General features: G+C 50.1%; 5 protein-coding genes across 12 annotated transcripts; 3 read left to right on the forward strand and 2 right to left on the reverse strand.

Annotated features, from left to right (window-relative positions):
* The first annotated feature begins 244 nt into the window (after positions 1-244).
* On the forward strand, positions 245-24,576 carry RBL1 (RB transcriptional corepressor like 1). 4 transcript variants are annotated; one of them, XM_050313618.1, is made up of 22 exons: positions 245-398; positions 481-614; positions 1,436-1,636; positions 2,932-2,996; positions 3,080-3,208; positions 3,323-3,483; positions 4,235-4,284; positions 5,827-6,010; positions 7,305-7,471; positions 9,241-9,353; positions 9,484-9,587; positions 10,078-10,215; positions 11,659-11,823; positions 11,982-12,117; positions 13,692-13,961; positions 14,837-15,018; positions 16,771-16,947; positions 18,371-18,442; positions 18,616-18,697; positions 20,353-20,519; positions 20,931-21,095; positions 22,697-24,576. In XM_050313618.1, the coding sequence occupies exons 1-22, from the start codon at positions 267-269 to the stop codon at positions 22,865-22,867; spliced, it is 3,165 nt and encodes a 1,054-aa protein (XP_050169575.1). In that variant the 5' UTR covers positions 245-266; the 3' UTR covers positions 22,868-24,576. The 4 variants fall into 4 exon arrangements, with proteins under 4 accessions (XP_050169575.1, XP_050169577.1, XP_050169576.1 ...); XM_050313620.1 differs by having other exon boundaries at positions 14,882-15,018; XM_050313619.1 differs by having other exon boundaries at positions 13,695-13,961; positions 22,697-24,575.
* Positions 24,577-31,236: 6,660 nt separating this feature from the next.
* On the forward strand, positions 31,237-56,287 carry SAMHD1 (SAM and HD domain containing deoxynucleoside triphosphate triphosphohydrolase 1). 4 transcript variants are annotated; one of them, XM_050313844.1, is made up of 16 exons: positions 31,237-31,639; positions 31,709-31,775; positions 37,306-37,378; positions 38,591-38,751; positions 40,946-41,061; positions 42,343-42,413; positions 43,318-43,473; positions 45,661-45,761; positions 45,864-45,972; positions 46,498-46,589; positions 48,466-48,581; positions 51,033-51,172; positions 51,995-52,084; positions 53,270-53,374; positions 53,738-53,875; positions 55,020-56,287. In XM_050313844.1, the coding sequence occupies exons 1-16, from the start codon at positions 31,237-31,239 to the stop codon at positions 55,140-55,142; spliced, it is 2,061 nt and encodes a 686-aa protein (XP_050169801.1). In that variant the 3' UTR covers positions 55,143-56,287. The 4 variants fall into 4 exon arrangements, 2 of the variants coding, with proteins under 2 accessions (XP_050169801.1, XP_050169802.1); XM_050313845.1 differs by having other exon boundaries at positions 54,948-55,093; XR_007628764.1 differs by lacking the exon at positions 55,020-56,287 and having other exon boundaries at positions 51,995-52,104.
* Positions 56,288-60,577: 4,290 nt separating this feature from the next.
* On the reverse strand, positions 60,578-63,624 carry TLDC2 (TBC/LysM-associated domain containing 2). The gene is made up of 7 exons (XM_050313901.1): positions 63,592-63,624; positions 62,766-62,817; positions 62,614-62,726; positions 62,023-62,175; positions 61,756-61,851; positions 61,072-61,145; positions 60,578-60,713 (listed from the first exon to the last, which is right to left on the reverse strand). Exons 1-7 carry the CDS (start codon positions 63,622-63,624, stop codon positions 60,578-60,580), a joined length of 657 nt encoding a protein of 218 aa, XP_050169858.1.
* Positions 63,625-65,229: 1,605 nt separating this feature from the next.
* On the reverse strand, positions 65,230-82,074 carry PIGU (phosphatidylinositol glycan anchor biosynthesis class U). The gene is made up of 12 exons (XM_050313991.1): positions 81,918-82,074; positions 80,395-80,459; positions 79,071-79,130; positions 78,074-78,136; positions 76,785-76,894; positions 75,068-75,168; positions 73,025-73,122; positions 71,779-71,933; positions 71,133-71,276; positions 70,191-70,315; positions 68,169-68,311; positions 65,230-66,876 (listed from the first exon to the last, which is right to left on the reverse strand). The coding sequence occupies exons 1-12, from the start codon at positions 82,045-82,047 to the stop codon at positions 66,763-66,765; spliced, it is 1,308 nt and encodes a 435-aa protein (XP_050169948.1). The 5' UTR covers positions 82,048-82,074; the 3' UTR covers positions 65,230-66,762.
* Positions 82,075-112,006: 29,932 nt separating this feature from the next.
* Positions 112,007-134,145, forward strand: TP53INP2 (tumor protein p53 inducible nuclear protein 2). 2 transcript variants are annotated; one of them, XM_050313800.1, is made up of 4 exons: positions 112,007-112,212; positions 121,010-121,342; positions 124,590-124,893; positions 126,338-134,145. In XM_050313800.1, exons 2-4 carry the CDS (start codon positions 121,219-121,221, stop codon positions 126,588-126,590), a joined length of 681 nt encoding a protein of 226 aa, XP_050169757.1. In that variant the 5' UTR covers positions 112,007-112,212; positions 121,010-121,218; the 3' UTR covers positions 126,591-134,145. The 2 variants fall into 2 exon arrangements, with proteins under 2 accessions (XP_050169757.1, XP_050169758.1); XM_050313801.1 differs by having other exon boundaries at positions 124,764-124,893.
* Positions 134,146-135,740: the final 1,595 nt, after the last annotated feature.

Genomic DNA, 135,740 nt, shown 5'->3' on the forward strand with positions numbered 1-135,740 from the left:
TGTCTCTCCGTGTCCGTGTCTGTGTCCGTGTCTCTCCGTGTCCGTGTGTCCGTGTCTCTCCGTGTCCGTGTCTCTCCGTGTCCGTGTCTCTCCGTGTCCGTGTGTCCGTGTCTCTCTGTGTCCGTGTCCGTGTCTCTCCGTGTCTGTGTGTCCGTGTCGCTCTGTCCGTTCCCCGCCGGTTCCCGCGCGTTCCCCGGCCCCGCCCCCTCGGCGGAAGCTGCCGGGCGCTTCCGGCGGTTTTGGCGCGCTGGGGCGGCAGCCCCGCCATGGCCCGGCCCGGCCCGGCCGATCCCGGGGCCGCCGTCGAGCGGCTCTGCCGGGACCTCAACCTGGACGCGGCGAGCGCGGCCGAGGCGCTGCGGGACTTCACGGCGCTGCGGGGCACCTACAGCCTGGAGGTGAGCGGGGCGGGGGCGGCGGGGCCGGGTCCCGGGCGAGCCCCGCCGAGCCCCGCCGAGCCCGTGCCCGCTGTGCCCGCAGGGAGAGCCGCTGCACTGGGTGGCCTGCGCGCTGTACGTGGCCTGCCGCCGGAGCCGGGTGCCCACGGTAGGGAGCGGCCCCATGGAGGGCAACGGCGTGTCCCTGACCCGCATCCTGCGCTCCGCGCGCCTCAGGTGAGCGCCGGGATAATTAATCACCGCCGGGATAATTAATCACCGCCGGGGCTAACTGCGCAGCGCCCGAGGCAGAGCGGGGAAAGCAGCAAATCCGCGGGTGTTACAGGTGGAAATTAGATGCAAATACGTAATTTTCAAGTTCAAGCCTTCGGGAGACCACCCGTGTCGGCCCAGCGGCTCCACCCACGCCGGTTGTTTCTCGATGGGGTTGATGTGGCCGCAAACACCTCGGCGTTGCCGCAGCGATCACGATGGCACGCGTGCCTGACTCGGGGCAAATCCCAGGGGAGTGCTGGCGGCTCCCGGATGTTCTGGGAGCACAGCATTCCCCTTCTGCACGGCCCCCCTGCCCCCGTGGCTCTGACGGGGGAAGGCAGAGCTCGGAATGTTTCTCTTTCCGTTTAAAGACCCGCTCCCGGCTGAGCTGCTGGAAGGGGTTTGCCAGCGAATTACACCCAGCACTAGCGGATTTTTGTGCGGGTAACTTTGACAGGCTATTGCTTGTGGTTTTGCTGCCTGCCCTGCCTCCCCCTCCACACGTGCAGAGCTGTGTGTGATTTTTCCTTTCCACCCGTCCCCTGCCCAGCACAGCCGTGCTGGCAGCCTCTGCATCAAAGTAGTGTTCCTGTGTCTCAAAGAGGGTCAAGGAGAAACCCCGGAGTAATAAAAGGCAAAAAGCTTACAATATGTACAGTTTGGGAGTCTATCAATATAAATTGTAAATCTACGTAGTAATTTAATCAGCCATTAAGGAGTGAATATGTTGCATTTTGGCAGTTAGTTAAAGCTCAAAGCAGACCTTTCTTTTTTCTTTAAAGTTTAATTCAGTTTTTTAGCAAAATGAAGAAGTGGATGGACATGTCAAACCTACCACAGGAATTCCGAGAGCGAGTGGAGCGGCTGGAGAGAAATTTTGAAGTGTCAACTGTGATTTTCAAGAAGTTTGAACCAATATTTTTTGATATATTTCAAAACCCATATGAAGAAACTTGCAAGCCGCAGCGAAGCAGGAAACAGAGGTATGAGATTTTGAGATTTAATGTGACTTTTCCCTGGGAAGAGTTACACCCAGTACAGATCTGTGAAAATGAAGTTCCAAAGGGATGGGGCCCCTTTGACCCTGAAACCCTGAGGGGGGACAGCTCGTGTTCCCAGGGCTTTGCTCGCTGTCACAGGTGGGAGTGGCTGTGTCAGGCAGAGGTGCCGCGAGGTGGGTTGGCTTCAAGGCACAGCGAGGCCGATGCTCTAAAGGTTTAGCAGCAATAAGTGAAGCAGCACAGGGGTGTTTCATCTTGGCACAGGGCAGGCAGGCAGCTGGTGTGGGGACAGGACCGCTCTGTGCTGCAGTGATACACCCTCTGTTACATCCCCAGCCACCCGCGGTACCGGGTTCTTACCGTGGTTGCGGGATGAGGGGTGACACCAAATGGGAGGAAGTTACAGCTGCTGAGCTCATTTTTATGGCAGATTTGGTGGTGTCGTCATCCACACACACGTGGAACTTCTACCTTAATTAAAGGAGCTTGTCTGTGTTCCTTGCGGAGTGTGTGGCTGTCGCTGTGACATCTTTAGTGAGAGTGTAACCCTGGGGATGAGGGAGCCGAGCTGTGGCTCTGCGGGGCGTTTTTGTCAGCTCATGGGGGTTCTCTGGATGTGAGGGGGGGATAATTGTTCTGGTAAAATGCTCCATTGTAGCTCCATAACTATGGGTAGAGCTTAGTGGGAGAAGCTTTATTGGGTGCTTTCTTTGTGTCCCTCAGGGCAGTGTTGGGTGGCATCACCGTGGCTTTGGCTTCTCTTTGGGCTGTCCTGAATAATGCCTTCCCTGGTCTTCCAGCTCCGTGGGTTTGGATAATCTCTACCCCGAACAGGATTCAGCAGCTGAGCTGCAGTACAAGCTATAATTGTGTGTTCTGAAGGGATGACTGATGCTTTAGTAAAATATTTTGGAGAAACCATCACTGGAATATATATAGTCCTGTCATATCACCATCTATGGCTGCAGGAGGGTTTTGTGGCAGATGTGACACCAGCAGAAGAGTGTGGCAGAGTCAGAGGCAGCCACTGACTTGGAAACAGGGTCAGGAGGTTGTGGATGCTGTGCTGGATGCCCTGTGGAGCCAGGTGGGAGGCTGTTGGCCAGTGAAAGCTGAGATCAGGATGTGTGCTGAGACTCTGCGCCTTAGTGTGAAATTAGGACAACAGCTCCAGCTGTTACTTTGAGCAGGGAAATGGAATGAAATTCCTGCTGTAAAACAAGGTTCAGCTTTCTGGAACTGAAGAGTGACTTCTCCCCACTTTTCCTTGTTGCCAGGCGGGTGCCATGCAGTGCCAAAGATCTCTTCAACTTCTGCTGGACTCTCTTTGTGTACACTAAGGGTAGGCTTGCTTGGTTTAGCTGCATGATTTGGATACTGTGAACTTCTGTTGTGTTGCTTGACGTGATGTGCTGTCTCTTCAAGGTAATTTCCGTATGATTGGAGATGATTTAGTAAATTCCTATCATTTGCTTCTGTGCTGCTTGGATCTGATTTTTGCCAATGCCCTTCTGTGTCCAAACAGAAGAGATTTGCTAAATCCATCGTTTAAAGGTACGGTGGGGAAAGATTATTTACAATCAAATGTGATTTTTTTTTTTCTTGTGGTTCATTTGAAAAGAAGTTGAAGGTTGGTTGTCTTCCTCCCCCCTTCCTCCTCGTTCTCAGGCTTACCAGTGGAATTCCACGCTCCGGAGATCAAAGCCTCTGAAGATCCTCCCTGCATCATTGCCACGCTGTGCGAGCTGCATGATGGGCTCCTGGTAGAAGCAAAAGGCATAAAGGAACACTACTTTAAACCATACATTGCAAAGCTGTTTGATAGGAAGGTACATCTCACTAGTTCTGTGAGCGTAGGGCCGTGCCCCGTGATGGGTCTCAAGACTGTTTAGGTGCCGTGGATTCCTCAGGGAAGAGTGCAAGTGAGCAAAGGAACTCAGGCTGGGTCAGGTTTTCTATGTATTTTAGCAGGAACAGAATTCACTCTCCCTTTCAATGCTGTGTGCTGTAAGGTGTCCTCTGTTTTGACTTTTTATGTCAGCGGAGAACCTTTGCTTTCCTTTCTTGGCATTGTGACACTGAATTATTAAAGATGGTGTTTTCTTTGGGCAAAAAAATGTCATCTCCATGTAGAATAATTTTATGGGATGTCTGTTATGGTAGTGTGGGTCCTGCTGCTTGTCTTGAAGTTGAGCAAAATGCTTTGGAAGGAAGAGTTTGAGGTCGTAGGTGTACGAACTGTTCTGTCTAGTTTTGATCCTGGAAATGTTTTCCAAGCTCTGTGGAAGTTTCTGTGTAGTTGTTTGTCAGGTCAGTCCCTAACCTGGCAGTGAACAGATGCTGCATTGCAAGGCTGTGTCTGAAGAGTGAGTTCATCTGGAGCTTGCATCCAGTTGAGCTTTGTCCTCCTCTCTTTGTCTTGATAATGGCACTGTAGTCCTTTGGTTTAGGCAAAAAAATCCCAAAAAAGTCCAGTTGTGCACCTCAATCTCATTTCCTTTTGGACTAAAACCATCACCTCCTCACACTTGGAACAGTTTTGATTTTATTGTGTAAGATATTTCTGCTTTTTATTCTTAGATTTTAAAAGGAGATTGTCTGTTGGATCTCTGCAACTTTACAGAAAATAGGTAAGTTACAGCTTTTGTTCTTAATCATGGGACTTGGTTTCATGTCTAAAACACTGGCCTTTGTATACTAAATTTCAGGTTTTCCTGTTTCTTTATCTTAGCATATCTTATGGGTCTTTGATTATTGACCACCAGAGCTGCTCTCTGGCTGAAGGGCTTCCTTGTCCCGAGATGTGGCCATGCCAGGGGTTCAAGCAGAGCTTCCCTTGCTGTCAGGTTTTCTGGTGCTTGCTCTGATTTTTTGGTGACTAACCTTTGAGTGATCTAATACAAATCAAAGCCTTGACTCTGCAGGGCTCAGGTGTATTTCTGTACACATATTATGCCCAGGTGGGGAGGTGTTTAAATTTGTTTGTCAGTCTCTAATTGTATAAACCTACGGATGCGGCAGAAGGACTTAAAAGAAAAAGAAGCAACAATTGCAAAACCACAAAAGAGGTGTAGTGTTTCTGTGGGAGGCAAGTGTAGTTGTTTCAGAAACTTTTTTAATTCACTTCTGAAAGCTAATTTAAATGCAAAATAGGAACAGCACCTGCTTTGTTCTGGATCACTTACGGTTTGGGGGTTCTTTTGCAAAAATACCTATTAATTTGTTTCTGCTGGGTTAGCTTTTAACTTGTTGGTTTTTTTGGGGGGGAGTTTTGAGAAAAGACTTGGTTGTTTTAACAGTGTAGATAACACTTCAATTTAGATATAAACCCATGTATAAACTGTGATCCGTTGAACATGCAACTTTTCTTAGTATTTCTACTTTAAAATTAATAGTATTACATACAGTAATCCCCGTTCTTTTGCAAGTAGTCTGACACCTAAAGGAAGCATGGAAGCCTGTTTGGTTGTGGGAACACAGAGTTGCTTGTGTCATGAATACATTATGTTCCACTAATATATCTGCTTCAGTGTGGCTGGGACTGCATTCCTGGCCCGTGGAAAAGCTGCAGGCAGGATTTACTGATGTGAGCCAGTTCTGATTTTTATCCAGAAGTTCCATTCCGCTCCTTGAGTATAAATTTAAAGCTTTGCAACCTTGGTGGGATTAAACGTTCCTGTTTTCCAGTTGGGTTAGTTGGGATAAAGAAAGTGAGGGATCTGTTTGGTGTCACAGCTGGCTAGCTCTTCACTGTCCCTTCTGCTGTACCGTGAGCAAAATTACGGCTGGGGAGTGGTTGGATGCAGCTCCCGCTGGTGTGCTCTGTGTGTTCGCAGATTTAACCTCTGATCAGTTGAGCACTTCCAGGCTGGTTTGTTCACAACAAGGGTGGAAGCAGAGTTGGTTCTCTTCCTCTTTGTACTGAGAGCTAAATGTTGGTGGCCACTTAGGAGGAAGAATGGTGAGCGCAAGGGGTGCTGGCGAGTTTCCAGCGTGAAGGCAGGCAGGGATGACCACAGGCAGGTTGGCTGGGGAGGTGGAAGCAGCACTGCTGTCCAGAGCGTGGAACACTTTGACCCCACGTGGTTTGGGTTTGTTCTTGTGCTCCATTGGCACCTTTTTGTTTCTTCAGCAGTTAAACATCAGGTATCAAACCTGGGCTTCTCTTTCAGCAAAGCACTGAATAAAGAGTATGAAGAGTATGTTCTGACCGTGGGTGATTTTGATGAGAGAGTTTTCCTGGGAGCTGATGCTGAAGAAGAAATTGGCACCCCAAAATTTCTTGCAGATGTGCTAGTAGAGAAGACAACAGCCCGAGCTCCTACAGAGTGTCATCTGCAGCAGCATTTTGAAAAGGTGATTCATTGAGCATGTCAGTCTCACTTGAAGGACTCAGAGTTTTCCCATCCTTACACACTCTTTGAATTATTGAGGGGACTTGGAATTTCTTGAACTTCTTCCCGAGAGGATGATGGTGAATGCCATTTGCAGGCTTCAGTACTGTCTTGCTAAGGAGAAATGGTGATGTCTTCTTCCTTGTGAAATTTATTGAATAACTATTCCTTAAACTGGATGAGAGCACTTTGATGTGTTTAGTCTGGTTTTGTCCAAGAAGAACCTGTACTTAGTTAATACCTAAATATATAGGTCTTACAGTTTTGTTCAAGCTCCATAATCATGCCAAGAAACCTTGACACTGGGTTCATTTCTTTGTTTTCCCAGTGTTTCCTTTTTTAGGATAGGAAAAGTCAACTTTTTTACTCTTCTGCAGAAAATAACGTTCCCAGCATAAACCTCACCAAACTCTGTCTCTTCATTACGAAAAAGTAGCCTATTAACATAGTAAATGTTTCACTGTGTTTAAAAATGTGTGATGTATTTAATGAAGTTGTCATGCAGGAAAATGCTTGATTACTTTTGGATAATGAGAAAAATAGTGCTGGCTGTCTGAAGGAACCATATGCTGTTTGATTTACAGGTCTATTAAAAAATAAGAATTCTTATTCCGAGATGCTAGTGCTGGTATAAATGAATCCTATGGCTTAGCCTTTTCTGCCAAATGTAAGTGTATTTCATATTCAGGCAAATTAAAGACAGGAATTTGGAATGGGTTTTAGCAATTCTGAGCTTCAGTTTCTGTAAATATAACAATATTGCTATTTGTGCATGATGACTGCAATTTCTCATGATTTACCATGTATCTTCAGAATGTTGTCTGCTCTGATAATAAATCCAAAAACTGTGTCACTTCCAGAGAGTAGGATACAAATAGGTACATGCAGTCCATGCAGGAATGGAAGCATGTGCTTCCTCTTCCTTACCCTGTATTTTTCAGTGTTCAGATTATCTTTAAAAATTGCAGGCTTTAAGATTTTAGGTCTTGATTTACTGTATTTTATTTTTTAAAACCCTTTGAGTTAATTTTCATCTGCATGAAGATTTGTTATATTTTGTATTTATGGAATCCTGGGAAAACTTTGGCTCATTTTCAGTCGGTTCTGAGCTCAGAGGTTTGATGAAGCCTTCATGTAGTGTACTGGTGGTGTAGTTTTATTGTTTTTGGAGGGATTTTGCAGGCGATGCTCTTTTGAAAGGTTATTGAAACTGTTTTCTTGGCTGATTTTGCTTGTTATCTTCCTCTGTCTGACAGAAAAGATCGTTTGCACCTTCAACTCCCCTGACTGGCCGGCGATACCTGCGGGAAAAGGAAGCTGTCATCACTCCTGTGGCTTCAGCCACCCAGAGCGTGAGCCGGCTGCAGAACATGGTGGCTGGCTTGAAAAATGCACCCAGTGAACAACTTACAGCTATTTTTGAGTGAGTGTGTCCACTTCAGCTGCTCTCATTCCCACAGGAGCTGACCTCCCTGCTGTTTTTTGTTTGGTGCAGAGTGTTTAGGTCCGTGTTTCTGTAGTATTTCTTGTTGAAAGATCTGTTTCCTATGTGATCTCGTCTGGAGAAGGATGCCTCGACACACACTCCCCCATCTGACTTGTCACCACCATGGTATTAATGGAGCCTCAGCTTTTGGTGGTGTTAATTTATCTGTTTCTTTGAAAGCCAGATGCCTTTTTTGTTTATTGGTATGCATTTTAAACAAGTGTGGCTCTATTAAAAGATGTGGTAACTGTGTTGTCAGAGGTTTTGGAGGAGGGCAGAAACGTTAGAACCAACAAGCTGTAGTGCTGGCCTTCGAGTTGGGAAGATAAAACTAAAAGTAACCTACAGACCTCCCATTTCTCCTTCCTACTGCTTCAGGATGTCTTAATCTCTCTCTGTAGCACGTGTGTAAGCCTTGCAGTGACCCTGATTACTGTCAGTGCTGCTCTCTGGTGTAGCAGCAGCTGTGTTTTCCACGTTGGTTGTTCTGGTGGCTGTTCCCTGGGCCTTGCTGTATTATGGTGTAACGTCTCCAGATGTGTTTTTATTAACCAGAATGGATGTTTATTATTAGCACTTAATATTTGAAGTGTGAAAGTAATGTTTTGTAAAATAACCATCATAAATAGGTGGAAAACATTTCTTGCAGTTCTCATCTTTGGAGTTACGTACATTTTGAATGTTTTCCTAGCACTTGTTCTTTGAAGTTTACAACTGCTCAGCAGGATGCTTTTGTTTCGAATGTTTCTTTGATTGTTTTTTAAGGACTGATATTATTTATATTACACAATTAAGACATTAAAATGTCTTCAATCTGTAAGGAAAAATGTGTTTGTTCCAAGTAATAAACTGGTCTGTCAGGAAAGAGGTAAATATTAAAATGAGAAAATAATTGAGTAAACCTCTTACAAGAGTTGTGGTGAGTACTTTGCTCATATTGGACATGAGTTCAGCAAGCACTAGGATATATATGTATGTACTGTGTGATTGGGAAAAATGGGAGGATCTTTTGTTTGGACTGTGTAATATTCTGTGCTTTTTAGTATTTTCTTTTTCAAATTAAATTCCACAGAGGTGACTTTGCAGTTAATTAGAAGGCTTTGTTCAAAGAAACCTTAGTTGATTTCAGTTCTAGCTTTTCAGAACAGTTTAGTCTCTTAATTTGACATCAGTGACAAACCACTGTCCTGTAAAGCAGTTGCTGGAAGAGTTGGAAGCGTTCAGAGAGAGCATCTCCAACTGGAGATTGTCTGGCCCATTTTTATGACCGTGACTGACTGGAGTTGCTGGCTCTTCACTCTAAGCTTTTCTGTACTTGCTCACACTGAGCCTGGCTTGTGTGGTCTCGTGGATGCATTTGGTTGGCTCTTGCCTTTTGCAGCATCTTCACTACTGCCTTGCTCTCAGCAGATGCCTTTTTCTCCTGAGTGTGCTGCTGTAGCTCTTGCTTTCTCCTGCATTTGTTCCAAAATCCACATAGCCTCCCTGACCTTGTTAGGAAAGGAAAAAAGGGCACAATATTTGTGTGGTTTATGTTTTCCTCTGTCTGGATAATCCAGGTTATTGCAGAGGAGGAATGTTCAGTGTAATTGGCTTCCCTTTTAATTTAGTGGTATGGTTTTTTGTTGTTGTTCTTGAGTTTGTGGGTTTTTTTAACTGGGTATTGGTTTGTATAAACAAGACTTTCTCTTTGCCTTCTGCTTCAGGTCCTGTGCCCGCAGCCCCATGGAAAGCATCACCAGCAGAGTGAAGGAGATTGGTGAGACCTTCTGTTGCAGCTACACTCAGTCAACAGATGAGCAGCCAGGCTCTCATATAGGTATGGAGTGAAAGGCATGGGATGTTTCAAAATACTAAACCTGGATCAGGACAGGTTGCTCAGCTTAGTCTTAAGACTGTTCGTGCCAGTGGCATTGGACTTCATCATCTCTGTTGGTTTTAAATTTCAGATTTTGCTGTGAACAGATTAAAACTGGCAGAGATCTTGTACTATAAAATCTTGGAAACTATAATGGTGCAAGAAACACGGAGACTGCATGGGAAGGATCTGACTGTAAGTAAAGAACTGTCGAAAGAGTAGACCACTTTTTGTAACAGTTTCTCAGAGTTTGTCTTCAGGCAGTTTCAGAACAGAGCACTGTAAAGCACTCTGTGTATACTGTTAATATTTAAAAGGGGAAATACATGGGAGGTGCCTAAATGTGTTGTTTTCTACTAGCCATCTGAATTTGTGGTGCCTTCTAGAATCACAGCTTTATGGACAGTTGACTTTTATTCTCTTCTTGATCCAATGGACAATATTAATACTTCACGATAGGCAGCACTGCATTTGCTCTGCTTTGTGGTGCACAGTAAGGAGGCAGTTGATTTGTCCATAGTATGCAAAATGTGACGGAGTTTGTGCTGCTACTCTACATCTGGTCTTCCTAATTCCCCTGTGAAAAAGAGGAGGTTGTGAAACAGTGGAAAAAAGCAGGTTCTTCAACAAAATTCCAACTTCCATTTCCCCAACCGAGTCCTTGCCATGCTGTGTGTGTGCTCAGGCTCTCCTGGAGCAGGACCTGTTCCACCGCTCCCTCATGGCGTGCTGCCTGGAGATCGTGCTCTTCGCCTACAGCTCCCCTCGCACCTTCCCCTGGATCATCGAAGTGCTTGACCTCAGGCCCTTCTATTTCTATAAGGTAAATAACCTCTGGCTTAGGACAGTATCAGTGTTAAAAATGGCATGTTACTGGATTGAGAGGTGTAGAAGATCAGGGAAGAGAAGTACTGATGTTACTGTGCACTGTGCCGGTTCTAGACCCTGGCTGTCCTGAAATAATATTACCTGGAATATGGAATGCCAGAGCTGAAGCTGAAATATAAAGCAAAAAAATCCATTTTGTAAGTGGTACTGAGCTGTAACATGCTGTCAATCAACTTTTAGTTCTTCATCTCTATACACATTTAGTAGACTAAACCATTCAAGCATATATTTTGTTGGTACTCTGTTTCTGGTCATTTTTTTAAACACATTCACCCCACCTCCAGTGTCATTTGGTTTTTGATTACTTCAGTCCTGTTGTCACCTATCCATATGCTTCTAGCTTTTGCTGGACACCTCGCAGCTGACCATGAATCAATCAAGTAGTTCTGTTTAGATGACAGCAAAATGAAACCCTTTGGAAAAACTCATTTATTTTCTGTTCTCCCTTTTTCCTTTACTCCTCAGGGTAGGGCAGTACTGAAGCTGAAACAAATCTGTCAGTATTGCTGTGGTTTTTGGTAGCCTCTTTCACAATGAAATGCGCTGATGCAGACCCAGCTTTGTGGAACAGATTTATGTTTGATTTGAATATTCTCTGCTATTCAGTGTGTATTCTCACAGCACTCTTACTTAAAAAAAATTGCCATCAGAAAGGCTTCACACCACAGAGACTTGTGACATCTGTAACTTTGTTCTCCAGATGCTTAGTTTCTGTAGCAGGAATAACTAAAAATATCAGTAAGTCCTCCAGGGAAGTCTTATGGCATTTCTGTCTCTGGAGCTTTAGAAAAACAATCTGAATGCTCTCCTGACAAGAATAAAATAAATAAAGTGGATTCTGTGTTTTGTGGGAGTGGAATATGATACTGCAGGGGATGGTCAACTCTGTTCACCACCCACTTGTCCACGTTAAGGGTTCTGAGCATTTCTTAAAACTTCAGAGCAGTGGTTTTCAGGCCCTGGTGTAAAGTGCTGCTGGTTTGAAGGACAGGAATGCTGGGATTGCCACGTGCCCTGCTGAGCGGCTGTGCCTGCTCCCATCTCCCCAGGTCTGCTGCATGTGCAGGGTGAGCTCTGGGTGTGCTCAGTGTTTCGGTCTGTGCATGCTTAGCAATGGGAAGAGAGGGCCTAAAGACCCCTGGAGTGGGTTGGTCTGCACTGATGGCACATCTGCTGTCCAGTTCTGACTCCTGGGTTGCCTTTGGGAAAGGGGGTTAAGAAAACAAGGATCAGAAGAGGGCTGAGGAAGATGAAGATACAAGGAGAAGTCTGAAGCTCTCTGTTGAAGTTTCAGACAGATTGGTGAAATAAAGAACAGTCTGACGACGTTCAGCATGAGCGCTGTGACCGTGGGGGGGGTGTGTGTGATTGCCATCAGGTCATTGAAGTGCTGATTCGGTCTGAGGAGGGACTTTCCAGAGACATGGTGAAGCACCTCAACAGCATCGAGGAACAAATTCTGGAGAGTCTTGCCTGGACTCGGAACTCGGCGCTCTGGAATGCACTCGAGGCGTCAGGAAACAAGGTCCCAACCTGTGAAGAAGTACGTGATCTGTTTTCCTTTAAATAGGAAATTCACTGTTCTTTCATACAGAAAACTGTTCAAATGAGACAATTGCAGCAGAAAATCTTCTTTTAATAGATTGGCACAAAGAAGGGAAATTCATTTGTTATCTTACACTGACATTTCTTATTTCTCAGGTAATATTTCCCAGTAATTTTGAAGCCAGCAATGGAGGAAGTGGGCTTGGCCATTTGCCTATGATGCCATTATCTCCCATAATTCATCCTCGAGTAAAAGAGGTTCGAACAGATCTTGGTGGGAGTTTAAGACGGGGTATGTTCAAGGTTTCTGATATGATTTGAATGTGTGAATCTGGGGAGAGGGGTTTTCAGCTTCTTTGTAGTTGCAAAAAGCAATCTTGAATGTGAATTAAGCATTCAGAATTGTGAAGCCTCCTATTTGATCAAGGGAAGGTCTGGATTCACCCAGTCAAACTGGTGCTGTGTCTCACTGGCAGCAGACAGTGGTGATGGTGCTGCTTCCCTGCTGGACTGGAGCAGGTTTTGCTGCTGGTTTGATGCCAGGGTGACCTTACTCTCAGGTGGGTTGTCATATAATGGCTTATTGTCCATTGATGCTCAGATTTTTTTTAGGGTTTTTTTGCTTTTTGTTTATTATCAGTGAGTTTGATTGGATTTTAGGTGGCTTTTTTTTTTTTAATTAATGAAATGACAGGTACATTTATTCCTGCTTCCTACAGAACTGTTTTTTGCAGGAAGGGAGGGCAGTACTGTGCCTGCAGTATTCTCTGCAGATTCCTGGGTCTCACATAGAACTATCTCATGACAGTGAGGGTACAGAGGCAGTGCCAGCACTGCTGTTTCCTTTGCATACTCCCCTAGTTAGGAATTGCTGCTTTTGTCATATCCCAGACACTATTCCATATGTTCTTGCAGGTGCACCATGGACTTTAGAAATCACAGGACAGTACTGATTTTTTTTTTTAAATACTCCTCAGGAAAGAGATGTACAAGCAGTAGCTGTAGGTGTGGTCCACTGTTTGATGGAACAGGAAGCAGCTTGGAGGTGGTGTCATATATGGGTAGGGCTGTGTGAGACGTGACCTTGTATCTGGTACCAGAGGCTCCTCCTAACTCCAGTTGGAGAATGGTGGGGATTTGAAATGCTAATTTGCCCCTGGTACCAAGAGAACCATCTTGGCAGAGTTAGGAATATGGTCTCCAATCAGTCTTACCTGGCCAATTATCCAAAAAGTTTCTGCTTCCTGGGAAATGAGAAACTGCTGTCACTGGTATCCTGTCAGACTGCAGCAGAAATGCAAAAAACCCGTGAGCTGAAGCCTGTACATTAGTGCTGTGTGCTTGGGCCTTACTACTGGAGGAAGCATGTGAAAGCAACAGAAAAGCCTGAGAGGAGCCAGGGTGGATGAGGGTGGAGGCACCAGACTCAGGTCAGTTTAGAGAGAGTTTGAAAGCCAGAATATAGAGAAGACTTGCATATCCAGGGAGTATGGTCAGTGTTCCTGGAGATAACTGTGATCAGAGGAATAGCAATTGCAAATGTTACCACTTGCTAAGCAGACTGGAGTATCTGTGACCCTGTGTGTTCCTCAGTCTCTGCAAATTTGTTTGGTTACTCGGCTTCCATGTGATACCTGATGGTAAAACTGTGCTGTCTGGGATGACTGCAAAATAAAAGGAGTCAGACTCCAGATCTTGTTCACATCTCCTGGGAACAGTGAACTCTTAGAGCAGGTCTGGACTAGAAGAGATCTCTGGTGCTGTGGTGTAGTTGGAAGGCAGCCTTTCCCCTTCTCTGGAGAAGCATTCCCATGAAGCTGCTGCTCCTAAGGTTTTGTTGATTTTATCTTTTTGTCCTTGGCATAGCAGACACGCAGCCCTTGTCTCCAATCTCAGTTCATGAGCGCTACAGTTCTCCTGCAGCTGGAAGTGCTAAGAGAAGGCTCTTTGGAGATGACAACCCCCGAGAAATGCAGATGGAAAAGGTCTTATCCAAGGGAACTAAGCTGACAATTGCTCCAGCCTCGAGCATTGGTGCTGAAGACGTGTCAGTGTCTCCCGGGCAGACAGTGCTGACCATGACAACCACCACAGGGCCGGGGAAAGTGGGACAGAAGGTCACTATCCCACTGCACGGTACGAATTCTTCCTGGTTTTCTAATAGATGTTTTCCTTGCTTCGACCAATCGTGCACTTTGAGCATGTATTGCTTTTTCTCTTTTAAAGAATACTGACTGTCAAAAAGAAAAAAAAAAAAAGTTTAAGTTCATACTGACATCTTCTCCTTGGAGACATCCTGAGGATTCAGAATCATAAACAAAGTTGTGGAGTTCGTGCTTCTTCCAGTTATACTTTACACAAATTAAGCAATGCTTTGGTTCTCAGCTCTAATAATTTACTGCAATTTATCTTAACTTCAGTCTGTTATAATCATAAAAGGCTCTGGAATTCCTAGATAAGGGTTACATGTTAACATTAGGAAAATACTGGGAGGCTTTTATTTTGTTAAAGTTGGATGATGCTTGAATATTCCTGAAAATGATACATGAGCAATGAGTTTTATAGCCTTTTTAATTTAAAAATTTGATCTATAGTTAAAGACAAGAAGAAAATAATCTCCATTTTTCATGTTTAAGGAGATTTCCAGCAAGAGAGTTTGACTATTGAGGGCACTAATGAGGACTGTATGCTGTCAGGTTTGCAGAATAATAAAAAAAAAGGGAGTGCCAACCTCCCTCAAAAGAGTGGAACACCAAGTACAGAAATTGTGACTTGTAAACTTTGTCCTTTCAGACGGTTTTAGAAAAGATCATTCACATTCATAATCTTTATCAGAAATGTAATTTTTAATAACTTCTGAAGAGTCAGAGGGATAGAGTCTTTTTAGCATCTAGTACAGAGGATGAGATGCCTTTGGTATGAAATGTTTGTAAATGAGTTTGGTTTGCAGTTTAGCTCTGCAGCGTGAGGAGAGCGACTGGTTTGTCTCTGGGTGTGTGTATCCTCTGCAGGTATTGCAAATGAAATGGGTGGGATCACCCTGATCCCCATTTCAGTTAATTTAGGCCAGCCGTGTAAAGTGGAGGCTCTGGCTCCCTCCTGCCACCCCCCAGGGAACCCAGCCCAGGAAGCGCAGGTGTCAGCAGCCAGCAAACCAAAGAGGACGGGGTCCTTGGCACTGTTTTACAGGAAGGTAAGTGGCCTTGTTGGAAGTTGTGCTGTGCTTCTGCTTGTGGCTGTGCTGGAAACTGCCTCCTTGTGCAGCTTCCATTACCTTTCAGTCTTCATGAACCTTTCCTTTGGTACCTGCAGTTCTTCAATACCTCAAAGGAGAAGGGAAGAGGTGTTGAGTGTTGCAGAGAATCCAGTTTTCCCCATCCGATTCATGAGATTCTTTTACTCTTAATTAAGACCCCGTAAATAACTGTCAAAGACACGTTGGCAGATTTTAGTTCCCTTGTCTATTCTGACTGCTTCCCACATTTGCAAATTAGACATATCCGAGATGAGATGATTCTCCCGTGTCTTGTTCTTTCAAAACTGCACTGCTGTGGATCCAGCATCTGGAGATTCTCATTTGCCACTTCGAGGCCTGCCTGGTGGTGCTGATCTTGCTGGGCTGGGAGCTCAGAAAGCAGTGATGAATGACACACTAGCTGAGGGTTCCTAGAAAGAAGGAACTTGTTGAAACAATGCAGGACTTAAGGGGCAAGTTAAGAACTGGGTGTGCTTCAGAGAAACTTCAGATGACTTACTTCTAGTTACCTTCATGTCTAGTGTGGAGTGTATGAGGGGTCTTTATAGAAGGCAGGGTAACTTGGTCTAAGTGACTACAAAGAATATATGCCTGAATTAATCTCAAAAATATTACAAGATTGGATTTTTGCTGTTATTTTCTTACTAGAGAAGTTATTTTTAGAGGTTTTCCCCTTTGGCAGTATCTGTGTTAAAATACAACCTAGAAAATTCTAAGATGAACAGTCTTTAAGGCACATTTTAATATAGGACGTAATTTCTGGAAATACTTGTAAGCCACATCCTGTGTCTGAACTATTGGTTCTTTAATTTTTCTAGTGACAGTCTGTCTCTCTGAGAATAGATTAAGAATTGAGTACCCAGCTGCCAGGTGGGAACATTGCAATTTGGAACATTTACTCTCAGCTAGGGAGTACCTTCAGCTGTAGCCATGTATTTGACCAATAATAGACAATATATTCTTCCTAGTTATGAAGGAGAACTAAAATCTTGACTTAAATTTGTCTTTAAATTTTGACCTTCCATTTACATTGATCATGCTATTCACAATGATAGTTTTGCCCTCCCATCCTTTCTTGGTCCTGTTCAGTAGAGCAAGTGAAAATAAAACAACCTCCTTCTGCTTTCCAGCATAAAGAATGAGCCAAATTAGTTAGTGAGGGATGTGATGCAGAAGCTGTAGACATAATGTTTTTAGGCAGGTTTTCTGTAAGCATTAGAGATTCAGCAGCTGAAGAGTGGACAACTTAGTCTTGGAGTCATAGAATCCCAGAATGGTTTGGATTGGAAGGGACCTAAAATCTCATTCCACCCCCCTGCCATGGGCAGGGAGAGCTTCCCCTACACCAACACTTCCAGGGATGGGACAGCCACAGCTTCTCTGGGCAACCTGTGCCAGGGCCTCCCCACCCTCACAGGGAGGAATTTATTCCCAGTATCCCATCTAACCCTGCCCTCTGGCAGTGGGAAGCCATTGCCCCTTGCCCTGTCACTCCAGGCCCTTGTCCAGTGTCTTTCTCCAGGCTGAACAACCCCAACCCTCTCAGGCTGTCCTCGCAGGAGAAGTGTTCCCTCCCCCTAGTCATCTTCATGGCCCTTCTAGAACAGCTCTGCTTTGAGCCATTTCATTTCTGCAGGGTGGGATGAGGCTGTTTGGCTTCACTCTTTGCTGGGTGTGTTTTCCTTGCAGGTTTATCACCTGGCCAGTGTGCGCTTGCGTGACCTGTGCTTGAAACTGGACGTTTCCAATGACCTGCGCAGGAAGATATGGACGTGCTTTGAGTTCACCCTGGTTCACTGTGCTGATCTCATGAAGGACAGACATTTGGACCAGCTCCTCCTCTGTGCCTTTTATATCATGGCAAAGGTAACGTGTAGTTTTTAAGAAATTCAGGGAATTTTATGTTTGATTGACAATGTCAGGTGTGTTCAGAGTTGACAGTTTGATTGCTTCATTCTTGTCATATTACTGGGGGGAAGGGAAAAGTCCTTCCAAGAAGTGCCTGAAGTCCCAGTATGTGTTTTACCTTGTTTTGCATATCTTAAAAGTTCCCACCCACCAGCCAGTGTGTTGAGAGGGTTTTTCTTCTCTTCCTGAGCACATTCAAAGTGAGCACTGGTTGATACAGACAAAGCACTGTGTGATCTTATTGCCCCACGTTTGTTTTCTATCCTGTCTGTCACCTTCACGATCTGTATAATCTGAACAAAAAAATCCATTACAGTTACAAGATTAGGCAGGTGCAGAAGTTTGCAGGAGCAAATGTATGTAGGGAAGGTTTCTATTCCCCAAAAATCCGGTTAGCTTTTGAAGATCCAGGCTGAGGAATCGTGCTGGTTGTCTGCTACTCGTACTTCTTCATTTCTTATTCCATTTGCCAGCTTTGATTTAAGGTGTTGTTAAATTGGATTATGAAACTGGAATATTGGTTTGACTCGAGCTGATGGTTACAGTGTCCACCCTAACCCTAACCCTAGTCTAATTCAGACATGAAATTCAGGAGGTGAAACTAAGCCCAGGCTCCTTCCACTGAGGCTGAATTACCTTTTCTTGAGGCAGACAAATGAAGAGGAGCACCATGTGTGCAGGGAAACTGATATTTAAATTGTGACTACCTGTGCTCTTAACTGCTTAGGCACACCTGACATCAATACTGAGAGCTGCAGGAAAGCAAAACCATTGACTAGTCAGTGCTCTAATTGATCACGTAATTTGCCAGTTGTTTGGGTTTTTTCATAATACAGGCTTTCAAGTGCTGTCTCCAGTGCAGTGTGAGACCTGACAACTTAGCCAGAGACCATGATACGTTCTCTCCTGGCCCCTACTCCAAAATTGTTCCTTACCTGCTGTTGAAATTGCAAATGTATGGCTGAAAAACTGCTTTAACAAGTGAGCTATTTTGAAGTACAAAAGCAAGATGAAATCGCATGAGTGTACATACCTGGTTCAAGATTTCCTCACTTTCTGTTTAGAAAAGTTAAGAGGTCCAGTTTCCAAATTTACAAAACGCATTTTTGACTTTATATTTCCCTTCTTTAATTTTAAGTGTCACTGGGAGAAAAGTTGAAAAGGAAAAATGCCTAAACATCATAAGCAATAAAAGACTTCCGTGGCTAAGAAACAAGAAATTCCTGAACAAGAAAAATCCTTGGTGTTTTCTTATTCTCATGACCAGGACTAAATTTTAAGATTATGTACTGATAGTAATACACCAAAAAGCTGCATGCTGGACCTGAGCAGCCCAGCCTTCATGCTTACACTTGGTCTTCAATACCCTTTTCTTTTCCAGGTAACCAAAGAGGAAAGAACTTTTCAGGACATAATGAAAAGTTACAGGAATCAGCCACAAGCAAACAGCCATGTGAGTCAATAGCATTGCCTTTCCTTTCTGCACATCTCAGAGGTGGCTTTTCAAGTGTTTGTGCTCATAAATCCTGTGCACTGTAATATTCATTCCTATTCAAATGGATTTCTTCTGGTCTCTCAACTTCCTCGTTTTCCTTGACATGAGTGTTTTTCCCTGGTGTCTTGTAGGTTTATAGGAGTGTCTTGTTGAGAAATATTTCTGCTGATGTCTCAGGCAAAAATGCAGACCCAGATATGGAGATGGCAGAAGGTGGGTACAGCAAAGGAATCTGCTCTTTTCCGTAATGTACTTGTGGGCTTTTAAAGAACTGAACTGTCAAGTGATAAGAACTGGAGCAAATTTTACAGTTTTAAATATGATAAAGAAGAACAAATGTACTGTTGAAAAAGAAACCTTGTCAGTAGCTCTACTGTGTGATAGAAGTGGAAATTATGCTTTGTAGTTGGAAAGAATGTTTGGTTTCCATAAATTTGGTTGCTCAGGGTTGAAGTATCTTCTTAGTTTGTCAATAATATTATAGTTCTTGGATAGCAACACTGGTTAAGAAGGAAAGATGAAGATGTACCTGGAATATTATGATTTTTTTTTTCTTAATATCACCTGTTCTGAAGATTTAAGTAGGGAGAACTTGTTTCAGAAAATAAAAATGCTGACTCTCTAAGACCACCATTTTCTTATGTTCAGGTTTCTTTTAAATAGATGAAATTTTCTTTGCTCTAGGCTAGAAGAGAAAAGGGTAAGAGCAGTATTTGAGAAAAGCATGAGAACTGTGCTGTGCCCATTTTGAGTGACGTCAGGAGAGTGAGAGATCTTGAGCCCATGTATGAACCCATGAGCAGAGCAGGTCTGCAGCCAGGACACACGTGGAGTTCAGGAGTTTGTTCTTTGTGGTATATTCCCACTGTGGCTGGGATTCAACTGCCTGAAGGAGTATTAAAGCCATTTTTTAAAGGCCTGTTGAGGATTCCACCAGGGTTCAGGAAAGTGCTGATCTCCTGTAGTTCAGCATCCTGTCTAACAAATCCATGCTTCTTGGATGTCTTGGAGTATCTGAAGTGACACTGGGCTCCAGTGTTTTGTCAGACAAATGTACTTGGTTACAAAGTTCTTCAGTGGCTTTTCCTGCCAGATGTTTTCTTCAGTTTATAGACTTGTGTCTCCTTTGTTTAGTAACCCCCGTTCTTTCGACACCAGCTCACAGGAATATGTGCCTGTGTTGTGACAGAAGGCAGACAGATGGAGTTACAGGTGTCAGCTGGAGCTTTTGATGTTTGTCTCCGTGCTGTGATGGCCAGAGACTTTATTCTGTGCTGCCCTGTTTTACTTGGTAGTAAGCAGGATGGAGGAGGAGACATAGAAGGTTGTATTCAGTAGCACTTCAGCTTAATCAGGGGAGAAGGAACATTAACAGAAATACACTTGCTGCGTGGCTGCAGCTTTTCCCACTGAACATAACAAACCTGAACAAATGGTGCCATAGTTTCCTTGCAGCAGATGTGAGTTGAGCTGATCAGTAGAAACTTTCACGGAAGCCAAAAGCTGAGAGATGTCAGACTGCTTAAAACACAGTTTTAAGAGCATCTAATGGCTTTGTACCACTCCCCAAAATAAGCATGAGAGAAGGGGTCAGTTGTGCTACAGTTTCTTGCTACAGCTATTTCCAAGTTTGGAACAAAGGCTGGTGTTGGTGGCCATAACCCACTAGCCAGCTCACAGTGATTGGTAGCTTCTCCCAGTGTTCATAAGCATCTGCAGCAGCCCCTGCTCCTTCCTCAGGCACGTTTCTTTGATTCCTCTCATTAACTAGCCAACTTATGGACAGGTTCTTGCCATGATTTTGGACATGGTAAGTTGGACTCTGAAGCGCCCAGTTTTTGACATCTGAAGCTCTCTCTCGTTGTTAGACTCAGCTGTGGAAGCTGCCGGTTCCTTGGGACGATCCGCAGCAGAGAACTCCAGTGAGTCAGAAACAGAGGAGAGAGGAGATCTTATTAAATTTTACAATGCAGTCTATGTAGGAAGAGTAAAGTCATTTGCACTGAAGTACGATGTCACAAACCAGGACCATGTCGTAAGTAAAGTATTTTGGAATGTTTTTCCTGACACTTGAACATATGTCAGTAATTTTGTCCTGTCACTCACCTGGTGTGGGTGAAGTCAGAAAGTTGTAGGTAATGGTATGAAAACTTGCTTTAACAGCCCCTCGAGAGAACAGATGCAGATGCTGTTCAGTTTGTAAGCCTGGTTTCAGCTTTTTTACCTCAATGCAACACCCATTTTCTCAAATGCTTGTGGACCATCTCTGTAACACATCTAGAAAATTAATTCTGTTATTGGATCGCTATTTGATCTGTTGTTTACCTCTCACAAGATAAAATCTTCTAAAGAAGACCTGGAGGCGTACTAATCTTTCCTTCTGTGCAATTGCTGCTCTTAAACATCTCGTGGTTCAGCTCCCCCACAGATGTGTCCTCCCTTGCAGATGGAAGCCCCTCCCTTGTCGCCGTTCCCCAGCATCAGGCAGCAGCCGCTGTCTCCCCGGCGCATCTCCCAGCAGCACTCCGTGTACGTGTCGCCCCACAAGAACGGCGCCTGCCTGACACCTCGAACTGCTCTGCTCTACAAGTTTAGTGGGAGCCCTTCCAAGGTACACAGCGAAAACAGGTTGAAAGGGGTCAGTTTGTGTCGTGGTTTTGCTCTGGGTCAGTTTGCTTTCACACCCCACACACAGTTACTATTAGTTGAGAGAAGGTTTATGCAGACAAAAGAGACTGGATTTGGGACAATAATATTAACATTTATTACTAATAAGTTAAAACTAAAGAGCTATATCTACAACAATTTTACTTAAGTAAAGGTACTATGTATTTACAGAAATACTTCTCCCCCCTTTATATCAGTCCAAGGAGGAGAAGCAGTCTTTTTGTCCATTCTCGGAGCTCCAGGTCTCTTCAGTAATCTTCTATTATCTCTAGGACGACAACTCCGATTCATTGCAGCTGGAACTGTTTCTCTTTTCTCTCTTGCTCTGTGTCAGCCTCCAGGGCTGGGCCTACTCCCCTCCTGGGCTAAGACCGGAGGCTGGGGGTTACCCAGGCCTTGAAGGTTTTCTCTTCCATGGGCTTGCAAGGGGACACTTGCCTACCATGGATCTTCACCACAGGGTTACAGGGGATAATGGCTTATGAGTCCACCCCTGTTTCCTATGGAGGTCCCTCCCCACAGGAGAACAGTCCTTGCTAGACCTTTCCGACATGGGTCTAGCATGGATCCCACACACAGATCCCAACATCCCTACCTGAGCCGTTTTCTGCTCCAGCGTATGTTCTCTCAGGGTCACAATCTCCAGCACCAACAGCATGGATCTCTCACTGAGATGCCAAGCTTACCCGAGCCGTTTTCACTCCAGCATAAGCTCTCAGGGTCATAAATCTTCAACAGGACTCTGGCTTATCTCAGTCCTCTCATGAAGTCTCAACTCCCTGGTACATCCACAAGCTCCTCTGTGAGCCGCATGAAGGTCTCCTCACTCCAACAAACTTCTACAGGCGGCAGGGATTATTTTTCAGTCTTTTCCCTGCTGAAGGGAGAGAGCGAAAAGGGGCAGAAGCAGCCCCCCTCCTTCGAACTTTTCTTCTCTCTCCTGCGGCTGCCAGCTTTGACTTTGGAAGTCCCTCATCTCTTTGCCGGAATTCTTCTGTAGCAGTTCTTCATCCAAGCAGTCAGTCTTCTAAAGTTTTTTTTTCTTCACTCTCTTACAAGAGAGAAGGGAGGCTTCAGTGCCACACCTGACGCCAGCCCAGGCCAGGGGAGGAGGGGCCTTGGCCCTCCTTAGGGCCTGCCGCCGCCCCTACATGGCTGCTAATTTCAAACTGCGCAACCAACCTTCTCTTCCGTTTTCTTAAATATGTAATTAGCAAAGGCGTTACTGGAACTTTTGATTGGCTTTTTGTCCGGAAATCCACCTGGACAAAACCATTCTCAGCCCCAGGGGCTGGCCAGCTGGGCAAAACCATGACAGTTTGAGAGTGGGTTGATTAGTCTCCTAATTAGGATGTGGTATAGTGCAGTTCTAATGTGCTATAATGCATCCAGTCTCTCAGTTTGCACCGAAGGGCAGAATTATGTCTGTAGAATCCATCACTCAGAGGTTCAGAATAGCCTTTACTTTTCAGATACATGAAAACCAGAGCAAGTTTGAAATGGGGACAGAGTAACTCATGATTTTTTTTTTAATCTCGGTCACAGAGTTTGAAGGACATCAACAATATGATAAAACAAGGTGAACACAGGAGCAAGAAGCGAGCAATAACAATTGATAGTGACACTGAATCCCCCACGAAGCGACTCTGCCAGGAAAATGATGATGTTCTCCTAAAACGTCTCCAGGATGTCGTCAGTGAAAGAGCAAATCATTAAAACTGCCTGTTTCCTGTGGGATCTGAAAACTATGGAGCTGGATACAGCTGTTGTGCTGTTTGTTTCCTGGTTTTGTGTACAGACAACTGCCAAATTGCTTTAACGCTGAACTTTTACCTGACTTCCGCAGGATGCAAAAAGCAAGGGTTAAGTAGGAAGTGCCAGTGACCTTCATTCCCAAAGGCCACGCTGTGCTAGAACTTTGAGCTGTTTTAGCAAGAGTGTTTTGTAGAAAGCCATATTGGATGTTCTCAGGCCTAACGGGGAGCATCATAAGTTCTGAGTGTAACTCAGCTTCTAGTAACATTGGTTTTATTTTTGGAATCAGATTGGTAAAGAAATGAGTGAACTCAGTTAAAAGTTTCCTCAAGCTTTTTGTATTTGGAGAAAAAAATTTTCAAAGTGCCTTATTTTAAAAGAATGTGGAATTTTATGCATTATTTTACTGTGGAGTAACTGGAGGGAGAAAAAGTGGATCATTTAGCCTCAGGAAGAACTGAGCAGTTTTGAACTGTCAGAACTTCAGTTAAAGTGTAGGTTGTGACATGGATCTGACAGCTTTGCAGTAACGAGGGCAGTAATCAAAAAATGCAAATAGCAGTGGCCTAAATTGGACTCTGGTAAAGCACTGAGATACGGCTCAGTGAATTCCCTTTCTCTGGAGCCAGTGGGTGCTACCACATTGGCAGCCTGCCCTAGAAGCTTTTCATATGGATGGCAGCTCACCCTGAAGAAGTACAAGCTGGTTACAGTTGAAAATCAGCAGCTGGGGCAAGATTAGAGCCATAGAGAAACTTCTCAGCACTGTAATTTTCAGTTTCTGTGTAACTGAACTGAATAAAAGAAAAAAAAAGGAACGATTACAATTACATAGGACTTGTTTGAGGAGCTCTGTTCACATCATTGGCTGGGTGGAAGTGTTAGGAAGAGAAGTGTAATGATTTTGGGCAGTCTCAGCCAATGAATCTGGCCAGGAATGATAGAGCAGAAATTGATTATGAAGCGTGTGCGTGCAGGGACACTACTCAGCAAGGAGTAGAAAGTTTACAAACTTGGTTTTGAATTCTGAACTACTTGAATTTTGGGTTTTGGGTTTTTTTTTTTTTTTAGTTTCAAAAAAAAAGGTGCTTGGTGCTTGGCCATGGAGAGCTGCAGTGTGAGGAAATGGCCATGCAGTGGAGTAACTTTCATGGAGATTCTTCTGTTCAGTTCCTTTAACTTTATTCAAATTTTAATGTTTGTCTTCAGATTTTGAGATAAAAAGTGGAGGATTCTAGCCTTTTTGGGTGGGAAATGTATGGTCAGACATAACAGGGTCAGTCTTTTCACAGTATTGTATGAGGAGAGTTTAGTTGATTCAGTTTAGATTTGACATGACGTGCAGATCTCCTCATGTGCCTGGTCCCCACACTGTCACTGCCTTCTCTGAAACCAGAAAACTAATGGTGCCAAAATCCTTATTAGTTGTTGTTAAGTGTAGCGTTTCTGCAGTTCAGAATTTTTCACCTTTTTAGGTGATACAAAAAATATTTTTGTCTTGTTGAACAGCTAAAACAATAGCTTACACGGAATTTTTGTTAACGGTTTCAAAGTGCCTTCACATGTAAATCTTTGTTTTATAATAAACAACTAAAAAGTATTTTAACCTGTGTTGCTATATTTCCTGTTGTTTCCCTGTGCTAATTCATTAAACAGTGCATTTTCTATAATGTCAAAGACCATCGTTTTTATGTTCCCCCAAATTTCTTAGGGATTTTTTTTTCTTTTCAAATTCATTGTATTTCAGGTGTTTTGTCTGAAGTTTCCTCCTGAGGTTTCTTTACTGTTTGTGCTTCAGACCACTGCAGTTTCTGGGAGGAGAAGGTGAGTAATACATTATATGAAGTAACCAAAAAAAACAAAGAAGGGGAGAAAACCCCGCAGTGACAGGTGACATGCCCACAGAGAAAGGTGTGATTCCAGCACAGTTGAGCTGTTGGACTCGCTGTGGGCTCCTAGTTCTTATCTGCCAGCACTGCAGCCACATCCAGGTGCTAGTACTGGCTGGCTTTCTCCCAGACGTGTTTCAAAACTAGCCTTGGACAGGTTCAGATCTGTACCAGCTGGTTTTGTCACTCCAGGTAAACATAAAGCTGGCATGAACTCAGAGCTTTTTAAATTACTTTTGTTCACCTGCTCTAGGGGTGGGGAAAAGGCTTATTTGTGCAGATTCTGCTGTAATGATGTTGTTTTAAAAGACTAATCTGTAGTTCAGAGAATTAGAATATCCTGAGTTGGAAGGGAACAACAAGGATCATCAAATCCAACTCCTGGCCCTGCACAGGACAGCCCAACAATCATAGAATGTCTTAGGTTGAAAGGGACCTTTTAAGATCATCTAATTTCCTACCCTGTCCCTCAGAGCGTTGTCCAAACCCTCCTGGAGCTCTGGCAGCCTTGGGGCCATGCCCACTGCCTTGGGGAGCCTGTTCAGTGCCAACCACCCTCTGGGGGAAGAACCTTTCCCTGAGATCCAACCTGACCCTGCCCTGACACAGCTCCAGCTGTTCCCTCAGGCCCTCCCAGTTTTGGGTCATCTGCAAACTGCTCTGTATCCCTTCCAGTGCTGCATCCAAGTCACTGATGAGGATGTTGGAGAGCACAGGGCCCAAGATGGAGCCCTGGGGAACCCCAGTAGTGACAGGTCACCCAGCCTGATGTCACCCCAGTCACTGCCACCCTCTGTGCCCGACCCATGAGCCAATTGCTCACCCAGCACAGGATGTGTTTATCCAGCTCTGGGCTGGACAGTTTGTCCAGGAGGATCTGGGGAGAGACAGGATCCAAAGCTTTACTGAAATCCAAAGAGATCACATCTATGGGCTTCCCTTGATCCAACAGGTGGGTCACCTTGTCATAGAAGGAAACCAGGTTGGATAAGTGGGACTTTCCTCTCATGAGGCCGTGCTGGCTGTGAGCAATGACTGTGTTGTCTTTCAGGTGCTTTTCAATCCCTCCCAGAATAATCTTTATAATTTTACTAGATGCTGCAGTGAGAGTGTAGGCAGGCCTGTAGTTTCTGGGATCATCCTCCTTCCCCTTGGAAATCCAGAAAATGTTCACCAGCTTCCTGTCAGCTGGGACCTCTCTAGATTCCCAAGGGCACTGAGAGGCCTCATGATCATCACCCAGCAACTTGAGTACTATTGGATGAATCCCATCAAACGTAGAGGGATCCATCTGGAGCAGCAGATCCCACACAGTGTCAGGGTCAACTGAGAGTTGATCATTCTCACAGTCATGGTCCTCCAACTCAGGGCACTCGGACCCCCTTAGCCCATCATCAGTGTTGAAGACCAAAGCAAAGAAGGTGTTAAACACCTCTGCCTTGTGTCTCTCCCTGTTTGTGAGGGACCATCCTCATCAGGTAAGAGGCTGACGTTATTTCTGCACTACCTTTTGCTATTGTTGTATTTTAAAACCCTTTTTGTTGTCCCCCACAATACTGCCCAGCTTCAACTCCAGTTGAGCTTTGGCTGCATGAATTTTCTTCCTACAGTGAGCAGCAGCTCAGTGTTTCTCCTACATCACCTAACCTTGCTCCCACTGACCACACACAATGTGTTTTTTTTTTTTTTTGCCTTAGCTCCAGAGGAAGATCCTTGCTCAGCCAAGCTGGCCTTCTGCCTCGCCTGTTTGACTTCTGATAGTTGGGGATTGCCTGCTCCTGTGCCCTTCGGAGGTGGAGCTTAAAAAGTGACCAGCACTGATAGACCTCAGCACCTTCAAAAGCATTTCCCCAGGGAACCTTACCGACTAATTCCTTGAGCAGCTTGAACTCTGCTCTCCTGTCCAGAGTTGAGGTTTTGCTGGCACTTTTCCTCCTGTCAACAGAGATTTTAAAATCGATCACTTCGTGATCACTGTGGCCAAGACAGCCCAAATCATCACTTCATTCCCAGGACCCTTTCTGTTAACAAGCAACAAATCGAGAGCCCCTTTCCCAGTCAGCTCCTTTAGTACCTGTACCATGACATTATGATCCAAGTTTGTACCAGCTGTGTGATATTCCCAGTTACCATCTGTCAAAATCAGATAAGGGTGATTGATTTAGACGTGTTTCTTGGTGTGCCATAGTAGACTGCCACGATGACACCCATTTGTTTGTTTGTTCCTTAACTTTGCCCAACGATTAGTTACCAGGCAAGGGGATGTTGAGGGGCGTAGCTGGGAAAACCTGGCTGGCTTTTCCCTTTGGGAGTTTGCTTTTGCAGACGACTGCCAGTGAGGGAACAGCATGGGGACAGCCTGAAGGGAGAAACCAGGCTATTGTATCCCAGTCTTGCAAACCATCCTGTATGCTGGGGCAGAGGTTTTTACTAATTCTTTAAATGAAAGTATCACCTCCCTAAAACTCCTTGGATTCAAAGCTTCCATGCTTACTACAGCTCAGCTTTCTAGAGAGTCAAAGTTAAAAAAATTATTAACACCCCTGGGGAGAATACTATAAATCTGCTAGCTCTTTGCATATAAGCAGTTTGTTAATATTACATTACCACATCCTAAGTGTTGTACTAAGATGTGGCCTCAAATTTGTGGTTAGAGTGCAATTAAGCAGCATGGGGAAATGAAACTGATTTTCTCTTTAGTTTCCTGTTAGGAATTACTCTTCTTGTGTTGCTGTCCTGTGACTCATGGAGAGTTTTTTCATTTTGATGCCTGAGGAGTGGTGGGAATTGAAACTGGGGACACAATAGAAACTGGGAAGTTACAAAGAAACTGTAAGCATGTAAAAAGAAGCTGAATGTGACTAAATCTGTCTTAAGGCCAAAGTCACTGAGCAACGATTACTCAGTTTGATTACACTGGTTACTAAAATCAAAGTTTACAGTAAGCACAAAGACCACTGCCCAAGTAGCAGTTCTTGAAAGACTGGTGTCAGCTGAACACAATGTCAAACTCCTAAAACTTTTCAGCTTCCTTGAGTGACTGGAAGTGCATTGGAGGGGAAGCACATCAGGGGTGGATGATGCTTGTGGTTCCCAGCCTGGCCACAGCCGGTGTTAGTGCTGCCCTGCTCCACCTGCAGGCTGGGCAGGGCTGCTGGGGCTCAGGGCTCACACCGTGCCTCGTCCTGAGGGTTTGTACACCTGAGGAACGGGGAACCTTTGCTTCCAGGGAGCTGAGTTTCCCCTGCACGTCTACGCCACAGCAGTGCTCCCGTGCCCCGGCGCTACCTCTCAGCTGAGGCACAAAGGACTTGAGCTGCAGTAGCTTTACTGCAAAAGCACCTTCTCAGCCTTGTCCCACATGTCCTCTATCGTGGCTCCCTGTCACAGCAAAACAGCTTTGCAAGGCTTAGCCACACAAATGTCAGCTAGTCCATGTGTAAATACGGGCCTCAAACAGATGAGGTTGTGGAACAAACTGGTGCCAAGCCACAGATGGCTTTGCCGTGAACTTTCCAGTTGCTTGGTAGTGAGTTCATGGCACTGCTTCATGGAGTCTATCCATCTATCCCCACCCTTGGAAGTGTTCAAGGCCAGGATGGATGGGGCTTGGAGCAACCTGGTCTAGAGGAAGGTGTCCCTGCCCATGAGAGGGGGGGTTAGAACAACGTGAGGTTTACGGTCCCTTCCAACCCAAACTATTCCAACCATTCTATGAACACCAGGAAAATGCTACAAGAAATATGTAAAGTGAAAAAAATAAAGAGCCCCTACAAAGGAATATTTCTCGTCATCCTGACTTTGACCATGTGCCTTGAGTTTTGTTTGCCATTGCAGGGGGACCTATTGGCAGAATTTTGGGTTTCTGCACCATGTTGCATGAGTAGAGACAACTGGGTTTCCTGTGTGTGCAGCGGTGGGAGGGGATGGGACAGCACTCAGGCCACCCCAATTGCACACAAACAAGTGCAAAACAAACTCTTTTTCCTCCCTTCCCCTTTTTCATGTGCTTTGTTTGGTTACAAGGGACTTCATGCTGCTCAGAACAACACCCTGCCTAGTGCAGTATTTTTTTTCTTTTTCTTCCTGCTACCTGAGAGTGTAACTGGAAATCCCTGTCCTCTTGCTGCACCTCGTGTCCATCTGGTGTTACAAAATCAGCAGGTTTTGCATTGCACCCAAGATGGATGTCCTGTTCTGTCAGGATATTCTTCCCTTGCTGTTTTTAGGTCACAAATGTAATGAGCTCCCTCTTGAATTTTTAAAATTTTTTTGGGGATGAGCACTCCAGATGTATTGGGCCTGCAGATAGGATGCATGCCCATCAGCACCTTTCCCCCCCTTCAAATAGCTCTTTAGGTAGAGCTATACAGGGCAGTTCTTGACACTGGTAGAAGAATAGACCAGTGATGAATTATTCCTTAAAAAGCCAAGCACCAGTGACATTTGTGCGTGACTTGTGTGGGACAGGGGACACGGAGAAGGTGTGAGGCTATTTTGTATGGTCACACTCCTTAATGGATCTGGCCTGTTGTTGCCTCTTCAGGCTCCTGAGAAAAAAGTTTCCTCTGAATGGGTGGGACTGAGCCAGTTTCGTTTCAGATGCTGAGGAAATCTTGGAGAGACCCAGATGGGATGGAGAGACTGAGTCAGATGAAAACCAGACAGCAAGCATTAAATGTACTTTCCTAACAAAAGCCAAGAAGTGAGAGACCAGGATGTTTGCTTACAAAAGCAAATTACTGTAGCATGACAGTAGAACATGTGAGCTCTGCCCCTCAGAAACACAGACTTCAAGAAGAACCTAGAAAGGACTTTTTGTTATTTGGGGTTTTTTTGTTGTGTTTATTTTCTCCCCTCTACACATCTGAGCTGTGGGAGGAAGGAAGTTGTGACAAGAACAGAGGAATTCCCAGACACGTGTTGGCTTGGGTTGTGGTTGGCTGCCAGGTGCCCACCCTGTTGCACTCTCCCTCCCCCTCCTAAGCAGGGTGGGGAGAAAATACCACAAAAAAGCTTATGGGACAGGAAGATCACTCACCAGTTACTGTCATAGGCTAAAGATGGGAACTGGGGAAGATAAATTGATTTCCAATTAAAACTAGAGTAGAATTAAGAGATACAAAACCAAAACTAAAACCACCTTCTACCCACCTACCCTTTCTACCTAGGCTCAACTTCATGCTTGACCATCCTACCTCCTCTCTGCAGGTGTTGCAGGGGGATGGGGAAGGGTGTGTACTGGTTTGTTAGGATATAAAATGTTTGCTTTCTTGATTATTTCCTATCAATAAACTGTGCTCACCCGCACAGACAGGCCAGGCCTACCAGGCTCTGCAGGGCTGGTCGGTGCCCATGCTTGGCGGGTGTCCCCGCGGAGCAGCACAGTGTGGATGGAAGGATGAGCATCGCTCCACCCAGCAGTGCTGACACCCCATTCCATCAGCTCTACATTACACTACGTAGGGCCAGGACGCAGCAGAAGGTGGTGCTTGAGTGGCAGCCAAACAGGACCCGTTCATCACCTCATGGCAACAGTCTGGGCGTGCCCCACTGTAGGGCAAGGGGCCAACGACCCCTGCCCACATCATCTTCCTCTCCATCACCTTCCTCAGCCCTATGGACGACCTGTACCATTGTGTTTCAAGGGGATTTGTATCTCTCTTGTAGAATGTAGCCAAGCCAAGGAAGAATTCAGCTCTGATAATGGGGGACATCCAGTTAACTTTGCTAAAGGCACAATGGGCCTTACGGTCAACTTGTGCAGTAATGTCACATTGTACAATACTCTGGCTGGTTTCACATGCCAATACACTCACTTTCTCACCCCTCTATGCTCCACTGATCATCTAAATCAAAAGTATCCCCCTTAGAGGGGGTTGGGTCAGTTCATGATGCTTTGTCCCTGCTGCCCCTCCCTCCTCATGCTCTGCCCCTGCCCCTGCCCCAGCATAGGATCCCCCCCATGGCTGAGGTTCCTGCTGGGAGCCTGCACCTGGGCAGGCTCTCCATGGGCTGCCGCTTCCTCAGGGCATTTTCACTCAGGGGCCAAAGTCTCAGGGCCATGTGGGGCCTTTGTGGCACTCAGAGGCCTTGGGCAGCAGGGCTGTGTTCACGGGTGTCGGGACGCTACTTGTGAACAGGACGGGTGAAAACCAGCCCCGTGTGTGCCTGCAGTGGCCGTGCTGTCCATCCCTGCGCCTGGGAGCAGCTGGGGGGCAGCTGTTCTCACCACCGCCGATGTCTTGGGAACGAGCTCCTGGGCCAGCTGGGGTTTGGGTGCCCTGGGCAGCAGCGCTTGGCGCTGTGTGGTGTTGGTGACCGGGCTGGGCCGGGATCGCCGCCCCGCAGGCCGAGCCTCAGCCTCAGGCGGGCAGGCCGGGGGCGCTGAGGGGGCCGCGCGCGGCGCTGACGTCACGGCGCGCGCGGTGGCGGCGCGCGATGGGGAGCCCGGCGGGCGCTCCCGCCAAACGCGCGCGGAGCGAGGGGACCCCCGGCCCCGACCCCCGGGACACCGACCCCCGGGACACCGAGCGCGGGGACCCCCGGCTCTGGGACACCGAGCGCGGGGACCCCCGGGACACCGACCGGGGGGACACCGACCGGGGGGACCCCCGGGACACCGACCCCCGGGACACCGAGCGCGGGGACCCCCGGCTCTGGGACACCGAGCGCGGGGACCCCCGGGACACCGACCGGGGGGACACCGACCGGGGGGACCCCCGGGACACCGACCCCCGGGACACCGAGCGCGGGGACCCCCGGCTCTGGGACACCGAGCGGCTCTGCCAGCACCTCGCCCGCTGCGGCGTGGGCAACCCCAGCCTGCTGCGCCGCTTCCGAGGTACGGCCCGCCGGGGCGGGGGCCGGGCGGGGGCCGGGCCGGGGCGCTGACCCTTCTCTTGCCCCGCAGAGAGCGGAGTCACCGGGAGGATGCTGCTGGAGCTGCCGGCCTGCGCCCCCGAGGTCACCCGCGTCTGGTGAGAGCCGCCCGCGCGGGGTGGGGCGGTGGCACAGCCCGAGGCTGGGCCCTGCCGGGCCCGGGAGCCGCTGAGCGCGGGCCCTGCCCGAGGGGAGCGGCTGCGGCACAAACATCGACCCGCTCGGCTGTGCGGGCAGGGGCGGTTGGGGTTGGGGTTAGGGGTTAGGGTTTGGGTTAGGGGTTGGGGGTTAGGGTTAGGGATTAGGGTTGGGGTTAGGGGTTAGGGTTGGAGTTGGGGTTGGGGTTAGGGGTTAGGGATTAGGGTTAGTGGAGGCAGAGTGGTCAGTGGGGCTGATCCCAGACCCTCCGGAGCAGTTCCTGTTTCCTGCTGATCCCAGAACAGTCCCGGCCACCGCGGAGACTCTCACTGCCCAGTAAGCATGGGAAAACTAAACTCCCGATCTATTAAAAACACTTTAATAAAAATCCCCTCGCTAGCACAGTGACCTTTTGAGTGTTGCTGGGACCACCAATGTGAACTCCAGGTGTGTTGAGGAGAACTTTCTTCTCAGCCTGAAGTTGCTGCTGCTCCGAGCCCAGAAGGACAGCAGCAGCAATGTTTTCCAGAGCAGGAGTGTTTACCAGCAATGTTTGCTGCTTAGGGGTCACCTATCTCCCTGGGACAAAAGCTGGCATTGACAGGTCGACCTTGCAGCAGGTGCTGGCACTTTGCCCTCTGTTGTGCCTCTGCAAAAGAGGTTTTGGTGTCCTGGCAGAACAGGGGCCTGTGGGCTGGTGGCCAAGGCCGTGGGCACCGTGAGCCACCACAGCCCTGGGCTGTGTGGAGTGGAGCCTGGCACAGTCTCGCTGCCAGCTCGGGAGCCGTCACCTGCTGTGGGCACAGGGGCACTGGGTGCTGTCCTAGGGTGTGGAAAGCATTGTTCCCAGCAGTGAGGGAATGACTGGTCTCAAAACTTTGGTAATCTGTCTGGTGGTGAACATGCTTTCTTGCTTTTCTGGAACAGGAGAGAATATGGATGTGTCAGAAGGGCCCCTCTGCCCCTTCTCTGCCTCACTAGGGTCCTCTCTTGCTCCCGCCTCCAGGGATGTGAGTTTGTTTGCTCACCACATACTTCCTGGTGCTTTTTAATCTTGAATATCTTTTCTTTACTCCTTTGCTAACCTTGTTTATGCTGTTTCCTCCAAATTTGTCTCAAGACACACCAAAGAGCTCAGGCTCTTTGCTGATGTTGTGGTCGGTGGCCCTGAGGCAGATTGGGGTGTGTTATCTGGCTGGTGCACACAAGTGCAGAGCTGTGCTTTCTGCTGGGGGTTTGAGGACTTTGGTGTGCAGGTTGGCTCCTTGGCTGAAAACTCATCATTGCTCACGCTGTGCTGGAGATGAGGGGCCCCGTCTCTGTTCTCTTGAGACATCTCCCTGCGTGGGAAGGGAAGGGCGGGGTGTCTGGGCGTGGATATCTATAGGGAAGGAGAAGCTGGTGTGATCCAAGGGGACAAGGCAGAAGGGCTGTGCTTTGGAGGAGGTAAGATGTGTAGGAGTCATTAGGGTATTTCTGGTTTCTCTTTTTTTGGATGAAGGGTTCTAACTGCAGCTGTTTGAAGTGTGCAGATAGGCGTGGTGTGGTGTCGTGGAAGGCAGATGAAGGCTTTTATTTCTGAAGTAGCAGGTAATTGTCTGAAGTGACAAGCAGGTGTCTAATTTCTGTTTAGGACTTACCAGGAGGCTGGTTGCTTCCAGCACCTCCCTGGCTGGCTGAGCATCAGGTGCCCATCCAGACACACCGGCCACGGGCAGTTCCGGGGGAGTCAGAGCCTTGGGTCTCTCTGTCGCTGCTGAGCGTGGGCAGCAGGAGGGGGTAGCCAGGAGTCCCTCAGCGTGGGACACTGGCAGTGGGGGCACAGGATGTGAAGAGCTTTCGGTGTAGAGAGTGGATGGTGCTGGGGTTACGAAATGATGTGCTTGTGGGTTTTCTTCTGTGAGATCTGACATCTTAGTTCTCTTATGCTGAAATTTTTGAGAAGCAGATGAGAAATTGCTCAAGCCTACTGATTTTCATAAACATATCAACTTGGCACTAAAGAATTATCCCTTTGCTGTCCACTGCACACTGTGTCCTGCAGGAACTTTGGTAATTTCTCTGTGACAGGCCAGCAATGAATGCATGTCTTTAGTTCCCTGTGTTCCTGGATGTTCAGTGGGGAGAGCTCAGGCCTGGAGGCAGCACCTTGGGTTTCCCGTGCACTCTCGTGTTCCTGGCAGTGGATGTTTGTGTGGCGTGCAGCGTGCTGAATGTGGATGATGGATGGGGCTCTCAGGCTGACCTCTCTGGAAAGGTGAGGTTCCTAGTGGGCGCAGGAAAGGGATTTTCTCGTCCTTGTCAGCCATGGCATGAGGAAGGAGGAAGGGTTTGGGCAAAGCAGGGAGGGGAGTGGATGAGGAATTGTGAGTTCTCACCATTTCTAAGCAGCCAGCAGTAGTGCTGCTTTGGCTGTTGGAAGAACTCTGCCTGCAGAGCCCTGGAACACCACAGTACTGACACAGCATCTGTGTGTCGAGGCCTGACTATGTAGACTGCAGGTCTCTGGTGCGACATCCAGGTGATTGTTCACACCAGGACTGCACTGACAGTGAGCTTTGTCGTTGTGAGGCTGAACCGAAACTGAGTTTGTGTTCCTGGAGGCAGGGCAGGACAGTAAGACATGCACTGATGTGGGACATTAGGTGGGGACTTCCCAGCCTCCCTTATCAGGCCTTTTCCTTCTGCTGGTCTCTCAGCCCTTGCAGCTCTGACCCGTACTCTTTGTGGACAGTGTCTGTAGGGGTGGTTTTATATCAGCTGCACTGTCAGTAGTACAGAGTGTCCATTCTCTGTTGTTCCTGGACTTGCAGTCAGTGGTAGGTTCTCAAGATGGTAGCTGCCCATGCACCTCTCTTCTTATGTTCCTGGCTATTTTTCAGTTTTCTCCTTGCTCCTGAATTTTTGTGGCATTTGGAAGATCGCCAGGTGCTCCAAACCAAGAGGCTGTGCCCTGAGTGCAGCAGTGCAGAGCCTCACTTTGTGCCAGGTGCTGCTTTGCACTGCCTCACTGTCTCAAAACTGTCATCAAGTCCTACCTGTGTACTTTGTGTGACTCAGAGTATCTTTTTGGGCCATTGTTACCTGTTTGGGCATTGTTACCACCATGTTTGCTGCTACTGCTGTAGTTCTTGCAGCATTACAGCTCATTCAGAACCACTCTTGTGATGTTTGCTCTCCTGTCCTGAATTTGGGTGGGGTAGAGTTAATTTTCTTCCCAGAAGCTGGTCCAGTGCTGTGTTTGGGATTTAGTGTGATATCAGTGTTGGTAACACCCTGACGTTTGAGGTGGTGCTCAGTCAGTTGGTGCTTACTCCAAGTCAAGGACTTTTCAGTGTCCTGTGCTCTTGCCACTGAGGGGGGGAGCATGGCCAGGAGAGCCAACCCGAACTGGCCAGCGGGATGTTCTGTACCACAAAACCTCCTGCCCAGTGTAGAAAAAGGGTGGTAATGGTGGGGTGTCCGAGAGCTGCTGGTCACTGCTGGGGGATGGGCTGGGCATGGATCAGAGGGGTGATGAGTGACTGATGGGCATCACTGGCAGCACTTCTCTTGGGTTTTGTTTCTCTCTCTCCCCTTCTCATTAATATTAGTAGTAGCAGTAATATCAGTGTATTTACTTTATTTCAATTATTAAGCTGTTCTTATGTCAACCCACGGGTTTTAGCTTTTCCTGATTCTCCTCGCCATCCCACTGGGAACGGTGAGCGGCTGCTTGGGACTGAGTTCCCAGCTGGGATTAAACCATGACAGTCTTCTTAGTGCCCAGCCTGGAGCACAAAGGGTTGAGATAACTGATCTGACCAGAGCATGTTAAAACAAAGTTGTTACAAGCATTTGATATATTAGTTTAGTAGTTGCTGGTCACAGTGTTGATTTATTTGCTCTCAGAATTGTGCTTGTTCTCTGACTCGTATCATGGAACACAGACTGGTGTGAGCACCACCAGTGGTTCTTTTCATCTTGGAATCATAGAATTGTATAAGTTGGAAGGGACCTTAAAGCTCATCTTGTTCCAACTTCCTGCCATGGGCAAGGACACCTTCCACTAGCCCAGGCTGCTCCAGCCCTGTCCAACCTGGCCTTGCACACTTCCAGGGATGGGGCAGCCACAGCTTCTCTGGGCAACTTGTGCCAGGGCCTCCCCACCTTCACAGGGAGGAATTTATTCCCAATATCCCATCTAACCCTGCCCTCTGGCAGTTTAAAACCATTGTCCCCTGTCCTGAAACTATCTGCCCATATAAAAAGTCTCTCTCCCTCCTTTTTATAAGTCCCCTTAAGGTACTGGAAGGCCATAATGAGGTCTCCCTGTAGCCTTCTCTTCTCCAGGCTGAACAGCCCCAGCTCTCTCAACCTGTGTCCATAGGAGAAGTGCTCCAGCTAAAGGCTTGTGACAGTCTGAGCAGCAGCTGCTGCCCAAGAGCTCCCTGTATGGAAAGGAACACAAGCAGTTAAGACAAACACTGCTCACCAACAAACATCATATGCCTTTAATATTTTATGGGTTGTGAATTATTAAATTATTTGGGTGAGAATATGTAGTGCATCAAGCAATGTTTTTTGCTAATAGTTGACATTTTATAGTCTTGCTTTCTGTGAAAGCACTGAAAGACTGATGTGAAACCAATGTCGGGATGGTTCACTGCTGGAAAGAAAGGACAAATTGTATTTCCTCATGATGGTGTTTGCTGTCGTACTGAGTGAAACCATGTAGCTCAAGGGCAAGGCTTGCAGACAGAGTTACTAAAAGTAGGTGTGATAACATGTTAACTCTCCCTCCGAACTCGTCCTGCCTGTGCTCTTAGACTGCTGTGGCTACAGCAGGGTACCTGTGTGTTGTGAAGGGGACCTTTAGTAATTTATTAAAAATGACAGCAAAATATCTTTGCAAAATAGAAGAATGAGTTCTCAACAAAATTAGAAGATGTTTTAAACTGCAGTGGTTTTGGTGTTGGAGTTGAAATTAATTTGTGTAAAATTCAAGTTAGTTTGGCAGAATTAAACTTTCCATACAGAGTTGAAACTAACTGAAAGAAATTTTTATAAAAATCGTTTACTGGGACTTTGACATTTTTAGTTTAAGGAAGTTTTCAACCTTAAAAAATATCAGTTATTCAGGCACTACATGTTACCATTTCCATAAATTTAAAAGACTTGTCTCCAGATGTGACTTAAAACAAATTTTTTCATCAGTTTTACATCACCATTTCATGGTGGTTTTATTTCTCAGTTCTGTATAAGTGGGAGAAGTACTTACACTGCTTTACAGCAATGACTTCTGTAGCTATTTGTTCTCTTCCTTCTATACTTGACTTTAGAAGGATAAATGCTTTCAGTAATTTTCTGGAAAAGTTAGTCTTGAGCCCATGGAAGAGTCAATGAATATCAGAGTAATATGAACTTGCACAGGTAATACCATATATACTACAAACTGTAAAGGGAAATGTGTTGCAAACTTTGTTCTCAGTGTCCTTTTTTCCCTTCTAGCTGCCCAGCTGAGCGCCTGGAAGTGCTGGCCTGCCTGAAGCGGCTGCCTCAGCAGCACATGGATGTGATGAAGGTACCCCCACTCTGTGCTGGGAGGACACCACGGCCAGGTCCTGCCTTCCCTCCCCTTGGCCAGTGGCTGCCAGCTGGTGCCTTTGCACAGCAGCAAACTCCAAGCCCTTCGTCGTGGTGGTCTGTGAAAAACCACATTAACCAGCAGAATTGTTAAATCATCAGCTGGGAGCTTTATATGGGCACCTGGAGGTTGTGAGGGATTGAATGAGCAGAAGAGCTGTTTGACACGTGTTGAGAAGCTCCCCTTTCACAGCCCTCTGTGTGGAGCCTCCCCTTGGTTTCTTTTATTAGTTTTGCCCCAGGCCTGGGTTGACAGACTCCTCCTCGCTTCCAGTGTTTGTGGTGTCCAGCTGTTTCTCCCAGTGGTGTATGTTGGTTTAACTGGGGCCAGGGCTGCGCATTCTGTAGTAATCTGCACATTTGCTAGGGCCCTCCCAGCTCAGTGACCAAGGGTAGGGAGCACAGGAAAACTTTATTTGCTGCAGTATTTTACCAAGATAGGTGTGTGATGGAATGGTTTTACCTGCTGGTTGAAGGATTAAATGTGTTTACCTTCTCTGCTGTAGTTACTGCGATGTCTCTTAAAATGTGTGCTTATCAGGGAGTACTTATTTCATATTTCAGTTATCTTGCATTTTGTTTTATGAGAAAGGTAACGTCATCCTTTCCACTCAGCAAAATTTCATTTGAAATCATGAACAATGTCAAAGCTTTTCACTGGATATCTCAGACACGCATCGCCTTGGTTGGAATAGCAGATTAATAAAGACAGCGGTTTTCACAAGTGTTAAGGTTTGGCATTGCACAGGTGCAGATAACATTTTTAGGGATTTTGACTTTAATTCCCTTTCTATGTGAAATAGGCAGCTTTATCTTTTTTAATGTCAAGCTCTGAAATAAACGAGGATGCCCTGTGCCTTGAAAAGGCCAGGTTGGATGGGGCTTGGAGCAACCTGGTCTAGTGGAAAATGTCCCTGCCCATAGCAGGGAGTTGGAACAAGATGATCTTTAAGATCCCTTTCAACCCCGGCCATTCTATGATTCTGTGATAGATCTTGGTGTAGGGTTGGCAGTACATGGCAGTTCTACAGAAGATGAACAACCTCTCCCACCAAATACTTGACCATTCTGGATATCCTTTACCTTGCTGCCTGTTTCTTTTCAAAGCCAAATGTTACATGTTAATTACACTATTTTTTGGCTTTCGTAGGTTTTTAACGATCCTATTCATGGGCACATTGAAATACATCCCCTGCTTGTCCGTATCATCGACACCCCTCAGTTCCAGCGCCTCCGGTACATCAAGCAGCTGGGTGGCACTTACTTTGTGTTTCCAGGAGCCTCTCACAACCGCTTTGAACACTCCATCGGGTAAGGAGGTGGTTCTGGCACGTGCCTCTCTTGCATTTGGATTGCCCTGAGTTTGGCTCCACTGCTGTGGAGAGCCAGCCAAGGGGCACTGGTGGAAACTGCTGTGGTGGCAGTTTTGGTCTCATAAATGTTTCTGGATATCCCATGTGATTATGGGCTGTTCCCTGGAACTTCCTTTAATAAAGACAGATAAAGAAACTTACGAGATCGATCGGTGTAAGGTTTATCCCCATCCTTTTTTATCCTAAGAATAATGTTAATTTATGACTGTGAGTGCTTTATGTTACCCCAGTCAAAATTTTAAGTTTTAAAACTTAAACCTAGTAAGGGTACTGGGGCTGCTCTCACCTATCATGCCCACCCAGACACATTTTCTCGAGGTTTAAATACATTATAACATCTGAGACTCCCACCCAAAGTCCTGCCCAATTCAGGACAGAAGATGCTCCTCCTCCTCCTTCATCCCGCTGTCTTTCCATGGAGCAGGGCTGCCATCTGGTGTCCTTAGTCTGGCTGGAGTTTGAGGAGTGGGCTGTCTGCCTTCCTCCACAGGGGTCATCACCGAGGTCTTCCTCGTGTCCTGTGGGCAACCCAGTCCACATTGGCAAATTCCTGATCAGGTGTGATTAATTTCTGCTGACCTCTGGTCTTCTGTCTGGTTGTTCTAAGTCCTTACTAAGGCATTTCATTTATCATAGGTTAAAGGTAATCTGAGACTCCTCTTAGCTTAAACAATTCCTTATTGATTTTGCTTCTCTAGAAAAACAATTTCTTACTGAGTTTTCTGAAGTGTGGGGGCCTCCTAAACTATTTCCTCCAGGTGCAGATTCAGCTGTTTTCTAATTTTCTCAGGTTTTCATCTTCATTTCTCTGACACTAAACTAAACATAGATTAAAGCAAAACCAACTTACAATTACAAAGTCCAAGGGAATACAAATTCCTTAGTTATTTAGCTCTTTACAAAGGCCAGGAGACCACAAAAATTCCTAAGTGAACTGAGGTAGAGGTATAGCTTTCCTTCAATTCTTAGAGTATTGCTAGGTCATTCACACTCCACTGAGAAGCTGATTAATGACAAATTTAAGCTTGTTTTAAGGGTATATCCCAAGGTGCAGATAAATTAAGCTGGTCAGTGGTTTTTATTCAAGTGATCTGGCCAGCCTAAAGTTGGATTTGTAGTGCTGAAATATTGTGGGATAAGTCTGGCTTACTTATAATAAGATGTAAATGGCTGTTGCAAAAGAGTCAAATCCATGAGGCAGGCTGGACTGATTGCATGTGGTACTCCCGAAAAGACAGAAATATGGTTGAATATAAAGTGTCCACAACAGAAGTCTGAAAATTCCAGTATATCAGCAAACCTAATATCAGCGACCTTCTCTTTTGAAGAGTTCTTTTGACCTATAGAGTCAAATTTAGGACATTTGTTCTCAATTTGTGTGTAATTTCGAAAGTTTCTATGGTGTCAGAATAGAAGAAGTGAATTTTATATGCTTATTTTTCTAGTAGAAAAAACACCAAACAGTGAAATTTCATCTAATAAAAGATATTACCTTGTTGTAGAAAACCTTGTTTTGCTTTAAACTGTTCTTCAAGGGGGACTGCTTGGGCAAGTAGAAAAGGAAGTTTGTGTAGAGCTTGTAAACAGTTTATGGGAGGGAGTATGTGCCTTATGTTTGCTCCTGCTTGTTTTGTGTCATGAGAAAAGAGGGTCCCATTGAATGAAATCAAATGCCAAATCTAAAATAATTGAAAGGAAGAGAAATAATTGTCATGAACTACTGTTAAAGTGGCAGTTTGAAAGAAGAATAAATGCTTTGGTGACTCTTGTGGACCTTTGCAATTGCCCTGACTGGAATTCAAGGATTCCTGTAAGTTGAGATCCACACTGTCAGTGATGCACTGCTGTTCCCTTACACAGCTGCTCCGGGGTTGTGTGCTATGAAATACTGTAGGATGCTTTTGTCTCTTGGGCCTGGTGCCCCATGCTTTTTTACTTTCAGATGTATTACTGATGCTTAAAACTCTACTACAGGGAATAGTTTGTTTCTGTGATTCAGATCAGGGTTTGGATATTTGTTGTATGGTTCCTCTCAGACAAGGGCTTAATTGAGCAAAATAGGATAGGGGAACTGCTCTTTTTCTGTTCAGCCTAAACCACTGCTGTGTTCCCTTTTCTTTCTCCTGCATCAGGGTTGGTTACCTAGCAGGGTGTCTGGTTCGTATGCTGAAGGACAGACAACCAGAACTGGATATAACCCAGCGAGACATCCTCTGTGTGGAAATCGCTGGGCTTTGCCACGATTTGGGTAAGGAATACCTGACATGGCTTGTTGCTCTTCGAAAGCTGACCAGGATGAAAAGCTGGCTGTGAGATCAGAACTGTGACCTGTTTTGGGCTGTTCAGTGCATGGCCATCTTCCAAGATAGGTTTTATCTGTTCTGTTTGGTCTGGAGTACTTCTGTGGAGACAGTTCCACTTGGTGAATCTGTAGCCACTCTTAGCTAGTGTTTTGTCTTGTTTCCAAATGGTGTTAGAGTTCTGCCCTCAATGGCTAAAGTGTCCACTTCCTTCTGTGATTTACTCAGGTCTCTTAAAACCTCTCAGAATAAAAATTAGTGGCCTTTTCAAAAATCATTACAGTTATTTTATAACTACCTGTTTTCTTCAGAGCTGACACAGAGTTCTCAGTGTTGTGGGTGCAGTCACAGGCTGGAGGGAAGGGACCTGGACAGGCCAACAGGTTCAACAAGGCCAAGGGCATGCTCCTGCTCCTGAACTGGGGCAATCCCAAGCACAAATACAGGCTGGGAGGAGAGTGGATTGAGAGCAGCCCTGAGGAGATGGACATGGGGGGGCTGATGGATGAGAGGCTGGACAGGACCACTGACACGGGCACTCAGAAACCCCCTGTGTCCTGGGCTCGTCCCAGCACCGTGGGCAGCAGGACAAGGAAGAGGATTCTGCCCCTCTGCTCTGCTCAGATGAGACCCCACCTACAGAGCTGCCTCCAGCTCTGGGTCCCCCAGGGTCACAAGGATGGGGAGCTGCTGGAGCGAGTCCAGAGGAGGCCGTGTAGATGCTCTGAGGGCTGGAGCCCCTCTGCTCTGGGGACAGGCTGGGAATGCTGAGCCTGTTCACCTGGAGAAGAGAAGGCTCTGGAGAGGCCTTGGAGCACCTAAAAGGGTCTCAAAGAGAGTTGGAGAGGGATTTTGGACAAGGGCCTGGAGTGATAGGACAAGAGGAGAAGGCTTCACACTTCTAGAGGCAGCGTTAGGTGTGATATTGGGAAGAAATTGTTCCCTGTGAGGGTGGTGAGGCCCTGGCACAGGTGAAGCTGTGACTACCCCATCCCTGGAAGTGTTTGAGGCCAGGTTGGATGGGGGTTGGAGCAACAGGTCGAGTGGCAGTTATTCCTGCCCATGGCAGGGGGTGAAATTAGATGATTTTTTAAGGTCCCTTCCAACCCAAATCAGTCTAGGTTCCTAGATCAAGTCAAATACAAGAGAATTCAGATCCTTCACTTGCTCAGAAAATCTTTGTTCACAGCCATGTCTCAGAATAAACCTGTGTAATATTTATTTTTAAGGTCATGGACCATTTTCACACATGTTTGATGGGAGATTTATTCCAATGACTCGTCCAGATTTGAAGTGGAAGGTAGGCTTTTCGCTTTTAAAGTAAAAATACAAACCTCAGAGTTTTGGAGGCAAAATAATTACTCTGTAAAGAGTGCCATTGCTTATGAGACTGTGGTAATCACTTGGCTTTACTTTATTGCATCATTTTGTTGGCTTAATTGAAAACCAGAGTGCTGTCTCCCAATCTTGGGATGACTTCCTTGTCTTCAGCTGTGTGTCTGGGGAACGTCAGCTCCCTCAGCACAGCCAGGTGGAGCTTTACTGGCAATGCAGAAAAAGTGAGGACAGATGTGTGTCACCCCCATCTCTGCCCTAGAAGTGCCCGTGCTCTTGGACTGCTGTGTGCTTCTGTGAGATCTGTGTGTGGATGCCTGCATTTCTCTCCTGCATGTGTCACCTGGCTGACACAGAAGTGCCCATAGTGTGACTCTGAAGAGGCAGAATTTGTTAGGACTGCAATGATCATTTTTAGCCAGCATTATACCTTAAAATGCATATTGAGAGCTTTCTGTAGAATGTATTTTACAGATGCAAAAGACCAACTGGCAGCCTCCTTTCTGGTTTAATATTTTAGCTCAAGACTATTCAATACAGTGCTTAGAATTCAAACTTCCAGAAATTTTGAGCAGAGTTCAAAACAGCAGAATTATTTTGTATTTTATCGTTTTAACTGCCTTACTGCTGTTTGTGAAAATTCAAAATTAACAGCTATCTGCTGAAGAGTGTGTTTCTGGACTCCATAGGCTGGGTGATTTCCTGTTTTGTTTAATGCAAGATAAGTAGAAAATCACCCAGGTACTGCACTTTCACACCAGCCTGCCCATGTGCCCTGCCAGGCAGTGCTGCTGTTTGGGACAAAGCTGTGACACTGCAGGAAAGATGCCTAAACCATGTAATACAACATTTGGATGTTTTTTTCACAGCATGAAGCTGCTTCTGTTAAAATGTTTGAGCACCTGATAGCTTCCAATAAACTAGAAGAAGTCATGAAGTCATATGGCCTTGTCCTGGAAGAAGATATGCTCTTTATCAAGGAACAAATAGGAGGGCCTATAGATGAAACTGCTTGTGAGAAATCGGTGAGTCCGTGTACTGCTCCTGTGGTTATGCCAATAAATGTCTTAATTTTGCTGAAAGTAGATAATTTTGGCTTCTGCTATGTGTTATTTTTATCCCCATGAAATTCTGAGAATCCTGTCACAACTGGTGCTAGAGGAGTGTGGTGTTTATCTCTTACAGTGCTGGCAGGAGGTAGTGGCTTCACTGTGTTATGTCCTTACATCTCCCTGAGAATTCTTAACCGAAAGTCTTCAGATTAGAGAAGAGCTCTGGAAGGTTATTTGTATTTAGTAAACCTAACTGGTGATTGGGATCCACTCAAGGGTATGGAAAGAGCTGGCAGAAGTGCTCACCAAGGCACTCTTTAACATTTACCAGTAGTCCCAGGTAGTCCCAGTCGACTGGAAGCTAGCAAATGTGACACCATCTACAAGAAGAAGGGTGAGAAGGATGATCCAGGGAGCTACAGGCCTGTCAGCCTGACCTTGGTGCTGAGGAAGGTTATGGAGCAGACTGTGTTGAGTGCCATTGTGCAGCACATACAGGACAACAGGAATCAGGCTCAGCCAGCCTGGGTTTAGGAGAGGCAGGTCCTGCTCTACTGAAGGGTAGGAAGGCTCTACAGAGGGATCTGGACATGGTGAGCTGATGAACCTCATACAATTGGCCTTGGCCCAACAAGCCAAGTGTTGGGTCCTGCACTTGGTCACAGCAATCCCATGGAATGCTCCAGCCTTGGGGAAGTGGCTGGGCAGAAAATGACCTGAGGGTGCTGGTCCACGTGAGCTGTCAGTGTGCCCAGGTGGCCAAGGAGTCCAGTGGCAGCCTGGCTTGTATCAGCCACTGTGTGGCCAGCAGGACGAGGGGCAGTGACCATCCTCCTGTGCTGGGCACTGCTGAAGCCACAACTCAAATTCTGTGTTCAGTTCTGGGCCCTTCACTTCAAGAAAGACATTGAGGGGCTGGAGTGTGTCCAGAGAAGGGCAGTGGAGCTGAGGAAGGATCTGAAGCACGAGTCTGATGAGGAGCCAGCTGAGGGAGCTGGAGGGGCTCAGCCTGGAGAAAAGGAGGCCCTGAGGCTCCCTCAGTCTGCATAACAAAAGTGAGCAATCAGAAGCATGGCCCAAGTGCCAAGAGCCACATCACTTTGGTGACAGCAGCCAAATTCTTGGATTAATTGCAGTACATAGAGGCAGGGATAAGACTCGAAGAAATGAGTTGCCTGAAGAGACAAGGAAGAAGAGATGGTGATTGCTAATCATTGCGACTCCATGAAAGACTCAAGTCCTCTCTCCTTGCTTTATACTTTACAGCTGTTGTCACCTCTTCAAGGACACCCATTCAGTTGCCACCAGAAAGAATTAAGAGCTGGTGGCAGCCGAAGTCAGTGGGAGATCTGTCAGGACAGTCTGTTACTAATCAGAAATTGTATGTTGTCCCAAACGAATAACCCGCAAATGTTCACACTTGCCTGTTATTTTCTGCTGCAGGAGTGGGTAGTTCTGCCCATGTGTACTCCAGCAATCCAATGGCAAGCACAGAGAACTTGGCAGAATGAAATTCAGTCTGAGATCTTACAGGACGAGGATATTCATTTACAAAATCTGCGGCTTGATTTTTACCCCCTTGGGCTCATATGCACACAAATCTTGCGACCTCCCACAGCCACTGACCTCGTGCCAGGTTCTTACCCCATGCCTGGTTTTCCTTGTTTGGATTCCACGCCTGTTTTCCAGCAGGATACCAGGAAAAATGTATCTAAATAAGTGTTTTAAAACTCTGTTCTATAAAGTTGTATAGTTGATTGCAGAAGACTGCAAGACAGTGACATGTTTGCAGGTCTAGCTAATTCCCTGAGGATTAAATGATTCCAACCTTTTCCCCTCTTTGTTGCTATGTTGTGGTTTTTTTGGCATTTCAAAGCTGCAGACTTTGTTTTAGTAGAATGGACAATGAAATAATTGCATTCAAGAGTTTAATTCTTGCTCAGATCCTGAGAAGACAGTTGCTTAAGCCCTAGTTCTGGATTTCTAATGCCTGACAGCTTCTGGGAGCTCTTTTCTTATCTTTGTGTACTTTGCTACCCCAGTGTTGGGTGTTTATCACAGGCAAAGTCAAACTATATTCCCACTGTCTTACAAAAACTGTTTTGACGTTGTTTGCACACTTTAATTTCTTATTCTTTTTCTTCCTGGCTCCCCTGTTAGTGGCCCTACCGTGGTCGACCGAAGGAGAAAAGTTTCCTCTATGAGATAGTAGCTAACAAAAAGAATGGCATTGACGTTGACAAGTGGGATTATTTTGCAAGGTACAAATCTTACAGTTTTTATTATGAATTTCTGCTGTAAAAATGCTACCGTGTGTACAGAGACGATCATGTAGTTAAAGGCTCTCTGTGGAATATTTTTAGGGATTGCCATCACCTGGGGATCCCGAATAATTTTGATTATAAGCGATTGCTTGTCTTCACTCGGGTCTGTGAAGTGAAAAACCAGAAGCACATCTGTACCCGGGACAAGGTAAGGGAGTGTGGGAGCCGAGGGACGCTCAGGAGCACTGAGAGCACACGGGGATGGGGGAAGCTGCACCCAGGGGCTGAGGGGCCTGGGGGGGTGCCCAGAGCTTCTGCAGCCCAAGAGAGGAAGAAGTTGCTGCTCTGAAAGCTTTTCCCAAAGTGGTGGTTGGAGGGAGGGAGGGACAGGGAAGCCACCTCTTCGTGGCAGGTCCTTTCAGGGGAGACTCTATGGACCTGTCAGCTCTGCATGATCCTGCTCCAGGTCTCCTGAGCAAGAGGTGGCTTTGGTGAGGGGCTGCTGAAGGAGCGGCAGGTCCTGTTCTCTGCCTGGGCTCCCTGGGGTTGCTGCCAGCGCTCTGCTCTCCCCCAGGGGCCTGAGGTCTCCTTCAAAATGTGTAAATTGGGAATAAAAATCATCCTGCTCTATGCTGCAAATGGAAGGAGACAACTCGATTGATTGATTGATTGTTTCAGTTTTCCAAGTAAGACAGTGTCAAAAGTAAAAGCGGATTGGGTTTTTTTGATTCAGGAAGTTGGAAATTTGTATGAAATGTTCCACACCCGGAATTGCCTGCACCGGAGAGCATACCAGCACAAGACTGGCAACATCATTGAACTAATGCAAGTATATTTTCCTCTTTTTGAATTCCATTTGTTTTTAAATTCTTGAAACAATCCACATCCATTTGGAATATTAAGATAATCAATAAGGTGTGACATAGAATAGAAGCAAATTCTTGTGGAAAGACTTAATGCTTAGGGTATCGTAGGGTCTGTGATTAAAAAACAAAAACAGAGTAGGACAAAAACATCCTTCTACAGGAAATTAAATCAGAGGAAAATTACTAAAGCCCTGAAGAAGCACCAGACCAGGGTGTTGTGATGGTTTGGAGTTGGCTCCCTGCCAAATGCATAAAGACTCAGTAGCAGCCTCCCCCTTTCCCTCCCTTCTTCCCCCAGGGCAAAGGAAAAAAATTATGCAAATTGAAGAACCTGAAAAAATCCAGCTAGTTATATAAAAAAATATATATTTGATGTATATTACAGTTAAGATGCTATGTACACAGCAAAAAGGAATCCAAACACCCCCCGAAGGGATAGGGAAAGGGGAAAGGGAACAAAAGGAGACAAAGAAGGGACACCGAGCGGATATACGCAATCAAACCCGAGAATTAGTAAAGTAACTAGTAAAACAAATCTCACCACGTCCCTTAGAAAAAAGCAGGATTGGCACACACGGCCAGCACTCTGCTATCCTCCACGTGGCAGGCCAGCGGTCGCTGCAGGCCTCAGCCTTAGATAAGCGAGACTAACGCAAGGACCCACTGTTCCTGTACTCCGCTGGAAGAGAAGAGAGAGAAGGCCTCTCTTCCCTTCTTATTTATACCCCGATTTACGTAAAAATTGTATGGAATACTAGGAACACTGCCTCTTCCTTGGTTACAAACTGGTAACCAAGGAAGGCCTAGATTAAACCCACCTCAGGTGTGTTTAAGCCATTTTAACTGCTGACAGCTGAGGTCAAATCTTTATCTGCAAGTTAGAGACCAGTTAGCTCAAACTGGAGCAAGGTTACTAGCAGAGTAAGGTAATAACCAGGCTTATGTAGTTCAGCTGAGGCCTGACTTTGTGTTTATGTAATGCATGAGTTGTTTGGGACCAACTCAGCTGGCTGCCTGCTGTTGTACCTATCTTGTTGACGTCTACAGAATTTTTCCTGTAACATTATTCTTTTTACTTTTCTTGAAAATGGTATATTTTCATTAGGATCTTGTCTGCCAGCATTAGAAGAAAGGAACATTAAGAATTACACAGTACAGGAGTGACTGGGACTGTTTTCATTTTATAAACTTTAGCCCTGGTTTAAGGATCCTCTAAAACTCAGACTAAAAATGCTCAGGTTTGACAGTAACTAAATATGACGAGTAAAACATATTTAGAAATTTAGTCCTTGGTGTCCCATAATTATAACAGCCTTTCCAAAAGAATGTCCAAGCTGGAAAAGACAGTGAAGCACAGGGAACTCTGGAAGAATTCGATTTTTAGAACACAGTTTGTTCCCACCTGAAAACACCCTGTTTGTGATGCTTTCCCTTTGGCAGTGCTTTGGCTGGTGGAGCGAGGTGTCTGTACAGGGATGTGCCTGTGTGTGGGGCAGCCTCGCTGCAGCTGAGTGGCCATGTCACTGTCCCACAGGGTTCTGCAATTGGGTCAGCAGTGTTAAACTCAGTCTGAAGCAGAACAGAGTGAATTTGCTCATTCTTCTAAAGGTTATGGTCTGATCTGAACCTGTTCTCAGTAAATCTCTGTTGAAATGTGCGATGACAGCATGGAAACAGGAGATGTTGCAGTGTGAGCAGCATCTGCTGTGTGCTGGGGATGCAGTTTTGTTTATTTTCCGTTTTTTAACATACTCATTTGTTTCTCTTTTGACTCTTGAGCCGTAAGGTGTTTCAAAACAATGTTATCCTGAAGTCTTAATTTTGTCTCAAACTAGGATTACAGAAGCCTTTCAAAAAGCAGACAAATATTTTGAAATAAGAGGCTCTGGAGGAAAAGTGTATCGGATTTCTACAGCAATGGAGGACATGGAAGCCTACACTAAGCTAACTGGTATGAGATCTCAACATTCTTTTTTGTAAAGTAAAAGAACCTGAGTACCTGTTAAAATGCTGGGTTTATAGCTTTTTTGCACAGAAGGTGAGGCAGGCATGGGCCATCCTGTACCTGTGCTCTCATATCTTGCTGGGAGAGCAAGATCTTCTGGTTTAAATTACTTCCATGTCGAGAGAGAAGCAGCAACTTTACATTCTGCATACGTTCAAACTTACCAGTGTTGTCAGAAGGTCCTGCCTGTGCCCTGAGTTTGTTGCACTTGTCACAGGTGGGATATAAGTCAGCTCTGATACAACATCCAGCTCTGTCAGGCAGAGCAGTACCGGATGTGTGTTGTGGTGTGAAGCTGTTCCCAAGGGCTCCTCTGGGGTCTGATTTGATTTGCTTGAGACATTGCTGCCCTACCTGCCCTTCCTGGCCTGTGCTGTGAGGCCACCAGTGCTCCTCTGGTTGGTGTTGAGAGGTGTGGGAGAGGAGGCCAGCGTGGGCAGGCTGACCCTGCTGCCCTGGGGTGTGGGGATGGCTCAGGGTAGAGGATGCTGCAGGCCCTGCTCAGGAGTGCTCTGAGTGCTCCTGAGTAGTGGCAGCTCTTGTAGCACCTGTCAGCTACAGCTCATGAGGACTCCCAAGGCAACTTCCCTGAGGTTCCGTCATCTGGCCTTGGCTGGCCAACAGAGAGACTCACGACCTTCTGTCTTTGGTCCATGGACAAGGTGACAGAGCCTGAAGGCACTGTTGCAAAGGATCCTGTGTGTCTTAGCCTTTGTCATGCTAAAGGCCTTCTGCTGGCAGTTCTTTATCTGCCACAGCCATCTGCAGCCTGACCAGGGCCTTGTTGTACTGAGGTGAGGAGCTGCATATCCCCTCTGTCACTGCACACCTCTGCCCAGGGCAGGAGAAGGGGCTGGCTTTAAGGGGCAGTAGCTGTTGGAGAGCGTGAATTGTAGTGCTGGGCTGTGGAAGGCTGGGGAGAAAGGACAGGACTGAGATGAAGTTCTTCATGGGCTAGGATCTGTTCCTGTGGGCTCGCTGGTCTGTAAGATCAGCTGTGCTGGCAGGTCAGCACCAGGGTCCCGCTGTAACTACCTGCTTACCTGCAGTACCTGGTGAGGAGAACAGTTCAGGGCAAGGAGACCAGGACTATGCCCTGTCTGTCACAGCAAGCAGCTGCATGCAGGAGTGTCCTGTTCAGCCAGGAGGGTTGAACAGCAAGGAGAGTGATGTGAGGAATGTGCCAACACCAGATGTAACAGTGGACCACAGAGGACGAGTATGTTCTCCTCCTCTTAAACCAAGGCACTTCCTTTCCTTCTTCTAGTGGTTGCACCCTGGGGGCTCCTGAGATGCTTGTTTCAGCAGTCCATGGTGAGTGATGCTCCTGTGAAACTGTCCACTTAGCTTGTGGAGCTTTGCAAATGATGAACCTCTATGAGGTGCTGCAGCAAAAAGCTCCTTAGCTTTTTTCCATGATGGGTGAAGAACCACTGTTGGTTTTTAATGTGTTGGCTCCTGATTTGGCAGTAGATCATAGTTGTAGTGACGTCTGAGACAGCAAATTGTTCCTTGTCACTACTGCTTTTGCACAGCAGAGATGTTCATGGGCCTCTTACTTCTCCTGCATTATCTGTGCTCTCTCTGAAGAGACCTTGTCTGTGGTTCCTCGTGGAGAAGTTTGGTTGACCTGGCCCAGGAAAACAATCCTCACTTGAAGGTGTTTTGGTCCATGGCTCACAGGGTGCTTCTGCTGGGAGCTCCCTTGGCCGGTGTCAGCTCCAGGCGGGTGTTGCTGGGCTGTGCTTGCAGCGTGTGTCGAGGCTGCCCGGGTGTTCCTGGCCAGGGAATGTGAACAGCCACGGAGCAGTGTGGTGGTTGTGACAAGCCAGCAGCATCCTGGCAGCAGCAGTCTCTGGGACAGCCAGAAATAACCTTCCTGCTGAGAAGCCACATCAAAAGAAACCTCTGTCTCAGTGCTCGGATTGATGGTGGGAAAGTCACTGTGTGTGTTACTGTCATGTGGAGACATGAGGGGGGACTTTGATGCTGGCATCCAAAGTCTGAGAAACTCTGAAACTTTAATGGCAGGTCTTTATTGTTTTACAAGACAGAGTATCCGAGTCCTGACCCACTCAGTGCTCAGGTTTAGGATATTCTGCTGAACAAGACTGACTCATTAAGAAGAGAAAGTAACTTCCAATGAAATAACAAAATGTATTGCAAGGGTGAGAATTGAGCTAGTTTTTCCTCCAACAACCATTGTGAATCTGATGATAATTAAGATGATATTGTGACTTTTCATTGTCAGACTTAGTTCAGTCATTCCCTGAAAATACCTTTACTGAACCAGCAGGAGCAGTTTTTCTTGTTGCCTTAACCTTTGTCCCTGTACGTGCATTTTGCTGTGACACTGGATTGTAAAATGCTTAACAAAAATCAATGCAACTTTGGCAGACAGTATCTACCTGGAAATTCTGCACTCGAGTCATCCCGAACTGGAGGAGGCACGAGAAATTTTGCGTAAAATAGAACGACGTGAATTATACAAGTTTTTAGGAGAGACTCGACCTGAAACAAAGAAGGAAATTGTAGAGGTAATGTCCTTCAGTGGAAGGTTCTGAATTCTGTCCCTGTAAAAATGTTCTCAAAATTGCTGACCGTCCATTTTTCTCTATCTCCATCACACGGTGCTCCTCTGCTTGGCCCAGGTGTCAGCAGGGAATATTCCTTTGTGTCCAAAACCAAACAAACCCCCCTTTGTGGGTTTCAGCTTTCAAGTCACCATCCCCTCCAAAGTTTGCATAGGAGCTCACTGCTTCTGGTCTTTTTGTGGGGTTTTTTGTGTTGGGGTTTTTTTATAGTGATCAATGACCTTACTGACCTTGTCTGTCTCTTGGGGGTTTTTTTTATATATTTCACTGTATAGATATAAAAACTTCATTAGAGAGTGAGATCCTGCCACCCTTCATTAAAAAAAAAAAAAAAAAAAAAAGAAAGTTCAGTAAAAACATTTAGTATTTAGTATTCAGCTTTGGAGAACTTAATTGCAAAAATGTTGTCTCAGTAAAACAGTTGGTTGAGGGCACTTATTTTCTGCTTTCACACTTCAGCATCCTGGACGTCTCACTCTTGCTGTCCCCCTGCCCCATTGTCAGTTGTTAAACTCTTCCTCCACAGGCTGGCAGAATTTCTGTCTTCTCAATTATATAAGCTTGGTTTGTTTCTAAAAACTGGTACAGAACTTGTGGCTAAGGCATACAGTGATTGGAACAACTGGAAAGCTGCAAGAACAGTCTGTCAAGCTGTGGGGAATTAAAAGCTTTAGTTTAGTGACATACTGTGTCGTGTGTTTGTTGCCTTCATCTAGACCTGAGAGTGCATAAATGTAATCTGAGTTCATCTTTTGTTTCTTGCAGAATAATGGCCTGGCAGAAAGTATTGCTAATTCTAAGCCAGAGAAGGATCCTCCAGACGTGGAGCTAAAGGCTGAGAACTTCATAGTGGATGTAAATACCTCTCAGAGCAGGTTCAAGTGAAAACTTCTCAATCACAGAGGGCCTTGTGTACCCTAGTGAAGACTGGAGACACATTGCAGTGCCTTTGTAGTGACAGAACAACCCCCCAGGGTGCCTCGTAGCTGCTGTCTTGGTTCAGCTTAAGGGTCTGAGCGCAACGAGCTTCCCTGGGGGAGGTTTGCTGCGGTGGGAGGGCCTGAGGCACAGGCAGTGGGCAGCCTCACCTCACTGGGCTGTCATCTGGGGACTGTTCCCAGTGCCAAATTTGTTCTCCTGTGACTGTCCTTGCTCTGAAAACGAGCAGTGAGGAATCCTGAGGGGTTTGGTACGTGGGTGTCAGTGGCAGCAGCCTGGGGACCACTGCTGTTGGCTACCAAGGCAGGTCACCTGCTGGCCCCAGTGGGAGGAAAACAGGCACAGTGGCTCAGGGCTTCTGGTGTTGCACCTGCAGGGCAGGCACTCCTGGGGTTTACTGCAGGAAGCACCTCGTGCCACAGCTCAGCCTGCAGTCAGCACTGGTGGGGAGGAGAGAGCCTGAGACACAGGAGAGAGAGCTATGTAGTGAACTGCAAGTATCCCTGGCTTAATCCCTTTGCTTGGTTAATTCTGGGCAGGGCTGGCCAATGTCCGTCCATGGAGTGCAGCACGAGTCGCTCCTAAAGCTCCCTTGCATGGAAGGTTCACTTCCCTGGAAATGGACCTTTAAAGTGTTTGCCTGGGCTTTCCTTGTCTCACAGACTGAAGTTGTGAAGAAGTGGGCACCTCCCTGCCGACCACTGAACTATGGTATACCAGGCAGATGTAAATAATAATGTCTAAACCTCGTGTTTATAGCTGTAAGCTCTGCTGCTGCCTCTGGAGGTTGTGTGTTTTGGGGAGGCCCAGGCTGGCAAGAGACCAGTCCTGGTCCAGTGTTGGGAACTGGAATGTTTCAGAGCTCAGCTGCGAGCTCTAAATGTGAATATTCACCTGGCAGCTTCAGAGCAAGAGGTGGTGGAAGTAAAGCTACAACATACAAATAAGTACGAGATTGTTTTGTTAAGTAATAATTTGTTAATTACACTCCTGTTTGATTGCTGTCGTTTTCAGGAGTATATAGTGCAGCCTTTTGTATTTATTGCGAGAAAACTAAAGACAAACATTAACAAATGCTGTTTTCTTTGTTTTACACACAAGGTTATCAACATGGATTATGGAATGAAAGAACAGAATCCCATTGATAAGGTTCACTTCTATTGCAAGGCTGATCCTTCCAAGGCAGTCAACATCAGTAAAGAACAGGTAGTGTCCTATTTTCCTCAGCTGGCTCCTGAAAAGCATCTTCACAGATAGTGAGGGGAGTGATTTACAGTCCTGCGTGGTTGTTCTTGCACAGGTTGTGAAGAGGTGGTGGAATCCATGGCCTTGCAGGTCTTCAGTGTGTGTTGTAGGATGACAATCTGGAATCCTGGCAGCCTTTGCACACGAACAGTATTTAACTGGAATAGACTGGGAGTTAGAAAAACACAATTGTTTTGGATGGAGCTCATGGGTTGTAGAGGGATGTTCTTACTGCTTTCCTTTTGTGTTCAGATGAAAAAACTGAAGTTCAGTGGACTCTCAATTCCAAAAAATACTAAAGCTTATTTCTGTTTTATTCCAAAGGTTTCAAAGTTTTTACCCATAACATTTACGGAGCAGGTTATCCGGGTTTATTACAAAAGTCAGGATCCACATACTATTTCAGCTGCAAAACAGTACTTCATTCAGTGGTGTATGCAGAATGAATGCACCAAACCACAGGTAACAAATTCACTCATTATTTTGCTTGTTTAGAGCTCTTCATCTTTGTCCATAAGCTTGCTTTTTCATTAATCGCTTTGACATTCAGGCCTTGGCTTTGTGGCACTGACCTAACTCCTGGTTTTATCATGGCTCCCATCTGGAGGTTCTTTGGTTTCACTGAAGCAGTGCTAGAGACACCTACAAGTGTCACAGAATCATGGAAAGGTTTGGGTTGGAGGGAGACCTTGAAGATCATCTGGTTCCAACCTCCCTGCTGTGGGCAGGGACACCTTCAACTAGACCAGGTTGCTCAGAGCTCCTTCCATCCTGGCCTTGGCTGTGGGGTGTCCTCAGGGGAAAGAGCTGCATCCTCTGATGTGAGACCCCCCAGAGGATGAGTGTCCTTACGTGCTGGAGCCCCAGCTCCAGGCATGAATAACTCTGTTTAGGGCTCATTCTTGTGTCATTCTTCTGGCATCTGTCTTTTCAGAGCAGCTAATTTCAGGGGGGCTTTTTACAAATGAATCAAGCAACAGACCTTTTGTCCTTGTAGAGTGTGGTTGTGTCCTGTAAGCGTATTCTTCTAGTTCAGTTCATCCATCCTGTAGGCCCTGGCATGTTGCAGAGCACAGCAAAGGGCTTCTCACCAGCTTATTTCCAAATTTGGAGAGCTTGTGGTCTGTGTTGGCAGTGCCTGAGCATAGATTAACATCTGTGTCTGACCAGGATGAGCCCTCCTGCCTCAGACCTGCTGTACCAACCCTGCCTGCTTTGGCCAGTGCAGGGCAGATCCCAGCACCCAGGGCGGGCTGATTGCAGCCCCCTAAATGAGGTGCTGTGGGGAAGTCAGAGGAGACACTTCAGTGATTCTGTTTGCTCAGGATACAGCCTGTTGGTCTACCAGGTTTGCTGCTAATAATTTAGGACGAGCTGGACTGCCAGTGGTAATGACTTCTCAGACAGGCACCAGAGGCCACCACTGACTACACCATTTTCCATCTCTGGGACACACAGTCAGCAGCGTTTGTTGATTTACTGCTTATTTACCAATCTACTGCTTCTGGGATCTTGTATTGATTTTTTCTATTAGGCCTGAGCTGCTTTTTCTCTACTTCAGAATGGAAAGCAAACATCATTGAAGTTTCCTGACTTTTGTTACTAGGATGGTGATGTTGTTGCCCCTCATCTGACTCCAATGAAGAGAACCTGGAATAATGTGAGAGATGATGAACACAGGAGAGCCTCAGAGCCCAGCTGCAAACAAAGGCTTCCTTTTCATGAGTAACATGTTTCTTTTTGGCACTCTTCAGTCTGCTTCCTCAGAAGATGAGCAAACCTGAGCAGCAACTCTTCTAAAAGCCATTTGGATGGACTGGGAGGATTCACGGAACAATGCAGAAATGCATTTACAATACAGTATGTTTTAATGTACATACTTAAACAAAGTGCATATTTTAAATAGACTTTTAAAAACCAACTTATTACAACAGAGTATACTCAGTTCTCGTTTATTTTAGAATGTATTGGCACTGTGTAGCAAGAGTAACTTTAAAAATTGCAATTCATTGTTACCACAAGTTTTTACTGTTCCATCTAGTCCTGATCCCTTCTTTAGCTGACTGTGCTGTGCACAAGCTAGCAGAAAAAATCCCAGCTCAGATTTGATGGGTTTTTTGGAGGATTGGGGTTTTTTTGGAATCTGGGGAAGAGAGGGATAAGTAAGCATCTGAAAACATAGTGAGGTAAAGAAGAAATAACCGAGGATGGCATGTTCAAGAATAGCAAAACAAATTTCCTTTTTAAAAAAAAAAAAAAAAATAGGGGAGAGGGAATGTTTTTTGATAATCAGATATTATTTTTCTGATGTTCAAAAAGCTGATGGAGATGCAGGACTTTTGCTATAAGAATGACCACAGTTTTTACTGAAGTAACAATGCATTGCAGTGCCATGCAGCCTTTTACTGTTTTATTGTGTATTTTAGATATACTGAATGTTATATTTTTACTGTCAGAACTGCAAAACCTGCTCAAAACCGTCCCCGGTGTGAGTGGTTGCAGGAGAGCTGAGCCGTCCAGCTGGGCACGGGTGGGCAGTGCCAGCCAAAGGCTCTGCCCCTCCTGCACCAAGTGACCTTCTTTGTGGATTACACTGTACTAGGCAGACAGGCCCTTCAGGAATCCCTCCATTCTTGGATCCCTGCCTTGTTCTCCTGATGGCTGTCCCTGTGTCGTTTTTCTCTCCCTCGCAGACCTGTGAGGGTTCTGACAGTTTTTCTGCACTGGCATCACTGGTGTGAATGTTGCTGGATGTCTGTCCCGTTGAACAAGTGACCGAGGAAGACCTTTCTCCTCTCATCTTTTACTCAGGTCTAAAGGAAGGCTGCTTTCATTAAATGAAACCTAAAAGCTCGAAAAAGTCTGCCCTCAGAACTAAGAACATGCAGAAAGGTTCAGTAATGCTCAGAAATGAGAACACGCTGTGGAGTTGTTATCTGGAATGGGGAGAGAAGCGCTGAGTGTTCAGTTTGGGCAGTCAGGGGTGGGTAGCCAGGGTAGGTTCTGAAAACTAACCCAGTGGGAAGGTGCTGTGCCCTTTTTATTTGGGGAACTGATGCCGTTAGGCAGAGGGATGTAGAATCAGCATCCATGTACTTACTCAGATTTTGCTTGTTGAAATAACCAGACATTGCACACTCTGCTGCTTTCTTATGTGCCTGTGCTCATGTGTATGAAGGTGTAACCTCTATTGTTCCTTTCTCTAGCAGATCTGCAGGTGAACCAGGTAACTGTTAGAAGGGCTTGTGGCCTCTTTAAAAGCTTTCAAAGAACTTTTTAGGCTTCAAGAAACAGTATCATAGAGTGAAGGCTTTTATGTCCCTTGTCTGCATAAAATCGAATATTGTTCAGAATAATATAATTTTGTTATTGTTGCTTGGGTTTGTTTTGAATCTGTTTCAAAAGGTGCACTTTATACTCGGGGAAAGATCTTTTGTTTATGTTAAACCGAAAATTTATACTTAATGTTAAGTTCTGAGAGCTTTTCTTTTCCCAGCATGTTCATCTGAGCCTCTCTGAAGAATACATTTATAAACGATGGTTTTACTATTCTTTTAAAGAATTGCAGTGTGTGAACTTTATTAAAAATGGTCTTACTGTGCCGTTACAAAGAGCCAGAGGTATTCCTGTGGAAGACCCTTCCTCTTGCAGAGGTGGGTTCTTGGTTCCTGTCTCCTCGCAGTGCAGCAGGGCTGGAGGGGCTATGCCAAGAGGAGGATCCTGTCCTGGTGCAGCCACATGGCCATGGCCACAGCTGGGACAGCAGGCCAGTCAGTGGCTCAGCATCCTTCCAGGGGCCAGGGAAGCTTTTCAGATGCTGCTCCAGCTGTTGTGTGGGAGAAGGTGAAGTCGTGCTTGACCAGCCTGGTCACCTGTGCTGAAATGGCTGGGCTGGAGGCTGAGGGAGAGCGGTGGGTGCTGGTCAGCCTCAGCAGGCTGCTGAAGGGGGTCTTGGGTGAGGGAGGTGAACTCAAACCTGGCTGAAGGGCTGGGCTCAGAGGGTGGGCTCATTGGCACAAGTCTAGTTGGAGGCCAGTAACAGTGGTGTACCCAGGGGTTGGTGCTGGGTCCAGGCCCAGAGGTGTGTTGCTGATGGACAGGGTCCACCCTCAGCGAGTTTGCAGGTGACACCAGGTGGGGAGGAATGGCTGGTGCACCAGAGGGATGTGCTGCATCCAGAGGGATCTCAGCCGGCTGGAGAAAGGGGCTGACAGGAACCTCATGAAGATCGTCACCAAGGGGAAGTGCAAAGTCCTGAACGTGGGGAGGGTCACCCTCCTTCACCAGGATGTGCCGAGGGCACCCACCTGCCAGGCAGCCTGGAGGAAAGGGCCACAAGCCAACAAATGCGCAACAACTTCACTCTTGAGCCGAGTGCTCCAGTGGTGTCATGGGCTGCCCTAGGCTGAGTACTGGCAGCAGGTAGAGAACCCTTCCCTCTGCTCTGCACCACTGAGGCCACCCCTGGAGTGCTGGGCCTGGAGCTGGGCTGCCCAGTACAACAAACTGGGACAGACTGGAGAGAGTCCAGCACAGGGCCATGATGGTGATGGAGGGACTGGAGCATCTCTGCCATGAGGAGAGGCTGAGAGAGCTGAGACTGCCCAGCCTGGAGCAGAGCAGGCTCAGGGGATCTCACCTGTGTGGATGAATACCTGGAGGGAGGGTGCAGAAAGGACAGGGCCAGGCTCTGCTCATCAGTGCCCAGGGACAGACCTAAAGGCCATGGCACAAAGTGACACACAGGAGGGGCCCTCTGAGCATCAGGACACACTTTTCCACTGTGAGGGTGGCTGAGCGCTGGAGCAGGTGCTCAGGGAGGTGGTGGAGTCTCCACCCATGGAGAGACTCAAAAGCCACCTGGGCTGTCCGGTGTAGCCGGCTCTGGGTGGCCCTGAGGGAGCAGGGACTGGGCAGAGGTCCCTCCACCCTGACCCAGCCTGTGATCCTACCCAGCACTATTGGCAGAAATGTGAAATGGGCATGAAGGCAGGGGCTGTGTGTTGATGAGGGGTTAGGAAGTGCTGAGAGGCCTGGAATGGGTCCTGGTGTCTTCCTGGGTGGACAAGGTAATTTATTGGACCCTTTCTCCAGTCAGTTTGGTGATGGCTTGCACCTTTGGTGCCTTCTCTGCTGCCACCACCATTTGCCATAGCAGCAGCAGCTTCTCTAGGGCAGAGAAGATGTTCCTCCTCTCCTCCCTGGGCTGAAGATGGAGGCCACAGACTGCCAGTGTTGGGGTGTGGGAGGCTGTTGTGACTCTGTGGCTCTGCTCTGGGCCCCGACTGCCCTCGTGGGCCGTGTCACAGCGGCAGACGTGGCACCTCGGTGGGTGAGGAGGACACGGGGGTGAGGGCCCAGGCGATGGTGCTGGGCAGTGCTGGGTGGCACCAGGGCACAGGGCTTGAGTGCCCCTGGCTGGGTGCCCTGAAGGGCTGCAGTGGGCTCCAGGCACGAGCCACTTGGAGTATCGAGGCCATTCAGGGGCACAGGGGTGCAGGGTCTGCTCCCCTAAGGGCACCTGGTCAGAGGAGCTGTGAACAACAAGCCAGCCTCGTGGTCACAGGGTAAGGGAGGTGATGAGGTTGGACCTGACCAGTGGCACAGTGCCTTGGGAAGGGTGTGGGCAGCAGGAGAAACGTCTTTTTTTTTTTTTTTTTTTATCTTTGAGGATTCAGAAAGGGAGGAAGACCAGCCTCCTTGCTCCCACTGTCTGGGGGCCTCTCAAGAGGCTACAGGCAACTGGAACTTGACCACAGGTCAGACTATAACCTGGGGAGGGTGGAGGGGGTTGGTGGGATTCTGAAAGTGGAGGAGGAGGGAGGAACAGAGTAGGGAGAAAGGGGGTATGAAAGGGTTATGCTTAAAACAGGGCTGTTTGGTGTGTTGTCTGCCTGAGTCTTGCACTGGCTTCATCTTCTGTCTCCATGAATCTCCCACAGCCTGTGTGGATGTGTGCCACAGCTGCTGGAGAGGTGGCATGGGTGGGCTGTGGGAGAAGGAATCAGCAGGGAAATGTCTGGTGAGGTTCAGCACAGGTATAAGTGGGGTAGGGAGGGTGGGGGGCTGTGTAAAGTGCTGCAGCCTGGGGTTCAGTGGGATCCAGGCTTCACAAAATTGCAGGTTAAGGGGCAGGAGCTGAGGTGAGATCAGGGGGTCACCAGGTGAAGTCATGGGGTGATCCTTCAGCTCAGCACCCGGTTGTGCTCCTACAATAAATACATCAAATGTGGTCAAACCATGCAGGCCCTCCCATGGAACCCCATGAACCACCACTGCCTGGAATCCCCGGGGGGCTGGTCCTGCTGCTGGGACAGGGATGGTGGAGGAGAGCTGGCCCAGCATTCAGGAGTGAGAAGCTAAACCCTGTTAGCCAGGCAAGAGGTCGTGGAACTCTGGGTGGGAAGGGGTCCAGAAGGGTTCTTGTCACCCCTCCCTGGTGGGAGCAGGTTGGGCTGGGATGCCCAGCATAGCCTGGAAGCCTGGTCCTTGTGGGGTGATGGGGTGGATGGAGAGAGTAGACTCTGCCAGAGGGGGATGGGTCCCTGCACTCCCCTGAAGCCGTGTCCCAGGCTGACCCCCCCTGTTTGCTGCGGCCTGGGCTGGATCAGGGCACCAGCTGTGACTGCACCAGCTCCAGCCCTGCTCCCCACCACGGGCACCTTCCCGGTGGCATTCGTTGCTTCCAGGGCAAGGACGAGGCCGGGAGTGCAGCTCTGCCCGTTTATTGAGGAGTGGTGACCGTGCTGTCTGCCAGCCCTGCCAGCTCCTGGGCGTGCTCGGTCCTGCCGGCGTCGTGCCACTGTCGAAGGTTGCTCCTGCATCCTCTGCCCTGGGTGCCGGCTCTGCCGTGTCCCCCTCCGTGGCGGCTCTGCCACCCCAGCCAGGCAGCTCTGGGGGCCGCCGTGGGGCCGCTCCTGCAGCCACCCTGGGCACGGTGGCAGCAGCGCTGCAGGGCTGAGACCCCACTGCAGTCCGTCCCCGTCATGCTGCCCCCCCGGCTGCTGGCAGTGAACTGGGGATGTTGGGTGGAGGGGAGGCAGGGGTGAGGCTGGCACCCTCCCACAGGCTCGGCGGGTCCTGGCAGGGAACAGCTGTGCACGAGACGTCGGTGTCAAAGCATCCCCCCGGTGCCACCTTTGTCCCCAGGTGTGGTTGGTGGGGTCAGGCCAGACCCCACAGTTCCAGGTCCCGGACGCAGAACTCCTCCCGGGCCGAGAGGCTCTCGTTGTCGAAGGTGTCGCAGCGGTGGCTGCCGCCGCGGTGCAGGTCCCCGTCCAGCCACAGCCCAAACCTGCCGCTGGGAATGTGCCACCGGCTGAGGGCCCCTCCTCCTGCCTCCTCCATGCCTGGTGACCTCCCAGACCACCTCCTGGGGGATCAGCCACCTCCTGTCCCCATCCCCTGTCCCCCAAAGTGGGGATGAGACAGGACAAGCGGCCGCACCGGGGATGCCATCGTGCCCGCAGGCAGGGAGTGGGCTGAGAGCAGGCAGGGAGCAAAGCCAGGTAATGAAGTGGCCAAAGCTGCTGGACAACCTATGCCAGGTTTTTGGGGTTCAAACTACCATCACGTGCCCGGACTCAGCTCCACAGGGCTCCGATGGCCATCGGGGCTGGTGGCCCAGTGGTGACTGAAGTTGCCGGTGCAGCTCCTACCTGCCCCCACCGACCATCAGCAGGTTCACATCCCCTTTCATGAAGAAGTTGTTCCTGCCCGTCCACCTGAACACCTGCATGGGCACAGTAGTCAGTCAGGACCGTGGGCTGGGGCACAGTGTCCCCATTCCTGTCCCTGTCCTATGGGGAGCAGCTGGGGCTGCTGAGCCAAGCTGGCTCTGCTCAGCACGGCAGTGCCTCACTTCTGCAGAGGAAGACCTGGCCGAGCCTATGGGCTGCGTTCTGCTGCTGGTCCGTCCCTCCCAGCAGCCCTGAGGGCCCTACCAGGGGACAGCTGCCACCACTGATGTCCCATCACACACACAGAGCCCCACCAGTGCAGGCAGATGTGTCTGAGCTGTCTCCACATCCCCCCAACCCAGTGCTGGGCTGTGACTGCCCTGTTGTGTAGAGGATCCCTGGTGACCCCCAGCTGGGCAGAGCCCCTTTCCCTGACCCCCCTGCCCAGGGATTTGCCTTCTCCCCCCAGCCCAGGACAAACCCAGGGGCCTGCTGCCAACAGGGTCCCCTGGCTGCTGCACCCACATCTGGCCAAGCACAACCACACCACCCCACAGACCCCTCCCCAGCACTGTCAGGCCCCCCAGGCATGGCTGAGTCCCGGGGGCATCGCCAGCCCCCCCACCCTGGGGTGGTCCACAGCTGGTGGCCTGCAGCTCCCACCTTCAGCTCCGGCGAGAAGGAGAAGAGGAAGGTCTCCCCTGTCCCGTAGAAGCCACTGCTGCAGTGAATGGCACTGGAGGAGAAGACACCAAAGGCCTGGGGGGAGCAGAAGGGGTCACTCATGGCACAGAGCTCATTGGGGCTCCCCAGTGCCAGGACGTGCCCCCTGTCCTGCCTCCAGCAGCCAGGATGTGGCAGGTCCCAGGTGCCCCCAGGTTTGCTGCCCCCAGTGCCAGGGGCAGCGGGGCGGGGAGGGCCTGGCTGTACCTGCTCCTCCGTGTCCCTGATGAGCAGCAGGGCTGGGGAGCCCGGCTGGCCCCCGCTCCGGTACAGCGTCCGCAGGCTGAAGCCATCCCGCCTGGTGCAGTACTGCAGGTACCAGGGCTGTTGTGTCAGCCGGGGGGGCAGGTGGGAGCCCAGCTGGGGCAGAGGGGGCTCAGTCGGGACTGACAGGCTGCTGCTGAGCATCCTCTCCCTGCCCCAAGTATCCCCTTGGGAGATCTCATCAAGCATCCAAATACCCTGTGAGAGGTGTCCCCAAGCACCCTCCTCCTATACCTGCTCCCAAGGGGTCTCCTCAAGCTCCCAAACCACCCAGAAGCCTCCTAGCATGTTTCCCCAAGCATCCTCACCCTGAAAACCCTTCTGGCATGGCTCCCCAAGCATCCTTCCCACACCCCCAAGAGGTGACGTTGAGGTGCTCTTAAGGTGACTGTTCCCAAGGGACAGGGGATTGTCAGTTGTTACCCCTGTGGTCTCACACTGGACCAGTTCCTGGCAGGACAGTGCCCATGGCTGCATGGCACAGGGGAGATGAACATGAGGGTGGGTTCCCATGTTGGCAAGAGTGCCCCTCACCTCATGGATCATCCTGTCCTGCAGGATGCTGCTTGGTGTGCTCAGCACCAGCCTGCATGGCTCCTCCAGGGCTGGGGCTGCTGCTGGGGCTCCCTGCCAGCCCAGCTGCCCCTCTCTGGCTGGCTCCTCACATCCCACAGGTGGCTCCTCACGTCCCACAGGTGGCTCCTCACATCCCATGGGCAGCTCCTCATCCTGGTCAGGCTGCAGGCAGGTGGAGATGAACGTCCCTGTGGGCCCAAGGGAGCAGCATCTCCCGACCGTGCACTGCTTGGGGTGTCTCCCATCCTGCGTCCAGGGGCTGGGCAAAGTTGGCCCAGAGTCCACTGGGCTGAACCTCCTGCCCCTGGCAGCCTCTGCTCCCCACAGCCCCACTGTGCACACCGTGCCACGTCCTGGCACTCTGCCACGCTGTGCCACTGCTGCACACGGAAGTTCAAGGGTTTGTGGCCACCCGAGGAGGGAGAGGAAGAGAAGGCAGGGGAGGCTTCAACAAAAACTTCAGTCCCACTTCAGCTCCAGCAGAAGGGGCAAAGCCTGACCTTTTCTCTCCTTGCCCACAGCTAGGCTGACCCCAAAGTATGCATGGGTTCAGGGATGTGCCTTAGTCTTGGTGGTAGTTGGTGACAAGTGTCTCTCCCAGCCACATGCTCGGTTTGACTGTGGGTGCAGTCCATGCCCAAGGGCGGGTGGGCAGCAATTCCCTGCCGATCACCCTGAGGGGACAAGAGGGATGAGCAAGGGCAACAATGGGCGGCAGAGGATCTCCTGCCCCCAGGGTGCCTGGATCCTCAGGGGGCAGAGTGGCTACAGGGTGCCCATCACCCTCTGCACCTCCCCAGCCCCTTGCTCTCCCCAAGACAGACCTGTCTATCTGTCCAGCCGTGCGCCCAGCCTGGCTGGTGCCTCCCAGCACTCCCTCCGAGCTCCCTGCCAGCTCCTACACTGCCGTGTGGGATGCCCTCATCATGGCCTTACCAGGAGGTGGTAGCGGACTCGGAGCCCCCTCATTGCAGGTGCTGCCGGGGCGGCAGGAGCTGCTCAGCCGGGCAGCCCCAGACACCGCCCCGGGGTTAATGTTCACCGCGCCGGCCCCTCCCCGGCCATCGGAGCGTGACGGGGATGGGCGCGGATGCCGACAGCCTGTCCTGGCTCATGGGGGTCCAGGAGGTGACCCCTGCAGAGCCAGGTCCTGTGTGGTGCTGGGATGGGTGGGTCGGCATCCCCCTCCAGCCAAGTGCTCTGTGGCTGGCGGCCATCACCTCCTCTGTACCCCAGCTGTCTCCTGGAGCCGAGCAGGGAGCCCTGAGGCCGCATGGGAGCCCTTGTTTTGGCATCAACAGGCAGGTCGTGCATGTGTGGCTCTTTGCAACACGACTGTTGCAATGGTTGTAGCAACTGCCAACACCTGCCTGGAGGCCACAGCGGCACACGGAGAGCCAGCCTGTGCTGACATCCTGCAGGGCCAGAGCCCCGGCCAGAGCCACGACTCAGCAGATGAGGGAGGGAACCCCTGGCTGAGGGACCCTCCTACCTCAGGTGCCTCCAGAGAAGCTTCTGCAGACCAGGGAGGAGGTGCAGTGCCCCGGTGCAGTCCCTTCCCACTGATGCCACCCCCCAAACCAGTCAGTACAGGTGTGAGCCTGTGGGTGCAACCACAATGGTGCTAATGAAGGACTTTCTGTGTGCCCTGGACGGTGCATGATGACTGTGATACCTGGCCCAGGCCCTGGGCCTACTGCACGCAACTTGGCTTTGCTCCTCATCTCCACGGGCCCATTGCACTCCTGTCAGTCCTGGTGGGTGCCAGCTCCGTTGTCCCCACCAGGTTTTGATGGCAGCAGGAGGTTCAGGGTGCCTGGAACAGCTGGCACTTGGTCATTGGTAAAGCTCTGGGGGGGGGGTCAGGAGGTCCTGGTGGCCCCTGCCTTGTCCTGCTCCTGCTTCATCCCCGCATTTCCTTCCCCCTGCCCCTCATTCTGTCCCTGTCCTTGACCACTGCCCTGCCCATTCCTGCTCCTGCCCTTTCCTTTCCCTACCCTTGACCATGCTCCTGCCCATTGCCCTTCCCTGCTCAAGCCGATGCCATGCCTCTGCCCCTTGCTCCTCCTCTGCCCCAGAACTCACCCCATCCCCTTCCTCAGGAGCACTTCTGAGTCCAGCTTGGGACTTGCTCCCCTGGGAGATCCAGACAGACCCAGCCTGGGGGGCTGGTGGGACCAGGAATGGGGCTGCAGAGGATGGAGATGCTGCCTGCAGGTCTTGGATCAGTCCTGCTGCCTCCTGGCATCATCTCCCTCCTGATAGTGAATTATTTTTGGCTTTGGGGGAAGAGGGGGCTATAAAATGGGCACCCTCCCATAGCTCCAGCTAACTCCCCCTCTTATTTTCTCTTACACTGCTGTTGGGTTACCTGTACATATCCAGCCTTCCCTAAAGCCAGGGAGTTTTCAGCCTGTCTTAGAGACCTCTGTTTGCTTTTTGGTCACTTGCTTTCCCACCCAAGTCCTGTATTTGCTTTCAAGTCCCCTCCTGACCCCTCCACGTACCCCTCAGTGCCTCCCAGAGCCCCCACTCCCCCTCTGGCTCCCCCCCGTAACCACAGGTTATCAAAACTTGTGTTCAAAACTTGCACAGTTTATTATGCTCCTTGCCATGCCCCTCGGGCAGCTCAGCAGCCCAGGTTCCCTTTGCCCCTCCCTGTGCCCTGGGGCTGCCCTGCCTGGGGCTGAGCTCGGGGGCTGAGCTGGGCTCGGCTCCACCCCCACAAAGCGCTGACAGCAGTGCAGTAAGGCAAAAGTGTTAACTGTCCAGAAAGAAAGATCCGTTTACACACCTGCCTGGGCACCTCCATCTCAGCTGCCCGGTACCAGCTGCGGTTTCCCTGTCACACTCCCAACCCTTCGGATGCCCCATGGGATCAGTGGGACGCTGCAGGTGCTGTCACACTGTGGTCACCACGTCCCAGGGCCACCACAGCCAGCAGAGCCCGGCGGCTTCACCCTGGAGGGTCACATTCAGGGGTGAGCAGCAGCAGCTCCGAGGTGAGCAGGTCTGAGCACAGAGAGGGGAGCAGGGAGGACAAAGGGACGCTGATTTCAGGGAGCCTCCACACACAGCCACGAGCCCACAGCAAGGGGGACCAGAGAAGTGCACATCCACGAGTGTTAAGCAGCTGTGGAACACGAGGAACCCAACAATACCAGCAGTGACTGAGGCTCCTCCTGGATTTGGTCTGGGGCCTTACAGGGAGATTGTGACCCTCCCTGGTCCCTAGTCCAGGCTGCTGCCTTGAGTGGCCACAGCAGCACAGTGTGAGCCTGGCACTGCCAGGCTTTGTCACCCAACAGAAACCGGGAGCAGTGGGACTCCATCTCCTCAGGAGTATTTCTTTTGAGACCTGCAATGCCTCTGTGCGTGGTCCTAACATGGAAATGTCTGTGTTGCTCCAGTGGGATAGAGCAGTTACCCAGTGCCCTCCCCCCGGCTCCTGCTTCCACCCCAACTCCAGTTCTCACTTGTGTTTGAGTGCCGAGGTTACCACCTGTGGCACCAGCTCCATTTGTCCTCCTTCCAACAGGTCATTATCCTTGGTCACCCATCTCTTTCACAGCACCCACTGTACCTGAGCACGTGGGATTTTTCCAGATCCTACAGCAGTAGGACCACCAAGAAATGGCTTCCACAGCCCGGGCTCGGGCACCAGGTACCCAGAGATTGCCTCGTGCCAAGCAGGAGTTTTACTAGTCAAAGCAGTGAAGGGGAAGGTTCCAGGAGAAGCAAACATCTCCAAGAAGCAGTGATGCAAAAGTAAACAGTTCACAGTCTGAGCTCCTCCTGGACCCTCGTGGCTTTAGCTCAGACACTCTCCAGTTCCTGCTGGGCTGCCCAGAGTTCATGGCTGAGGTCGCAGTGAAAAGCACAGCTGAGGGGAGGGAGATGCTCCAACAGAGGCACCGCAGCTCTTACAGTCTCTGTGCTGAGCCCACAGCTCAGCAGGATATTCCCAGAACCTCAGCCCTTTCTTTCAGTAGGTATCATCCCCAAAGTCAGACCTCATTCAGGGAAACTTCCCCACCCACCCCAGATACCCCAAGCTCTGCATGTTCCTCATAGTGGTCCATGTCCCAGGGAAAGGTGGGCAAATCCTTATTTCAGAACCAGCATGGCCTCTGTCCCATCCTGCCTTGTCAAGTGCAGTCCATGAGTGAGGTAGTATTCACGCCGGAGGAAGGCATAGAAATAATCCGAGATGAGCAGGATCTGTGGAGGGAGATGTTCAGACACATCAGTGGTGCTTCAGACCAAGGAATAAAGAGGGTGTAATCTGTGTAAGGGGTATAAGCAGTTCCTAGGCTGTCCAGCAAGCTCCACCAGAGGAGCTGAACTACTGACAGGCCCTGTCAGTGCAGGTGATTTTACTTTTAACTAAACTTCTCTGCAGATGTCTGAATGGGAAAAGAAAGAGCTGAGGTTGGTGGGGATGAGGGATAGGTCTTTCTCATAAGGAAATCAGAAATGATATTTTTGCTCTGTTTGCATTTACACAGAGCACAAGACCTTGCAGGATCTGCTGACTTCCTCAGGTAGAAAATAAAATCCTCTTAGAATATTGACGCCTGGCATCTCTAATTAAAGTTTTATTATTTCTTTCATTCCATAGCAAGACATGTAGTTAGGGAGCTAATGAACCACTCCCAATTTCCAATCAGCCCCTCTCAGCAGTATCTCCATTCTCCCTCTCACTCCTTGGAGTTTTTTTTGGCTTTTACCAAATGGGTATTTTCCCCATTTATCAAGGGGTTGGGGATATACAAGTGGGTAATTTTCAGCCCCTGGCCAAACTGCTCCCCTGGCTTTAGGAGAAGCAGACAAGCATAAATGGCTGAGGCACACTCAAAATAAAGGCAACTTTAACATGAAATGAACATTCTGCTCACCCATACGTGAAACTGTCCCAGGGCTCAGGGACATGACAAGCAGCACAGAGGAAGGACTTACAAAAGGTTGTAGCACCTGTGAACACTCAGTTCCATTCTTCAAGGGTGCCTAAGGCCAGTGGCAGTCATGTATCCAGAACAGCCTCGAGAAAGGCAGGGAGGGCAAGCCCTGGCATCGCTGCGACCCTACACATGCCCCTAAGCCCACAGCTGGTGCCATGTCCCTGTGCATGGGCTGCTCTCATTTGCCTGTTTTCTGGCCCCACTGCTGCTGCCCCGAGGCTTTTCCATTCCCCCTCTTACTCTCCTTCTCCATTCACGTGTGCTGTGCTCTGCCATACTGAGATGCTCTTCCTCTGCTATCAGCAACAGAGCATGGAACCTGCAGCACAGTCTGGCTGGATTATTAAACTACAGCTCAAATACCACCAGAACTCTTTCCCAGTAGTGTGCCAGAGCGTGAGGAGCAGGTAGATTCCAGGAGGAGAGCCAGGAAGCTGCTATGCAGGACCACAGAGAGAGCCAGCCACGTCCTGCAGAACTCACTGTGGCTGACAGGCCACCCCATCCAGCTCCCCACCTGCAGCGCAGCCTCGATGGCCTCGCTTTACTGACCTGCCCTATGTTGAAAGTCAGTGTGATGGCATAATAAAAATTAGAGTTGGCACTTCCTGCATAAATCCATAGATGCCACAGAACGGGGAACAGGAAGGAGCAGAAGATGAGCACACAGGACAGGATGAAGATGTTCCGGAGGACTGCAAAAGAAAACCAAGCTGTTAAAAGAATGTATTATTGAGCAGCCATGCTCACACAACCAGCAGCGGTATTTAGGGTGTGTGCAGGGGGTGAGAGGCACTTGCCAACACATACTTCTCTCCAATAATCTTTCACAATTTGCTCTAATAACTTCCTGGGTAGCTTTTATAAGAAATCCACTATATTTCTCTTTAAAATAAATACTTCTGCCTTTGCTTCAATGTGAAATTCTCCCTTGTAGCTCTTTCCTTCTAGGTCCTGCTTCCAAACACTCTTCCTCGGATATTTTGGCTTTTTGGTGTCTACACTACAACAACCAGCAGAACGGAGAGGGGCCTTTCCAGCAGCATCACAATTCGGAGAGCAAGCCACGTCAATCCACAGCCTCATCAAGCTGATGACAAAGGAAAAAATGAACCCGTGGGCCATAAGAAAAGAGAGATTTTCCTTGGGAGTTGGTAAGGAAATGAAAGCTCCATAAAAGGAGGAAACTCCTACAGGCCAAATGCATTAACAAACATGACCTTGGGAGGTGCACATGTGGCCAAAATCCATCAGTCTGCCAGAGTATGTGTCAGGTGGACAAAATACAAGCACAACCTTGTCTAAAAGAGCTGGGAACTACTAGACCAGAAGTGATTTTGTTTTCTGTGAACTGCTTATGCCTATCCTTCGGCAGCAGTGTTGTAATCCATCCTGCACTTGTGCTGCTGGTGCTTGGCTACAGTTCAGTCAGTGCCCCTGAAGGAGACTAAAGACTCCCCATCACTCTGCAGCTGAAGGCAGCTGATGTTTTAAGAGCATTGTCACATCCAAACATTTCACACCTCTTTTAAACTTCTTGGTCAGTAGGTCTGGTCACACACGCTGGGGTGGAAGTGTGTGACAGATGACTGTCTCTCTCACTGGATGCTTGGAATGTGCAACTGAACTACACTGAGGGAGGACTTCTCAGAAGTACATCACCTGCTACAACTGCAATGTGTTCAGGGGCAGCCTGGGGCTTCCTGCCCTGTCTGATCACAGCTGCTTTGGCCCCAGCTCTCCTGAGTCTGAAACCTGGAGCAGAAGATCTCAAAAGCTGACCCCTGCTTATGTCTCCTACAACAGGCAGGTGAGCTGCCCATGAACACACTTGGCCTGGCTTGGAGAAGGCTGCAGTAAAAGGCCTGGACAACCTGGCAGGGTTGGTCAAACCAGCTGGTTTAAGCAAGAAACACCAGTAAAAACATAGCACTTCCAAATCTCCCCAGGGTGATTTTCAGGAGACTGAGCCTGAAAACCCTCAGGCAACTCTCTGGTGATTTCAAGAGTTCAAAAGGGTCTTTAAGCAGCATTTAAGAAAAACTGGACAACTGCTCGGAGTAGTTCAGTTACTTTCACTCAAAGCAAACAAGCAGATGCAAAACAAAGAACCACTGCAAGGTGCAGCATTTTAAGGCTAGGGGACTCAACAGTTGCAGGAGCACTGTTCAAATTACACAGCCTTAAATGGGAGTGAAACATGTGGACGATGGATGCACTTCAAATAAGCCATATCCATTGTACAGGACTGTGAAAGGCTTTTATAAAAAAGTTAATCTTCAGAACAACTTGGAGAGAGGGGGAAGATATTCATAAGGTACTCCTTAGTAGAAATAAGGAGTACTCCTTACTACCCTTAGAAGACAAGGTACTTCTTGACCAATTTCAACCCTAGTCCTAAAGACATGTTAGGGGCTGTATCATCTGAAAAAAAAATAATAAAGCCTCCTTCCAGCCATCCCAAGGAGGCCATGAGAGCCTGTGGGCAAGGGCCTGGTTTGGTTTAGTGGTGACAATTATTTTGCAGGCCCTTTCCCATTCCAGATAAGGAATAACCAAGCACAAAGGACTTACATCTGTAAAGGTGGCTCCAGACTGGAAGGAAGGCCATGTACAGTGCAACGTCTCCCACAGTGGGATAGGACTTGAAGATGGAAATGATGGCGATCTGGACAAACATGAAGAACATGGGGTGCTCCCTGGAAGGGAAAAGAAACAAAGGGTAAGAGGATGCAGCAGGTCTCTGGGAACTGGAAATAAGCACGGGCAAGGGTGCAGATGTGCCGTGGGAGCACACCTCCCATGGAGGAGACTCTGTGGGGCTCACACGCCTGTTCTCTCCAGACAAGACTCTGAGTGCCGAGTGGGGCAGATGGAGCTGCTCTGCAGAGTAGCAGTGTCAGGGGAGGCACATCTGGCCACTGCCCTCACCCAGAAACCGTGGGCCTCACTCAACACACGTTTATACCACCAGTCACCTGCACTGCTCCTCCCCAGCTCTGCCTTACTCACCAAACGCAATCAGCATTTCCCCTCTGACGGTGATTTGGAGAAGCCCAGAGTTATCTCACTGGTACACCATGATGTCTGTATCCATTTCATGGGAAAACATTCCATTCACTGAGAGTCCAGGTGTGTTAATGGGTGTTTTTAGCAGAAAGGTTAACGTTGTCAGTACAGTCAGCCCCAAATTGTCACTTTTTTTCTGACAAAGAACTCCAAGTTCCAGTCAGGAGTTCTTGCTTTCTGACTACACTGGTTTATGCTGGCAGGGAGCAGGCACCTCTACAGCCTCAATTTCTGCTCTCTCTTTTGATGCTTGCAACACATTTTGCTATTGAAGAGACCAAGTCTATTGAAGAGGAACAGACACTGAAACTATGGGATATGAGGAGGGCAGACCCTCTTAAAAATCTTTTTCGGGTTTGCAGATAGAGACATCTGACTCCAGCATTATAAGGTCCCACTGGACAACTTAGGAGTTACAAAAGTAGCAGAGAACACATTCATACTTACTTTAGCTTTATTGCCAAGGGAATGGTGTAGAAGAACACATTGATTTGAAACACACATACGAAGAAAAGACTGAAGTGTTCAAACATCTCTGCAAAGAAGTACCAGAAAAGGCCAATATTGGGTGTCAGATCTGGAACAGAAAGGCTGAAATTTGAAAAGAAAAGTCATGGTAAATTTTTAAATGGTTGTTTTCCACTGCCCTGCTTCTGTTACATTAATTAATCATTTTATGCTACTGGATGAAGGACCTAAATTGTAAACCTATGGAAGAGAAAACAAAGGGGTGACAAAATGTGGAGAGCAGGTTTAAATCCTCTGGTGAATCCTTCCCAATGCCCCAGCAGGATTTAAACCATTCCAAACCAGACATTTCTCCAGAGACAAAAATTTCACAGCTACCATGTAGCTCAACAGTGAAATCTATTTCTGATCAACTCAGTGAAAAACACCTCCTGTCTTTAACTTTTGCTGTTGATTAACAGAAGTTGGCTGCTCTCCTCCACATATTCTTTCTTTTATTGCATTGCCAGTAAATCACAGATCTCACACTTCTTGGGTCAGGCAGTGGGGCACTTGTGTGATGGACAAGAAACAACATGAGGGGGGAGCCAGACAGAACACCACCAGTAAGAATCTTTATACTCACATAAACCCGTAAACAGATGGGATAAAATCCCAGGAGTTGAGGAGGAAGAAGGAGAGGCAGATGATCACCACCAGGCTGCACAGGTACAGGGATGCATACTGCATGGTGTAGAGCCAGAAGCTTTTGCTTTTCAGTTTGATGGGTATGAACTGACGCTAAAAGTGAAACAGAAGCACCTTGTCAGGGGGAGAGTCACAAGAAAGCCTGAGTGTCCAGCACATCATCTGAAATCCATCAAAGAAACCATCAAACACTGGCACCAGGGCACTGGAAGGAACAGCCCTCAAGTACAGTTTGCTTGATGTTCTTCACTCTGGCCAACTAAGTCGTTGCACGTGTTTCCAGAACTGTGCTTGACAACCCAGCAGCAAAGCTGGTGATTTCTCCTTGCAGTCGTGTCTCATTCTCCTGCACTCTGTGTACAATGTACACACAGCTCCTCAGAGCTACACTTGTATCTGACATGTCTGCAATACTGCACTGCTGCCTGTCTCCTACTGCATGAACCCATTCAACAGGCTGACTGAAAGCCCTGCTCCATGATCCACCATCCCGTGGTGATGGTCTCCACCACCCGGCTTGGCACTCCTGCTCTGCTAAAAATCAGGGAAAGAATATGCTGTAATGAACCTGTAGTTAAGATTAGCTATAAAAATCATCATCAGAAGCAACCAAGAAAGACTGGTGAAACACACAACAGCAGGATTTCAGAACATCAGGAATAACAAAAATGATCTCAAAGTGACTTGTGAAGTGGGCTCTGCTGGGGGTCACAGCCTCACCTTGCTCCCACACTAGAACTAAATTAGCAAGGTGAGCCCTGCTGGAATTCGGGGGTCCTGTTAACGGAGAGGGAGAAAGAACAACCAGTCTTTCACAAGCACATGCCTTTTGCCACTAAACCCCAAATCAGCATTTCTGAGTTTGAGCAATTCAAACACACAGCTCCTCATGCTAACACAGCTCAGGGATCTGTGTCGGTGCAAAGGAACTTCAGCTCTGAACCCCTCATTTCTATTCACATGACACAAAGAATAGGACTCAATTTGGGCAAGTTCTGTAGGTGACTTCCTGCTCCCTTCTCTCCACTCACAGGCATTCCCATTAAGGTTTCAAACTTGCCATGGCTTGAGGACAGTCACTTTTCCTGAAACTCTGCATTTGCCTGGCTCCCCTCTCAATACCCAAGGACTGTCCCTGAACAGCTACAAGAAGACAATGGGTACCAAAGTTAGAAGTCACCTACCTGCAGAAGGTAAAGAAGGGCTGGAGCAAACAGTGTGAGAGGGTAGAGTGACTGGTATGTTGCTAAGGCCAGGAACACAGCACTGAGGAAGGCACTACCTGCAAAGACAAAACATGTTCATTTGTAAGGAACATTTACTATTAACAGCCATACAGACAGGAAGTCCAAATGGGAAGAAATACAAAACCAACTGCAGGGGATTCACAGTTATCAGGACACCACTTAAAGGATCTTTTAGCAGAATGTATCCTGGAGAGTGTCCTCTTGTTAACTACATTTTGAATGGAGAATGACTGATTCCACATGAAGGAACCACTGACTGGTTTGTATCTCCTGGCATTCACATACAGAAAGAGATCAATGTAATTCAGTCTATATAAAGACCATGCTGGCTGCTGTTAATGTCATATCTGCATGTCAGAGCTGTTACACTGGGCATGCTGGATAACCTCAACACCAGAATGTGTCAGGGCCTCAGCAAAGCTCTGAGCCAGAGAGCAAGAGAAAGTCTGCAGCTGAAGAAATGAAGTGGCATTAGCCAAAACTGAGGCACAGAAAGGATCAGCACAGCTCTCACAAGTGGTTTCAAATATATGAATGCTTTCACTGAAGCAGCTTTATTTGAGGTGTCTCAGGCTGAGCTCAGTGTTGAATACTTACATTTCCCACCTGCCAACATCAGAAATCAAGTCCAAAAGGTCCCAAGTTAAACAACAAAAATACAAGCCTGGTTACAGCTACAGACTAGATGGAAGGAATCCATAAAAATGCAGCTTAGACAGGAAGAATCCTAACTCAGTACACTGGCCCAACTGCCAGCCTGACATCACACACTCAGAGAGCTTCTCTCTGTCTCACCTTTGAAAGAGAAAATAGAGGGTTACCTGGTGATGAGCCTTCTCCACTCTCCAACTACACTCTCCTGACAGAAACCTCCCTGTCCTCTACTTTATTGAGTGCTCAATTCCGCACAGATCTAAAGAATTGATTCCCAGAAATCAGAGTCATAGCCTGATATCCTCTTTGTCCACTTTAAAGCCCAGATGGCCACATTCCCAGTCAGGGAGAAACCACAAGAGACAGCCACTACAGTTTTGTCTATGACCAAAGTACTGGTCTTAGGGTACCCGTGACCAGTTAAAAATCCGTTTAACTAAACAGACCCCACAGGTTTGCTATTGCAAATATTTTTTAAATGGAAGTCCCTCCTGACTCAACCGGCCAATAATGAGAGGAAAACTTCCTTTTGGGAACACTAATAAAGACCATCTATATCAGCTTTTTTTCACAGTGCCTGGGTCTGGGCCCTGCTGGAGACGAGATCAGAGTGACCTTTCCTCTAGTCCAGCAGAGAACTCCTAAAATTAGGTGACTAGTACAAATCACATATGCTAAAAGATTTTAGCACTGGAGAGTCATAAAAGAAACAGAAAGCTGGTGTTATGTACGAGATGAATGAAACAGTTACTCTGACATAATCTATTCAGCTGTGCTGGTACAGGCCTTTGGTTACTGCTTCTGTTTCCCCAAAGCTCAATTAGTGAATTTCAAACCACATTTACAACTGTGAATGAAAGCCAAATCACAGCTGCAGGCAAATGTTTGCTTTTGAACGAAAGTTCCCAGATAAACTTTGAAAATAAATTGTGCACAACACTTTAAGTGCATATTCATGTACAAAAAAAGAGCAACAGAGCATTATGTCCTCCAATACACAGACCCAGAGCATTATGTCCTCCAATACACAGACACATTTCTTCCTGAACAGAAAACTATTTGAAGCTATCCAGGAAAATGAGTCAGTTTTTAGAGATGAAACTCCCGGGTGCACTGAGGTTAAAGTAAGTTTTCACTTAACTATAAAGTCTCTTGATCTCATGATTTCAGGTAGAACTCTGACTTTGCTCCAGTCCTGTTTCTGCTGGGTTTCACTGAGATCTTTGTAGCAACCTTATCTGTAAAATTCCACCTGGATTTAATTTTTGCTACATTTACAATCTTCCTAGAAAGTCATAAAGAACCCTTTTTTCTTTGTTGTGTTACCTTTTATTGTAGCTAAAATGAAGAATGCAATGACAGAGTTGTTGATGGCGGAGGTGGACTTTGCCACACAAGACATCACAGAGTAGGGGTTTAACAGGTAGCTGAAAAAGAGCAAAGCTCAGGTTACATGCAAAGGAGACAGCATCTAATTAAAGAGATGTTCAAAATAAAAACAGATGCACTTTATTTACAGTTGGGATCCTCTCATCAGCAAATTAACTCAGCTGAACAGGTTCTTCAATCTGGAGCAAAACCCAGACCTTTGGATTGCAGCCCTGGACACACTGGCCACAGGGAGTCTACTGCAGAAAGGAGAGTTGGGAAGACCTCCAAAATGCAAGTTCCAGCCTAGAAACCAACTACCAAAAGTGTTTCTTGCTTTGCAGAAACATTGTATATTTATTCAGCCAGATCTAAGATTATTGGGTCCAGAGCAAACTTTTTCTGCTACTCACATCTACTCTGAAGAAGTACAAGGTAAGATGGAAAAAAATTCTGAGACTGGAGTAGAGTTTCCCCCAATCCAAGTGCACCAGTCTCCTGCTGTGGCAGAGCAATCATTTATATTCACTGTGGCCCAATGTGAGCACAAAACCCACCAGCTATTCAAGTTTGTCACATTTCAACTGCATTTATAGAAAGAGGGCATACTCTGAACACCTTTACCCTCCAGAATGCAGCCACACTCCAGCTGGCAAGGATGCCAGCTGCCTTTGGAAGCAAGAACTACAGTAATTTCATTTAACTAGGTTCAGAGCAAGAGAAAGGTTTGGAAGGACTACCAATACAATAAGCTAATACAATAACCTGAATGTACCCATCAGCTTTGCTAATAACTAAATTAATCATCAGAGTGAGTAGACAGGGCTAATGATTTCCTAATTGTCTCTTTGTATTTTCCTACTTCTCTGAGCTTCAGTCTGTCTTTTTCAGTGTTTTTACAGGGCCAGCCTACAGCAAGACAGGTACAATTTAATGCCAGCTTTGCTGTGGTAACGAGCAAAACAGACTGCAATTTACCCATTCTACCCTTCTTGCCATAGGGAATTTGACATTTAAATAAATTCATGAGAAAATGAGAAAAAATAAAACCTTATCTAATGGAGAACTCTCTCTGACACAGAATAATTCAGATAATTTCTCTGTGTCAAAACACCAATAAAAAAAATTCTTTAACAGTAGGTATCTTGCTTGTATGTGATTTATTTTAGTTGAAATCTTCTGAAATAAGAAAATGTTTAGTATACAGGGGAACACCAAGACATGAAATTATTAAGATGGCAACCTGAAAATATCTTTGAACCTTAAAAAGCAATTTGGGATATTCAGCTTGTGATATTCAGCATGCATTTTGTCCAACTGCTCAAAAATTCTAATTTTTCTGAAAAGACACCATTTGGAAGGCATAGAATCAATTTTGGTAACATTAGCATACAAGTAAAATAAATGGGGATGTGACCTGTGCAGACACAACATTCTTGCAAACAAATTAATGACCTTATGCTGTTGAGCCTTTCTTGGAGGATCTGAGTAAATTCACTTGCTGGCAATAAACATGTGCAAATGCATCTGCTTTTCACTTTCTAGCTGAGTATTCAGGGCCAATAGGAAATTCAGAATTTCCGGGGGAAAAAAAACAACCTTCAAGACCCAAATGAGAAAAATAAAACCCAAAGGGAGCTGAGGAACCAAAGCAGCCCCCAAGAGCAATACTTACAACAGTGCTACCTTGAGGGGGATGTAGTGCATCTCCATGGGTGTCTGGATGAGCTCAGCCACATCTGGTGCATACTTATCCAGCTCTATTAGGAGCTTCTGCTTTTTGAACTGAACAAGGGAGAATGATCAAAGACTGTCAGGAGAGGAAAGCCACGGTTTCATATTACTTGTGTAATTCTATTTCATATTACTCAGTCAATTACTTGGGGTTTCTATTACTGCAGAGCATACCCGAGCCTCAAGTGTGAGCCAAAACTTGAATCATGTGAGGAGTTGTAGAAACAGAGCAAAACACCCTCTCCTTTCCCAAATACTCAACAACTGAAGTGAGACTCAAGAGAAGGCAGATGTCTACTTATTTGAACTTAGTTACCTGTGTCTAGTTCTTGACACAGCTGACAGTGAATTCACCACACTAGAGTTGAATACTCTCAATCTTCCTAATGCCAGTCTGGATCTCTAATGAAAAGCTGACCTTTTAAAATTCACTGTTCAACACACAAGCCACTGAAACCCCAAGACTCAGAAGTATGCAGTCTTTGTTATTTTGAAGATGGATACCTCTAGACTAAATCTCTCTTTCAACTATCTTGTTCTATGAGGCTCTCCATGGAGACAAGAGAGAAATTTGAAATCTGAATCTATGGAACTATGTCATGGTGAGACAGGAAGACAGAGATGCTGGCAACAATTTCTCAACAAGCAAGTAACTCACATGTGGGATTTTTACATGTCTGCATTTCTACTGTGAGTTATTTCTTCAACCTCAGAGGACAAGGAACAAGCACATAGCTGGATGGGAGACCACACAGATGCTGTAGAAAATGTAGCCTCCCTGTTGATGCTGATAGTGAATCCCTGCCCCTCTGGAATTGCTGAGAGCACAGCACTGCTTACACAAAATGTTCTTTGAGCTACTTATGAGAAAGAGCTGGGAGGAATCATTCACCTCCAAATACACATAATTTGAAGGGAACGAGTAATACTTGGTGTCAGACTCTCACCATGCTCACTAGAATGATTTATGTCACCTCAGCATCCTCGGACGTTTTATTTCTTCTTTTACACATTTCTAGTCTGTGTATTACTTCATGCTGTGTACAAAGAGACCCTCTCCAAGGTAAAACATTCAGGCTGTAGAAGATTGTACACTACTGTGATCCTCATTCACATGCAGTGCGTGTTTCATACGATAATAGTGCCACAACAAAACTTAAAACACCTCAGTTGTTTATCACATTGAGTCCTCATGTTTGTTTATCATTAAAACATGATCAGTTAGCTTACCACAACTTTGTTGAAGTCCTGGATGGCCAAGTAAAGGGCAACAGCAGTTAGCACATCAGTTATCTAAAAAAGCAAGGGATAGACAGACTGATTGTAAGCAAAATAAAGAAATGGAGGAAAAGATATTGGTCAGTAGTGAATAAGGAGGCTAATCTGACTCAGCTTATGGGAAGAAGATGCAAGTTTTAAAAACACTGGATTGCTGATTTGTACAGTGCCCTCACACACCACGGGTTCACCTTGCAAGCATGAACTGTACCAAATACTTACAAAACAAGAGAGTGGGGAATTAAGAGGAAAGAAATTGAAGCAAGTGAGGGTGATGAGAGAATCACTGGTCTAGTTGGAGCACAGGCAACGCTGGGGCAGTGCCCAGCTGGTTAAACCCCTCTGGCCATTAATCCAGCAGTGCCTTGAGCTGTCCTAAACTTCTGAGGCAGCAGCACAGTCATCTGAACAACCAGCACTAGCCCAGGGCAGAAGGCTGTTATCTCTGCACAAGCCCTGCCTGGCAGGGACATGGGGACAGAGCTCCACTGGGTGCCATGTGCAGCCAGTTATAGGATTTCTGTCCTGAACTATGCAGAACTTGGAGAACAATTTACAAGAGACATTTGGAGGATGTACCCATTTATGCTCTTTGAAGGCAGAGGGTTTAGTGAGAAACAGCAGCGTAAGGATTAGGCTGGGAGGACAAAGTATTTTGTTACCTGTAAGAGGTAACCTTTGAAATCTGAAATAAAATGACACCTTCCTATCCCTCTGTGGGGATACTTATCTAGGCAAGAACTCACAAAAAAGAAGGAATATGTACAAGAAGTGAAGAGCCTGAATAGTGGGTTTGTACAGGCAAAGCTGTCTTTCTAATTAAATGTGAGCTCAGCAGGAATCTGAGCTGCAGGGAGGATGAAGGTCCCCGATTCCTGCAGGACTGAAAGTCACACTCAGCATTTCCCTGAAAGGGGCCTTTCAAGAGGAGCTTTCCAGGAGCACTTACCATGAACACCAGTTCAGCATATTCAATCAGGAAGTGAAAGAGATAGATTATCAGTGGGGTCTAAAAGAGAATGGAAGGGAAATTCACATCAAATACTGTCCAAATAAAATACATCATTAATTTGATGAGAAAAACTTTGTACTACAAGACACTGCCAAAAGTAATTTTCTTTGGCCTCTTCTCCAACACTGGTATTCAGAGCTAAGTGATTATTCAAAGCACTTTTGCTGGCCTTATTCCTTGCAGAGTCCTCAATACACTTTATTAAAGACACCATCAACTTTGAAAGTTGTATTCTATTCCAACTTTTCAATTCTGCTACTAGTGAGAGACTTACAATAGAAAGCATAAAAAAACCAGCTTTAGAAAATGATTTTTTTTCCTATAGAATCTATTTTTTTCAGGATGTCTGCAGGTACTTTTGAAAGATTTCCTGCATAGCTGATTTCACCGCTGAGCCTGTTGTTTAGATGAATGTTGTATAATGTGAAAATAAGAAAGATGTTAAAAATATAAAGCAGTAGGATTACAGTCCTATTAGTCCTCCCACAGCTTTTCCCTTCTAGAGTAAGAGGAAAAGTATGTTTCTGAATTATTCCTATTGCACAAAAGCTCAATCTGGAAATAATATATTTACATGCTGTAAATTCAGTCTTCATTGTGAGAAAATAGATTTCTTTTAAAATACTTTATAAATAATGTCTAAATAAGCATGGGAAAGTATTTCACAGTCTGGGAGAAAACTGTATCTAGAGAAGGAGAATTTATTGAAAAGAAACCAGTTTTCAGAAGGATACAAAGTACCCAGGTGACACTGTGTGTGAGTGTTCCTTCACATCAGTAAGACCACTTGAGCAAACAAACCCCCACAGGTGCTTAAGTCAAAATGCCTCATTCCTCATTAGGATTGAGGCATTTTCAAGATGAGGAATAAATAAACTGCATGCTGGTGCTAGTCTTAATATTTCTGCAAATGCAGAAACTCCAGCTACTGTTACCCAGTGCACGGTATCAGACTCACAGTGACAGTGTCTCCCTGCTCCAGCTTCTGTCCACAGAAACATCTGCATGTGAACACAATGTTTCCCTTATTACAGAGCTCCCCTGCCTCAGACTTTCTATGTGCAGTAGCAAATATTGTGATATCTATCACCTGCACAGAGAGATACTCTGTGATTAACTGCATTTCCTCATGCTGCTCACAACTATTGCACAATAACTACATGAGCTGAGGTTCTCTAAAGCCTTTGGGACAAGACAGGCCGTGAGCTGCAAGACCTGTGCCACTTGACTATCCCATTTAAAACAAAGCATGCAAACCAACCTCATGAAAAATAGCTCCAGAATACGGCGAGACCCCTAAATCCAGCAGAGCCAATCCTTCGACCACTGAAACACAGACAAAACACCTGCGTTAGAACCCTTTGATGTGGGAAGGGAGAGATCTCACGATGGCAAAACTGCAGCTTTTAAAACACCCACACATTCCTGCATAGGCACTCATAACCTATTTATTTGTTTCAGCTAAAAATGTTCTAGCTGAAATGTTTTACACTGAACTCTATATATAAATCCCATGTATGATATTGCCTGATTTTAAGTCACCTATTTGGTGACACGTGACATCTATGATGGAAAAAGACTTAATTCTATGAGAATAAATCACAACATAATATAGAATTTGAACTGTTTTCTCTCATTAGATGTAGAGAGGCCTAAAATGTCCAAAATTACAATGGAAGAACAGAAATGAACACATATCACCATGCAAAGCTGAAAGGTTTATCTGTTGTTGAAAATTCCTTGTTGAAAATACATTTTACAGCCTTAATCTGCCTCCCTCAAGATCATGGAATTACAGCTTGCCCTGCAATGCATGCACATGCTTTTCCATAGGATCTTCACCTTCCTGAGCACAAAGGTTCCCTGGGGCTGAGCAGGGTGTGCAGTGAAAGGAGCCAAGGGAAACGGGTCCATTTGCTCAGAGGGAAAAGGAGATTGCAAGAAGCAATAGGAGGCCTCAGTTCAGTGAAATGCTGGACAAGTAGATTCTGGCTGCCACAAACTCCCTGTGTGGTGACAGCCCAGACTTTGAAGTGACCTTAAGTGGTCTCCTTACTACCTAGATGCCTACCTTGATGGTCTAAGGCAAGATTAAAAAGTTCAGTTGTGTGAAGTGCTTCATACAGAGGAGCAGAGGCCTCAGGTCATGAAATGTATCTGTACTCTTAACCTTTATTACTCTGAGCCATTCTTTTCCACCCCAGAACTGCAAATACTTTTACCTGTATAATAGCTGGGTATTATTTCCTCGAAGGGATGTCTTTTAAATGAATTAAGGTTCCTAACAGGTTTAGAAGCTACAGACATGAATGTCACTGAAGAGCCCCAATTACCCTGTACCTCAGCCTTCAGAAGAGAATTTGAATCGTGTTGGTAGCTGACTGACCCCGGAACACGACAGCAGCCCTGCAGGGACCGGGAGCCGCGCAGTGGCACTCACACCGAGACACGATGTCTGTGCAGAGACAGCCCCACCACAGCGGCTCGGTCGAGGCTGCTGGAACCCCACGCGTGACACAAGCGGTGTGTCCACCCACGTGTGCCCAGCGCAGCCCGGCCCGCCGCCGGCCCCGCGCCCCTCGCACCGGGCACGGCTGCCCGGGGCCTTTCCCTGCAGCTCCGGTTCGGGCCCGGACGAGCGGGGCTCGGCCCTGCCCGGGGCACAGCCCGGTGCTGTCCCCGCGGGGCCGCTCACGGCGCGGCGCCCGGCCGGGGCCAGGCCCTGCCCGCCCGGCGCGGGGGTCCCGCCGCCCGGCCCCTCGGCGGAGTCTCGCCGGGGCTCACCTCGCTTCCAGGCGTTCAGCGGGGACGCCACCTCGACGCGCTCGGCGATGAAGGCGGCGAGGCTGGAGCGGAAGAGCGCGGCGCGGACCGTGACGGCCGCCAGCACCACCAGCACCAAGGGGGCCGCCATGCCTGCGCGCGCCCCGCCGCCCGTAGTTCCCGGGCGGCGCCGGGGAACGCGCCGCCAATGCACGGCCCGCCCGCACACACTACATGTCCCGGCAGGCACCGCGCCGCCGCCTCCCACCACCGCTCGGGGCTACGGCGGCAGCAGGGGGATTAACTTAGCCGGAGCGCGAAGGCCGCGGTGAGCGCGGGTCCCGGGCGGGGGTCCCGCTCCCCTCAGCCGTGCCCGGCGCTGCCGCTCCTCGGCCCCACCACAGTCCTGTGGCTGTCCTCGAGTGCCATCGGCTCCTCCCGGCACGCTCCTCCCGCCCGCGGGTCCGAGGTGCCTGTGGGTGGCGGCGCTGCCCCGGAGCCCCTGTCCGTGTGGGTGCTCAGCCTGCCCGGCGGGGCAGGGCGGGGGCTGCGGGCGGGGTGGACGGGGCGGTTCGGTGCCTTCTGAGCTGTGTGGGAAGCCCCCCGTTCTTCACTTCCCCGGGTGTTCACAGGGCCGTGTCCTGTGCCCGCCTTGGCTGCCGCTCCTCGGCCGTGTCCGTGCCGGTGTCTGGGAGGCGGCGGGGGCTGCGCCGGGCGGGCTCTGGGCACTCTAAGACTCTCAGTCCGAGTGGTTTCCATAGCTCCAGAGTCCCGCGCAGACTTTCACACTCTGCCTTCCCACCTGTGCTTTCCTGCTGTTCTCCAACAACTGTTTCTTCGTCCTCCTCTTTGGGTATGTACAGCCCATTCACACAAACTTGCACAGAAACAGCCTTTACAACACTTCATCTGGGTGGAGACAAATGGAAGGAAGATGTGACAGTCTTAAAAAATTGAGGGACAGAAGGAAAACACATTTCATATGGTATGTGAGGATAACAATTTTTCATGTAATTAAAAATAGGATTTGCTGAGTGTCCTGGAGTTGCCACTGAAAAGAGCTGGATAACGTCCAAGTCACAACATTTACATTGGATTTACGCAGCTTCGGAGCTGTAGTGTAGAGCTACACCCACCTGCAGAAATGGAGAAAGGCTGAATGCCTCTGTGACACAGTCCCTAAAAGCCTGGGTGACCCAACCTATACTGTCCCCAGGACTGGAGGGACAGGTGGGTTTGGGTGGTAAGTCACATGCACTTTTTGGACCAAGGTCACGGCTGCTTAGAACAGCACGAGTCCCTTCATGCTACAAAACCGGCTTCAAATGGTCCCAGCAGTGTTTCCTACCGTGCTCACTGCCTTGCTGGGGTTCAGCTGCTGCCTTTGCAGGGCTTTCCTCGAGTGTGGTCCTGTGCACTGCCACGGGACAACAGATCTGGCCTTGAAGCCATAAGGGGACAGCAGGCTCTGCACTGAGGCACGGGTTGTGCTGGTAAAGCTGATTTCTTGTGGTGTGCCACTGGCTGGCCCTGGGACCTCGTGGCCCCAGCACCGACTAGGCCTGGCACATCCTTTCATAAATCAGGGTGTATTCATTCAAGTTAATTCATTTGTGCAGGCATCTCTAAATAGAAACCCAGAAATGCTGATTCTTCTTCTTTGCAGCTGTTAACAGCATTCTCTTGAGTTTTCTGATCAGAAATGCTTTTTTTTCCAACACTGATCGCTCTCCTAGTGACAGTTCTTATCCAAAGGAATTGACAGCTGTTGCCTGCGATTGCTGCTTTGTTGAATAATTGACATACAGTTCTGTGGCAAAAGCTGCACTGCTCTGAGATGCTGATTTTGACAATCTGAGCTGTGCCGTGTGCTTTCCAGCACCACCTGGGAAGATTCAGATAATCTCCAACGTCAGCAGGAATTGGATGTGAATCATGCCACTACAGTTGTTCTGTGTTTAATTGGAGTGCAAAGCCAACTAAAGAGAAAGGTCGAAGAATAATTCATGACAAATGCAACAATTCTTTCTGGAGCATAGGTTTACTCCAATGTTTTTCCAGGTAGAGATCCTGGGGCTGGCACTGAAGTTCCTAAGCTAATTCACATATTCAACCCCCTCAAAGCATCAAATGTGTAGGGCAAATATGAGAGGGTTCAGTGCCAGTGTCTGCATATCTATCTACAGACTGACACTGGTTTGGGGGATCAGAGCTGGCCTTTAAGGAGTTGCAGTAGGCACACACACACTGTGGTGCTGCCTTTTGTCTGGCAGGAACTTCTGGAGCCACTTTCAGCCAAATGAGACTCAGAAATTTAAAATCCTCAGGGTTCCTACAAGCTTTGTAAAAATCAGGGGAAGGTTGAAGAGACCCAAACTGGGGTGGGTTTTGAACAGGCAGTAGTTTGAGATCTGGCAGCGTGTGCTGTGCAGTGCCGTGCAGCTCCAAGTCAGGCAGGACAGTCGGCTGCTTTCTGAGCAGCAGTGAAGGGGGAGGAAGGGATGATGACAGAACAGAGAAGAGGTCTTGGAGCTATCAGAGAATTATACTGAGCTGAACAGAGACTTCCAGCAGCGAGCTGAAAGGACACAAACCAGAAAACTGTGAGGACACTTTGGCTTGCTTAGTTCATGCAATTTTTTTTTTCCCTCAGAGGCATAAATCTGATCTCCTGTGTCCTGGTGTTTACCCCAAACCGATGGTAGTTTTTGCAGCACTGGAGTTTTATCTGCTGTCCTTCCTTCTTGAAATTCCTTGGCTCTGCAAGTGATCTGGTAGGACCACGCACAGAGGGCTTGATGTACCGAGCAGTTTAAGCAGCTGCAGTGTGAGTGTCTCCTGCTGTGGTACCACCAGAGTACGGCAGAGGGGTGGCAAAGTGGCTGTTGGTCCACACAGGGAGCAGCAAAGGCAGTTTTGATGGGACCTTTGCACTGCCTGCCCTGCAGCCTCCAGATTTTGTTACCTAACAAAAAAGTACAGATCTAATGGAGACAAAAAGGCAGTTGGGAGCTGCTGCTGGAAGCTTCTGTGCTCCATTGATTGCGTTGCCTGTGTGGGGCACCCACGCTGATCATTTAGGTGATGAATGCAACCTGGGAATGTTGCATCACAGAATTTCATGAAACACTCTGTTTAAGACTGAGCCAGTTCAGGGATGATTCATCTTTGTTCCTGCAAATAGATGCTGGTTTGGGAACTTTTTGTGTGCCCTGCTGGAATTATGCAAGGGTGATATTTTTTGGGGTAAACAAGCCACTCCCTTTCTAGCCTCACTGTACAAAATAGGTGTTCTGATTCCTGAGGCATCCTACAGTCCTTCCTGGCAGCTCTTCCAATCTAGTGCAGTCCTTTTCCATTTGGGAGACCACAACTCTGTGTATTATTCTAAGATCTCATCAGGGCCCTGTGCAATGGCTTACAAAGCTCAGAGATGCCTCCTATTCCTGTGGGATATATCCCACCTCATCCCCATGTCCCAGAAGGATAATCTTCACCCACCATTTATTTTGGCCAAGCTGTCATGATTTGTTTCCCTTCAGACAATCACTTCAGTGCTACGCTGTGTTCTCCTCTTCTACAGACCTTGCACAGCAGTATTTGCAACGTAGTTACTACGGGTCCTCACTGGTTTCGGTTTTCCTGGGAAGTCCTGAATTACATACTCTATCTCATGTCCTGGGGTCCTTTATTTATAAATACTAGAGTTGCTTTTGCCTCTTCTTTTCCAAGTTGTCTTCTGTTGGAGTTTATTGGCTAGAACACCCGCCAGCTTTTGGTTTTGCCAATGAAAAAATTCATATGACTTTAATTTGTGTGGGCTATGTGAGTCTTCATTACTTCTTTTCTTCGGCGTTCTAAAAGCTGCTGTTAAATTGAAGGGTGTTGCTGTTTTTATAAATTGATGGGAGAAAGGTGCTTGCCTTTTATTTACTAGCTTGGCAAACAAAAGATTTTCCTAGCAGGCTGGAATAGCAGTGCTGTAGGTATCTTCCACTCTTTCTGCTGCTGACTGACAGAAAACAGCATGAGGTTTGTGGTCTTTTATGGAGGTTAGCAGTGGTCTGGATAAAAAAAAAATGGAACCTGAGTGATCAGCTTTTCTTCTTTAGCTTCAGAGAGAGGAGAGAATAAACTGCACTTCAGATATCCGTGAGTAGCTTCATGTGCCAGGAACTTCCTTTACGTGACAGACAGATTTCTTTGTAAGAAAGGAAACCAGCTTTTCTCAGCCCCTAGAAAGATTGTATTTCTGCTTTGAACATTTTCCAGAGTGAGTTTTAAATGGCAATGAAAAAAAAAAAAAATAGCCAAAGAGGAAAGCTTTAATTCCTGCCAGCTAACTTAAACTAACTAATCATCTAGTGGAAGATCATCATCTACACAAGGGAGAGGTGGGCTTGTCCAGAGAGCTAAAAACTGACTTCAGACGTCCCTCCTAGGTGGGGAAGGGATGAGCTGATAATGTGAGCTGAACACCAAAGCTCTAGACAGCTGAAGTTAGGCAAGAGGAATCAAAAAGATCTGACGAACAACACTGATAAGCTTTTGGGCATTGGCTAAACCATTCTTCTTGACAGCAGCATCTTAAAAATGGGCTGTCCCATCAGCTGGCATGGGCTTTGTTGTCATTCCACTTGGCCTACTCAGGGCTGCACCCCCTGGGTGTGTGATCAGCTCCCAGTAAGAACATCATGATGGCCCTGGCACCCTTCTGCTGGGCAGGTCCCTGCAAAAATCCTGTGCTGGGTTGTGGTGATGGTTATTCATATCAGATTTGTAGGGGTTTGTGGATCTGGTTCTTGGTTTCACCTCTCACCCTGAGAGTATCTGCCTGACAGAGTGACCTGTTTTGCACCTTTCTTGGCAAGGCTGAGGAAAGACCAGAGGGTAAATAGATCTTGCAGACCACTGGTCTTTTTTAATATGATGAGAAACACTTCAGGTGAGCTGTTTTAACAGGTCAGTATTTCAGCAGGGCTTTATTTTCCCATAGAATTACTCAGTTGGAAGGTTTGAGAACAATCTTTGATGCCCACGGGTGGGGCAGCCAAGGGCTCCGTGCAGGCTGTAACAGCCTGCGCTGTGATCGGTCACACCTCCTGTGCTTATCAGGGCCACAGACCCACGTGCACAGCCCCCTGCCCTGTCAGGGTGTCCCCCAGCTGGGCTAGAGGGAAGGAGAAGGGAAAGGAGGAGCGGAGGGACCGTACAGGATGTGTGCACTGCCAAGCTGACAGTACTCATTTCTGAGTCAACATGATTTTCTTCATTCGCAAGGAACTCAGTGAAAGAACTGAAGCCAACAGGGTGTGAAGGATGGAAAAGCAGCTGTTAAAACTAGATGTCCTTTTCCTTTGCTTTGTTCACTCGACATGAGGAATGGGAACAGGCAGATTAGGGAACTCGGAGAACATGCTGTGCACCTGGAAGCTTGTCAGCTTTTCCCAGTCAAATCTAACCCAACTTGTTTGCCTCCATCAGGAATCTGCTGTGCAATCAGATGGGAAAGAAGTGAAAAGGGATCTATCTGTGCATTACCAAGACTTTGCAAACTAGTGCTTGCCCAGGTCGCTCCTCTCCACCTCCCTCTGTATTTCTGTTCTCTTCTCACATGATCATTTCCAACTGCATTGCCAGTTGCAGGAGCAGGGTCATTTTCCCTGCCAGACCAGTGCCATTGTATCTAGTTCACCTTTTCCAACTGCAGCAATATGCTGGAGCACAAACATCCCCACTGCAGTGGGCAATTGCGGGTAGGGTGTTTGCTGCTGGCAGCAAGGTTTGAATGAATTATTTGTAGTTGTTCTGTCTCCTTTCAGCTTTGGGAACAGTCCAGCCAGAAGGAGATCGTTAAGTGTTGGGAAAGAGAATGTCTCAAGCTGTCTCGATGGTCTCAGGTTTGCTGCAGTGGGTTGTCTGCAGCGTTCAGCAGTGAGGCTGGTGGCTGATGCCAGTGACCCTGGAGCTCTGCATTCCTAGACAGCAGTGTTTCCATGGGAGGCTACCTGAGAGCCATGCACTTCAGCAGTGGCCTGTCAGAGGGCAGGGGACAGCGTGTGAGCCCTTCCAGCCGTTGCAGTATGTTGGAGGGACTCCAGAGCAGCTGACTCCCTGCTCCCGGGCTGCGTGTCTGGAAAAGCGTCACATCCGCTGCTTGTGAAGAGCCATCCCCGACAGGGACCTGCTGGAATGCAGTCCCACTCCAGGCCTCGTGTGATGGGGAAGCACAGGCATTCAAGCAGTTACATTTGTACAGACATTCCAGGAAATCAATGTTTCCTTTTTTCTTTGCCAGTGTAAAAGTGCTGACCCCACTAACCTTACCTTGTTGATCTCCCTCAGTTGGGAAAACTCTTGCTACGCAGGGGCCCATTTTATGTAGCACCTTTCAAATCCTTCACTTAGCTTCAATCGTGAAGCCTAGAGGGAGGGAACAGGTAAACCAGAGCTCCTAAATCAGCATTGTTCCTAAAGTACCACTGAACCAGGTTCAGGAAAAAAAAGATGGATACTTCTCTAGTGTAGAATTGCAGTAGGCAAAGGTATCACATTTTCAAGACATTCACACTGTCCAGGCTGAGGAGGATGGTTAGCAGAGAGAAACCCAGATGTGAAATGGAATTATTTGCCTCCCCTTCTTTGCATGGATTGAACCAAGGACAAAAAAGTTAATAAGGATGGTGTGAAGCTTTTCCATCACCAGCTGCCCACCGGTTCCTGATGTCAGGAGGATCAGAATCACACAGCCACCTTCATTGATTAGTCCTTCAAAGACTGAAGAGGCTCTGCAAATTTTTGGACTGCAGACGAAAATAAAAGCATCTGAAATGTTGTGCTCCTGTCTTTACAAAGCTGTACTTGGAACGAGGCTTTGTTAACATATCACTGTCATAATAACCACCTGGAGCTTAGACCAACTGAAGCGCTTGATATAGAGGGATTAGTGCAAACACAACTGCCACATGCCATCAGGAGCTTGAAATCCAGAGTGAATCTAGCCAAGGACAGCTCAAAACCTTTCTTTCAAGATTTAGGACACATTCTGGCTAGAATGGCCCATTCAGAAAGGAGCAAAGAGCTGAGCTGCTGCAAGATACAGAATATCTTGTCCTTTAAAAAAAAAACAAAGAAGAAGGAATATTTATAAAGGAATCAAAGGAGTGTGACAGCTGTGGATGATTGTGGGAGCCAGCAAAGAAGCTGTCAGAAAAGCTTTACACGAAGGGAAAGGGTAGTGCACTCCCTGCCCCTTTTCCATCTCCAGAGTCCCTCACTCCTGGAGCCAGAAGCACTGCAGTGACTGAGCTTGATTAGAAAGTCATTTCTCAAGAGCTCTCTAGGGATCACAAATTTTATTATAAACTGTCACTTCAGCATTTTTTTAGGTTGCTGCTTTAATTGTTGTATACAAACCTTGAAGCTGTTAATGCTTTCTCGGACAATGGGATCATGTATTCAGACATGGCATTGGTTGCATCCTGGTGGCAGATTAACCTGCCTAATGAAACTGATCAAACATGTTGTTATCGATTCCCTCCTCTCTCCCTGCTGAGGGCAAACACTTTGTCTTTGCTCTGCTAAAAGTACGCTCAGCACTCTGACTCCTGCATATCTGTTGTTATAGTGTATCAAAGAGCCTAGTAGCAATTCTAACGTGGCAGCAAAATTACAGCCAGATCTGCAATATTCTGGACAATTTTTTTTCAACTGAATAGCTTTGTGCATATTTTAGATTCACCAGTTTATAGCAAACACATAGGTTTTGTTCCAGTCAAGTAGAATATTGGCTTTCAAGACTTTTATACCAAAAGATTGGGTCAGATCCAGTATCCCAAGGACACAGGCTGAGCATTCACAGCCTGCAGCTCCATTTCCTTCCTCCTTTTCAATCAAAAGAAAACCACGCATGTCTGTGACAGCAGGAGCAAGGAGAGACTGGAAAGGCAAAGTGGGTTATGAACAGCAGCTCTGTACATCACACTCTCTTTCACTGTCACATTTTCCTCTGTGGGAGGCCAGTGGGAGGCAGGTCTGTGAGTTCTGCTTGGGTTCCCGAGCTCTGCGCTGTCCCAGGCAGGGAGGAGCTGCTGGGGACAGCCACACAGGGAAAGTGGAGAGAGACGAAGCACAGCTTCCTCAGGCAGATTTCTGCCAGGGCACTCGTGGTCACTGCCCCTGGGAGCAGGGCTGGGCACTGTGCCTTGCCGGGAACCTCCCGCGCCCCGTCCTGGCACAGTTCTCACTGCCAGGCACCGGTGCTGGCACACTCTGTTGTTCTGACACACGTGGCTCCTTCCTTTTCCTTCAGCCTTTGCTGATAGCAGGATAAAGCCATAGGATTGTGTGATGGATGCTCCCTCTCCTTGTGTGGTTACGCAGGAGTGTCAGTGTGTTTTAAGAACAACAAGCTGATCTTTGGCTGGAATGTACCATGCCTTTGTGTGCTGCAGGGACTGCTAGAGCAGAGAGTTTTTCTCAAACGTTTAATTAGATTTCTTAGTTTTCAAGGCAAGTGTGTGTTTTCAGGCAAGAGCCAGACGAAGAGAGGCCCTGTGAGCATTTCTGAGTAACGAATCCCCACCCTGCACCCCTTCCCTGCTCATGCAATGTTCCTGGGCTGAATTTCCCCCAGGCTTAGGGTCCAGCTTGCACACCAAAGTGTCCAGTGGAGGGGTGAAAAAGCAACCTCTGCCCCGTCAACCAAACAGGCCCTAGGCCACAGGAGGGGTTTGTGCAGAGGGGTGTCTTGGTCCTGTAGAGCACCTGAGCAGCCTTTCCCAGCTGCTGAGCATTCCTGGAACATCAGGTCCTCCTGCAGACCTGTCTTTTCCTGGCATCAGCCTCTTATGCCTAGTCCAGCCTCAGGGCACTGTAGTGGAGGTGCCTCAGGGTTTGTTCTCTCTTTTTCCTTATCTTTCACCAGGAATGTGGAAAAAAGTCCTGTGGTGTTGTACAGTGCTATGCACTGCAGGTGGCACAGAGGTTTCCTGCTGTGTGGGCTCTGGCAGCCGGTGGAGGTGGCTGCAGGGCCATAGGAAATGAGTGCCAGAGCCCGTGGGCTCTCGAGGGTCAAATCTTGCCAATCTTTTTCCCCTGTAGAACCCCAGTGATATTTTAAGCCACCGAAGTATGAATTTCGATTCTGTATTCCTTGGAAATAAAGGCAGCAGGAATACAGGATCCAGCTCATGAGCAACTTTAGTGATAGTGAACATATCTCTTGGTTTAAAGTAGTGGAATTGCGAACTCATCCTGTGACAAGTTTTCTGTCCATCCTTGCTGAGTACCAGTGCTGCTCTTAGAGCAGGAAGCAGTGCTGACTTGGAAAGCTGGTGCTAAACTGGAACCAGTGTCTGGACCAATATTTTTCCAGCTAATCCTCAGAAGGGATGGAAGGGAACGGACTAAATGATGACATAAAAGATTTAAAGTCAGGTGAGTGGCAACCTTCCCCTCAAAACATCAACCAAAGTTGTGGAAAGCTTGATCCTGGTCCAAACCAATGCAGCAAAGCCAAGACCAGCTCCAGGAAGTGCATGCTTGTCCTTCCATCATTTGGTGACCCTGGACGACATCTAGAAGTACTCCTCTTCCTAATCCTTCAGTTCTGTGGCTATTCATTTGTATTACAGAACCCTGCTGGTTCCTGGAATTTCCCCACAGAAAGTAAATTTAAGGACTGGTTGCTGGAAGGGGTCATGTTGCCACCTGGGGTTTCATCTGCAATTGCTGGCATCGAGTCCAGTCTGAGGAACAAAGAGGGGATGTGTAAAACCAAATAAAAGGAAAATGAAGGCATGGCTTGCTCTGCAGTTGTCTTTCCACATTCCCACTGGGTTGAACTGTTGGGGGCTGCCAGGCAGTGACAAAGGGGACAGCTGGATGTGTGGGGCAGGGACTGGTCACCTGTGAGGTGAAGATGGGATGGGCATGGGTGGGAAGGGCCCACAGGCCTCTGTGCCTCACCTGTGCTGCACAGGGAGCAAGGACTGTACTGTCCACCAGCCTTGGGCCCTCTCTCAGCTCCCCGGGGAAGAGGACACTTCCTGCATGCAGAGAGATGCCTGCAGGGAACAGACTTCTCCTGTTGCAAAGAGGATTTTGTTGTCTTGAGGGTGGTGAGACAGGTTTTCTAGAGTAGCTGTGGCTGCCCCATTCCTGGAAGTGTTCAAGGCTGGATTGGACAGGGCTTGGAGCAACTTGGTCTAGTGGAAAGTGTCCCTGCCCATGGCAGGGGGCTGGAATGAGATGGCTTCTGAAGTCCAACTCAAATCTGTGAGTCCATGATTCTCTCTGGAAGGAGCTGCTGGGGATTGTCCTTTTTAGCCAAGTTTTACAACTGAAGTTAACCTAAGTGTCCTATTAATGGCATTCCCTCTCAGTGGGCACTATGGGGTCTGAACAAGCATTTTGTACAGTTTTCATGACATTACAAGAATAGTAATTTTTAGCACTATTAGAGATTGCACTGATCGTTGAAACACGTGAGTGGAAGGGTCTGTTTTCTTTCCCAAAAGGAAAACCAAAGTAGGGAGAGTTGAAGATGCGTGGCCCAAATTAGATGTGAATGAATCTTCAGACCCTGAAACCACCTCCACAGTCCTAATCCCCTGGTTGCCTCTGCTTGGGAGCTGATAATTAAGAACAACGATTATTTTCTGGGACAGACAAATGGACGATTGTCATAGAAAAGGAAAGGCCACCAAGTCAAACAGGGTGACTGGTTCATGCCTGTTCCTGGAAAATGAGCCTTAAGCCCTGGCAAGCAGCTCTCAGTGCATCCAGCATGGAGGAACCCACAGCTCACAGAGGTCTGGGCTGGAGAAAGAAAGAAAAACACGCGGACTTCAGGGACAGCAAATGTCCTCCCTGCATGGTGCCATCCCCTCTGCAACCCCAGGGTTTCAGCCACGTCAGCTCTGTGCAGCACAGCTCTCCCTCCCAGTGTGAAGCGGCAGGACATGCCCAGAGCAAAGGGTGTCTTGAGCCCTGCACAAAAATGCACCAAGTTTGTATGGATGATGAGTGTATCCACCGTTATGTGAGCTAAAGGACCTCCATCATTGCCCAAGGACAGGCAGCAGGCAGGGTGCTGATCACCCCAGCTCGGACAGGACACTGCGGAGCTCTGGCTGTGGCAGTGGCCATGGGCAGGCTGCCCTCGAGGAAGAGGTTCCAAAACTATACCAGGGGTTACAGAAGCCCTATTTTGGTCCATCAGCTGCTGGGAGGTGTGGCCAGGCACTGCCAGGTAGCAGTTGCCTGCTTCAACACTCTGCTGTGACCCTAGGTGGGTGCAGGTGTCCATCAAAGAGTCACAGAATTGCTGGAAAAGACCTCTAAGATCATCCAGCCCAACCATTTACCAGGTCCACCTGTAAACCATGTCTCTAAGTGCCACATCTGCATGTTTTTTGAACACTTCCAGGGATGGTGACTCTACCACTGCCCTGGCAGCCTGTTCCAATTCCTGACCATCCCTTCCGTGAAGAAATTCTAATATCCAACCTATACTTCTTAGTCCATCAGCTGGGACACCACGTGGCCACATTGGACTCCTGAACTGGCCTTTGAAACTACCCCAGGCATGGCCATCCTGCTGCAACCCTTTTACAAAGGCACTGCTGCCCACCCCTCAGTTACCCCCACTCTCTGCCCCATTTCTGTCCCCTCTGGGGATGAGGAGCAAGGGAGGCTCCCCAAATCCATGTTCCCACATAACTGGTCCTTCACTGGAGTCTTTTCCCTTGCCCACTCTGCCTCTTCCCTCCTGGAGGAGGAGGACCTTGAAAATATGTTGAATATTTTAATTAGAAAAGTTTGCAGCTCAGGGTCTGGTGGGGACGGTCTCTCCTTCCACCCTGACCTGTCAGAGCCCTGGTGACCCCAGCTCCCAGGTGATGGGTGGTTCTGGGGGCATTGGGACCATGGTTTGTGCCGTGCTCCAGTGCTGTGAGGAGCTCCCTCCCCTCTGGCATGGGTTCCATCAGCTGGGCTTCCCCAGCCTGGCTGCCCCAGCTGACAGCACAACCTCCAAGCAGCAAACATCCACCTCGTGTGACAAACCCCACCAGACTCTGTGAGCAGGAGCAGAGCCACATTTCCTTCCCTGGCAGCTGATGCAGCTCAGGATGCTCCTGCCTCACCCTAAGGCCTCATCACGATGCTCCCCAGCTTTTAGGGTTTAAAAAAAAAAAAAAATCCCTGCCTTCCTCAAGCCCTGGTTCAAGGTGGTGGCCATGAACAAATCACCTGTGAGTGTTCAGCTCAGCACAGCCCATATTACGGGCTGAGCTGGGCAGTAGGTGCTGCCTCATTGTGTCTCATGCCAGGTGGGCTGGGACAGAGGTGGGTCATCTAAGCAGAGGACTCCCATCTCCATCTCCTGGTGCCAGGAGAGCAGTGGAGGTTTACTCCTGTCAGGGCTGAGGCTGACCCTGCCCAGGCACAGGTCCTCCCAGCCCTGAGTGCTCCTGGAGTTCTCCCCATGGCACCAGCTCAGGGGGATGAACCTCCTGTTACAGGTGAAGGGTGTCAGGATGAAAAGAAGGGGGACAGGCCTCCCCAGGGAGAGGGCAGAATTTCAGGTAAGATGGGACAGTGTGGCAGGAGGCACTGGGTAATGCACTGGGGAGCAGGGTTGGAAGGGAGCTGGGAGCTGGTGCTGGGGACCGTGGTGCTCAGGCCTGCCGGTGACTCAGCCGGTGACCTCTGGTCCTGCCTCCCTGTGCCTCGGCCTGGGGCCATCTGTGCTCATGCACGAAGCCTCCCTGACGTGTAACTTGCCGGCTGTGACTCCGTCGCTGCTCCGGATGCTCAGCATGGCTGCTGGGTGCTCAGCCTTGTGTCCAGCCTTCCCGGAGGAGTCACCCCCAGCTGTTCCGTCCCGTGGCACCGGCTCTTTGAAGTCACGCCCAGCCTGTCCTGTGGTGGTGACTGGGCTGTCGGCTGCCCCGGGGACCTTTCCTCGTGCTCGTCACGCGTTGCCTGAGCCGCCGACCACATCCCCGTGCTCTCCCCATCCTGTGGTCAGGCGTGTTGGGGGTCCCCACCTCTGAGCTATGATCTCTGGGAAAGCAATGGGATCTGGAAGATCATGTCCTCCCTGTCACTGGCACACCATAGCATCCCTGAATCCAGAACTCCTGTACTCCAGCCCTGCCCTGGCCAAACCCCTCACCTTGTGTCCTGCCTCATGAAGGGTGAGAGCAGTGGAGTGCAACCTGAGCAGTGGAGTGCACCCTGTCCCTCTGAGATGGACCTTGTCCCATCAGGGTGCACCCTGGCCCACTGGCGTGCACCCCCCACCTACCTCTACCCATGATAGCCATTCCTTTTCTCAGGGAGCGACCTTGGGGCTCAGGGGGGAGGGGAGCATCAGCCCTTGGGGGCTGGGCCTTACAGCCCTCCTTAGGTGGGGGCTTGTTCCAGACTGTGTAGGTGTCACTCCAGCACCTCCACTGCTGCGGTGCTGTGCTCCAGAGACCACCCACATGTCTGCCACTGTAACCATGATGGTCCGAGGGGCCCATGGGAGGTGAGTGCAAGCTGGGAACTGCCCTCCACCATCCTGGCACCCGTGTGCCCTCCCACCTGCACACCAATGGACTCATCCCACCTGCTCAGACAGCAGATCAGGGCTGTGCTGGGCGAGATGGAAGGGAGGACAGACAGACAGACCCCGAGGGTCTCCTGCTCTGCCTCCCACCCACCACACCTCTTGCTTTGCTGGTCTCCCCAGGCAGTCGTAGGGCCCTGGTGTGCCTGATGGTCACAACAAGGATGCAGGTCCAGGTGATGTGGCTGTGGAAGGACCAGTCTAGGCTGCATGGGGTGTTTGGAGGAAGCTCTGAGGAGGTGCTGCCTCTCTTCCAAACCTGTCTCTCCTGCTCCTTGCCACCTCTGACTCTACTCGCCCAGCTGGATTGCTCAGGCCGGCATTCCCCAGGTTTTGTCCTCAGGGTGCTCCCCAGTGTTTGTGCCAGTGCCCGCCCCGGCTCAGCTGCCTGCACAACCAAAGGCAGGAGGCAGCAGGAAGGTCTGCTGGACACAGTCCTTGCTGCCACATGAACCCAGCACAGCCCTGGTTGTGCCCTGCTGGTGCCACCTGCTGTGGGTGGGCATGGAGGGGACCCTGGCCCAGGCACTGACCTCGTTGCTTTCCTCCACCACCACTCAACCCCATGTCAGCAGGGGAGGGGGTATTGGTGACATATTGGACTGGGTGAATTCATTCATCTTCGTTCTGCTCCAGTTTTATTTCTTCAGCTTTCTGTCAGAAAGAGGTGGCGATAGAAATACCACCTTTAGCCTTCCTGGTTATAAGAGGCACAGGAGCAGTTGGAGTCCCTCTGCCTTTGGGAGGATCTTCCTAAGGAGGAGCACATCCTTGAATGCTGCTCTATAATGGCCACCTCTTGAACCAGCCCCACTGATGCCATCCCCAGGGGTAGAGTGATAATATTCTGGCTCCATCCCATTTGCAGTGTTTGGGATGCTGAACTAGGCACATCTAAAGCACTTTATGGTAACCAAAAGAATGGTTTCTATTCTCTCTGTTGCTCTTCCACGTCTGTCTCACCTCCCAAACTCTGTCTCCAGCTTTATATTCACACCAGTTCAGTAAATCCCCCCTTGCACCACACCCTGGGCACTGGGGCAGGAGAGTGGAGCTGGTGCTGGTGCTGTGCCACTGCAATTGCACCCACCTCTTGCATCATCCCACTGGTGGCCTCCAGTTGCAGAAGAGCAGGAAGCAAAAAGGGGTTCTTTAATGACCCAAGTTATATATACATACAAATTATCCAACTGGGAAAAAAATAGGATTTGCAGGAAAAGCTTTCATTCATGTGTGTGATGGTTCTGAGGTGAAGAGGTTTGTTGCCAGAAAAGTGGCAGTGCTCCTGGACATGCTCCTTGTGCTGCTGCCCTGCTCTCCTTGCTTTAGTTTGGATGAGACCAGGGAAAAGGCTTATTGAAATAAAGTTTTATTTCCCAGGAATATTGTCTGCCTGGGAAGGGATGCTGCAGAGCTGCCCACCCTGGGTGCATGGGCACAATCCCACACCAGTGCTGCTGCCCAGGTGGCAGTGCAGGAGAGGAGTGGTGTGGGGAGAGTTATTCCCAGTGCTGCCTGGCTGCAGCCCAGCTGTCTCTGAGCACCAGCGTGCGTCGTACTTTGCTGGGTGAGGGTCATGGTGCCCTCAGCGAGGCAGAATGCAGCCCTGTAACTCTGAGGAGTGGATAGTGCATGGAGGAGGCTCTGCCTCTGGTCCCTCTGCCTGCCCAGGGCACTGCTTGTGGGCAGGTAGGCAGAGCCTTCCGTGCCCACTGGAGCACTGTCAGCCCTGAGTCCCACAAAGTGCTGCTTCTCCTCGGTCCATCTCCAGCTGCCGTTCCTGCAGTGGATGACCCCGCTCCTGGGAGAGGAAGGGAGAAGTCTTGCAGGGGCCATGAGTCCCCAGTGGCAGCAGTTACCCATCCTGTCCCTCCTCCATGTTATGAGTTCTTCTCCTCCACCAGTCAGCAACCTGCCCTGCATGCCCACGGGGTAATTCCCTCTGCTGGCCTCACCTTCCAGCCCCTTGCTGGTCTCAGCTGTAAGGATGGGGTGCCCCAGTCCCGTGAAGGACAGGTGAGGGCGGGAACACCTGGCACTGTTTGTCAGAGCTTATCTGCACCCTACCATGACACTGTTTTTATAAAAGAAGTCATTCAGAAGGCCTGGGGCGTCGGGGGAGATCTGGGCACAGGTCCTGGAGGTGTGTTTATGTTTCTGGTGTTGCAAAACCTGCTCCCTCGGTGGCTGAAACCGCATGGCTGTGGCTGCAGGTCGGGGAGAGCTGGTGTGAGTTGGGAGCAGAAATGCTGGGGAAGCACCTTGGCTCCTGAGGGCAGTGCTGTGGGGAGTGGCACCTCTTCAGAGCACCCTGTGCTCTGAGCTGGCTGCATCAGACATGCCTGGCAAAGTGTGCATTTGCCGAAAAATCCACGGATCATGCATCTGTGAGCATCAGGTGATGACGGCAGCCGTGTACTCCAGCCATGCCTTTGTTCCCAAAAGAGATCCCACTGGTACAGGTGAGGTTGTCCCTTGGCATCTTGGAACTGCCACAAGCATTAGCAGAGGAGGGTGCCAGGCTGCCAGGGCTTACTCAAGCTGCAGGCAATGAGCCACAAGAACTTCAAAGGATCTTGGACCTTTTCCAAGGAAACTTCCCTATCTCATTTCAAAAAGAGAGCATATTTTATCAGTTTCCTTCTGCTTTGTTGGACCTCATGCTCAGGGAAGGTTTTTTTCAATCCCAGTAGCTGATTACCAAAAATCACTAACTCTTAGAAACATGCAGAGCTGATGGATCCTCTTTGGTGCTCACCCAGAGTTCTGGAGATCTCGTGGGAAAGCAGTCCTCCAGCACCTGGGGACTGCATAGGCAAAATTCCCTTCCTTCCCTCCTGCTGCCCACTGGTGCTCCCCTCTGCTCCTCTGGACCGTGCCTGTCCTCCTTGGAATGTGCGTGCCCGGACGGGTCAGTCACTCCTGCACCTCGAAGGGCAGGAGATGGGAAGTGGTGTATCTATCAGGTCAAGGGGTCTGGCAGGCTGCAGGAGGAAAAATTCCCCTCTGGACCTGGCTTTAATACCCCACCCTGCACAAGGAGAGACCACTGGGGACACCTCTGCACAGTGCCAGAGGCAGCAGTGATGGATGCTGCTGGACTCAGGGCTGCCCGGGCCCCCTATCCTGAAAGCTTCTGCAGCAGGTCACTATTGCACATAGGGCAGGGCAGAGGGAAAGATTAGGCTTTTACAGGGCTGTAAAGTGCTGGAAAACTGGAAGTTTTCCCACTGTGCTGTAAAACAGAGCAGAATGACCTGCCTTGGATGAAAGGAGCCCTGCCTGCACCTTCCCCTGTGGCTTAAACCAACAACAAAGTCAGTTGTGAAGCTCCAGGTGATTTGAGTGATCTGGTGGCCATGGGAGCCTGGTTGACCTCACTCTCAGAGGGATCACTTGTGTCTGTGCCTTCCAAAAGCCAGTGCAGATCCGCTGTAGAAGTTTCTCATGCAGGGGACACATTCCTAATGTCGCTGCAATCCTAATTCCTCTCCCGGCTCCAGGGGAGGGTGGCACAGTCCTTCAGCAAGGTGCCAAGGTATACACAGTGGCACTGCCTCCCACAGAGCTGGGCTTGCTGCCTCCTCCTCACCCTGGGAGAACCTGCAGGGGTTTTGGTCACTCACTTTCTGGGTGCCCTGAGAGCAGAGGCAGAGTGATGTGGGGCTGTGCCCAACCGAGGGAGGACACAACCTGCTCTGAGCGTGTCGACTGGGATGGACGTGGGGCTTTAAAAAGCCCATGTGCCTGCAGTGACACTGAGCTCTGTGCTGGGCTGGCCCAGCTGCAGCTGGGCCCCCAAGCACTTTTGTCTATATTTAGTGCATTTTTCAGATAACCCTGCTTCTATTTTTGGGCCATGTGCTGTCTTAGGGCCCCTTTTTGCTCTTGTGCTCTGCTGTATCACAGGTCAAAGCTTCCCAAATGTTTGGAATGGTGTTGAAGAGAAGGCAGGCAAATCAGCTTTTGGCTTCTTCCTTAATATTCAAAAAAAGGTGGGAAAATTGTTTTTTTTAAGGCATTTTGATGGAGCAGCTAAGCCTGGGAACCGTGAAAGGCCTTTGCTAACTCTCCCTTCCAATGAGACTTTCAGAGAAGCAAAAACCTGGGCTTTGCATGTGAGAGAACGGGAGAAAATACCAGGGCATCTTCTGCCTTGGGTGGGTCTTGAGGGTTTCATGTCCACGTGCATCACAGAGAGAGTGGAGGGATTCAAGGGCGGTGTCAGTGATGGGTCCTTATAAGGCTGCTGTGGTTGGGCTCAGTGACAGTCACCCTCCTGGTGGGAGAGCTTGGCTGGCAGGACCGGGGTGCTTGCCAAGACCCGATGGAAATGGCTGAGAACAGGAGCCTTCAAAGCAGCCAGTGTTTTGCTCTTTTTAAGGTCAGCTCCTTGGAAAGTGCTGTGCTGGGACAGGCCACCCACCGTCTGAGGAGCAAAGTGACAGGCACACGTGTCCCCAGCATCCCCGTGCCAGTGGGGCAGGTCTCCTTGCTGCTGCTGTGATGGGACAGAGCAGGGTGGTGACCCACATGCTGGGGGAGCTTCACTCCCTTGGGATCTTGCTGTGCTGTCCCTGTTCCAGAGCTCTCCGTGGTTTCGAACAGCAGCCACAGCTCCTGAGGTCAAGGGGACTGGGACCACCAGGCCCTGAATTGGGGTTGGGCACAGTCAGATCAGGGCTTCTGCAAGTCATACCAGACCAGTCCCACCACCAAGCCTGATCTGCAGAGGGATTGCTGTGTGTTGCTGCATCTTCCACTGCATTCCATGCTTGATCTGCACCCAGGACCCAGATAAGGTAACCCAGAGGCATGAGGTGACCAGGGGACTGTGTGTATTTTAAAACTCCCCTCTATGTCAAAGGTCTTGGGATGGTGCCAAAGAGCAAAGGAAAAACTTTCCCCTTGTCCTCTCCTCAAATTCAGAGTCCCATCTCCAGTGTCACTGTGATACTAATTTCTCTCCTGGCTCTGGGAATGGTGACACAGCCCTTCAGTGAGGTGCCAAGGTATACACAGTGGCACTCTGTCTCATACCAGTCGTCTGGGGGAGGATTTTTGAAATGCCACAGAGTCCTTGAGGGCTTTCAGTCCACTGTCACCAAGCTCTGCGGTGTTTACCTCCACCCCAGCCTTGCAAGGTGAGACTGGCTACGCCCTCTGAGGTCAGCCCAGGGCTCACGGAAGGGCAGAGTCACAGTCTCCCATCTGCCTTTGGGGTGACCTCGGTCCCAGCCTGCAACACCTGAGCAGCACTGACAGAGCCTGGCTCACCCAGCACCCCTCACAGCAGGACCCTGCCCCTGTGCTGGGTTGACTGAGGGTGCCCTGTCAGCACAGCCAGGCACCTTGGCAGCACCTGGAGCAAACATGGCCATCAATCCCGCCCAACCACGACTGCTGGCACCTGGAGGTGGCTTGTCCTCAGGCTTTCAGGAGCCTGCTGGGTGTGAAGCACAGCCCTGTGGGGAGGAACTCGCTCCTGGCCATGCAGAAGGCAGCAGGCTGCAATGTGATGGGGGTTTGGTGCCTGTGGGAGAGGGGCAGCAGGAGGAGAACGGGAGCCAGGATGAGACAAGGACCCTGCTGGCCCTGAAAGTTCTTCACGTGTCCTGATTCACGTGGGCCCTGCAGGCACTGAAACCCAGTGTCTGCCAGCTCATCTCCTGTTGGGCACCAGATGCACAGTGGTGGGGTGGGAAGTTTCTCCACAAGAGCCCTGACGTGGCTGTGCACTGTGGTGCCTCCCCAGTCCTGTGCATGGGGCCGTGGCTCAGCCCAAGGGAACAACCAGAAACCCTCTCTCCAGAGGCCTGTCCTGTGCCTGGCTGCTCGAGCCGTGGTCCCACATTTTACACTGGGCTGTGGCTGTGGGGCATCCAGACTTACAACACAACTGGTACTGCTCCTGAGCAGAGTTGCTGACCTGGCTGGAAATGGCCCAAAGCTAATTTTAACCTCCGTGGTGGTGTGTTTTTCAGGCCATGGGGTGGATGGTGGTGGGGAGGACAGGGAGGGGCGTGCTGGGGACACGCTGTGTGCAGGGGTGTGCGCACACTGGTGTCCACACACACGTTGGAACTCAGGGCAGGCACCCTGGGCACAGTCACAGGGGATCTGTTCCCATCGTCTCAGCACAAAACCAGACTGTGGATTAAGAGGAGACTTTAGTGTTCCTTTCCTCCCCTCAATATAGCGAAACCTACACAGGGCAGGACAATTATAGCTGCCCTCCCTTTTCAGGAGCTCTCTTGGATTTCACTCCAGGGTGATACCTGGAAGCAAGCTCTGGTGCTGCTGGAGGCAGCTTAGAGGAGGCTGCAGAATCCTCCTGCCCTGCACATGCTGCACAGCCCCAGGGTCCCTGCAGTCTGGGCCTGGCATTGGGCAAAGTGGAAGGCGTAGCAGTGGTGCCAGGCACCTGCAGCACCCACCTCACGCTTCTCAAAGCCACCCCATTTCTCTGTGAGCAGCAGGCAGGGGAGGTCTCTTGGTCTGGCATCACACTCCTGCCATGCTGTCTGTGCTCTGAGACTCCAAAGACTTTGCCTAGTGCTACCAGAGCCCTTACCAGACATGGGAGCTCAGCGAGGAAGAAGGACCCTCCCTCGGAGAGATGCCATGTGGAAAGTGGTGAACTTGCTTCAGGCTCTTCATCAACTCCCCGGGTTCCTCATCTCCATTTTTCACACCTGGCTTTACAATCTTGCTCCAAGAAGGAGAGAAAGAGCTGCTCTACAAGGTCTCAAGAGCAAGGGTCTCTTCAGGAAGGGACTCTGAGATGAAGTTCCAAATGGGCAGGGGGATCCCAGTGGGGCAGGAATACTCCCAGCATCATGGACCAGGGGAGCACTTGGACAAAGTTGGAGGCAGCCAGTCTCTGTTCCCCAGAGAAAGCCAGGCCCCGCCAGGACTTGGGGTTGCAGCAGCAGAGAGGCCCCTGCTTGCCCTGGGGCAGCTGCAGAGCACAGGTCCCTGAGTGGCTGCCTCTGACAGCCCAGGGACAGGGAGGGGGCAGCTCAGACTCTTTAGGGAGCTGGCTCTCTCCTGGCCAGCACCTCACAGTCTGAAGACACAAGAAGAGTCAAGGTGACTCAGCACAAGGACAACCATCAGTCCAGCTGAGACACTGCCTGGAACAGCTCCTCCAAGACTGAGCTGAGTGCTGGATAAACCTCTCCTTGTCCCAGGGATCCCAGTCCAGCACGAACAGCTTAGATTGGTGAAAACTCACTCATGAGGAAAGTAGAGCAGAGCTGGTGCTGGTGGCCTGGCCAGGGCAGCTGAGCACAGCATGGCCATCCCAAAGCTGCTCCCACCAGGCACTGCTGGCACAAGATTTCTGGGCCCTTCCTGGGATGCTCTGGGGAGCCCCATCTCTCCACAGTGTGACCAACCCAAACTGTGGGACAGAGAACTCGGCAGAGGGTGATGAGTTTGCTTTTCTCAACTTCACTCAGATCTTCTGGGATGAAGATGCTGATAGTGAGGCTTTGATGGGAGCATGGGCGTCGGGAGGAAAGCCCAAGGGAGCAGCCTTGTCTCCACACCAGAACCAGGCCATGTTACCATGGTGGTGGCCAGCAGCAGTGTCCCCTGCAAACACTGGCTGCTAGGGAAGGTTGGTGTGGCCCTGTATCATGAGGTACAAGGACCAAAGGAAAGGGGCATGTCTGGATGGCACTAGGCAAGTGTGAGAGAACCGGTCCACCTGGGTTACTCTGCCCTGACCACACTCTGACGAGCCTTAGCTGAGCAATCAAGGTGGGGCAGCCAAGGAAGAGTGATTTTCTGCCCTGAATTTTCCCATCCCCTGAAATGGAAGACCCAGGTTTCATTTTGTTTCCTTATAGTTGTCCTAGGAGCAAATTGAGCTGGAGTGTAGGAAGTTCCTGCCTCTGTCCTAGAGAGGGATTTAAAATAAACTGGTACAAATACATGGGACTATGAGCAGATGAAGATGAAGATGAAGTCCTTCATGGTCACCACTGCTGTGGGCCTCAGCCCATACAGGCTCACAGTTCAAGGTGTGCATTCCTGTGGCTCCAGCTCAAACAGGGGCAAATCTGTACTGAACTGTGAGGGGCCTGGCTGGGTGATCAAATGGAGGCTCTTTTATTCAGCTTCAACCCTCAGTTTTTCACCCTGGCCATGGAGGGCTGAGCCTCCCCAGCCCGGGTGGATCCTGGGGCTCAGAACTGCTCTCCAGCAGGACAGACTGCCAAGACCTCATCTTGCACAAGACAAATACGTGACAAGAGTCAAAAGAGGCAGAAACCCTCTCGTGTGGGAGGTGGCAGTTTCTGGGTTGATTGATTCACCCAACCCAGACCCACACGGGGCCCCAGCAGCACCACGGCTTGACCTGCCCTGAGCCAGTGGGCTGCAGCACCTCCAGTGAATCAGGAGTGGCCAGACTTGGACTCCTACTAGCCTGGGATCAGCTTAGGCAGGGTTTAGCCTTCACCTTAAAGAGTCCCTGAATGCTGATTCAGATGCTCATCCTACTTTTGGGACACATGGGCTTGAGGGCAATTTGGGAACACTCTTGAATAAAGTGCCACTGATGTGTTGGAATACTGGCCACCTCCTGGTACCTGCATGGGGGTCACTTCCAACCCAGGAGCAGGCAGAGGAGCCAGAGACATGCATGATCTGAACCCTGGAATATCCAACTGCAGTGGGGCAGGCAGGAGGCCCTGTCCACTTCCCTGGAGATGTCCACTCGAGAGAAGTGCATCAGCTGCTGCAGACACCAAGGTAGAAGATGCTGAGTTTCCAGAAGATGATTTATAGAAGCTGCAAATCCATGTTATCATTGAAGCCCTTGAGGGCTTGAGTCAAAGGTCTGGGGGGACTCTATAGTCGTCAGGCTCCCAAGGGCCTCCAGGGTCCCTGTCCAGCCTGGCTGGAGTCAGTAGAACCATAGGAAGAGCAAGCCTTGAGCTGGGGTCCATTCCTTGTCTCCACACCATAATGTGCCCTCTGGGACACCAGTCCTAGTGCACACCCACCCTATAGAGCTCACACTCCTCTCCATGGAGAACAACTCCCCCATGTAGAACACCCTCCCCATGGAGAGCACCCCACACTGTGGAGGACGTCCCGTCCCCGTGAAGCACATCCCACCCCTATGGAGAGCACCCTACTACTGTGGGGCACATCCCATCTCTGTGGAGCACACACCACCCCTATGGCTGTGGCATGACCCCCTTTGGGGTGCTGCTTCTGGGACCCAGGGATACAGCCTGTGTGAGGAAGGGCAAGCCTTGCAGGATGTGAGACCTGCCCAGATCAGGGAGCAGGAAGGACCAGCTGCTTCCTGGCAGTGGAGGGCTGGGGAGCAGCAGGGTGGGCAGGCTCCTTCTCTCAGCACGGTGTTGAAGGTAGAAGTTGGGCATCACTCACGTTTGAGGGGACCATCACAAGCTACTGCTAAGGATGAGATGCTCTGTGGCCAGTGGCAGCAGGTGGGTTCCCCACTCCCTCCTTCCGCAGTGCAGGCAGGGAGAGTTCAAACCTTTGCCCGCTCTCCCTTTCGGTGACAGCTGCCTGCTCCCATTGCCAGGCTCTGGCAAAGGTGCCGGGGGGTGGCAGTGGTAGGGGGTGACAGGGTGCTGCCCTGTCCAGTCTCACACCATCCTCTCACTGCACAGGCAGTGGCCCTGGCTGCTGCACCAGGCCGGCAAGCTTCCTCCATGCTGAGACACACACCCCAAAATCGCCTTGGGTCGAATTACTGGGCTCATCTCACCAGCTGCTATTTCCTTCTGTCCCCAAGCCAAACGAGGAGCTTGTGGAAAACAAGGAGGTGTCAGTGCAGGGTGCTCTGAGTCAGAGCCCAGCCGGGCCGGGTCACGGGGCTGCCGTGGCAGGGGGCTCTGCAGTGTCCCCAGCCGGGAGGGGCACCCCGCCCGCCCGGGCGCTGCTGCGGGAGGCGGCCAATCTTCCCCTGATCACTCCCCCGCGTATCTGCCTGCCTGGGCAGCCTTCCCAACCGGACACCGCTGCCTGGCCCAGAGCCGGTTTGCAGCCCTGTTTTCCAAAGATGTTTTGGTGTCTCCTGGCAGAAAGCTGCTGGTGACCCAAATACTAAATATAGAAGCAAGTCCATTTTTTATGCAACAAATGCGAAACCTCCGTCCCACGTTCATCTTTGGGAAACAGGTCGTTTTGTCAGAGAAGTGTAAATATAACACCCAGATTTCTTTCCACTGAGGTCACCTCCTGGCTATGGTCATTCCTGAGTGCTCTCACGGTTTTTTGCTCTAGGTAAACTCCTCCATGCTCCTTCACTGCTGGAAAGCCACACTCAGAGCCTCGGGCAAATCCCAGGCTCTTCATGTGACGGACCATCCCCGTCTCAGGTGAGGGCAGTTCCTCTGGGATGAAGGCACAGTGTGAAGCCTGCCCACTGCCCGTTCCCAGAGTAACTGGGGAGCCAGGCCCCTGTCTCTCCCCCGCACCCTTGGGTGCTACACAACCTGTGGGCATCTAAGGGTGGCACAAGGAGGTTTTGTGGGGCTGGAGGGCTGTGATTTCCCTGTAGGTGTGAGCAGTATCTATCCCCTCCACACCTCGCTCAGGCTACTGCCTCTTGTTCAGCCTCTGCAGCTCCCGCCCACCGCAGAGCACATCCCTGTCCCCATCCTACAGGTGTCCCCAAGGGAGGAACTGTCCCCAGCCTTGAAATAATCACAGATTGCCTGAGTGCCTGGCTCCTCACAGAGCCCAAGGAGCCTCACAGCTATTCTCGAGTGGGGTGTAGGTGGGTGGACAAAAGTCTCTGTGCCCACTGGGGGCTGGGAGCCAATGCTGGCAGGAGGAGGCTGCAAAGCCCACTGCTGGGAGCAGTGAGGTCCTGGCCACCAGGCAATAAGTGACCAAAGGTGGTAATAACCCCAGTTTACCAAGCACTTGAGCCACACCACATCCACCCAGCCCTGGCTCCTGCAGGGACTGAACTGAGCTGTTCACCTGGGTGCACATCTGGCCAGACATGGTTATGTCTCCCTGTCAGCAGAGAGAAGGGAACAGGGAAGAGACACTGCTGTGGAGTCCTGTGGAGCCCACCTGAGCCAGACAGGTCTTGGGCATCTGTGGAGGGCAAGGTAGTGGGGAAAGGCCATACTGGGCCTGTGCCTGATGGACCTTCCTCTGGCCACCAAACCCCAGCAAGACTCCACTGAGGGTTCTCAGGGTCTGGTAGTTTTTCCCACCACTCAAGGGGCCACCACTCAAGGGGCCAGAGCTCCCAAGGAGAGCAATGAGGATTTTTAATGATGTGAAACAGCTTACGTTGCATTTTCTTGATCTAGGACACAATAAAAAAACTTCAGGCAGGAGTTCCCAAGCAAATCCATCCCAAGGGACAAGCAGCTTGAAAACAGCTGCCTGAGGATCTGAAGTGGAGGTGTGGGTGATTAGTGGCACCTCCCATTCCACTGCATTGGATCTGGGCTGGGATTCAGGGTTTCTGGGCACATCCCTGGGGCCTGGAGTGGGCACCATGAGGGTTTGCAGCGGGATGGGAATGGTTGGGCCAGGGAAGAAGAATGAGCAGCTTCTGCTCCTTCATCTCCCTTTTCTCTCTGGCCCAAAGCATGTGTTTAAGGACTGTCTCTGTACACTGCACCCGTACCACTTCATTAACTGCTCTTCCCAGCTAACGGGCACACAGCTTACAGTGTGGTAGCAAGCCCTGTGGCTCACACGTGGCCTGCAGGCACCTGGGAACCCTGAGGACTGCTGACCCATAGCCCCAGGACATAGGGGGCCACAGCTGGGAAATGCTTCTGCAAATTAGCCACTTCTGCTAAGGATAACAAGAAATGCTTCTACCAATACATCAATAGCAAAAGGAGGGGCAAGGAAAACCTCCATGCTTTGTTGGACATGGGGGGAAACATAATCACCAAAGGTGAGGAAAAGGCTGAGGTACTTAAACACCTTCTTTGCCTCAGTTTTCAACAGTAAGACAGGTTGTCCTCAGGACAAGTGGCCTCTGGAGCTGGTAGACAGGGACAGGAAGCTGAATAGCCCCCCTGTAATCCAGGAGGAAACAGTTTGTGACCTGCTGAGCCCCTTGGATCCTCACAAGTCTATGGGACCCGAAGGGATTCACCCAAGGGCGATGAGGGAGCTGGCGGAAGAGCTTGCCAAGCCGCTCTCCTTCATTTACCAACAATCCTGGCTCACTGGGGAGGTCCCAGATGATTGGAAGTTGGTGAATGTCACACCACGCCACAAAAAGGGCCGGAAGGAGGACCCAGGAAACTCCAGGCCTGTCAGCCTGACCTCAGTGCCTGGCAAGGTTACAGAGCAGATCATCCTGAGTGCAATCACACAGCAGCTACAGGATGGACAAGGGATCAGAGCCAGCCAGCATGGGGTTAGGAAGGGCAGATCCTGTCTGACCAACCTGATCTCCTTTTATGATCAGGTGATCTGCCTGGTGCATGAGGGAAAGGCTGTAGACGTGGCCTATCTGGACTTCAGCACAGCCTTGGACACCGTCTCCCATAATATACTCCTGGAAAAGCTGCAGCCCAGGGCTTGGACAGGGCACTCTGTGCTGGGTTAAGAACTGACTGGAGGGCTGGGCACAGAGAGTGCTGGTGAACGGGGCTGCATCCAGCTGGGATCCAGTCACCAGTGGTGTCCCCCAGGGATCAGTGCTGGGCCCAGTCCTGTTTAACATCTTTACTGATGATCTTGATGAGGGGATTGAGTCCATCATTAGCAAATTTGCAGATGACACCAAGCTGGGGGGGAGTGCTGATCAGCTGGAAGGCAGGAGGGCTCTGCAGAGGGATCTGGACAAGCTGGATCCATGGGCTGATTCCAACGGGATGAAGTTCAACCAGGCCAAGTGCCGGGTCCTGCCCTTGGGCCACAACAACCCCCGCAGCCCCAGGGCTGGGGACAGAGTGGCTGGAGAGCAGCCAGGCAGGAAGGGAGCTGGGAGTGTGGAGGGACAGGAGCTGAACAGGAGCCAGAGTGTGCCCAGGGGGCCAAGAGGGCCAAGGGATCCTGGCCTGGATCAGGAAGAGTGTGGTAGCAGGAGCAGGGAGTGATTCTTGCCCTGGACTCAGCACAAGTGTGGTGAGGCCACACTTTGAGTGCTGTGTCCAGCTCTGGGCCCTCAGCTCAGGAAGGACATGGAGGGGCTGGAGCAGGGGCAGAGAAGAGCAACGAGGCTGGGGAAGGGACTGGAGCACAAGTGCTGTGAGGAGAGGCTGAGGGAGCTGGGGTTGTTGAGCCTGGAGAGGAGGAGGCTCAGGGGAGACCTCAGCACTCTCTGCAACTCCTGACAGGAGGGGGGAGCCAGGGGGGTTTGGTCTCTTCTCCCAGGAACCAGCAGCAGGACAAGAGGGCTCGGTCTAAGCTGTGCTGGGGGTTGTTTGGGTTGGATATTAGGAAGAAATTTTTCCAGAGAGAGTGCTCAGCCATTGGAATGGGCTGCCCATTCCTCTGTCCCTGGAGGTGTTTAAGGTGAGACTGGATGTGGCAACAGTGCCATGGGCTGGGAACCACGGCGGGGTTGGATCAAGGATTGGACTTGATGATCTCAGAGGTGTTTTCCAACCCGGTTGATTCTAGGATTCTATGATTCATGGTACTCAGAGTTGCCTGGTGATTCCAGCATCACCAGGAGGAATGGCTGGGGCAGAGCACCCGGGCTTGGGGAACACTCATGTCAGGGATGTCAGGAGCAGCATCTGCTCAGGGTGCAGCAAGGTCTCCCTGGGGACCTGCAGGGAAATCAGAGAAGGCAGCTGGGACTGGAGAGACACCCTGGGACCCTCTTCTCAGTTAATCCCAAATGTTGGAGACATGTTCTTGGAGGGCTTTGCAAAGATCCAATCATACTATTATTTCCTGATCTCTTAGTTTTTTAGAAGTTTTGGGTAGCTGGAAGCAGCTTTTTTTTTTTTTTTTTATAAAGTACAGGTAAATGGGTGTTGGAACTAGATGATCTTTAAGGCCCCTTCCAACCCAAACCATGCTATAATGAGTGCCCTGCCTGCTTTACATGCCATTTGTTGAGTGAAATGAAGCACGTGCATTCCATGCTGGCACTGTACCTTGCCAGGAGCTATCAGCACTGTTTCCCAAAACCTCCTGGGAAAAGCAGAAGCCAACGTGAACACCTTCTTATTTTCAACAGTCACCCAAATTCACAGAGTGCCACCAGTTACATGCCTGAGCAGCAGAGCCCAAGTCACCTGCTGGGGTAGAGTCATGCTGTGACACACAAGGCTCCAGCTAAGTCCCCATTACCTGAGGGCAGGTGAGGTGCAGTCAGCTGCCTGCTCAGCCTCTCCAGGCTCAGCCACCTCAGGCCTTGCAGCTCAACTCACCGCAGTGTGACTTTCCCAGCAGCCCGATGGCCAGGGCCCTCCAGGAGTCAAAGCCAGGTCATGCCCTGTGTCCCTGCACCCTACCCCAGGATGTCACAGAGAAGTCATTCTGGTTTCCTTTCCCTTACTCAGTGTCAGCAGACACTGTTGTCTCTGGGGACTGAGAAGGGGGTCCCTCTAACCCCTGCAGGCTCCCCTCGCTGACCCTGGTGGGGGTGACATGAACCCCAGCTCAGTGTGGCAGCCCCATCACTGCGGGCTCGCAGGCACGGGAGGGCTGGGCCACCACAGCTTCCTGCCCACTATGCCCTGCACTGGCAAGATTAAAGTCATTTCCACTGCCTCAGAACAGCTGTCACCCAGCACTGGAGCCCCCCAACCGCAGCCCCCCGGCCGGGCCCTGCAGGGACTGGCAGCCTGTGCTGGTGGTCCCAGGCTGGTGAGAAGTTCATTCCTCTGCTTTATCATGAGTGCAGCACCTTCCCCCAGCAATAAATCACTGGGGCTGCATGCTGCCTGGGAAGGGGTTGCCACCCCTTTTTTGCAGCAAAAGCCCAGGGCAGGGTGCAGTGACCGAAGCATTTCCCATGCCAGTGGAAAGGAAGAGAGGGCCATCCCATTAAACCACTCCTTTGGGGCATATACCAGCACAAATGGGGCAATTTACCCTGGGACATGTTTCACCCTAGCAAGATTCATTCTGCTGCATTTATTTATATCCACTCCCATCCAGCAGTGGGATTAAAGGTTAATTTCTGCACTCCTGCTGCAGCCAGCAGGAGCCATGTTGTAATCACTGTGTGAAACCAGGACTAGTAAAAGCAGCAAAATGAACCCCCATGGGCAGCAAGAGCTGTTTGCTTCAGGCAGGGACCAGGCTGGGGGTTAAGTGTGGTTATTCTGTAATTTCTGGGTGTCTCCTGTAGATCCTCCCCCTCCATGCCCAGCAGTGCTGGGCATCTCCATTAACTGAAACTGCCGTGGCCAGCTCAAAATGCCCTCCATGGACATCCCAAATTTTCTGCTTAAAACTGTTTCAAGCTTCATGGACTCCTGCTCTGCTCCCTGCAAGGTGGGGTAGGAGCTCTGAGGGGTGGCAGCTCTCTTCCTGAAATGGTTTACACTCTTCTGCAAGATCCTTCAATTACAGAAGACTAAATGTTATTTAATTTGTGACCTCGGGTTGAATAAGACACAATTAAATTCTGCCTCTTGTGAATTTGCAATGGGGAATTCTCACCTGTGATGCCAGATGAATCCTAACTGTTCCATGCATGACTCAGACACCCAAACTGCTCCATTAATGACTGTTTTAATAAATGTTCTATCTTTATACGGACAATTTCCTGCCTTGTGACAAACCTGGCACAGAGTCAACCCAAACCCTTGGTCCCTCTGCTGAGGACAAAGGCAAACCTGGTGCTGCTGAGCATCCTGGGGGGCTGTGACACCCCTGGGATGTTCCTGGTCTGCAGGTCCTCCCAGACCCCTGCTCTTCTCGCAGGTGGGGTAATGACCGTGTGCCCCATCCAGGGGGTTCAGCCCCTCACTCACCCCCAGCCCCCTCATTCGTGTCCCACCAAAGTTTCTCTTTAGATGAGGCCCCCTCAGAGCAGCAGGAGAAGGGAGCGGGTGTCCGGGAAGCCTCGAGACTCCGTCCCTTCCCTTCGGTACGTTCAGAGCATTCCCCGCACCCTTCCTGTCCCCCCCACGCGCGTCCTCGGGCACTGCGGGCGGGGCTGGGCGCTACCGGGGCTCTTATGGTTTCAGCTCTTATTTTCCGTCCATCTCCTCCCTGCCCCCGCTGCCGGAGCCCCCCTCTCCCCCAGCGGCCCCGGGGGTCCCCAGCCCCTCGCCGCCCCCTTCCCGAGGGGTGTGCCGCACGCTGGGCCCCGTGTCCCCCGTGCCGCTCCCCGTGTTCCCTGGGTCCCCCGTCCCGCTCCCCCGTGTCCCCCATGCCGCTCCCCCGTGTTCCCCTGGGTCCCCCGTGCCGCTCCCCCCGTGTCCCCCCCTGTCCCCCGTCCCCACCCGGGCCGGGCCCCGCCCTCCGGTGGGCCCCCCCCATTGGCTGCGGGCGGGCGGGGGCGGGGCCGCTTTGTGGCGTCACGCTCAGCTGTGGGAAGGTCCCGATTTGTGCGGGGGAGCGGCGGGCGCTCGGCACAACCGGGGGGTCCGCTCGGCACAACCGGGGGGTCCGCTCGGCACCGACCGACACCGACACAGGCACCGCCACCGGCACCGGCACCGGCACCGAATAGCACCGCCATCGCCAGCGCCCGGCACCGGCTCTACCTCAGCGCCTCCCGCCGCCCCGACACCGCCGCCACCGGTGAGTCCCGCGGGACGGGGTCGGGCCGCGGGGTGGGGGCTCCGCGGGCTCTGCCGCCCGTGCGGGCAGGGGGGCCCTGCGGGGGGGGTGTCCCCGGGACCCCCCTGCGCGTCCCCCCCCGCCTGTTGTTTGTTTCTTCATCACCGGATTAAGACTCGCGGCCGTTCCGCGCTCCCATTGGCTGCGCTGCGGTGACGTCGCCTCATTTGCATATGACATTGAGACGTCATAACTGTCCCCCCTGTCCCGCCGTGACCCCTCCCGTGTCCTTCCCGTGCCAGTCGTAGCTGTGGCTTTTTCCCAGCAGGAAACGTGGATGTGTCCCCTCCGTGTTCTTTAGAGGATGTCTGGCTTTTTAGAAAAGGAATGTGAATGTGTAACTATAAATATAATATAAATATATGTAAACGTATAAAATATACAGAATGGTTTTGGATTGGAAAGGACCTTAAGGATCATCGTGTTCTAACCCCCTACCATTGGCAGGGACACCTTTCTATACTATATAGTATATATTATTTACTATATAAAATAGAGTCTATATAGCATGCTATATAATATAAATATGTGTGAAGAATGTAAATATTTGCAAATCTATAATACAGAAATGTATTTTGTATTTAACTGATTTCCAGCAAATCCTTGGTACTCTGGAATCCCTCGATCTTTAGATCTTGATTTCCTTCACAAATCCCATGGGTTTTAATGATGTTTGGACGTGTGCTTTCATATTTTTATTAATTGTGATGCCTGGGAAGGGGCCAAGCATGGCAGGGGAAGGGTGCTGGCAGTGCCACGCTGACATCTGTGCTGTGGGGCAGCTCCACCACATCCCAGGACGCTGAGCCCAGGAGTCCATCAGGTACCACATCCATCAGTTATCGCTGCCCTAAGAGCACCTGCTTTGAGACAGCTCAAAAATGGCATAAATCCTAAAAGGGCAACTTTCTTCTGGGTTTAACACCTCTCAGCTCAGCTGAGCCTGGCAGGCTCTGGGAACTACTCCTGCTTCCATCCAAGGGGGTGTTAAAACTTGGACTCTGTGGAGAGTAACTGTAGAAATGTGTTAAAAAGTACATTATTGCTTTTTTAATTCTTTCATACATATGTGTTGAGTACAGTGGAGCTACAGCCCTTCCCAGAGTGCCTGAGCAAAGGGACTGGCACCCTGGGATCCCAAAATATTGGTTTTAAGTGTTTTTTTTGGGCCCAGCAACCCGCAGTGCTGAAGCTGCACCAGCGAGGGCTGAGCTGTGCAGGTGCCAAGTGCTGTCACTCATTTGGCCCAGGTTTTGCTGCGATAGGAAACCATCCCAGACACCCTCCCAGAAGCAGGTGCTGGGCTCTGGGACAGGACTGTGCTGGACCTTGTTTCCCACCAGGCTTAGTCTACAAAGTACCAAGAACTTTTTTTTTTTTGCTCTAAAATAAATCTTTCCTCTCCTTTTATTTTTCCTCCTCCCTCCAAAAAAGCCCCAAACAAACACACAATGAAAAAAGACAAAGGCTGTCTGCTGTAGCTCACTGTCACTGTTAGGAACCTCTTGAATCAAACTGGTACTTATCTGGCTGAACACAGAGGGAAAAACATAATGGAAGTTTTCCCCCTGGATAATAAACTGACAGCACCTGGTCACAGCACGGCTGGAAAAACCTGCAGTGTGAAGTTGTGTCAAAGAGGGTTTTAGTGCTGACTGCACAGCGAGCCCTGCTCTGCAAGAAGGGCCCCAGGTGGGCTTGGGGGAAATGATGGGGAGCTCGGTGCTCCTGTGGTGTCGAAGTCCAATGTGCCAGGTAGTTCTGCCTCTGTGATTTACGAGGGTGTAACGTTGGGCTGCTCCCCTCTCGGTGCTCCCCAGGATGCTTCACCTCGTGCAAACCTTCTGAAGTTTCATAGGACAGCTCATAGCAAATCTAAAATTTCTTGGTTGCTCAGATCCTGCTGAACACTGACAGATTTTCCAGGACTGTGTGTGATGACATCAAACAGCACAAGGTCACTTTTGTCCTTGGGAAAAACACCTTCCTGCAGCAGTGACACTCGAGCTGATGCCAATGGGGACACCAGCTCCAGGAAAACATATCCTCCCAGTTGTGCAGGGTCCCCCTCCTTCAAGTGTGGTCTGGACTTCAGTCCCAACTGAGCTCCTGAACTGAGTTAGGAAAGCCCTTTCAGATGCTGGCTTGCTCTGCCATTATTAAGAAGAAGGGGTTTTTTTTGGATTTTTTAAACTGCTCTCTGCTTTTTCACCTCTCCACTCCCCTGATCTGCTGTAAAAGAGGCTCTAGCTGTGAATCAACCTCTGGTTTGTCCATGTTGGCAGCAGCCTTGGGGTGCAGGTCTGTCCCTGTGCCCAGGGCTCCCCCTGGGTGAACCTCCTCAATGAGGCTGCTGGCAAAGCAAGGGAATTAGTTGGAGCTGTAGCACAGTGGTTGTGGGACCGTTGTCCCACAGTTAATCCAGCCCTGCCAAACTGTCCAAGGCAGGCCCTTGTCTGCTCTGGTCCCTCCCTTGATAGGGATGGACAGAGGACAGTACAGGGATGATGGGCCAGTGATTTTTGGGGGGTGATAAGCAGAGCCCCCCTAAGCTGCCCAGCTGCTGGACCCCCTTCTTTGCTCTGTGTTTCTGTGCCAGGTTAGGACTTTGATACATCCAGCACAGAGAGCCTGTGAAACGCTTGTCTAATTTAGGTAAAATGTGTTGAAAATCCCATTTCCTAAGTGGGTTGGAGGAAGGCACCTGATTTGTACCTCCGCCGCCTGCCGGGATGACTGCGTGGGGTATTCTTAGCTGTGCCGAGGAAGGACCGCTCCTGCCGCCTGGCAGCAGCATCCCTCCCGCCAACAAGTATTTATGGAAAGTTTCAGGGAGCCTGTTGCCACTTCCAAGGGGAGTTGCTGTTGTTCTTGCAGACCGTGACTTTTAAGAGCTGCCAGTCCTGCGAGGCTGCAGCTCCCACCCTGGCGAGCTCCGGCGCATCCCGGGGCTTCGCTGCCGCTCCTGTTGCCTATTCTTAGCTCCTGGGGTTATTTGCAGCAGTGGTGACTCAGAAAACTAATTATTGTGTTGAGGTTTCTGAAGGGGGAAAAATAACTTGATGCATTGTGGTTTCCTTACTCCTACTTTAACTTTTAATATTTAATACCTTCTGGCTCGTTGTAAAAGCTGTTGGGCTTTGTGGAAGGATTCTGCTAAACATTCATTTAGAAACTCATCTGTCCCCGAGGGAATGTCACCTATGGGCTGTCCTCTCGTGCTGGCAGTGGCTGGGATGGAGTTGTCATGCCAAGTAAGGAGGTTGTGGAAGCCTGGGAAGGATGGAAGCTGTCATGTGGTGGTGGCTGTGGCTCTGGCAGGGGACAGGAGGTGGGGATGTGCTTTCTGGAGCAGCTCAGCCCCAAGGATGTGGTGCATAGGCAGTCCCCTTGTGTCCCAAGGAGGACACACCTCCAGGCAGAGAAGCCACCTCCTGGTCCAAACTGCTTCTGTGGGCGCCACCTGTGCCTGGTGACAAGGCACAGCAGTGACTTAAATCCCCTGGCAGGGACACATCGGGGTCCCTCCTGCCCCGCAGTTCCTGTGAGGCTGCCCCAGTTCCCTTGGTGTAAATGGGGCAAACATTTCCCACAGGGAAAGCAGAGGCTTTCCAAATACCTGGAGAAACTTCAGAGCTTGATCTGATGATGGCTGTGGGCTGTCCGAGCCAGAGAAGTGCCTGGTGGAACCTGCTGAGACTGAGGTGGCATATGGCCATCTCATTGTCTGGGTAGCAGCTGGCCAAGAAGTCTTTTACCTTGTGAAGGGCTGAAGAGGTCACCCCCAGTGCTCCATGATGAGCTGATGAAGGAGCTGATGTTCTTGGTGGCTTGCAGAGAGGATCTGGAGCAGCTGAAGGGTGATGTACTGATCACATTGGCCAGAAGCTGCTCCCTTCTCGGGTGGCTGGGATATCTCAAACTCACGGAATAGTTTCAGTTGGAAGGGACCTTAAAGACCATCCTGTTCCAATCCCCCTGCCATGGACAGGGACACCTTCCAGTATCCCATGTTGCTCCAAGCCCTGTCCAACCTGGCCTTGGACACTTCCAGGGATGGGGCAGCCACAGCTTCTCTGGGTAACCTGTGCCAGGGCCTCCCCACCCTCACAGGGAAGAATTCCTTCCCAATATCTAACCGTGTCCTCTGGCAGTGGGAAGCCATTCCCCCTTGCCCTGTCCCTCCAGGCCCTTGTCCCAAGTCCCTCTCCAGGTCTCTTGGAGCCCCTTTAGGCACTGGAAGGGGCTCTCAGGTCTCCCTGAGAGAGAGGAGGAGCCTTCTTTTCTCCAGGTGAACACACCCAGCTCTCAGCCTGGCTCCAGAGCAGAGGGGCTTCAGCCCTTGGAGCATCTCCCTGGACTCTCTAGCAGCTCCTTGTCGTTCCTGTGCTGGGCCCCCAGAGCTGGAGGCAGCTCTGCAGGTGGGGTCTCCCCTGAGCAGAGCAGAGGGGCAGAATCCCACCCTCACCTGCTGCCCACAGTGTGGGATGAGCCCAGGACATGCCTGGTTTCTGGGTGCCAGCACATATGGCCAAGTCACATCCAATTTGTCACCCACCAGGACCTCTAAGTCCCTCTCCCCAGGGCTGCTCTCAACCCACCCAGCCCCCAGCCTGTGCTGGGAGCTGCCCTGACCCAGATGCAGGACCTTGCACTTGGCTTGGTAGAACAGCATGAGGTTCACATGAGCTCACTCCTCCTGCCTGCCCAGGTCCCTCTGGATGCTTCATCCCTTCCCTCTGCTCAGCTGCACCACACAGTTTGGTGTCATCCACAAACTTGCTGAGAGTTTCGGAGATCAGAACCTCATCCTGCCTCTTCAACCCAAGTTTTTCAGAGCAAACAGGATAAAGTGAGGGGGAGGATTAATTCTGATTTTGGCCCTTGCCTGCCAGGATCTCACTACTGCCTTCACCCTGCGGGTTTGATCTTGAAGGCTTTGCCAGGAGCCCTCACAGCTCCCTGGGCACCACCGTGGGGCTGACTCTGCCACTGTAGCCCAGCCATGCTCTACGGTACAGCATGGACCCCCTTGCCCCAGGGAGGGGTTCAAGGCCATCCCCTGCTCCCTGACTCAGAGAGGGTGACAGCTGGTGGCTTACTTGAATTCTTTGGGGAATGATCCTTTAAAATGATCAAGTTTTGCTCTTAGGGCAGTTTTTAACTCTTTCCTGCTTCCCCCAGAGCTGTCACAGCTGCCTGTGAGCCCCTGTGCTCTGCCCGCCAGCCCCCTGCCCTTTGCCCAACCCTCCGGAGTGCCCTGGGATTCCTCTGGAGCAGGACAGCCCCTGCTGACCCCTCATCACAGTGCTGACTGTGAGTCATGGGTGTGTGGTCCCAGGCTCTTTAACTATTGAGAGAAGGAAAATGAAGTTAAATTTGGGAGAGAGGACAATTGAAAATAATAGTGTCTGCTGTGTCTGCAGAAAAGGCAAGTTACCTCTGGGTTGGGGTGGGTACCTGGGAAGTTCAGATTTAGCTCCTGACTGGCCCATTGCCTGCACCCTGTGATTTTTTGGGGACCAGTCTCTAAGCAGCAAATGCTCTAAGGTGTTCAGGAGAGGACAGAGGGGGAACAGTCTTTCTGCTGTCCAGTTAAAGCTGTTGTCATGTTTTAACAAAAGAAAACTAAAAGGTTTTGACTGTGTCATTGGTCATTTGACTTTGAGCTTACTGAAGGATGAGCTCCTTGCTGGGGACTCCCAAAGCCAAGAGCAAAGGGAGCACTCTGGTGATGCCAAGCCTGGCAGCAGAATCCTTGCCTGGCTCATCCCCTGGCCTGTGGTAGCTGCTTGGGTGTTTTTCTAGGTGACCTTTCCCTGGAAGCCAAACTGGGGCTACGGGCTTCCCCCATCCCCATGTGCCAGTTCTTGTCCCCAGCTCTGCTGTTGGGTGACATCCACATCTGGGCAGGGGAAAAGACTGGAAATTACATGAGGCAGGCCAAGAACACTGACAGTGTCCTCCCAGCATGGAGAGCTTGGGGTACAGCACAGGGGACCCTGCTGTCCCCAGCCTCAGTGTGTCACCCTGAGGACTTGCCTGGTGACACTGGGTCAGCTTTGACTCAGCAGTTCTGCCAGCCTGGGAATGCCCCAGCTCAATAAGCATATGGATCCCCTCCTGACCTCACACTGGGCCAGGGCCTTGGGGGACTGGAGCCCCCCATGACCCCTCGTGCCTGCCACGAGCTACCCTGTTCCCTCCTGACTGGGGGCCTGGGAGGAGAAAACAGCAGGAGGCCCTGAGGCATCACCAGCAGGTACCTGGCAGCTGTGGGGTTTCTGACACTGTTCGATATTTAATAAACTTCTTAAATAAATAACATTAATATAATATTAAAAGCTATTTACTGAATAGTGCTCAGGCAGATGCCAGGTTTCTAGGCAGAGCTGACATGTGATGCAGCTGTGGCTGTGTGCCACAGCCCTCAGGGCCAACCCTGGTGCCCTTTGCCAGCCTGGCCCAGAGGAGGAGGGATGCACATGGACATCCCACAGGAGGGACATCCCATTGCCCTCCGTGTGGAGCACATGAGGGAGCCCGATGGGCTGGGTTCTGTTCAGTGCCCAGCTGGGTGTCAGCCCCTCTTCCTGTTGTTTCCCTAACTTGTATTATTGTGCTTTAATGATGTGGTAAAGGGGGTGTCTGGATAATTCAGTCATGAGCACTGGAGGATAACAGAAGAGCTGAGGCTTTGCCACAGTCGTGGTGGTGATGAGGGCTGGAAGGTGAGGGCTCTGACTGCAGTTGGAGAATCAACTCTGTCATGTCTCAGTGCCCAAAACCTCCCTGCTCAGTGTCTTCAGGGACCCTCTAAGGACCCTCTAAGAACAGGGAGTTCTCCCTGACTTCTGATTCGTCCTGGTGAGATGCTCCAAGAGCCTCAGCCAAGCCATCCCAGAGGGACTGGGAAGCTGGGCCAGACCCCGGAGCACTGGGATTTGGAGCTGGGTACTGTGGTAGCCCATGGTCTGCCTCTGAGGCAACTAAGTCACCTGGGGCTTGCAACCTGCTCAAGGGGTCAGGTAGTGCCATACTGCTGCCCTGGTCGTGCCAGGGAGGGAGAGCTGTGTGTTCCAGGGCTGCTCCATCACTCCCTTCTGCACCTGGGCGTGGCACAGATCAGAGCCCGTGATGCCCAGGGGATCCATTCAGGGGTAAGGCCCCCTTGATTTCTCATTTTCTGCCTTGTGGAGCAGATGTTGTACCTCCCGAGGCACCTGAGAGACAGCAAAAGGCATAGCCATCACACAGGGATGAATGATGCCCGAGCCCCAGAACTGCAGAGTGCCCAGGCCAGCCACCTTCCCAGGATGGCTGGAGAAGCCACTCTATTGGGAGGCAGGTCTGAGCTAAAACTTGAGCTGCTGGAGGACTGGGATGTATATGGACCATATGGACACATAAGGGTGCCTCCCTGCACCCTTCCTTTTCCACACTGCCTAGAGCAGGTGAGCCTCACAAGGGTGGAGGAACACTCACAGGCTCCATGGCCCCTCAGGCAACAAAGCCATGAACTGGGGATTTACCCTCTAAATGCACCCATGTCAGTATGCCAAGCATGGCAGCATCCCACTCTCTCCTCTCCCTTCTTGGAGTTCCTGATGGCATTTTAATGCCCTTTAATGTCTCTGGACCAAAAGGCATTTTGTCCACACAAATAACAGTGCACCTTGTGGCTGCTGTCCCTGTGCCTTGCCAGAAGCTTGGCAGTCATTACTGAAATGAGTGAGTGCTGACCTCTGCCCACACCAGGGAGATGTGCTTCCCCAGGGGTAAAACAACAGTGAGCACGGATGGGGCAGAGACTCACCAAGGGCTGGGATGACAGGTGGGACATGAGCCAACAGTGTGTGCTGGCAGCCCAGAGAGCCAGCAGCATCCTGGGCCCGTCCCACAGCGTGGGCAGCACATCAGTGGGGGATTCTGCCCCTCTGCTCCACTCGGGGGAGACCCCACCTGCAGAGCTGCCTCCAGCTCTGGGGCACAAGAAGGATTTGGGGCTGTTGGAGCGAGTCTGGAAGAGGCCATGGAGGTGCTGTGGGGGCTGGGAGTGTTCACTTGGAGAAGGCTTCAGGGAGACCTTAGAGCCTTTTCCAGCCTGAAGGGGTTCCAGGAGAGATGGAGGAGGACTTTGGACGAGGGCGAAGGCTTCTTACTGACAGGGCAGGGTTAGGTGGGATATTGGGAAGAAATTGTTCCCTGTGAGGGTGGGCAGGCCCTGGCATGGGTTGCCCAGAGAAGCTGTGGCTACCCCATCCCTGGAAGTGTTTGAGGTCAGGTTGGACAGGGCTTGGAGCAACCTGGGCTAGTGAAAGGTGTCCCTGCCCATGACAAAGGGTGGTTTTTAAGTTCCCTTCCAATCCAAGCCATTCTGTGATTCTGTGATAACTGTCCTCGCCCTGCCTGCTGCGAGGGGCTCAGCACGTTCACCTGATTCTGGGACAGTCCCTGCTCTGTCCCTGCCAGCTCTGGTGGAGGGGTCCCCAGGGAGATCCCGCCTGTGAGGAAGGGGACATGATATGGGGCTTGATGCAGGTGGAGGCTCCAGAGCACAGGCACCCAGCCCTTCACTGCTGCTTTCAGACACCATACCTGATGTCCTTGGAGGTGCCACCATCTGGGACAGCCCATGGCACAGATCAGTGCCAGAGCCACCTTTTTGCTGTTCCCTTAGGCTCATCCAAGCCCCCGGGATACAGGAGGGCCATGTTACCAGCCAGTCCTAATGCATTATTCCTTTCTCCTTTTACAGGCCTTTGCACTGAAGCCAAGTGAAGAATCTCACAATTGCACTAAACTCCACTTAACTTTGATTCCTCTGGCAGCAAAGCGACTCTGCCATCAAGAAGACCTCGAGGGCTGTTTTACCCTCCCTGCACATCACTCCCAACTCCGTGCCTGGAAGCTGGTGCCCAGCAGTAGCTCTAACTCACTGTCCATCCCACTGGACCACTCCCAACCATGTTTCAGCGTCTCACCAGCCTCTTCTTCAGCGACAGCAGCACACCAGAGGGCCTAGAGGAGCCCAAACCCTTTGTTGAGGAGGAGGAGGAGGAGGATGGCTGGCTCGTAATTGATCTTGCAGGTGAGGAAAGCAGCAGGACTGGCTTCCCACAGCCTCTGCTGAACCTTGTCTTTTCGGAGCAGGGCAAACCCCTTGAGATGTCAGCAGATGAGCTCACACCACATGGGATCAGCTCTGCCCTTCATCCTTTCTCCCCTGGTCCCTTTGCCCTGCCCATGGTGCCCAGCCCTGTGGTCACCACAGCAGCCCCTGACCTTCTCCTCCTTTCCTCTTTCATCTCCCACTGATGGTTCCTGACTTTCCACCAGTGTGAGAGCAGTGTCAGCATCCCTGGCTGGGGCTGCCACTGCCCAGGATCCTCCAGGATGGGACCCTGGCAGGGCACCAGCCAGGGAGATTATCCAGAGTTTTGATGTGATCCTGGTGCCAGGGCTCGGTGGGGTGGAGAACCCAACCCATGCAGGCTCTACCCCCTGTCTGTGCCCTGGCCAGCACTTTTCTAGGAGGAGCCAGGCTCAGCTGCTCTCTGCTTTGCCCTTGCTGAAAGCAAACCAGGAGCTGGTGGGACACCAGGGTTGTCCCCATGAGAGGATAGGTGGTGGGGCTGTCCCAGCTGGGGATGTGCCACCAATGATCTGGTCACGTTTGGGTCATTTGAAGGGAGCAAATCTCAGTTCCAAAGGGGTTATATTCCCAAATCATTCCCAGTGCCCATGCCAAGCACAAGGGATGTTTGCCACCAGGTCCCTGTACCTAGAGAGCCCACAGGGCTCCCCCTTCCCAGGGATGGTGACAACCATCCAGAGCCTGTTTGACACCACCCAGACAGATTGAATTCCTCCTGTGTGGAGCTTCTCCAGCTCCATGGAGACCTTGGAGTTTCTGTTGTGGCATTGATGACTCAGCCAATTACAGTGATATTTTTATGACCTTTTCCTTGCAAATCCAGCAGTGACCCCTCTGGTCACAGACAAACCTGCCTGCCTGTGCAGGAGCTCCTGGTGGCCGTGCTGTCAGCTGTGGTGCCCCAGCCTAGGGGACCAGATGTATCCTGCAGGTTTAGGAGGGTTTTCTCCTCCCTTCCTCCCTCATGCAGGCAGCAGGTCTCTGAGCAGATGTGCCCTGCCTGTCCCCACCATACTTGTTTTTGTGGTGGGAGTTGTTCATTGGAGTTCTCCCCCATATCCCCTGGAGAGGGGACCAGACCAGGAACAAGCCTGGGATGAGGGACAGGGATCCCTGTTCCTCGTGGGAGGGAGCACTATGGAGAGCTGGTGGAAGTGATGGGTGGTGTGGGCACAGGCAGATGTGGAGGGTTCCCTGTCCTCTGGGCTCTCAGGTGACTGTCCAGAGTGGGTCACAGCAGTGACATGGGAGGGGGTTGATTGCAAGGACGTCCCTGGAGCGGCGAGTGTGCAGCTGCCAGGAGTCTGGGCCAGCTGGCAGCAGCTGCAGCCTAAAGCATGCCAGAAGGAGCCAGGAGTTTCCCCAGCCAGAGAAACACTGGCCTGTGCCCTGATCCCTGGGTCTGAGACTGCAGCTGGCTCAGAGGGGACCAAGGGTTGGCTGTGGTACGAAACACTCCCATTTTTTTCCCAGTGATGTGGCTGGGCTCTCGGTGCAGCGCTGGGTTCCAGCAGAGTCTGCTTGTGACGATCCCACTGCTAATTCCATTGCCGTCTGTTCCCACAGCAGTCCCTGAGCAGTGAGGGACCAGATTCTTCCAGCCCTGTTTCTGAGGCTGGAGTTATGTGAAGCACCTCAAAAGCGAGATGTGGAGTCTCTAGCCCCATCCTTCCCTTTGGAGCCGTGGTGGCCAGCAGCAGCTTCCAGCCTGGCTCCCTCCCAGCAGTTTAGGGAGCCTCCAGATTTGGTCCCTCTCAGCCTGGTCGTTACCCCAAAATGCACCCACATTACACAGATCTTCCAGGAGTAATTCCGATGCTCCTCTCAGCCCCTTGCCCAGCCTGCCTCTGCTCAGCACCCAGGGAGGGAGCCAAGAGCATTTCCCAGGATATGGCTGGGAATATATCCCCAGGGATTTGAGGATCCCAAAAAACTGCTTGTGACATTAAAACCCAGGCTGGCAAAGGATGGGAGCAGGGAGCCCTGGACAGGCTGCAGTGAGCCCCCTGCTCCCTGTGCCCACAGACCCCTGTTGAGGGAGTACTGCTGGACCGGGGATGCTCCAGCCAGGCTCGATGGCTGTCTCCAGGCAGACAAATAATCTTCAGCCCATCATGTCAACAACTATTAATAGACTGATATCCACTGACCTGGAGAAAGACATTCTTGTGTTTTCAAGGCCAGTTGTGACCTGCCCTGAGTCCTGGGCTGGGACATCAGCTAAGGGAGGAGCTGGAGATGCATGGAGCTGGGAATACCATGCTCATGCTCATGCACTGCATTTCTCCACGCAAGAACACATTCACCTGTGATTCCTCCTGCTACCTCACCCAAGCACAGGGTCACATGCACCTATATAGATGTTGCACTGCCTCCCCCCTCACTGACACGGGTTCTCTCGAATCCCCCTGATGAGTCTGAGAATGGGTATGGGCATCCCGATGAGCCTAACATTAGGTGCAGACTCCTCTCTCATTACACCACCAGTAATTCCAAGCACCACCAGCCCAGAAAAGCACCAGCCCAAGTGCTTTTGCCAGGTAGAGATGAGGAAGGGAAAGCATTAAAGGCTGGGGCATTGGAGGGGTGTCAGCTCCCATATCAGCCACCCAAAATTCGGCCTCTAAGGGACTGAAGTTGAAGGCACAGCGAAAACCTTTGCTGAAGAATTTATTCCCGTGATTTCTTCCAGAGAAAAGGTGTGGACTGTTTTTCCCCTGTGTGTGTGCTTGGTTTCCATGTTTGCAAAGTGTTGGGTGGTGTTTGTGGGCACAGACATGCCGGCGTTCCTCTGGAGCGGCACGGCACGGCACGGCACGGCACGGCTCGGGTGCCGAGAGAAAAGGCAAAAGCAGCGTTTCTTGCTGGCTGAACTTCCTTCCTTTAGAGAAGGAAAAACCATTGCTGCAGTAAATCCTGCTGGTTCCCCCACTTCTTGGTTCGGCTTGCCTAACCAGGCCCCTTTCCAAGCTGGAGCCGGGTCCCTCAGCAGCGGTGGGTGCTGGTTGGGGCGGGGGCGCCGCCGGCGCGTCCCTGCCCGCGGGGCCGTGCCCGTCTCTGGCGGTGGCGGTGGGGTGTGTCTTGCACTAACGATGCCCCTTTCTCTCCCCCTCCCCTCCCCACTGTACATGGTATGCGTGTGTGTCCCCGCTCGCCCCGCATGGCTCTGCACCCCCCCCAGGCAGCCGTGCCCGCCCCGGCCCAGCCCGGCGAGCGGGTGCGGGCGGTACCGGGCGCTCGGCGCGGCCCCGCCCGACGCCCCCCAGTCCGCCACCGGCCGCTTCCCCGGCTCCGGCCGGTCCCTGCTTGATGGACGAGAGTTGGTTTGTCACCCCTCCCCCCTGTTTTACTGCAGAAGAGCCCGGCCCTGACGGTGTGGGGAGCAGCCCCATGGAGGACCTGCTCATCGAGCACCCCAGCATGTCCGTCTACGTCACCAGCACCCTCGAGGTGGATGGGGAGGGCCCCGAGGACGATGCTGCCGGGTGAGTGCACTTTGAGGGTGTTCGTGGGGGGCTGGCAGCCCCAGCACCCACTGAGGGACCGGGGTGGACGGTCAGCCTGGCATCCCAAATCCCCTCGTACACCTGAGAGTATGTCCTGTGGACAGAGTGGAGCAGTGGGGGACATTAATTGTCCCCATGCCCCATCTCAAGAGAGTACTCTGCACATCTGGTCAGATGTTGTGCAAGGCTGGCAGCCCCTGTGTCCCAAAATCCTCTGCTGAGGAGGACTCAGCAGCATGTTTGGATGGCCATGGATGCAGGGTTTCCTGGCATGGCCAATGCCACTCGTGCGTGATGCCACCCGTGCTAATACCGCCTGTCACCGCATCACCCGTCTGGGGATTTGCCAGGCTGGGCTTACATTGTGGTTTTCCATAGGTACAGCCCAAGCAAAGCAAACAAAATAGAAAAAAATACAACAGGGTAGCCTTTGGGCACAGTGGCCCCCTGAAGATCCCAGGCAGGAATGTGCTGAAGACCCCTGATCCCCCTTCTGGCCCCATGCTGGCCCAGCACAGGGTTATCCCACAGCTGTGTGGGAGTGGGACATCACCAGCTTCTTGCCCCAAACTACAGCTTAGCACAGGAGGAAAATAAACAGAAATGCCCCAAATGGCCCTGCTGCCCTCTGCTCCCCAAGGCCTGGGTACTGGAGCCCTCCCCACGCCTTCCTGGGACCACAGCCTGGAGGTCTGTCCTTCCTCCAGGGCTGCCTCCACTGTGTGGAGAAAACCTGAACCATGCACAGACTCAGCCCTGCCAATGCTGGCCAAGCCCTGGCTCCCACCGTGCCAGGGGGTCCCTGCTGCCCCCCAGTCCCAGCCCTCCAGCATCTCCCCCAGGGCCCCCTCACTGGGACAGGGGAAGAGTAAGAATTTGAGGTAAACTTCACCTTGGGCTAGGGGACACCATTCCTGTCAGGGGACACTGTTCCTTGCTAGGGGACATCAGTCATAGTTAGGGGATGCTGTTTTTGGCTAGGAAACACCATTCCTGATTAGGGGACACTGCTCCTGGCTTGGTGACACCATTCCTCCAGGACTTCTCTCTCCAAAGTCTCCCTGAGGGCCACAGCTTGATCTCCAGACCTTTAGGGGCTGCTCAGTGCTGGAGGGGGCAGAGAATGGCCAAAGAGGACTTGAGACTAGCCAGGGGACAAAAGACGTCACAGTGAAATGGAGATAGACCAGGCTCAAGAGACTTAGCCATGGTAGAGGGCTGTGGGAACGCCCTGTTCCTGGTGGTGTCTGGATTTGTCCAGGTGTCCCAGAGCCTGCCTGTGCTGGAGCATCCCTGCCCTCGGGAGGCTGTTGGGGCAGGAGGTGCCCAGCCCATCCCAGGGCACAGCGTGTGGGGAGGGGGTTGGTGCTCCTGGGGAGGGTGAGGGCAGTGCCGGCCCCGCTGACGGCCCCTCTCTCCGCAGGGAGGTGCCGGAGCCGCGGCTGGAGCGGCACGTGGCGCACCACGGCCGGTCCCTGGCGGTCAAGGCGGCCATCCTGGACAAGGTGGGGCAGGCGCAGCGGGTGCAGCGGGCCAAGCAGCTGGCGGAGCGGCACCGGCTGGGCCAGAAGGCGCTGCAGCGGCAGAACCGCGCCCGGCAGCGCCCGCCGCGCCGCGCCAAGCAGCTCCCCGGAGCCTTCGTGCACCAGCCCTGCCAGCGCCACTGCAACTACTGACCTCGCCGGGACGGCTGCGCCGCCGCTGCCCCGCCGAGGGGGCCCTCACCCCCCGCCGACACCGCCCCCGGGAGTGCCGGCCCCCACGGACACCGGCGACACCGGCTGCGGTTCCACTCCACGCCCCCACACCCGCGCTCCTGGCCCACGCTCCTCATCTTCCTTCACGCGCCCTCTCTGCTCCCCTCGCCCCTCGCCCTCGATGCCAGCTGGGCCAGCAACCCCTGGAGCTGCCGGCATGGAGGGCCGTGCTGACCCCCCCATCCTCACAGCCTCGCCAGCCTTCACACAGGAAATCGGTATTCCCAGGGAAATCACCTATTCCCGAAATCCATGGCGAAGCCTGTTTGTCCTGACAAGCCTGTGACAACAGTGCCTTTCCTCACAACATCATGACTCCACGTACAGCCAGGCTGGGATGTCACAGAGACACCGAGCAGAAGTGAAAAGAGCAACGAAGCCACAAGATTTGGGATTTTTAGGAAAATCTCGTCAATGACACTAAGTAATGCTTCCTCCCTGCACAACCAGCAAATACTCCCCTCCCTCCTTGATAGAAATAGTTACGTTTTTACCACGATAAGACAAACCCCCACTGCTGGTCCTGAAGGGGCTTGTGGTGGGAAGCACTGGTGGAACCTTTGTGGCCGGGTCAGCCAGGTGGCTCCTGACGCCTCACGGTGTTTTTTTTAAATCAACCTTCAAAACAATCTCAGGAATCAAATCACCGTCCCAGCGCCGTGCCGGAGCCCTTGGCCACTGTGCCAGGAGGGGTGGCCAGCCCAGGGCAGTGGTGGCATCACCGTGGCTGGTGGTCCCACCCGAGCAAGCCCCTTCCTCCTGGAGCCACTTGCCCGCCCCAGCCACACCTGTATCCCTACAGATACGCCTGTATATGTGTGTGTATATATTTCCCTCTATACCTTTATGCTTGGAAGAGGCACTGTTAAGCCAAGGAGCATCGGCTGCCTATGTCAGTCCCCGGGAGGGGGAGAGGCAATGATCTGCACAGCTTCCCTGAGGTGGCAAAGCATGTCGATGGTGGTGGTGAAGAGATGCTGAAGAAGAGGCCAGAGGGAAGAGGCTGAAGTAAGGACAAAGATGGATCTGGGAGTGGCTGCAAAGGGTCTAGATGGGGCAAGCCCAAGTGAAGGATTACTTTAACAGGAGCTGTAATGGGTGCATCTTCTTTCCCCACCCCACTAAAATTTGCATCCTTTCCCATGAAGGGCCAAATCCCATTGTAGAAAATGTTGATCTTTAATGCAAATCCCTCCCCTTCCCGTGACGGACTTATTCTGCCTTTGGAGGAACATTGCCTAGACTTTTCACTGGCTCCAGCACCAGCTGAGATGGCTCCAAACCCAGCAGAAATTTGCTGATTGCCCCTAGCTCCCTCCCTTTAGGAACAGGTTTGCACCCTGTGCCCATGGAAAGTGTCCTGCTTGTGGCCAGCTCACAGCCTGAATTCCTACCCTCTGAAAAAAGAAATACCCTTACAACCCCCCCCAAAATTCTGATTTCACAGGAGTTTCTTCCATTCACTGTGTTACATCCCTTAATATTAGCCGAGGACCTCGGCTGAAGGAACTGTGGTAAGCCCAACCTCAGACACCTGGTAGTTATTAATTCTTTCAAAGAGATTAAAAACAAACAGGTCCAGGCTCTGGGCTGGGCAGCCTGCCCCGCAGGAGTGGCTGCTGCTGCTCACCTGCAGCCTTTCTCCTCCACTCCCATGACATCGTGTTCCCAAAAACTCAGAGCTGGGAACTCGGCGTTCCCCCTGCCCTTGGCATTGCCCCGCACTCCTTGGGCCTCGCCGCAACCTCCGTCCCTCGCCGAGCCCGAGCCCACACCGGAGATCGCCCCGTCCCGCCTCTGGTGTCTTCTTGGTGAATACACTGACTCGAGGGGAACCTTTACCTCCTCTGGCTTCCTGGACTTCACACTAAATGCCTTTTCTCCCCCCTGAAGTGATGCCTGGTGTGAACCAGGAGCATGGCACGTGCAGGGACTCTGGCACAGGTGCTTGTGATGACAAGCAGGGGCTGAGCCCGAGCTCCCGGACGTCCTTCCCCGTCCCACTCTTCCCATGTTGCTGCATGATCCGCTCTGTGGCCACTGGGCAGTACCATTACAGGAACCGGTTTCTCTCCAGCCCAATTACACATCAAGAAGTGAAGCCACACAGCATCCTGCCTCCCAGCCTGTTCTCCACTCCAAATTCTCCTCCCGAGCATCGAAGTCACCTTCCAGAGCACTCCAGAAATCAGAGGCTGGTTGCGACCCCATTACCCCTCCACAGCTCCCAGAGGAAGGGGCCGGGGAGCAGCAGTGAGCTCAGGGCACATCCTGCCACGTCTCATCTACCAGGCTTTCCTGTGCCCACTGGTCTGCATGGAAATGGTACCCCAGGAGAAATCCCTCATCGAAATCCTCCCTTGTCCTGCTCATCTGTTGTGACCCAGAACCTCTTGGCCATGTTCCTGGTGGGCTTGGGGCAGCCATGGCACTGACACACCCAGCCCCAGCTCCCAGCCCCCAGGCACCATTTCCATCAGGTGATGTTGGTTTTCAGAAGCAAATGCAAACTGTTTTTTTCCTTTCTTCTTTCCATGCCAGTCTGAGGTGTTTTTCCTCATGCTGTGCCCAGCAAACACAGGACATGAAGCAGAACTATTATCACACTTTATATCCAGAGGATGTTTATAAAGGATTAATAAATTATTAATAATGTTTCCATGAAGAGATTAAACCAGAGTCCAAGCAGGTCAGCAGAGTGCATGTACCACAGCAAACCTCTGCTCCTGTGACCCCCCTCTGTTGTTTGCACACTTGTTGTGTATTAACACCTAACACTCACCTGCCAACCCCCTGCAAGGCGACTGTCACCCCCAGTGTGACCCACCCTCCCTGTGCTGTGGCAAAAGGGTGTTCAACCTGTGCTTTGCAGAAGCCCTGCGATGCTCTGCTGCTGCCCAGCAGCAAGCACAGGGCCTGGCCTGATCCCAAATCTCCTGCACATTGTTGCCAGAGCAAGAAAATTCCTTTTCATTGAGGTTATTTGTCTCCTCGAATCTTAAAACAAATGAAAGGTGCTTAAAAACTGAGAACTTTGGTGTGTGCACCTGTGTGCATGTGTAGATACTTCACAGCCTGGTGTGAGTGTTCAGTAGGTTATTTTGGGGTGTGGGGTTGAGTTTTTTAGGGGTTTCTTGGTTGGTTTTTTTTTGCACCCAGTGTTTGTGATGAGTTGTGTGGTGCTCCTGATGGGAAGGTGCTCACAGGGAGCCCCCTTGGGCTGGTCCTGCTGGGACAACTGGGATGATTTTGCTTTCTTTTCCGTATTTGTGTAGGGGGAAACTACAGCATGGACTCAGGGACAAACCAATCTGCTGAGGTCTTTAAAAATGTCTCTTTTCCAGGCTTCTCTGCTAGGATGTGGGGTTTGGTTTGGTCTGTGAGGGATCTGCAGGGATGGGGCCTGTGGCAGAACATGGTGGTGAGAGGCTGCCCAGGCTGTGTCAGAGGAGCTGCAGGGTTTGGTGCTCTGACATTCCAGCGTGGAAAAGAAGCTGTGGCCACTCATGGTGGGACCATTCCTAGGCAGCAGCCCCTCTTTATTTGTTCATGTCCTGAAAATTCACCTTACAGTTGCCAGAATGCGGCTTGTCCCTTTTTGGACTTGCCTGTGAACAAACAGGTACAGATTTTCAGCACTGAGCCTCCGAGGATTTGGCAAGTGCAGTAGAGCTGGGTGTTCTGGCCTGACTCCCATGACATCACTGGGATCAGGAGACAGCCAGGGTGGGGGAAGCCACTGGAATGATCACCTGGAGAAATGGTGATGTAGGTGACAGGCGGATTTGAGGGAAGAAATTTTTGTATTTCTTGCACTGAAAGCATAAAAAAAGAATTCCTGGTGGAGTGGCCTGGGCAAATCCCCGTTCAGTAAATGCCAGCTTTTCTGGGCGGCATGGCAGTGCTGGGGTTCAGACAGGGGAGATGGGTCCAGCCACAGCAGCAGCCTTGCAGCCCCGCTCTGGAGTTGCAGTGAGGAACGGGCCCGGGCAGCTGCGAGGGCAGCGCTGTCAGTGCTGGCTGGAGCCTGTGGAGGCAGCACACCCCTACAGTGGGAAGGATCTTTCCACCACCATTGTGTAGGGATGTTCTCCAAGCAAGACTTGCATCTCAGCTGAGTTGTTTTGGTCCAGCTGCCCTGGTACTCACGCGATGGATGAACCCCAATGGGTGGTCAGGCTCCCCCAGCCAGCAGGATGGGACCAGGGAGGCCCTCCTGCAGGAGTGCCAGCTCTTGGGATGCATCAGGACACCCCCATGCCCCCCACCTTCCCATGGCTGTGCTTCCTGCACCACTCAAGGCCAGGCTGGAGGCTAAGGCACAGCCACAGCACATGCAGGGCACTCACTGGCAGCCACGACAAATCCTCACCTCTGATTTTGGCTGTCGCTTGTGCTGCAAGGCTGGGGGGCTGCCAAGAGAGTAGTGGCAAAAGTCTTCCTCACCTGTGTGAGTGCTCTGAAATCTGCACTCACAAATGCTCTTTCCAAAAAAAACGTCTGCCACAAAAGCTTCATCTGGGAGAAAGACAGCTCTTTTCATGGGAGTCAGTATTTCTTTCTCATCATGGATAACATAAATGCATGGCTCATCCCAAAGACTGCTGTGGGAATTTTCTCTCTTTGGGCATGTTTCTAATCAATAATTTTACATCATACCAATACCTTTTCCTCTTCCATCCAACCCTACTGGGGAGAAAAATACCCACTTAGATGTCTTATCATACCAGTCAGAACAAAAAAAAAAAAAAGAAAAAAAACTACAGTGAGTTTATAGGCTTGACTTCCACAGCTTTGCAGTCACTCCTTTGGAGGACCAGTATAAATTCCAGCGCCCTGCATCAAGTGGAAACTAAATGTCATGTGAATTTATTGAAAAACAAGTGAGTCCCCAGAGATTAAATTTCTAATAATTAATGGACAGTAAGAAGTGATAGGTCATCTCAAGTCAAGCAAAATGGTTCTCAGCATCTACCAAAAGGCAGCGCCGAGCCCTGCTGGTCTGGGGATTGGTGGTGATGGTCCCCGAGTCTTTCCTGAGTGTCCAGGTAAAAATGAGAGGTCATCTGTGTCCAGCTGGTGCTGCAGGGACTCTCGAGGCACCAGAGATTGTCAGCAACCACCATTCCCACAAGTGACTCGGAGTTTGCTGTTCCTTTGCTGTCTGCACTCATAAATGCTGGTGGCAGGAGGGATGTGCCAGCACCACAGAATTGCCCCCAAGTTCTCAGAGCTTCCCCCCAGGCCCTTCTCCACCACAGGACTGTGTCTGCTGACCTCCTCAGCACAGCTGCTTACAGGGACTGGAATCTGAGGACAGACACCCACGGCACTGGCAACCTCTCCATCCCAGAGAACTGCCATGGTCAGACCCACCCATCAGACCTTCTGGGGACATTAATGGGCCTTAGTTGGGGCTGATCCTTTTAGGGCTTGTCTTCTTTAGGGTGGAGTTTTCCATCTCTGCCCATTTCTCTCAGATATGCTCCATACAAAGTCAGTAATTGCCCATCATCCTCACAGGCTCCATCCTCACCCCATTCTCATGATCCACGGGTCGCCTGACTGTGGCTGTAGGAAGAAGCTGGATGCAGCAGTGGGAGAGGCTCTGCCTGGCTGTCAAGTCCCTCCTTTGGTGAGAGGTGTCCTCAGACCTGTCAGAGATGCCACCTTCTCCTCCACTTGTCTCCAGGACCCCCTTGGTGGGAGCCCTTAGCAGCCCTGGGCTCTGGACAGCCGGACATGGCTTGGGCAGGAGGTCTCCCCTTCCATGCCACTCACTGATGTGTCTTCCACCAGCCTTTCTTTTTTTTTTCTTAAAAGACTCTGTGTCATTAACTAAACCCACAATTTTCCTTAAAGGGATGAGGATGACAAGGACGAGCAGTGCCATTTAAATAGCAAACATGGCTCTTACACATGATCCTCCTTTTAATTCTCCTGTGCAGAGCAGTGACTGACACCCAGGTGTGTCCCCTGTGCAGTCATTCAGAGCTAACACCTCCTGGGCTGGCAAGGGGGTTGCTTTCCCAGCCCCAGAGATACAGGTATGTAACCCCATGTCCCAGAGCACAAAAGCTGCTGCAAAGCTTTGGTTCTGTTACAGCTAAACCTGAAAATCCTTCTGCCTTCCACTCTCATCCTATTTTATTACCTGTGTGTGGGAAAGATTTTATTCCTTGCAAATGGAGGGGAAAACAGCACAGCAAGTTCTAAGTGTAACATAAAAATGGGTTGCACAGGGAGCCAAAGTTCGTCTACTCTTTCACATTCACCTTGTGTTTCCTTGTCGGGGAAGCTGGGAGCAGCTGTGCCCAAATCTCACCAAAATCTTATCCTCAGCTTTATGCTTCAGGAAGTCAAGGGATGAGGGAACAGCACAAGGTGTAACAGTTAAACTAGTAAAATTTTCTCTTGTATCAGAACTGTTCTTGTACAGAGCCACTGAGCACTGCAATATTCTGTCTGTCTGTATCAACCTCAACTATTCCGCTTGTAAAACTCATCCCTGCACATTATCCATCCCCATGCTGGACTGACTGTACATGTGCCTTCACCCTTTTTCATGATTTGTCATCTTTTTTTAACACAATTACAGAACTTGAATAAATCACTGAACTGCAGTTACAAGTCCTATGCAAGAGGTGGCTGGGGAGTCAGTTTTTGATATTTCTGTGTTTCTGTGTTGTTTTCAAAGTCGTCGTGAAGATTTTTCAGAGAAGCCCAACAGAATGATTACCCCAAAAAACATTCAGATTTAATTTTTTTTTCTAGCTAAAAAGCATTTAGCATTTTGGATGCTAAATATCTTAGGCAGCTTTGAAAAGCTCAGCCTAAACCCCAGTTCCTTGCTGGGCCATGCCTGGAGAGCAAGCAAGAGCAGTAGCAGCAGGAAGGACGAGCACCAGAACAGCCGGTGTGTTCCACAGCCGGTGTTTCCTCTTGAGAAAGGTTGGAAAAGGTCACCTTAAGCCTTCCCTAAAATGCATGGGAGAATGTTGCCATGCCCAGCCACCCTGCGCCCACTGCCAGCCCGGGGCAGAGCGTGGCCGTCAAGCAGCTCTCCATGCCTGGGCTCTGCTGAATGCCTTAACTGGGGTCAGCTGCCACTCTGGACCTTGGAGAAGAGGTAAAAACAAGGCCCACGTTTTTCTACATCACCTATGCTGTAGGACTGAAACCTTGTCCGAAACTCATAGCTGACAAAATCTGTCCTTTTCGTGTGTTCTGTGTTCAGTTGGTGTGAGCGAGGTTGGTAGGGAAAGGGCATCTCCTCCTCGTAGGACACTGTGTAAACATTTGCTGTGTGTCAACAGAGTGAAGGACACGACTGCCTGGGGTACGTTCGTAGTGTGCCTGTGTGTATGTAACCTGGTTTTGGTTGTTAGGTTGTAATGCTGTCTCTTGACTGAGAAAAGAAATCTAATATAAAGAAAAATCACAAGAAATAATAAAAAAATCTATTTAAACTCTATTTTATGTGTGTTGTTTTTAAAGCCTGCAAGTAAATCTGTCTTTAAAAAGCTCTGGTTTTTTTAAAAAGCTTTTAAAAGTCAGTTCTGTAAGAGACAGGTAACAGAAAAATGTCCCCTTTGAAGATAAGGATGCACAGGAGAGGGGATGGCACAGGCTGAGGTGTTGGAGGGGATTTATTTCCCCTCCACATTACACCAAACCCTACAACTCAGCAGGCAATTGAGCTAAAGCAGATTGCCCTGAGAAAGCAGGAGTCCCAGATGAGCTGATCCCTGCAGCATCATCTGTTTCCCCAAGCACGTAGCCAGCAGTGGGAGATGTTTTCACCACCCACTGAGAGAAAGAGATGCCTCCAAGGTCATTAAAGGCTTGGAGCATCCAGCAGATAGGAGGCTGAGAGCTGGAAATGCCCAACCTGGGGAAGGTTCAGAGACATCCGGCCTATGTGTGCAGATTCCTGATGGGGGAAGTACAGAAGACAGAACATTCTCAGTCCAAGGCAGGGTGAGAGGCACAGACTGAAGTAAAAAAAAAAAAAATATAATTTAAACACAAGAAAATTTTTTTTTCTTTTAGAGTGGTTGGCCACAGACACAGGTTGAGAGGTTGAGGAGCCTCCATCCTTGGAGATACCCAAGATGGGAGCAGACACGGCCCTGAGCAGCTTGGGGCAGGGCTGGGATGGGGCTTGCCCAGCCCAGCAGCTGCTCCAGCTCCTCCAGCAGAGCCAAGCCAAGGGGTGCTCTAGGTGTCCCACACATGATCCCCCAGTAGCTGGGGAAGCACTTCAAGGAATTGTTAGGAATTGGGAATGAAAAAATAGATGGGAGTGAGCTTCGACAAACTTTCTCACGGGAAAACCAAATTCAGGAGTGGAGACAACACACAGGGTTATTTGGGATGGATGGGCCTTGGGAGGTCCAGTCCAACACCCTGCACACAGCAGGGTAAATACAGAACTCATACCATGTTGTACAGGGATTTGTTCCGCCAAAGCCTGAAATTCACCCGAGAGAGATCCACCACCACATCCCGGGGGAATATTTTGTTCTATCCAGTCAGAACATCCTCTCCTTCTGTTTATTCTAGTGGTGTCCTTTCCTCCCAGCACTCACCTCCATAAGAGCCCAGCTGCATCTTCTCCAAGACATGAAAGGGTGATGAAACCCCTGGCCATCCTGGTGGCCCTCTCTTGTGTCCCCTCTACTTTATCAACATCTTTCTTGTGTATGTGGGTGTGTGGTGGTGGAAACCAGGTGACAACACTCCAGCTGGGGTCTAACAGGCGCCAAGAAAAGGGGAACAATCACTTCCCTGACCCACGGGCTGCCATCCTGCAGGCACAGCACAGCCCTCCCTGCACACAGCCGGGCTCTGCTCTCCTCCAGGGCTCCCACTGCAGAGCTGCTCCCCCCTCGGGCACGGGAAGGGTGGTCAGGCACTGGGACAGGCTGCCCGGGGCAGTGCTGGAAGTCACCATCCCTGGAGGGGTTTAAAACCACGTGGCACCTGGGGACACGGTTTAGTGCTGGCCTTGGCAGTGCTGGGGTAACAGATGGTCTTACATGGTTTTTCCAACTTAAATGATTCTAC

Source organism: Myiozetetes cayanensis, unplaced genomic scaffold (assembly GCF_022539395.1).
Source record: "Myiozetetes cayanensis isolate MyiCay16 unplaced genomic scaffold, myiCay2020 scf19, whole genome shotgun sequence".
Classification (NCBI taxonomy): Eukaryota; Metazoa; Chordata; class Aves; order Passeriformes; family Tyrannidae; genus Myiozetetes; species Myiozetetes cayanensis.

Excerpts from the sequence above, each read along its gene's own strand:
- TLDC2 (XM_050313901.1), bottom strand. The coding sequence starts at position 63,624 with ATGAGGGGGCTCCGAGTCCGCTACCACCTCCTG. Across the intron at positions 61,146-61,755 it reads CCTTCTCGCCGGAGCTGAAG|GTGTTCAGGTGGACGGGCAG; the intron begins GTGGGAGCTGCA and ends GTGCCCATGCAG. Across the intron at positions 60,714-61,071 it reads CTGATGGTCGGTGGGGGCAG|CGGCAGGTTTGGGCTGTGGC; the intron begins GTAGGAGCTGCA and ends GCACATTCCCAG.
- RBL1 (XM_050313618.1), top strand. The coding sequence starts at position 267 with ATGGCCCGGCCCGGCCCGGCCGATCCCGGGGCCGCCGTCGAGCGGCTC. Across the intron at positions 15,019-16,770 it reads TGGCACTGTTTTACAGGAAG|GTTTATCACCTGGCCAGTGT; the intron begins GTAAGTGGCCTT and ends TTTTCCTTGCAG. Across the intron at positions 20,520-20,930 it reads TCACAAACCAGGACCATGTC|ATGGAAGCCCCTCCCTTGTC; the intron begins GTAAGTAAAGTA and ends CCTCCCTTGCAG.
- TP53INP2 (XM_050313800.1), top strand. The coding sequence starts at position 121,219 with ATGTTTCAGCGTCTCACCAGCCTCTTCTTCAGCGACAGCAGCACACCA. Across the intron at positions 121,343-124,589 it reads GCTCGTAATTGATCTTGCAG|GCAGCCGTGCCCGCCCCGGC; the intron begins GTGAGGAAAGCA and ends CACCCCCCCCAG. Across the intron at positions 124,894-126,337 it reads CCCGAGGACGATGCTGCCGG|GGAGGTGCCGGAGCCGCGGC; the intron begins GTGAGTGCACTT and ends CTCTCTCCGCAG.
- SAMHD1 (XM_050313844.1), top strand. The coding sequence starts at position 31,237 with ATGGGGAGCCCGGCGGGCGCTCCCGCCAAACGCGCGCGGAGCGAGGGG. Across the intron at positions 38,752-40,945 it reads CGCTTTGAACACTCCATCGG|GGTTGGTTACCTAGCAGGGT; the intron begins GTAAGGAGGTGG and ends CTCCTGCATCAG. Across the intron at positions 53,375-53,737 it reads TCAACATCAGTAAAGAACAG|GTTTCAAAGTTTTTACCCAT; the intron begins GTAGTGTCCTAT and ends TTTATTCCAAAG.
- PIGU (XM_050313991.1), bottom strand. The coding sequence starts at position 82,047 with ATGGCGGCCCCCTTGGTGCTGGTGGTGCTGGCGGCCGTCACGGTCCGC. Across the intron at positions 75,169-76,784 it reads CCCCTCAAGGTAGCACTGTT|CTACCTGTTAAACCCCTACT; the intron begins GTAAGTATTGCT and ends GCTCTTTTTCAG. Across the intron at positions 70,316-71,132 it reads CCCTTGGCAATAAAGCTAAA|GGAGCACCCCATGTTCTTCA; the intron begins GTAAGTATGAAT and ends TTTCCCTTCCAG.